The sequence below is a fragment of the Cygnus olor genome (genome assembly GCF_009769625.2).
Source record: "Cygnus olor isolate bCygOlo1 chromosome W unlocalized genomic scaffold, bCygOlo1.pri.v2 SUPER_W1, whole genome shotgun sequence".
Classification (NCBI taxonomy): domain Eukaryota; kingdom Metazoa; phylum Chordata; class Aves; order Anseriformes; family Anatidae; genus Cygnus; species Cygnus olor.
The window spans coordinates 541,423-681,457 of NW_024429070.1; the positions used below are offsets into that span (position 1 = coordinate 541,423).

At 53.5% G+C, this 140,035-nt stretch overlaps 3 protein-coding genes and 1 pseudogene across 11 annotated transcripts; 3 read left to right on the top strand and 1 right to left on the bottom strand.

The window, feature by feature from the left end:
* The first annotated feature begins 6,800 nt into the window (after window positions 1–6,800).
* Window positions 6,801–27,241, top strand: LOC121062889 (annotated as a pseudogene).
* Window positions 27,242–44,384: 17,143 nt separating this feature from the next.
* Window positions 44,385–48,474, bottom strand: LOC121062896 (cyclic AMP-responsive element-binding protein 3-like protein 4). The gene is given in 11 exon segments (XM_040543193.1): window positions 44,385–44,933; window positions 45,362–45,440; window positions 45,574–45,665; window positions 45,813–45,877; window positions 46,035–46,101; window positions 46,104–46,140; window positions 46,623–46,715; window positions 46,938–47,050; window positions 47,283–47,556; window positions 47,626–47,763; window positions 48,146–48,474. Coding segments are annotated over 11 exon segments (1,647 nt in total). The 5' UTR covers window positions 48,461–48,474; the 3' UTR covers window positions 44,385–44,559.
* Window positions 48,463–82,896, top strand: TLN1 (talin 1). Of its 4 annotated transcripts, none has more exons than XM_040543166.1 (58): window positions 48,463–48,541; window positions 52,567–52,733; window positions 55,974–56,071; window positions 56,190–56,319; window positions 56,424–56,576; window positions 56,696–56,838; window positions 57,035–57,162; window positions 57,456–57,516; window positions 57,635–57,739; window positions 58,063–58,218; window positions 58,443–58,544; window positions 58,742–58,818; window positions 59,024–59,204; window positions 59,851–59,964; window positions 60,312–60,420; window positions 60,919–61,127; window positions 61,265–61,363; window positions 61,581–61,631; window positions 63,146–63,313; window positions 63,474–63,768; window positions 64,005–64,171; window positions 64,365–64,493; window positions 64,871–64,984; window positions 65,832–65,945; window positions 66,025–66,159; window positions 66,264–66,392; window positions 66,476–66,578; window positions 66,656–66,864; window positions 66,953–67,072; window positions 67,213–67,410; window positions 67,745–67,884; window positions 68,229–68,322; window positions 68,503–68,592; window positions 68,702–68,824; window positions 68,929–69,072; window positions 69,180–69,341; window positions 69,459–69,599; window positions 69,858–70,039; window positions 70,401–70,533; window positions 70,899–71,000; window positions 71,128–71,298; window positions 71,448–71,597; window positions 71,940–72,041; window positions 72,205–72,324; window positions 72,410–72,574; window positions 73,528–73,694; window positions 73,985–74,168; window positions 74,439–74,564; window positions 74,845–74,961; window positions 75,041–75,226; window positions 75,352–75,459; window positions 78,783–78,888; window positions 79,036–79,160; window positions 79,328–79,453; window positions 79,738–79,800; window positions 80,047–80,229; window positions 80,977–81,102; window positions 81,639–82,896. In XM_040543166.1, the coding sequence occupies exons 2-58, from the start codon at window positions 52,604–52,606 to the stop codon at window positions 81,768–81,770; spliced, it is 7,695 nt and encodes a 2,564-aa protein (XP_040399100.1). In that variant the 5' UTR covers window positions 48,463–48,541; window positions 52,567–52,603; the 3' UTR covers window positions 81,771–82,896. The 4 variants fall into 4 exon arrangements, with proteins under 4 accessions (XP_040399100.1, XP_040399101.1, XP_040399102.1 ...); XM_040543167.1 differs by having other exon boundaries at window positions 72,428–72,574; XM_040543168.1 differs by lacking the exon at window positions 61,581–61,631.
* A 3,379-nt stretch (window positions 82,897–86,275) lies between these two features.
* On the top strand, window positions 86,276–99,160 carry TPM2 (tropomyosin 2). 6 transcript variants are annotated; one of them, XM_040543186.1, is made up of 9 exons: window positions 86,276–86,497; window positions 87,087–87,212; window positions 92,961–93,094; window positions 94,448–94,565; window positions 94,689–94,759; window positions 94,998–95,073; window positions 95,725–95,787; window positions 96,013–96,082; window positions 98,855–99,160. In XM_040543186.1, exons 1-9 carry the CDS (start codon window positions 86,384–86,386, stop codon window positions 98,935–98,937), a joined length of 855 nt encoding a protein of 284 aa, XP_040399120.1. In that variant the 5' UTR covers window positions 86,276–86,383; the 3' UTR covers window positions 98,938–99,160. The 6 variants fall into 6 exon arrangements, with proteins under 6 accessions (XP_040399120.1, XP_040399122.1, XP_040399121.1 ...); XM_040543188.1 differs by lacking the exon at window positions 98,855–99,160 and adding an exon at window positions 97,769–97,863 and having other exon boundaries at window positions 86,293–86,497; XM_040543187.1 differs by lacking the exon at window positions 98,855–99,160 and adding an exon at window positions 96,436–96,533 and having other exon boundaries at window positions 86,293–86,497.
* The last annotated feature ends 40,875 nt before the right edge of the window (window positions 99,161–140,035 follow it).

Sequence of the window (140,035 nt, forward strand, 5' to 3'; positions counted from 1 at the left end):
CATCATTGTGTGGGGTGACACTGCAGAGGAAGTTTTCGAGAAAGGGAAGAAAATAGTCCAAATCCTTCTGAAGGCCGGTTTTGCCATAAAACAAAATAAAGTTAAAGGACCTGCACGAGAGATCCAGTTTTTAGGAATAAAATGGCAAGATGGACGTCGTCAAATCCCAATGGATCTGATCAACAAAATAACAGCTATGTCTCCACCAACTAGCAAAAAGGAAACACAAACTTTCCTAGGTGTCGTGGGGTTTTGGAGAATGCACATTCCAAATTACAGTCTGATTGTAAACCCGCTCTACCAAGTAACCCGTAAGAAGAATGCTTTTGAATGGGGCCCTGAGCAACGACAAGCCTTTGAACAAATTAAGCAGGAAATAGTTCATGCAGTAGCCCTTGGGCCAGTCCGAACAGGACCAGATATAAAGAATGTGCTCTACACCACAGCCGGGGAGAATGGCCCCACCTGGAGCCTCTGGCAGAAAGAACCTGGGGAAACTCGAGGTCGACCCCTGGGGTTTTGGAGTCGGGGATACAGAGGATCTGAGGCCCGCTATACTCCAACCGAAAAGGAGATATTGGCAGCATATGAAGGAGTTCGATCTGCTTCGGAAGTGGTCGGTACTGAAGCGCAGCTCCTCCTGGCACCCCGACTGCCGGTACTGGGCTGGATGTTCAAAGGAAGGGTCCCCTCTACACATCATGCAACTGATGCTACATGGAGCAAGTGGGTTGCACTGATTACTCAGCGGGCTCGAATAGGAAACCCCAGTCGCCCAGGAATCCTGGAAGTGACTGTGGACTGGCCAGAAGGCAAATATTTTGGGATATCATCAGAGGAGGAGGTGGTCCGTGCTGAAGAAGCCCCACTGTACAACAAGCTACCAGAAAATTAGAAGAAATATGCCCTGTTCACTGATGGGTCCTGTCGTATTGTGGGAGAGCATCGGAGATGGAAAGCTGCTGTATGGAGTCCTACACGACAAGTTGCAGAAGCTGCTGAGGGAGAAGGTGAATCGAGTCAGTTTGCAGAAGTGAAAGCCATTCAGCTGGCCTTAGATATTGCTGAACGAGAAAAGTGGCCAGTTCTCTATCTCTATACTGATTCATGGATGGTAGCAAATGCCCTGTGGGGGTGGTTACAGCAATGGAAGCAGAACAACTGGGAACGCAGGGGCAAACCCATCTGGGCTGCTGCATTCTGGCAAGATATTGCCGCCCGGGTAGAGAACCTGGTTGTAAAGGTACGCCATGTAGATGCTCATGTGCCCAAGAATCGGGCTACTGAAGAACATCAAAACAACCAGCAGGTGGATCAGGCTGCTAAGATTGAAGTGGCTCAGGTGGACCTGGACTGGCAACATAAAGGTGAATTATTTATAGCCCGATGGGCCCATGACACCTCAGGCCATCAAGGTAGAGATGCAACATACAGATGGGCTCGTGATCGAGGAGTGGACCTGACCATGGACACTATAGCACAGGTTATTCATGATTGTGAAACATGTGCTGCAATTAAACAAGCCAAACGGTCAAAGCCTCTCTGGTATGGAGGACGATGGCTGAAATACAAATATGGAGAGGCCTGGCAGATTGATTACATCACACTCCCCCAAACCCGCAACGGCAAGCGCCACGTACTTACAATGGTGGAAGCAACCACCGGATGGCTGGAAACATATCCTGTGCCCCATGGCACTGCCCGGAACACTATCCTGGGCCTTGAAAAGCAAGTCCTATGGCGACATGGCACCCCAGAAAGAATTGAGTCAGACAATGGGACTCATTTCTGAAACAACCTTACAGACACTTGGGCCAAAGAACATGGTATTGAGTGGGTGTATCACATCCCCTATCATGCACCAGCCTCCGGGAAAGTTGAACGATACAATGGACTGCTAAAGACTACACTGAAAGCAATGGGTGCTGGGACATTCAAAAATTGGGATACGCATTTGGCAAAGGCCACCTGGTTAGTCAATACTAGAGGATCTGCCAACCGAGCTGGACCTGCCCAATCAAACCTGTTACGCACTGTAGAAGGGGATAAAGTTCCTGTAGTGCACGTAAGAAACATGCTGGGTAAGACAGTCTGGGCTACTCCCGCCTCAGGAAAAGGCAAGCCCATTCGTGGGATTGCTTTTGCCCAGGGACCTGGATGCACTTGGTGGGTAATGCAAAAGAATGGGGAGGTCCGGTGTGTACCTCAAGGGGACCTAATATTGGGTGAGAATAGCCCATGAGTTGAATTGTAGTATGTTAATTATCATATAATACTGTATGTCATCACTACCATGGTTGCTATATATCATAGATGAAAATGGTGATTAATTAGAAGGTATTGGAAAGAGTGTAACCTGAGCATGACATAAATGGTATGGAATAAGGGGTGGATATCTGTCCTGGTTTCAGTTAGGACAGAGTTAATTTTCCTCCTAGTAGCTGGCAGGGTGCTATGTTTTGGATTAGGAGGAGAAGAGAGCTGATAACATGCTGATGTTTTAATTGTTGTAGAGCAGTGCTTACACCAAGCCAAGGACTTTTCAGCCTCTCTCTGCCCTGCTAGCGAGCAGGCTAGGGATGCAGCAGGAGCTGGGAGGGGACAGACCCAGGACAGCTGACCCAAACTGGCCAAAGGGGTATTCCATACCATCTGACGTCATGCTGAACAATATATAGGGGTGGCTAGACGGGGTGGAGGGGGGGGCCGGCTGCTCGGGGATAGGCTGGGCATCGGTCAACAGGGTGGTGAGCAATTGCATTGTGCATCACTTATTTCGTACACATTATTATTAGTAGTACTATTATTATTATTATTGTTATTCTTTTCCTTGCCTTAATAAACTGTCTTTATCTCAACTCACAGACTTCACTTTCCCGTTTCTCTCCCCCATCCCGGAGAGGGAGGGGGGTGAGGGTGAGCGAACGGCTGTGTGTTGTTTGGCTGCCAGCCGGGCTAAACCACAACACAGCTACACCTCAGACCCGTGCTAAAGGACACGGGCCAGGGGCAGAACTGAGGGACACTCTGCAGGACACAGAGAACAGATTCTGGATCTGTTCCTTAGCACTCACTTCTCAGCACTCGCCTCCTGTGAGCACCAGGGCCGACCACTGGCAACACTCAGGTCCACAGAGCCAGCTCAAGCGTGGGGCTCCCCAAATGTGAACTCTTTGAGCAGGGGAACAGAAGACAGGACTCACAGGACTTTGACTCCCTGGGATCCAGTCACAGGTCACAGAAAAGGATCTTTGGTGAAGTGGACAGGATACACTGACCCCACTCTCCTGGAAGAGACGAACCACACGTGAACACTGCCCCTGGCCAGCCCCAGGGCATAGGCTGAGAGGGGCGCTTGCTGCACCCAGCGCCAGCTCACCCTCACAGGCAGGAATGGGGAAGAGAAGGGGCCAAGGAGGAAATATATCCTGGTCAGACCATGAGACATTCTCAGAACAGCTGGACTGACAACCCTCCTGTTTTGCTCCAAGCTAGCACCACTGTGATCTCAGCATTAATGAGGTCCTGTGGTGGCCACGCAGCAGGGAATTACACCAGGAAAGCAGCAGGGGCTCAGGCACATGTTACAGCCTGCTTGATTCCTGCTCAGCTTCCCTGCCCGAGTAACTCGCCTCTGTTGGGGATGAACTGTCTTGTTCTCTGCCTGCATGTTGTGCTTAGTGCCATCAGAGGGAGGAAGCGCCACACAGTTCTCACTGGCATGAAACTGGCAGTGGATCTGGGCGCCAGCCCACGCCAGCATCTCGCTGAGAGCAAAGAAAAGCAAAACTTGCTTCTGTGCTTCAGTCTGGATTGCAGTGAGCACGGGTTGGAGAACAGCAACTTTTCCTGCCCTTCTGCACATGTGACCACTTTTCAGGAAGGAAGTGGGCCCTGCTTAACTGCTGCTGAAACCATCCCCAAAGCCCCCCCTCCAAACATACCTCCAGGGCAAGCCTGAGCTGGGTGCTGACCCAAAGCCCCCTCCAGGACCCCTCTGACCCCCTCAGGACCCCTCTGCAGGTCACCCCATAGGCACCAGGCACCTCCCACAGCTCTGCAGATGTCTTCCAGGCTGCCGACCCCATATCTGTTCTTACTTCAATAGCAGGCTTGTGAATTTAGCCAGTGTCTGGCTCCTCCGGTGTTATCCAACATCACAATCCAATTAGTAAGCACTGACACCAGAACTTCAGGCACTACAGGGATCTTTTGTGGCACACAGGAATCTCTTGGTGTGACTAATCAGACCAGTTAAAGGTCCAGATGAACCAGGGAAATGAGCTTGCTGCACTCATTTCAGCTAATTATGCACTACTTGATCTCATGTGTGTGCTGGCTACCCTCTAAACACAAGCTGAATCCTCTGCCCAGATACCTCCAGCCCTACAAGTTGCAATTCTGTGCCTCCAAAAGCACCAGCATGGCTTTTTCATAAGGACTGCCCTAAGGTTTTCTTCCATAAGGTATCTACTACATGGAAGCAGGGAAGTGCTCTTACATAAAAGACAATGCTTAATAATTTTATATTAGGTTAGCGTAATTACAGCACCTTCAAACACAGCACTTTGAATATTCTTCATTTATTTTCAGTATTGCCCGATGATATGCCGTTGAATTGTTTTAATTCTTTAACCAGATACACAAACACAATTTGTGTGTGCCTTCCTACTGGCAGACCTTGTCCAGCCAGCAGGACACACAAGGATCCTGTGCTGGGGCCGAGGCCGCTTCTCCCTTCAGCTTCTGCTGTATCTCACACCAGCCATGCTCCATGCAGGTCTGGAGCAGGGCAGCTTCGCTTCTTGAACGCCTCACACGCCACAACCCCATTCACTCTCTGCCATTTACTTACTACCCTTGATTCCCATTCCTGTGCTTGAAATACATGCTGCAGTTCTTGCATCTGTACAGCCTTGCGTGATAGTCCTGGAACCTCCAAAACTGCCCCACCATGTGCAGTCTCACACATTTCGGAAGAACAGGAGCTGCAGCTCCCCTCTGCACACAGCCAGCCCAGAGCTAGCGATTCCCTGTTGTGCCATGCTCCCAGAAGGGGGAAGAATAATGCCACCTCCCCACAAGACAAAGCTCTGGAAAGCTAGATGCTTATGGCATAGCTGAATTTGAATGTTTAGTTCAGCAGGCAAGAGAAACAAGGAAGAAGTGATGGAAAGTTAAGGAAGACAATTTAAAAAAAAGTCCTCCAGTGGTAATACAATAGGCTACTTTGCTGAGGCTGTGAGCGCTGGAAGTGGTTCCATCAAAGCAGCCACCTCTGAAAGTCATACTGGTGATGCAAAGGTGCTGAACCTGACTGGGTGGGAAATCAACACTTCCCAGGAAGGAAGGACCAGGATAGAAAAGGCACCTCCACCCCTGGAAAATCAGACAAGGCCACACACTGCTGACACTGAGGCTTCAGGTGAGTCACGCCTGTGAGCCAAGGTAGGAAGCTCCTTATCTGGTCACCTCTGCTCAGTACCTACTTTGGACACAGCTGAGTCAAGGAGAGGGGAGCCAAAGGCTGGGCCATAGAAAAGGCTGCCACCGAAGTTGGCCTCTTCTTCCCTCCAGGCACTGCTTGCCCCTTTGACTGTGAGCTCTGGAGGTGGGGATGACACTGGTATATCAGCATGCTGTTACACACAGTTCCTTCCATAAATGTAGGAAATAATGATGTTGCTTGGATGTTGCCCTGAGAGACTCACTCTGGTGTAACTAGATATCCTACCTTGATAGACAGTTTGGCTTCGTTTTCTACCAGCAATTTTGCTGCCACTTGAGGGACACTTAAGAGCACCTCTCCCTGCATACTTTTTTCCAGCCTTTTCCTTGGGGGCAGAAAACCAGAATTATTACCTCAGTTTCTGCCCTGAAAGAGAGATGGCATGAAATACCATTAGGGAACACCTTGGGTGGGGAAGTCACCAGTGGCTGAGCTGGCACTGCAGCCCCACAGCCCTGCTGGGAGTACACCTGGCTGCTCTGTGCTGGAGGAACAGGGCTGGTGCTGCCACTGCAGGGCTCTGGGTGGAGAAAGGCCTGGTGCTATGGTACCTGCTGGTAGAGGTGGATGATGCTGACAGAGGGTTGGTGAAAGTGATCACGCACTCCAGCATCTCCCCGGACAAGAACACGGGCCCGAGGACCAGCTTAGCCACCACGTCGATCATGGCTGGGACAGCACCGCTACGCACCCACCATAGGAAACAGCGGGCACGGAAAGAGGGCTGGGACGGTGCCGCAGAGCAGCCAGGTTGGGCAAGGGCACGGGGGGGAGGGAGCAGGGACGGCTCCGGCCATCTGCCCTTGCATACACACGCGGGGGCAAGGCCAGGCTCTCCATGGGCAGAGGGCAGGAGGCCAGGCGGACACGCTCGGGGGTAGGCCAGGCTAAGCGCTCCCACCCACGCCGAGGAGGGCCGGGGCCAGGCCCTGCTCCTCCCCCTAGGCCCGAGGGGCAGCTCCGGCTGTAAACACACACGCGACGACACCCACGAGGGGACAAGAGCAGCCTCAGCCCCCATTCACCACCCCACCAAGGCCCCACTCGCTCCGCGGCCGCCTTCCTCCCAGCAACTCCGGCCGGCTACCTCGGTGGCACTCGGGGGCTGCTCGGCAACTTTCGGGACCACTCGGCAGCACCCGGCGAATCTCGGCACGACTCGGCCGCCACTCGAGCCCACTCGGCCGTCCCTGAGCTTTGCCGGAGGCGTGGGCTCAGTGCCTTGCGGGCGGGGCGAGGGGCGGGACGGTGAAGAGGGCGCGCCGGGGGCGTGGCGGCGTCTGGCGGGGCCATGGCGGACGCGGGGCCACTGATGCGGAACTACGAGGGGGCGGCGCGGGGCCGCGGGGTGGCGGCGGCTGTGCCAGGCGCATCGCTTCCCGCAGCTGCGCCGGCCCTACGGAGCCGGGGACGTGCTACTCCGTGACGTCCTGCGGCACGTCGGCATGGCGCTGCGGTAACGGCGGCGGGGGGAAACGGGCGGATCGGTGGGGGCGGCATGGGGGGTGCTGGGGGCAGAGCGGAGGACGCGTCGTGCCCCACATCCCTGGGTGGCCCTGCTGTCCCCAGGCTGTGACCCTTGGAGCGCTGTGGGCACCTGGGAGAGAAGCAAGAGCTGGGGCTGATGCTGCATACAGGGAGCACTGGGAAGCACTGGTCTGCCCCCCCCCCCCCCCCCCCCATCACCCAGCTGCCAGCCCTGCTTCAACCCTCAAGTGCCGTGCCCACACCACCACCACCCCAATACCCATTTTGGCCCGTTTGGTGGTTTCTTTGCTTGTCCTTAGCTTGGCATCATTGCTCATCTCTGCTTTTCCAAGCTCAGCCTTGCTCCAGGACTCCCTCAGAGTCTCCAGGTGGAGGCCACCACTCACCCATCCCCTTCCAGCTTTGCAGAGATGTGCTGGCAGCAGCTCCTTGCGTAGATCCAGGGGAAGGGGCTTGTTGTGGTGTGGTGGTTTTACTCAGGTGGGCAACCGAGTTCCACCACGGCCACTCTCTCACTCCCCCCTCCTCAAAGAGGAAGGGGGAGAAAATACGACACAAAGAGCTCGAGGTTTGAGATCAGAATGATTTCATTAAAGGGAAAGGGAATGGGGAAAAAAACAAACAAAAAAAAAAAACAAGGCTGCACGGAAGCACAGAGAGAAAGGGAAAAAAAGGTTATTCTCTACTTCCCATCACTGAGCGATGTTCGGCCACGTCCTGGGAAGCAGGGCCTCAAAATGCGTAACGGTTGTTCGGGAGGACAGCCCTCTCCCCCACAAAAGCCCCCCTTTTTATTGCTGAGTGTGACATCATGTGTTATGGAATATCCCTTTGGTCGGTTTAGGTCAGCTGCCCTGGTGATGTCCCGTCCCCATTACTTGCCCACCCCCAGCCTGCTGGCTCTTGGGGGCTTGGAGGGAGTCCTGATGCTGTGCCAGTACTATGCAGCAATAGACACAACACTGGAGTGATACCAGTGCTGTTCCAGCTACGAGTGCAGAGCACAGCACTGTATGGGCTGCTGCAGGGAAAGGTGACTCCATCCCAGACAGACCCAGCACATGTGGTTTAACCCGGCCGACAGCTAAACACCACACAGCTGTTCGCTCACCCTCCCCCCTCCCTCTCCGGGATGGGGGAGAGAAATGGGAAAGTGAAGCCTGTGGGTTGAGATAGAAACAGTTTATTAGGACAGGAAAATAATAATAATAATGATAATAGTACTACTACTAATAATGTGTACGAAACAAGTGATGCACAATGCAATTGCTCACCACCCGCTGACCGATGCCCAGCCTATCCCCGAGCAGCCGGACCCCCACCCCGGCTAGCCACCCCTATATATTGTTCAGCATGACGTCAGATGGTATGGACTACCCCTTTGGCCAGTTTGGGTCAGCTGTCCTGGGTCTGTCCCCTCCCAGCTCCTGCTGCATCCCTAGCCTGCCCGCTAGCAGGACAGAGCGAGAAGCTGAAAAGTCCTTGGCTTGGTGTAAGCACTGCTCTACAACAATTAAAACATCAGCATGTTATCAGCGCTCTTCTCATCCTAATCCAAAACATAGCACCCTACCAGCTACTAGGAGGAAAATTAACTCTATCCTAGCTGAAACCAGGACAGGGTTCAAAGGTCTCACGCAACAGCACAAAGCTCCACGTCAAGCCATTGGCCCTGATGACATGGCTGAGGCTACCTTCACCAGCACTGGTGTCCTTGTGCTGCTGCCCAGCAGGATGGGGCCATGCTGCAGGCTCGGGGTGTGTTCAGCCACAGAGCTGATTAAATTCCGGGTGCTGCCGCACAGTGTGGGTGGCCTCACCCAGTGTAGGTGTCAAATGAATAGAGATCCCTGCCTCTTGCCCAGGGGGGACATGCTGCAGGGTGCTCTTGAAGGCTGCCATGGCTTGGAGCATCTGGAAAGCTCCTGCACCATCTTGGGGTGTCCATGGGGTCCCAGCAGGTTCTCAGAAGGGGACATCCTGGACCTTCAGAGGATGCAAAGCAGGGTGCTGCCAGCCTTGAGGTGGGACTTAGTGCTCACAGGGTAGCCCTTGTGCAGCCCTGCAGGGCTTGGTAGCCCCATGCATACCAGGATGCACTGGCGGCTCAAACACAGAGCACCAGGACAGACTGCCTGGACAGGTTTTAATTCCACAGCCTGAATGAAAAGCAATGCCCTGTAGACCTGGCATGGCTTGTGCTGCAGAGCAGGACTGCTTTCTCCTGCTTGTAAAATCCCAGTCCTCTCTACTACATGCTGCTGGGAGAGCTGCTTGGGGGGGGGCGGAACCATGAGTTCCCCCGCTACCCCCCTCCTAAGGGGCTGGGTGCCTCTGGGCTGCAGCAGCAGCAGCTCTGGGTGGGCTCCTTCTCTCCCCGGGCCAGAAACCCACTGGAGAGCAGCTGGGTGGGTGCTGGGTGAAGGCATGTTCCCTTGGGGGATCGCACTGCTGAACCGGGGCTGCTGCTGCCAAGAGAATAGCAGCAGATGCAGCCACAGACAGCAGCAGTGGGACGGGACAGTTCTGGTGCCTCCGACTTCCACCAGCAAAGCTGGCTTAAACAGTCAAACCAAGGAGCAGGCTGACGTTGCCCCTAAATTTGCTGGAAAAGTCTTTCCCTGTTGCTGTCCCTGTTTGGCGTGGTGCTGCACGACAGTGGCTGTGTGTCTGTCCTGTCTGCTCGCTCAGGGCCTGGCACATTGGGCTCAGGGTGGCTCAGCAGTAGTAATCCACTGCTGAGGGGCACAGCCTGGTCATACAGGGCTGGATCCTTGGCAAAGAGCTATCTGATGGGCGCTGCCTGACTCTGCCATGCATCACTGCCCCCTACCCACTTTCATTCCTCCTGGTTTCCTTGCAGGTATTTCAGATGGTGGTACAAGAAAACCCATGTAGAGAAGAAATCTGCCTTCATTGACCTCTTGTGTGCCATCCCTCTACAGCAGATCTACGGTGAGCTCCGGTTCAGGCACGGGGTGGTATGGGAGGCAATGGCAGCATCCGCCCCGTTGGTGGGGGGGGACCCTGGGGGCACCTCCCCAAGCCTGCAGGCAAAATGGGAGGGGGGCAGCAGGGGCTTGTCAGGGTCAATTTGGGGAGCAGGCACCTGCATGGGGAGCGAGGTGGGTGCTGCTGGGTGGGAAGGGGGCTGCGTGGGGCAGCCGAGGCACGAGGGGGTGGTGAGGCGGCCGGGCAGAGGGGAGTACTGATCCCTGTGTCTGCCAGGCTGCCCGCTGGGCGGGATCGGTGGCGGCACCATCACGCGTGGCTGGTGGGGCAAGTTCTGCCACTGGCAGCTGAACCCCAAGAAATACCACTATGGGATGATTATCGCTGACCAGGTAGGGCTCTGTGGCATCTGCTCCCCAAAATGCCGAGCTCAGGGAGCAGAGCCAGTGTGGGGCTGCATGCTGCACATAGCCTGTGCTGCTGAGACTTTCGCAGCTGGGCTCATCTCATCCCCCTGTGCTCCTTTCCTCCCCAGTTCACGGTGTGTCTGCGTTGCAAGGGGCAGATAGTTTACCAGCAGGTCCTGTCCGTGGAGAGACCCAGCACACTGCAGGACTGGAACTGGGGCTACTGCAGCCACTATGCCTCCTACCATGCGCTGTACCCCCGCGCCTGGATGGTCTACGAGCTGCCGGGGCAAAACATGGTGCTCACGTGCCACCAGGTCTTTCTGGTCATCCCCTATGACTACAAGATGAGCCAAGCCCTGAGCATCGCTCTGTGCCCTGGGATGCTGCGGTAGACTTGTCCTTGCCCTGGGAAGAGCAGGGGGGCGAGGTGGTGTCTTCGCAGTGATGGTCCCAGTGCTCCTGGAGAGCCGCAGAGATGCTGCCAAGGCACTAGTTGAAGTCAGCCAGGCTTTCCTCCTTGTTATTTTTTTTCCCAGCATGGACTTTTCTGTCCTAAGATCCCATCCCTGGTGCCAGCTGCTATCAGGATTTGTTACAGCCAGACTGGTGCTCCAAGGGGTGGTCCCTTCCAGCCTGTGCTCTGCTCCAGCAGCTGCTCCTTTCCCTTCTCGCCTGTGCTTTGACACTGTCCTGCTCGTTCCCTGCCCTTGCTTTTGCTGGGTGACAGTCCCGGCTCCTGCCCACCCAGAGAGGCAGGCTCTGCTGCCCACAGGATTAGCAACAAGGCTTTAGGAACCCCCCAGCCCGCACATGTGGATCAGCCGGGCTGAGTGCTCGCTCAGCCACTCCGGAGCATGACAGCTGCCTTCTGCCTGACATCCCCAAGGGAAGGGTTGCTTATTAGCTGGGGTTTCCCAGCCGGGCTTTCCCAATGTTTTTCCCATCTTCACTGCTCATCCCCAGACCCAGGTGAGGGTGGGAGGCTGCTGACAGCCCTGACCTTGCTCTTACCCTGGCGAGGCATAGGAGGCTGGCAGCAGTCACCAGCCCACGCTGAGACACCTGTCTGAGCCTGCAGCACTGCTCCCCCTGCCTGTGTGCTGCCTGGTGTCTGGAATTGAGCACCAAATGTGAGAAAAATCTCAAATAATTTTCTTCAGACAGGATCTTCTGTGAAGCTATTTTATTCACGATTGCAATGGCGGGCGTCCTGCCAATTAGGAGCGCATTTTAGTAAACAAATCATAACCTTTTATTCCCTATTACCCGATGCCTGATCACCTCCCGTTTCCTCATTGGCTGAGTACTACAGGTTCACAAGCTACTCGACGATCCTCCATACCATATATGTACAATTTTTCTTTTTTTCAACCCTTTAATTTCTCCTTCCTTATGTTTTGAGAACTTGTGATCTTTGTTTTACTGTTCTCACACTGCTCATCCTGTTTTTCTCAAGCTTCCACCTTAATTTGGAACAGTGAGGCCTTCTACTGTCCACTTATCTACTTAGCATTTCTCCTTGTTATGACTACACAACTACCTTGGAATACAGAAAATTAGTTCTCTACTGCAAAAACACAACTTTGTTTCTCACAAAATGCTCCCTGAATCCTCCCTGCTCTGCAGCCCTGAGCACTACGAGCCCTGCACATGGCATTGTGTCCCCCCAGGACTCCAGCCTGCCGGTGGGAGTGTTCATCTGGGAAGTGGAGAACGGCAATGAGGAGCCCGTGGACATCTCCATCGTGTTCAGCCTGCAGAATGCCGTGGGTGCGAAGGAGGACAAGAGCGGGGAGCACTGGAATGAGCCCTTTTTCCTGCAGGAGGGTGGCAAGCGGGTGGCCGGTGTCCTGCTGCACCACTGCACCCTCATGAACCCCTTCATGCTTGCTGTGGCTTCCTGGGAGAAGGTGAGGGCCGGCAGCGGGGCCAGGGCTGTGCCACAGGCAGGGCTGCTTGTAGTGGCCCTGGGCTAGGGACAGCCCCAGAGCTGGGTGCTGTGTGGGGTTTCTAGTAGCTGTGGGTGAAGCTTGCCGATTGTTAGTCAAGTAGTCTTGGGGGTGGTATCAATGGGCAGCACGTGGGAAGCAAGTTTAGGGTTGTAGGATTGTTGGTGGGTCATTGTCCCCCCACCAAAAGCACCAGCTCCAGACACGTTCTGGGGGATCCAATTGCATCACCTGCTCCTTTGGGGTGGGAGCAGTTTCCTGATGCTCTCCTCATCCCCAGGCTGGCACGGTTGTCACTCATCTCATTGCGTTCAGTCCCACGGGGTCAGGCCAGGATGTGTGGCGAGACCTCCTGCAGGATGGCAAGCTGGAGTCCCCCACCAGTGAGTGCTGTGTCGTGGAGGTCTGGGGGGGGTGGGTGTGTGTGCACAGGGTGTCAGCCATACCAACTGTGAGTTTCCCTTCTCCCAGGGCCCTGGCATGCCCATGGGATGCATGGTGTCTGCAGGAAGCTCCCCCAGGAGTGGAGGAAGAATCAGTCCCCATGGAAAGGTCCTTTCTGTCCCTTGTAGGGTGCAGGGAAGAGCATGGAGGTGCCTTTGAGGCTGTGCGGGACTGCTAGCTGCTCCACGGGGTTACTGCAGCTGCAGCTCCAGCCTTGCTCTCCATGATGCTGAGATTTATTCCCAACTCCAGAGGCACTTGAAGTAGGGTTCAGTCTGTATCCAAATTCCCTGGTGTCTGTTGTGCTGACCTTGTGGTTCCCCATGAACTGTTTGCACTGTTTCAGGGCTGTTCTCGACTACATTAATTGCATGTCCCAATGTCCTGTCCATCTGTCCAGTGCTGCATGCTGGGTTGAGGTTTGTTGAATGGCCAGAGCAATGCCCAGTTGCCTTCCTTGAGTTCACACTGCCAGCTGAACCAGTTCCAGTTTGTTTAGGGAGCGCTTAGCAGCTCCTGAGTCTTGGAGCTGACATAATTTGCTGCCCTCTTGTTGCTACGAGGGTTTCCTGAAGGCCTCTGGTATTTCCTTGTCACTTCTGCATCATCCTCAGCTGCCTGCTCGCTCCTGCAGCAAGCCAGTTTCAAGCAGGGCAGCACCTTGCAGCCCGTGCTGGTAACCTGCTGCTGCCACGAAAGCTGAGCATGCGCCCAACACCAGCCAGCCTTCAAACGAGAATAACGCTGATTGATTTGCAGTGCTGGCACTGGGCCTCTGCAAAATTTCGTGAAGCTTGAATTGTATCATTGTTTGCATAAATATTTCTGGAAAGCTAAGTCTCCTATCTGCTGTCTGCAGATGCACTCGGAGCTACCGGGATGCGGTCTTCCTTCATGCATGCTAGACATTATCATAGGCAGGATCTGTGCTTCTGTGAAAATTGTTGCCTTAATGAGTTTACCTGCTACACATGTCAGGACCAGCATATAATTACCTGCTCACCTGAGGGTGCTTCTTAAATAAGGGCACAGTTCAAGCACCCTTCAGAAAGCTGGAAGCGATAGCTGTCACCACAAAGTGCTGACGCCTGGGCTGGCAGCTGCATGGTCCCTGGTGACAGGGTGTGCCAGCCATTCCACATGTGCCTGCTGGTTTTCCTGCCTCGTTTGTTCCTCTGCTTCCGTGACTTTTATTTTTTATTTTTTTTTAACCCTCTGCCCACAGCAGGTATTTTTGCCCTGGTTGCAAAAAGCAGTTACTCATGTGCACTAATGCCATCTCCAAAACACAGTGGGTGTACCCTCTGGGTTGCAGGGTGATGGGGCATGCCCCAAAAGCCTTGTTCCCCAGGGGTACCAATCCCCCAGTCTCTGTAGGCTTCCCTGCTCACTTGTGGACACTTTTTCCCTAACTTTCTTGACAGATAGAAGCAGGGTGACAGCAAAGGGGGAGGTGACTACAACTGCTGTGTGCGCCAGCTGCACAGTGCCTACCTGGGGCCACCGGATGCTGGAGCTGGCCCTGGTGTAGGACATGCCCCACATTCACTTTGGCTCGAAGGAGAAGCTGCACCTCAGGTAGGTGACTTGAGGACAGTTGTTGGGGTGGCTGGGCTCCCTGGGGTGCCCCCTGAGCTGAGCCCCCACCCCAAACTCCACTCGGCAGGTGGTACACACTTCTTCAGCAGCAACAGAGACGCTGCTCCTGCCCTGTCCTGCTACGCCCTGACGCACTACAAGGAGTAGGAGAGGAAGATCAATGTGTGGCAGAAGCCAGTCCTGGAGAACATGTGGGACAGATGGGTCCGGTGACCAAGCAGGGGACAGCAGGGCTACAGTGACTGAGTTTCCCTTCTTCCCACGCAGCCAGCTGCCCTTCTGGTACAAGTCAGCGCTATTCAATGCGCTGTACTTTGTGACGGACAGGGGCACCATCTGGCTGGAGCTGCCTCCCGACTGTCTCCCCCAGGACCTGCAGGGACTGGGGGGGGGGGGGGGGGCAGCCTGTCCCACTTCCTCCCTGTCCTGTGGGAGTATGGAAGGTTTGCTTATTTAGAAGGTAACTCATAGGGACATGATGGATGGTCCCAACTGCACCCTCCCTATCGCTGACCCCAGGTGGTTTTAACAGCTGCGGGGACACTCCACACCCCTGTGGGATGAAGCCTTGTGTGGCATGGGGTGGGGGGGGACCTGCCTTTTCTGATGTCCCCATGGCAAGTCTCCCCTCCCTCACCACCTCTTGGGTGCTTGCAGGGCAGGAATACCGCATGTACAACACCTACAACGTCCACTTCTACGCCTCCTTCGCCCTCATCATGCTGTGGCCCAAGCTACAGATCAGCCTGCAGTATTACATCGGTTAGTTGCCTGGCTGGTGCTACGGGAGCAGGCTTGTGATGGCTTCTGCTGTAGGCGTTGGTGCTACAGAGCCAGCATCCCCCTCCAGCTCCTCTGCTGAGCCCTGGGACTTGCAAAGCCCCCATGCCATGCCCTGTTGGTGCCCCTTGGCATCTTCGCCCAGCTCTGGGCCATGTTCTTGCTGCACTGGGGCAATCCCTAATCCCAACAGGTCTCGTGCCCCTTGAGGAGAAGTGTGGGGCTGTTTGCAGACCCTGATGCTCTGGGTGGCCTTGGAGGATGCTCTGTCAGCAGGGAGCAAAGCCCTGTGCTGGGGGCTGAGCTCCATGGGCTTTCCTCCCCGCCCTGGTTGATGCCACCACCTTGCTTACGGCTGCATGGGGTCCTCAAGCTTGGCCTTGTAGCATGGGGTGGGGACCAAGTCACATTCCCTTGCTGCGTGAAGACTGGAAGCAGCCTGGCCTCTCCTTTTGATCTCCCCAGCAGGCTGGGGTGAGCCTGGCGTGCTGCGGACACAGCAGGGTGCTGGTGGCCCTACTTGTGCCCATGCTTTGGGCTTGCTGTAGTGTCCGCTACCTTGCTAACACCCCGCGCCCTTTCCAGCTGTCATGGTGATAAACGAGGACATGGAGCCACGGCAGTACCTGATGAGCAGCCAGACGGCCCAGGTAAAGCTGAAAAATGTGGTGTCCCACGACGTCAGGGACCCAGGTGAGGGCTGCAGTGGTTGCAATATGTTGCTTCAGTGCTGCTTGATTGTGGCACTTTTGGAACCTTGCTCCTGGCTCTGATTGGGGATGTCTGTTGCTCACTGCCCTGCTGCATCCACTCTGTCCTTGCGCAGATGACGAGCCCTGGCGGCGTGTCAACATCTACCTGATTCACAACATGGCCAACTGGAAGGACCTGAACCTGAAGTTTGTGCTGCAGGTATATCGTGACTACTACCTGACGCACGACATGATGTACCTGCAGGATATGTGGCTGGTCTGCCAGGTACCAGGGGAGACCCTGCCCCTCGCGTGGTAGGGGTGACACGGCCTCCCCCTGCCTTTCCATGGGAGATGGGAGACATCCTTAGAGGGATGCTGGGGCTGCGTGACCATCCCCTGCCTCCTGCAGGCTGTGATGGATTCGGAGCTGAAGTTTGACACAGATAACGACGGGCTGATTGAGAATGGGGGCTTTGCTGACCGGATGTATGATGCACGGGCGGTGAATGGAGCCAGGTGAGCAGAAGAGGCAGGTGGGCTGGGTGATGGAGAGCAGCATCTGGGGAACATGGGAGGTAGCTCAGAGCCGAGGACACACTCCCCATCTATCGTGGGAGTTCTGTGCAGCCTTGCCAGTGCTGCTGTCCTTTTTGCTCCAGCAGCACCTACTGTGGTAGGCTGTGGCTGGCAGCCATCCGGATGATGTGCAAGATGGCAGAGGTGCTAGGTGATGCTGAGACCCAGCAGAAGTACAGCAGCATCCTGCAGAAGGGCAAGGAGGCATTTGAGAGGATGCTGTGGAACGGTGCGTGCTTGCCAATGGGAAATCACTACGGGAGGGGTGCTGGGACAGCACATGTGCCAGCTGGGGTGCAGCTACCAATTTACCCAGTTTCCTGTGTTTTCTAGGGAAATATTACAACTATGACAGCAGTGGGAGCAACACCTCCAGCAGCATCATGTCGGACCAGTGTGTGGGGCGGTGGTTCCTGGGGGCTTGTGGCCTGGACCAGGGGAAGCTGGAGGTGAGAGGGGGGACAGAGGAGGCTTCACCTGTGAGGGAGCAGCAGGGTTGAGCGCCTGCTGTGGGTTGGGGGGGGCTCCAGCACCTCCTGCGCACTGGTGTGCACTGGGCAACACTGGGGTGGAGGCTGTTTGAGGCAAATCAGTGCACTAATCAGCGCTTAGGAACAGGCTGTGCAACAGGAGTGTGCAACCTCTGTCAAGTCTGGCATGCTGCTAGGAAGGTCCCGCTGGGTTCTGTTCTCAGCAAAATGGTATTTGCTTAAAAACAGAGAAAACATGAATTTCCACATGCTGTGTGCTGCCCGGTTTGAAGTCCTAAATGAGTGTCAGAGGAGATGAAGGTTGATTTGGGGCCTGAAAGCCCACAGCTGTTTGGTTGCAAGAGAAGAATTGGATGAAGACTGCTCACGTGCAATGGGACAGTAAGAGCAGCGATGGTAACGTAATGCCTGGAACACAGTGGGGCGGCAGAATACCCCAGTATGGATTATTTCTGACCAGCGGAAAAGTGACAGACCCTGCTGCTGAAAGAGCAGAGCTCTGTGGTGGTAATGGGTAGGCAAAAGCTCAGGGTGGCAGAAGGAAAGAGCAGCCCTCTCAGTGTGTGAGGGTGATGGGTCACTTCTGCTGATGTTGACAGGTTACCCCAAGCTCCCTCCCCTGAGAGCAGCCTGTGCTAAACGCTGCGGGATTTAGTGAGAAATAGGTGTCTGGATGCACCCTCCTGCAGTTATTCCAGCCCTGTGCAGCAGTGCTCCAACAGCCTTTTTGGATGCAGTAAACGTGGCACAGTCCCAAATCTCTCCTGTGTTTTTGCTGACATCAGACTTTGTTGCTTAAAGTGTCGTTCTTTGATGTCTGGTGAGCTTTGAGCTTGCTGAAGGCTGCACTGGTGAACTTCTGCTTACTACGGTGTCCTGGTTTCAGCTAGGACAGAGTTAATTTTCCTCCTAGTAGCTGGTAGGGTGCTATGTTTTGGATTAGGATGAGAAGAGCGCTGATAACATGCTGATGTTTTAATTGTTGCAGAGCAGTGCTTACACCAAGCCAAGGACTTTTCAGCTTCTCGCTCTGTCCTGCTAGCGAGCAGGCTAGGGGTGCAGCAGGAGGTGGGAGGGGACAGACCCAGGACAGCTGACCCAAACTGGCCAAAGGGGTATTCCATACCATCTGACGTCATGCTGAACAATATATAGGGGTGGCTAGCCGGGGTGGGGGGGGCTGGCTGCTCGGGGATAGGCTGGGCATCAGTCAGCGGGTGGTGAGCAATTGCATTGTGCATCACTTATTTTGTACACATTATTATTATTAATACTATTATTATGATTATTGTTGTTATTATTTTCCTGTCTTAATAAACTGTCTTTATCTCAACTCACAGGCTTCACTTTCCCGTTTCTCTCCCCCATCCCGGAGAGGGAGGGGGGAGGGTGAGCGAACGGCTGTGTGGTGTTTGGCTGCCAGCCGGGTTAAACCACAACAGTCCATTTGGCGCCCAACGTGGGGCCCGAAGGGTTGAGATATCGACAGATTTGACCAGAGTGTGTTAAACTAAAATTGGTATAAGTATTCGACCTGCTTAATAGTTGCTAGTCACAATGTTGATTGCCTTAATCTCAAGTCTGCTGTGCCTGTTTCCCAAATTGAGTTTTATAGCAAGTTACTTTCTGTATGTGCTCCCTGTCGTGCTGTTTATCCTTTCCAGGCCCTGGTTTAAGATTGTTATGGTACTGTGTGGTGTAACGATGGCTTATGAAATGATGAGATTTCTGGTCATGACTCTAACCTGGTATTTGTACTCAGCACTGTCGTCGACTCTATACTTCGGAAACCATATCTCAGAAACTATTAGCAATTACACCTATTGCCTTTTTTCATCAGGGAGTCAATCTGTGGAGGGGACAGGGGAAGATATTTTTTCCTACCTGTTCACTCTCCCTTCCTCCTTCACCACCCTCTTATCCCCCGAGCAGCCAGCCTATCCCTTAAGAAATGACTGTTGTGGTTTAGCCCGGCTGGCAGCTAAGCACCACACAGCCGTTCGCTCACCCTCCCCCCTCCCTCTCTGGGATGGGGGAGAGAAACAGGAAAATGAAGCCTGTGAGTTGAGATAAAGACAGTTTATTAAGACAGGAAAATAATAACAACAACAACAATAATAATAATAATAGTATTAATAGTAATAATGTGTACAAAATAAGTGATGCACAATGCAATTGCTCACCACCCGTTGACCGATGCCCAGCCTATCCCCGAGCAGCCGGCCCCCCCCACCCCGGCTAGCCACCCCTATATATTGTTCAGCATGACGTCAGATGGTATGGAATACCCCTTTGGCCAGTTGGGGTCAGCTGTCCTGGGTCTGTCCCCTCCCAGCTCCTGCTGCATCCCTAGCCTGCTCGCTAGCAGGACAGAGCGAGAAGCTGAAAAGTCCTTGGCTTGGTGTAAGCACTGCTCTACAACAATTAAAACATCAGCATGTTATCAGCGCTCTTCTCATCCTAATCCAAAACATAGCACCCTACCAGCTACTAGGAGGAAAATTAACTCTGTCCTAGCTGAAACCCGGACATACGGTCATCCAGGTTTTTGTACATGTTTTGATCCCTTGCCCTGCTGGTAGAACTCCTGCTTGTAACACATTCCTGCTGCGTGTACAGGTCAGTAATGAAATGCAAAGTAAGAAAAATCAGTGACCTCAGTCCTGAAAGAACTCTGCCCCAAAACATTCTGTTGAAGACTGCTTCCCAAATGATGCTTATGCTTATCTCCAGATCCAAAGCCACACTGGAAACATGACTGTATCGGATGCTTGGCTTTAGCACAGATAAAAGGGATCTGCTGCCTTTCCCTGGATGAATCTGCAGAAGTCACCGGCTTAGCCTGCTCAGCCTGCCCCTGGCAGGCACTGTGCTTGCCTCTTCCTTTGCCTTCACAGCAAGTGTGTGTGGAAATTCTACGCATCCCGTGCTAGGGCCAGGCACGCGCGGGCATTGTGCTCACTCCACGCCAGCTCCAGCATCGCTTCTGGCTCGTTGGCAAAGGCTTCTTGCTGGGGCTTACCAGGGGCTGTGTTGGTGGAGGATGGAGGCTGGCTGGGTCCCTGCTGCCGCAGCGCTGCAGTACATGTTTTGCTTGCAGCTCCAAGGCAGTGACTGCCACTGCGCCAATGCTTTTTAGTTTTTATCACCAATAAACTGTGGAAAAGCGTTATTTACTTTCAGCTATACACAGAGGCTTTCTATCTTAATGCAGTTCTCCCTGTTGTTTGGGCAGTAGGCCTCTTCATGCTCGGGTTGTTCTGTTTTAGTCTGGTTTTGCAAGAGCTTACTCAGCATGGTGCTTCGGTTTACTCTCCTAACTGTCCTGAGCTTTTGGCTTTAGTTTGTTGAATAACTTGTTTTTCCCTCATCAGGTGGGGTGTGGGGCAGGTTCTGCCACTTTCTGCTGTATTCTCCTGAAGCAGCTGTTTGTTCTCTGAGAACTGCTGACCTTTTACAGGCCTGAAAGTTTTACTGGGGTAAAAGTTTCAAGTCTCTCGTGTCAGACCCAGCAAACCACGGGATGTTCTGTGTGTCATGGTCCAACTTCATCGCCGTGCTGTCCCTTCTTGCCTCAACCTGTGGCTGGGGCCGCAGTCCCTGCATCACTGCCTAATAGCACAACTGAAGGGACCGAAGTCCTGAAATCAGTCAAAAGTGATTTCTTCCCCCACACACACGCTGAGCTGAAGCTGTCTGCCAAAGTAACTTCCCATGTCCATAACCAGGAATTCAAACACGGCAAGACCGAGTGTAGCTGGCCTGTCCCCCAGAGCAAACCCTGAGAGCAGCCAGGGCTTTGGCCAATGGCTGGAGGGATTTGTGGAGCCATGCACACTGGAGGTGTCACCCACTTCCGCCAGGAAGTGGGCATGAAGTTCTGCATCTTCTTTGAGCAGCTGCTTTTCTGTCTTTAGCAAAAAGCCTTTTTCTTCCCCAGTGTTCTCAGGAGGTGCTTGTTCATGCAGTTTCTCCTTAAGAAACGGGACCCTGGTCACCAAGCCACTGTCTCTCTCTGTGCAGATCTTCCCCAAGAGCCATGTTGTCAGTGCCCTGCAGACCATCTTCAAGAAGAATGTCATGGGCTTTGCCAGCGGCACCATGGGGGCAGTGAATGGCATGAGGCCTGATGGGGTGCCTGACACCTCCAGTGAGCAGTCTAGTGAGGTGTGGATTGGCGTCATCTATGCCTTGGCTGCCACCATGATCCAGGAGGTGAGTGGAGGTGCTGTGGGTGGAGACAGCAGGTGCCACCTTGGGGCGATGCAGATGCTGATGGTTTTGTTCTGCTGCAGGGGCACGTGGATGCTGTAGTGCATGGCTCCCTGGGCTGACCCCAGCAGCTGGGGGGGGTGTGACTTGCGGAAATCAGACTCTATAACCTCGGAATAGTTATAAAGCAGGTATGTTTATTCGGTGCTGCGCACATACTCCGGGCGCAAGGGGGATAGCTCCACCTAATCTGCGCCCCAACTGTTACTGGCAGTGTGCTTATATGAGTGGGATAAATACATATTCATTTCATTTCCTGTAAGTCTCCTGTATATTCATCAGGTCTTCAAAGAATCATTAATGTAGGTTCCGTCTCTATTCGCATGCGTACTGGAGTCCTTGGGTGGTCATCCGGTGTACTCTGGTGGTCTTTTGATGAAGGTCAGAAGTCTTCCTCGCTGCTAATCTTCTGGCCTTTCCTGTCTTTGACAGATTTCAGCAGTCAAGCCCCTTCTTGCTGGTTACATTATCTATACATACAGACTTTTACTCTCTTATCTTTGGGTCGTTAACATACAAAAGTGCTAGCTAAGACCTAGGAAACAACATCCTTTATCTTGTTCCCTGTCTCAGGAGTCTGGCTGGAACAATCCCCGGGGGGCTGGTGACAAACCCAGCCCCAACGCTGCCTGGCCTGGTCTGACACTGTGCGATTGTCCTGGTTTCAGCTTGGATAGAGTTAATTTTCCTCCTAGTAGCTGGTAGGGTGCTATGTTTTGGATTAGGATGAGAAGAGCGCTGATAACATGCTGATGTTTTAAGTGTTGTAGAGCAGTGCTTACACCAAGCCAAGGACTTTTCAGCTTCTCGCTCTGTCCTGCTAGCGAGCAGACTAGGGATGCAGCAGGAGCTGGGAGGGGACAGACCCAGGACAGCTGACCCAAACTGGCCAAAGGGGTATTCCATACCATCTGACATCATGCTGAACAATATATAGGGGTGGCTAGCCGGGGTAGGGGGGGGCCGGCTGCTCGGGGATAGGCTGGGCATCAGTCAGCGGGTGGTGAGCAATTGCATTGTGCATCACTTGTTTCGTACACATTATTAGTAGTAGTACTATTATTATTATTATTATTATTATTATTATTATTATTATTATTTTCCTGTCTTAATAAACTGTCTTTATCTCAACTCACAGGCTTCACTTTCCCGTTTCTCTCCCCCATCCCAGAGAGGGAGGGGGGAGGGTGAGCGAACGGCTGTGTGGTGTTTAGCTGCCAGCCGGGCTAAACCACAACACTCCATCATGTTTAGGGTTTCATTAGTTAATTTAAGCCCTGATATTTTATAGGCCAGCAATGAGCTAGCTACCCCAGTGTATTGGGTTTACGTGGCAAGGTTCTGGTACTGGGGGGGCTGCAGTGTTAGCCCCTGTGAGAAGAATCCAGCAGCTGCCCCATGTTAGATAAGGGCCAGTTTCAGCTAGCTCCAAAGGGGCCCACCACTGCCCAGAGCCAAGCCATGAGCAACACAGTTTGTACCTCTGTGAGAGCACACCCAAGAAAAGGAAAAAAAACCTGCTGCACAGCAGCAGCTGGGAGAGTGAGGAGTGAGAAACCTCCCTGCAGACACCAAGGTCAGTGCAGAAGGAGGGGGAGGAGGCGCTCCAGGTGCTGGAGCTGAAGCCCCCCCCACGGCCCACAGAGAGGCCCCTGGTGGGGAAGGCTGACCCCTCCTCCCCGCAGCCCATGGTGTACCACGGCGGAACAGATCTCCATGCTGCAGCCCGTGGAGAGGAGCCCATTCAGGAGCAGGTGATCGGGAGGGGGCTCAGGGGGGCCCAAGCCAGACCAACCTGCTCCTGACGAATAGACCCCATGGCACAGACCCACACATGAAGCCGCTGCCCATGGAAAAACCCACACAGGGCCAACCCAGGAAGGTCAGCACCCCACAAGAGGGACCCCACACCAGAGGAGGGTGGAGAGCAACCGTGAAGGAGCAGTGAAAACGAAGCACCATGGGCCAACTGCAGCCCCCACTCCCAGCTCCCCCGCACCACTCAGGACAGGGAAGAGGTGGAAGAGAGTGGATGGGGGAAGGTGTCCCCAGCTTGTTTCTCCATTTCTCACCACTCCAGCCCGTCAGCAATAGGTAATAAATTTTATTAATCTTCCTATGCTAAGTCTGTTTTGCCCGTAACAGTAATTGTAGAGTAATCCAAATTGAGGTACACTTTGAGGAACCCTTGAGATACACTTTTTCATTTATCAAGGAACTAGCTTTCTGAGAAGCCCCGACTCCCCTGAGAGAGGGAGTTAGGAGAATCTTATCAAGTAGAGATAGAATTCTGACAGTATTAAACTAGTGGATGCTGCTTAGTGTCTTTGCTAACTCTGGTGCATTGTGCACGTTAATTAAAGCAAGAAGCCTTGGGCCCCTTACCAAGGTTAGTCTCTTGATAAGAGAGTGAGCCTATCTTAAGAAACTGGCAGAAACTGGTCCTGCGGATGGACAAGAGCCAAGGAGCAACTGAGTCTGCGCAAAGACAAGAGGTCATCTAGCGGTGACGAGGAAGAGTCACCAACCTTCATCCCCACGACCCCCGACGACCACCACCAGAATACACTGCACAAGCGCAGATGGGAGGAGTTTATGGAAATGACTCATTGGAAGTAATTTTAATATGAAGTGGGGACAAGTTATGAATATGTATAGGCGCATTATGAAACTTCATGCATATGTAACTCTTTGATGCATATAACCATGGCAAATTGCCACGTCAGGCACGCGCAGCTTTGGTGGGACTACCCCCCATGCTGCCCAGCGCTGAATAAACATACCTACTTTACAATCTTACTGATTGTGGAGTCCGTTTTCCGCAAGTCACCCCTATTCTGAATTTATAACAGCAATCTCTCCTCCTTCTTTCACTCTGGATATTCCTATTTGAAGTGGCCGGCCTGGCCACACTTAAAACATCTTCACAAAATCACAGAATCACAGAATCATCTAGGTTGGAAGAGACCTCCAAGATCATCTAGTCCAACCTCTGTCCTAACACTAACAAAACCTCCACTAAACCATATCACTAAGGACTACATTCTAAACGTCTTTTAAAGACCTCCAGGGATGGCGACTCAACCACTTCCCTGGGCAGCCCATTCCAATGCCTAACAACCCTTTCAGTAAAGAAGTTCTTCCTAATATCCAACCTAAACCTCCCCTGGCGCAGCTTTAGCCCATTCCCCCTCGTCCTGTCACCAGGCACATGGGAGAATAGACCAACCCCCACCTCTCTACAGCCTCCTTTAAGGTACCTATAGAGAGCGATGAGGTCTCCCCTGAGCCTCCTCTTCTCCAGGCTAAACAACCCCAGCTCCCTCAGCCGCTCCTCATGACTTGTTCTCCAGACCCCACACCAGCCTTGTCGCCCTTCTCTGGACTCTCTCGAGCACCTCCATGTCCTTCTTGTAGCGAGGGGCCCAAAACTGAACACAGTACTCAAGGTGCGGCCTCACCAGAGCCGAGTACAGGGGGACAATCACCTCCCTAGACCTGAAACATCTTAAAACATCTTCTCAAAGCCTGTCCCTGCTAGGATTCAGGCTGCAACACGGGTAGCTTTCCTTGCCTGCCATTCCTTCATCTCTCTTCCTCTCCTTTCCATCCTGGGCCTGATTCCTCCCGAAAGTCCCTCTATCTCCAACCCTCTGCCTCACTACCCAGTATGCTGTGAATACCATTTGTTTCGCTCTCTACTTTTCCTTCTCATCTCCCCCCTGGCATACACCTTCATACTATCTACACTGTTCACTCCATCCTCCCACCTTCTGGAGCTTTTTCTGCATATCTGGCCAGGCTTTAATCACAAAATGAACTTTAAAGAGCCCTTGGGCTACTGGGTCCTCAGGATTCATCCCCGAGTACTTTCTAATTCTGACCGCGAGTCTCTCATATGATTTCTATGTTGTGGGTTGTTATTATCTCAGTTGGATTGACTTGCGGAAATGGACTCCACAATCAGATTGTAAAGTAGTGTCCTGGTTTCAGTTAGGACAGAGTTAATTTTCCTCCTAGTAGCTGGCAGGGTGCTATGTTTTGGATTAGGATGAGAAAAGCGCTGATAACATGCTGATGTTTTAATTGTTGTAGAGCAGTGCTTACACCAAGCCAAGGACTTTTCAGCCTCTCTCTGTCCTGCTAGCGAGCAGGCTAGGGATGCAGCAGAAGCTGGGAGGGGACAGACCCAGGACAGCTGACCCAAACTGGCCAAAGGGGTATTCCATACCATCTGACGTCATGCTGAACAATATATAGGGGTGGCTAGCCGGGGTGGAGGGGTGGCCGGCTGCTCGGGGATAGGCTGGGCATCGGTCAACGGGTGGTGAGCAATTGCATTGTGCATCACTTATTTCGTACACATTATTACTATTAATACTATTATTATTATTATTGTTGTTATTCTTTTCCCTGTCTTAATAAACTGTCTTTATCTCAACTCACAGGCTTCACTTTCCCGTTTCTCTCCCCCATCCCGGAGAGGGAGGGGGGAGGGTGAGCGAACGGCTGTGTGGTGTTTGACTGCCAGCCGGGCTAAACCACAACAGCCCATTTGGCGCCCAACGTGGGGCTCGAAGGGTTGAGATATCGACAGATTTGACCAGAGTGTGTTAAACTAAAATTGGTATAAGTATTCGACCTGCTTAATAGTTGCTAGTCACAATGTTGATTGCCTTAATCTCAAGTCTGCTGTGCCTGTTTCCCAAATTGAGTTTTATAGCAAGTTACTTTCTGTATGTGCTCCCTGTCGTGCTGTTTACCCTTTCCGGGCCCTGGTTTAAGATTGTTATGGTACTGTGTGGTGTAACGATGGCTTATGAAATGATGAAGTATCTGGTCATGACTCTAACCTGGTATTTGTACTCAGCACTGTCGTCGACTCTATACTTCGGAAACCATATCTCAGAAACTATTAGCAATTACACCTATTGCCTTTTTTCATCAGGGAGTCAGTCTCTGGAGGGGACAGGGGAAGATATTTTTTCCTACCTGTTCACTCTCCCTTCCTCCTTCACCACCCTCTTATCCCCCGAGCTAGTTACGGTAGCTCTCCAAGATGTTGAATATCCTTGGGATACTCAGACCAGCATGTTCTTGTTGTTATGTCTCCTGAATGCGCTTCAGGTTTTGTTTAAGGTTAAACAACTACTTAGGAATCTCATCCGGAGATCTGTCTTGAGGCGGGATATTTGCGAGTGGCAGGGAGTGTGGGAGGATATGGGCAGGTTTCTAGGGCAGTGGGCACCTCCAGTGTTTTGGACATTCACCCCTGAACAACTGCAAAATCCTAAAAAACTGGTAGAATGCTTGAAAAAAAGGTGTCATGACTCTGGCAGTTCCAAAGTGACACAAATCACTGTGGCGTGCTGGGGTCTGGCTTGTGCCTATCGAGCTGCAATTGATGCTACTATCAACCTAGTGACAGACCCTGCAGCCGTTCCAGTCCCGGCTCCTGCAGCCACTCCAGCTCCAGCTCCCGCAGCCGTTCCAGCTCCCGCAGCCGTCCCGGCTCCCGCAGCCGTCCCGGCTCCAGCTCCCGCAGCCGTTCCGGCTCCAGCTCCCGCAGCCGTTCCGGCTCCAGCTCCCGCAGCTGTCCCGGCTCCAGCTCCCGCAGCCATTCCAGCTCCCGCAGCCATTCCAGCTCCCGCAGCCGTCCCGGCTCCAGCTCCCGCAGCCATTCCCACTCCTGTGGCTGGGTCAGAGAAACGAACTGTAGCAGTGCAAGTTGCCCCTGCAGAGGGTACTCCAACCCCTGTGGCAGACCCTGTGGCTGGGTCAGAGAAACGAACTGTAGCAGTGCAAGTTGCCCCTGCAGAGGGTACTCCAACCCCTGTGGCAGACCCTGTGGCTGGGTCGGAGAAACGAACTGTAGCAGTGCAAGTTGACCCTGCAGAGGGTATTCCAACCCCTGTGGCAGACCCTGTGGCTGGGTCGGAGAGGCGAGCTGTAGCAGTGCAAGTTGCCCCTGTAGAAAAGGTGAAAAAGTGGTATAGAGACGCAGGTCGTTTAGAACGCAGAAAGTCTTCTGCTAAGTCTGGGTCTGGAGAAGACGAGGCTGGGCCATCAAGTGTGCAGGAGGATGAAGATGAGGATGAGGATGTCAGTAAGTCAACAGTAACTACCCGAACCCTATACCAGCGTGAGCTACGAGATGTGCGAAAAGATTTTGGTCGCTGTATAGGTGAACAGCTTGTCACCTGGCTGCTCCGGTGCTGGGACACTGGAGCCAATGGTGTGAAATTAGAGGGCAGGGAAGCCAAGCGGTTGGGATCCCTTGCTAGAGATGCAAGCATTGACAAAGCAATTGGAGATGGAGCACGATCTCACAGCCTCTGGAGGCGTCTCCTGTTAGCGGTGAAGGGAAGGTATCCCTACAAGGAAGAACTTGTATGTGTACCAGTCAAGTGGACCACCATGGAGAAGGGAATTCAGTACCTGAGGGAATTAGCCGTACGGGAAGTAATTTATAAGGACTTAAACGATGCACAAACATCCACAGATCCAGATGAAGTCCAGTGTACTCGACCCATATGGCGGAAGTTTGTACGGAATGCACCATCAACATGGGCCAGCACATTGGCAATAATAACCTGGAAAAACGGTGAAGATCCCACAGTGGGTGACATGGCTAAACAACTCCGGGAGTACGAAGGAAATCTCTCCTCTTCCCTACAGGCCTGCGTCTCGGCTGTGGAGAAACTCTCTGAAGAGTTCCACCAACTTAAAGAGAATTTATCTTCCCCCCCACCTGAACAAACCAGTGGCCACCAACTAAAAGAGAATACTTTGGAGAAACTTTTTGAAGAGGTCCAGCAACTTAAAGAGAGTGTATTTTCTTCCCCACCTGTACAAACCAGCGTCTCAGCTATTAGGGGTAAACGTGCATCCATGCAAAGAAGACAATATGGTGGGTACACACCCCGCACCACCCTGTGGTTTTACCTACGTGACCATGGAGAGGACATGAGAAAATGGGATGGAAAATCTACTGAGACCCTAGAGGCACGGGTACGTGAGTTGCAAAAGAAAACAATCGGGAGAAAGGGGTTCTCTGAAAAGTTTGCTGCTCCAACTTCTAGCAGGCAGTCTTTTAAACACAGAAATGAAGATTCTGACCAGGACTAGAGGGGCCCTGCCTCCAGCCAGGGGGAGGAAAGGGACAACCGAGTTTATTGGACTGTGTGGATTCGATGGCCTGGCACGTCTGACGCACAGAAGTATAAGGCTCTAGTAGACACCGGTGCACAATGTACTCTAATGCCATCCAGCTGTAAAGGGCCAGAGCCCATCTGTATTTATGGCGTGACAGGGGGATCCCAGCAGTTAACTGTATTGGAAGCTGAAGTGAGTCTAACCGGAAATGAGTGGCAAAAGCACCGTATTGTGACTGGCCCGGATGCTCCGTGCATCCTTGGCATAGACTATCTTAGAAGAGGATATTTCAAGGACCCAAAAGGGTTCCGCTGGGCTTTTGGCATAGCTGCCTTAGAGACAGAGGACATTAAACAGTTGTCTACCTTGCCCGGTCTCTCAGAGGACCCTTCTGTTGTGGGGTTGCTGAGGGTTGAAGAACAGCAAGTGCCAATCGCTACCACAACTGTGCACCGGCGGCAATATCGCACCAACCGAGACTCCCTGATCCCCATCCACGAGCTAATTCGTCAACTGGAGAGCCAAGGAGTGATCAGCAAGACCCATTCACCTTTTAATAGTCCCATATGGCCAGTGCGAAAGTCTAATGGTGAGTGGAGACTAACAGTGGACTATCGTGGCCTGAACGAAGTCACGCCACCACTGAGTGCTGCAGTGCCGGACATGCTAGAACTCCAGTACGAACTGGAATCAAAGGCAGCCAAGTGGTATGCCACAATTGATATTGCTAATGCATTTTTCTCCATCCCTCTAGCAGCAGAGTGCAGGCCACAGTTTGCTTTCACTTGGAGGGGAGTCCAATATACTTGGAATCGGCTGCCCCAGGGGTGGAAACATAGCCCTACCATTTGCCATGGTCTGATCCAGTCTGCGCTGGAGCAGGGGGAGGCTCCTGAACACCTGCAGTACATCGATGACATCATTGTGTGGGGTGACACTGCAGAGGAAGTTTTCGAGAAAGGGAAGAAAATAGTCCAAATCCTTCTGAAGGCCGGTTTTGCCATAAAACAAAATAAAGTTAAAGGACCTGCACGAGAGATCCAGTTTTTAGGAATAAAATGGCAAGATGGACGTCGTCAAATTCCAATGGATGTGATCAACAAAATAACAGCTATGTCTCCACCAACTAGCAAGAAGGAAACACAAACTTTCCTAGGTGTCGTGGGGTTTTGGAGAATGCATATTCCAAATTACAGTCTGATTGTAAACCCGCTCTACCAAGTAACTCGTAAGAAGAATGCTTTTGAATGGGGCCCTGAGCAACGACAAGCCTTTGAACAAATTAAACAAGAAATAGTTCATGCAGTAGCCCTTGGGCCAGTCCGAACAGGACCAGATGTAAAGAATGTGCTCTACACCGCAGCCGGGGAGAATGGCCCCACCTGGAGCCTCTGGCAGAAAGAACCTGGGGAAACTCGAGGTCGACCCCTGGGGTTTTGGAGTCGGGGATACAGAGGATCTGAGGCCCGCTATACTCCAACCGAAAAGGAGATATTGGCAGCATATGAGGGCGTTCGATCTGCTTCGGAAGTGGTCGGTACTGAAGCGCAGCTCCTCCTGGCACCCCGACTGCCGGTACTGGGTTGGATGTTCAGAGGAAGGGTCCCCTCTACACATCATGCAACTGATGCTACATGGAGCAAGTGGGTTGCACTGATTACTCAGCGGGCTCGAATAGGAAACCCCAGTCGCCCAGGAATCCTGGAAGTGATTATGGACTGGCCAGAAGGCAAGTACTTTGGGATATCGTCAGAGGAGGAGGTAGTCCGTGCTGAAGAAGCCCCACTGTACAACAAGCTACCAGAAAATGAGAAGAAATATGCCCTGTTCACTGATGGGTCCTGTCGTATTGTGGGAAAGCATCGGAGATGGAAAGCTGCTGTATGGAGTCCTACACGACGAGTTGCAGAAGCTGCTGAGGGAGAAGGTGAATCGAGTCAGTTTGCAGAAGTGAAAGCCGTTCAGCTGGCCTTAGATATTGCTGAACGAGAAAAGTGGCCAGTTCTCTATCTCTATACTGATTCATGGATGGTAGCAAATGCCCTGTGGGGGTGGCTACAGCAATGGAAGCAGAACAACTGGGAACGCCGGGGCAAACCCATCTGGGCTGCTGCATTGTGGCAAGATATTGCTGCCCGGGTAGAGAACCTGGTTGTAAAGGTACGCCATGTAGATGCTCATGTGCCCAAGAATCGGGCTACTGAAGAACATCAAAACAACCAGCAGGTGGATCAGGCTGCTAAGATTGAAGTGGCTCAGGTGGACCTGGACTGGCAACATAAAGGTGAATTATTTATAGCCCGATGGGCCCATGACACCTCAGGCCATCAAGGTAGAGATGCAACATACAGATGGGCTCGTGACCGAGGGGTGGACCTGACCATGGACACTATAGCACAGGTTATTCATGATTGTGAAACATGTGCTGCAATTAAACAAGCCAAACGGTCAAAGCCTCTCTGGTATGGAGGACGATGGCTGAAATACAAATATGGAGAGGCCTGGCAGATTGATTACATCACACTCCCCCAAACCCGCAACGGCAAGCGCCACGTACTTACAATGGTGGAAGCAACCACCGGATGGCTGGAAACATATCCTGTGCCCCATGCCACCGCCCGGAACACTATCCTGGGCCTTGAAAAGCAAGTCCTATGGCGACATGGCACCCCAGAAAGAATTGAGTCAGACAATGGGACTCATTTCCGAAACAACCTTATAGACACTTGGGCCAAAGAACATGGTATTGAGTGGGTGTATCACATCCCTTATCATGCACCAGCCTCCGGGAAAGTTGAACGATACAATGGACTGTTAAAGACTACACTGAAAGCAATGGGTGCTGGGACATTCAAAAATTGGGAAACACATCTGGCAAAGGCCACCTGGTTAGTCAATACTAGAGGATCTGCCAACCGAGCTGGACCTGCCCAATCAAACCTGTTACGCACTGTAGAAGGGGATAAAGTTCCTGTAGTGCACGTAAGAAACATGCTGGGTAAGACAGTCTGGGCTACTCCCGCCTCAGGAAAAGGCAAGCCCATTCGTGGGATTGCTTTTGCTCGGGGACCTGGATGCACTTGGTGGGTAATGCAAGAGAATGGGGAGGTCCGGTGTGTACCTCAAGGGGACCTAATACTGGGTGAGAATAGCCCATGAGTTGAATTATAATATGTTAATTATCATATAACACTGTATGTCATCGCTACCATGGTTGCTATATATCATAGATGAAAATGGTGATTAATTAAAAAGTATTGGAAAGAGTGTAACCTGAGCATGACATAAATGGTATGGAATAAGGGGTGGATATCTGTCCTGGTTTCAGTTAGGACAGAGTTAATTTTCCTCCTAGTAGCTGGCAGGGTGCTATGTTTTGGATTAGGATGAGAAAAGCGCTGATAACATGCTGATGTTTTAATTGTTGTAGAGCAGTGCTTACACCAAGCCAAGGACTTTTCAGCCTCTCTCTGTCCTGCTAGCGAGCAGGCTAGGGATGCAGCAGAAGCTGGGAGGGGACAGACCCAGGACAGCTGACCCAAACTGGCCAAAGGGGTATTCCATACCATCTGATGTCATGCTGAACAATATATAGGGGTGGCTAGCCGGGGTGGAGGGGTGGCCGGCTGCTCGGGGATAGGCTGGGCATCGGTCAACGGGTGGTGAGCAATTGCATTGTGCATCACTTATTTCGTACACATTATTACTATTAATACTATTATTATTATTATTATTGTTGTTATTCTTTTCCCTGTCTTAATAAACTGTCTTTATCTCAACTCACAGGCTTCACTTTCCCGTTTCTCTCCCCCATCCCGGAGAGGGAGGGGGGAGGGTGAGCGAACGGCTGTGTGGTGTTTGACTGCCAGCCGGGCTAAACCACAACAAGTAGGTATGTTTATTCAGCGCTGGGCAGCACAGGGGTAGTTCCACCAAAGTCATGTGCACCTGATGCAGCAACTTCCTATGGTTATATGCATCAAAGAGTTATATATGCATTAAGTTTTCCAATGCACCTATACATATGCATGTCCTATCCCCGCTTCATATTAAAATTAGCTCCAAGAAGTCATTTCCATAAGCTTCTCCCATCTGCGCTTGCGCAGTGTCTCCTGGTGGTGGTTGCCAGGGGTCATGGGTATGAAGGTTGGTGACTCTTCCTCGTCACTGCTAGTTGACCTCTTGTCTTTGCGCAGACTCAGTTGCTCCTTGGCTCTTGTCCATCCGCAGGACCAGTTTCTGCCAGTTTCTTAACATAGGCTCACTCTCTTATCAAGAGACTAACCTTGGTAAGGGGCCCAAGGCTTCTTGCTTTAATTAACGTGCACAATGCACCAGAGTTAGCAAAGACACTATGTAGCATCCACTAGTTTAATACTGTCAGAATTCTATCTCTACTTGATAAGATTCTCCTAATTCCTTCTCTCAGGATAAGCAGATATTTCTGCTCTATCGGAATTACTCTTGGTCCGTGTGTGTGTGTGTGTGTGTGTGTGTGTGTGTGTGTGTTAGTTCTTTCCCATTCTTGCATAGCTGCCTGCCGAATCATTCCCCCCCTAAACAATCTTCTCCAGTGAATAACATACTCAGGATTGACATTTCCCCCCCAGGAATGCAAATTAGGCCTTAGAAATGGATTTGACTGTTCTGCTAGGCCCTCAATTAAAGACTTCATTTCCTTCCTAAAACTCCTAACCTCTCTGCTGGTAAGGGGGGAGTGGCACCGGCCCCGTGGCGCCCCAGCACGGCCTCGAGGCCCCACCGGGATCCCCCCGCCTCTGCTCCTGCCGCTCCGTGCTCCCCGGCTCGACTTCTCCAGGGACAGTGTCAATTGCAGTCCCTGTCTCCCCTCCTGGAGCACCTGCCGCTGCCTCCAATGCAATATTAAGATTATAGGGAGCATAACTTGATTCCTCCTCTGAAAAAGGAGTCTTATTTTTTACATATAAATTTCAAGCCTGAATTTTCATCAGACCCGTACTTTGGCCAAAGTACTGAAGTTCCTTATATTGGCTTTTTAGGCCAGACAATTACACAATATCTAACCTTTTTTTTATTCTTATTATTAATAATCTTTTTCCCTAGTTGTTTTTCCAAATCCTTATAATTCTCTCCAAAGGACTATCTTTAGGCACAGTCCCAGGGTCTCCACCCCCACCCTGCTGACTCTTGGAACCCTTAATCCCCATCTCTTCCTGACGTGCTGCTGTGGACTTTACCACCCACAGGGTACCACACGCCTTCACCTAGGATTAGGACAGAGGTGGGGTGTACTACCGAGCACCTCACTTTACCGTGCTCGGGGTACCGTATACCTAAGGGCCCAAACCCCCCGAGACTCTCTTTCACTTCGTCCGTCTCTGGCCGTGCCCCTCGTGGGACTACGGAACCGCGAATAGGGACTCCACACTTGCTTCGTAGTAAAAGTGCGTCTCATTCACACTCCACACGAAAGTCTCACCAAACCCAACCCGAGGCAATACACGGTAAAGTTTCCCTTACCTCGGTCCATGCACGGCTTCCCGGTCTGGGTTATCAGCAGTTATCCCTGTGCCTGTACTGTGTCTTTGATTTGTCTAGGCTGTGTCTGTGGTATGTCTGTGCTGGCCTCCCTTCTCCCCAGAGCTTTGCAGAGCCTGTCTTCAGATTAACAGTCTCGGTCCTTTGCCGGCCGTACCGAGACAACCCACCACCCCCGACGGGACCGCTGAAATCAGCGGGGTGCATCTTCTTGTCTGGTGGCAAGAACTCTTTGGTAGGCAACAAGATCCCAGACGAGCCCCCAAATTGTGAGAAAAATCTCAATGATTTTCTTCAGACAGGATTTTCTGTGAAGCTACTTTATCCACGATTGCAATGGCGGGCGTCCTGCCAATCAGGAGCGCATTATAGTAAACAAATTATAACCTTTTATTCCCTATTACCCAACACCTGATCACCTCCCCTGTTTCCTCATTGGCTGAGTACTACAGGTTCACAAGCTACTCAATGCTCCTCCATACCATATATGTACAATTTTTCTTTTTTTCAACCCTTTAATTTCTCCTTCCTTATGTTTTGAGAACTTGTGATCTTTGTTTTACTGTTCTCACACTGCTCATCCTGTTTTTCTCAAGCTTCCACCTTATTTTGGAACAGTGAGGCCTTCTACTGTCCACTTATCTACTTAGCATTTCTCCTTATTGTGACTACAAAACTACCTTGGAATACAGAAGGTTAGTTTTTGTGTGAAACTAAGTTGTGTTTTTGCAGTAGAGAACTAATTTTCTGTATTCCAAGGTAGTTGTGTAGTCGCAAATAAAACAGCGTCACAGAAGATCCTGTCTGAAGAACATTACTGAGATTTTTCTCACAGTTTTCTACTGCAAAAACACGCTCTACTTCAAAAACGTTCTACTGCAAAAACACAACTTAGTTTCTCACGCCGATTCCCATCCATAAGCTAATTCCTCAATTGGAGAGCCAAGGAGTTATCAGCAAGACTCATTCACCTTTTAATAGTCCCATATGGCTAGTACCAAAGTCTAATGATGAATGGAGACTAACAGGGGACTACTGTGGCCTGAATGAAGTCACACCACCACTGAGTGCTGCAGTGCCGGACATGCTAGAACTCCAGTACGAACCGGAATCGAAGGCAGCCAAGTGGTATGCCACAATTGATATCGCTAATGCATTTTTCTCCATCCCTCTAGCAGCAGAGTGCAGGCCACAGTCTGCTTTTACTTGGAGGGGTGTCCACACAGCCCTACCTACCATTTCCCATGGACTGATCCAGTCTGCGCTGGAGCAGGGGGAAGCTCCTGAACACCTGCAGTACATCGATGACATCATTGTGTGGGGTGACACTGCAGAGGAAGTTTTCGAGAAAGGGAAGAAAATAGTCCAAATCCTTCTGAAGGCCGGTTTTGCCATAAAACAAAATAAAGTCAAAGGACCTGCACGAGAGATCCAGTTTTTAGGAATAAAATGGCAAGATGGACGTCGGCAAATCCCAATGGATGTGATTAACAAAATAACAGCTATGTCTCCACCAACTAGCAAAAAAGAAACACAAACTTTCCTAGGTGTCGTGGGGTTTTGGAGAATGCACATTCCAAATTACAGTCTGATTGTAAACCCGCTCTACCAAGTAACCTGTAAGAAGAATGCTTTTGAATGGGGCCCTGAGCAACGACAAGCCTTTGAACAAATTAAGCGGGAAATAGTTCATGCAGTAGCCCTTGGGCCAGTCCGAACAGGACCAGATGTAAAGAATGTGCTCTACACCGCAGCCGGGGAGAATGGCCCCACCTGCAGCCTCTGGCAGAAAGCCTGGGGAAACTCGAGGTCGACCCCTGGGGTTTTGGAGTCGGGGATACAGAGGATCTGAGGCCCGCTATACTCCAACCGAAAAGGAGATATTGGCAGCATATGAAGGAGTTCGATCTGCTTCGGAAGTGGTCGGTACTGAAGCGCAGCTCCTCCTGGCACCCCGACTGCCGGTACTGGGCTGGATGTTCAAAGGAAGGGTCCCCTCTACACATCATGCAACTGATGCTACATGGAGCAAGTGGGTTGCACTGATTACTCAGCGGGCTCGAATAGGAAACCTCAGTCGCCCAGGAATCCTGGAAGTGACTGTGGACTGGCCAGAAGGCAAATATTTTGGGATATCATCAGAGGAGGAGGTGGTCCGTGCTGAAGAAGCCCCACTGTACAACAAGCTACCAGAAAATGAGAAGAAATATGCCCTGTTCACTGATGGGTCCTGTCGTATTGTGGGAGAGCATCGGAGATGGAAAGCTGCTGTATGGAGTCCTACACGACGAGTTGCAGAAGCTGCTGAGGGAGAAGGTGAATCGAGTCAGTTTGCAGAAGTGAAAGCCATTCAGCTGGCTTTACATATTGCTGAACGAGAAAAATGGCCAGTTCTCTATCTCTATACTGAATCATGGATGGTAGCAAATGCCCTGTGGGGGTGGTTACAGCAATGGAAGCAGAACAACTGGGAGCGCAGGGGCAAACCCATCTGGGCTGCTGCATTCTGGCAAGATATTGCCGCCCGGGTGGAGAACCTGGTTGTAAAGGTACGCCACGTTGTGGTGATTTTACTCGGATGGGCAGCCAAGCTCCACCACAACCGCTCTCTCACCCCCCCTCCTCAAAGTGGAACGGGGACAAAATACGATGAAAAGGGCTCAAGGGTTGAGATATGGACGAGGTGATCGCACAGTCATTATCGTGATGGGCAAAACAGACTCAGCATAGGGAGATAGTAAGATATATTATCTATTACTAACAAGCTAGAGAAGTGAGAAACAAAGGAAAGAAACCAAAAGCACCTTCCCCCCCATCCACCCTCTTCCACCTCCTCCCCCCAAGCAGCACAGGGGAACAGGGAAATGGGGGTTATGGTCATTCTATAGTGCTTCTTCGCCGCCGCTCCTTCTCGGTTACTCTTGGCCCCTATGCCGTGGGGTCCCTCCCACGGGATGCAGTCCTTCCCAAACTGATCCTGTGTGGGCTTCCCACAGGCAGCAGCTCTTCGAGAACTGCTACAGATATGGGTCCGTACTACGGGGTCCATCCCTCAGGAGCAAACTGCTCCAACCTGGATCCCCCACGGGCAGCAGCTCCTGCCAGGTCACCTGCTCCTGCGTGGTCTCCTTTCCACAGGCTACAGGTCCGGCCCAGAATCTGCTCCGGCAGGGGTCTTCCACAGGCCGCAGTCTCCGTCGGTGCAGGTCCACCTGCTCCACCGTGGTCTCCTCCACGGGCTGCAGCGTGGAACCCTGCTCCACCGTGGTACTCCATGGGCTGCAGGGGGACAGCCTGCTTCACCATGGTCCTCACCACAGGCCGCAGGGGACTTCTGCTCCGGTGCCTGGAGTGCCTCTCCCCCTCCTTCTTCACTGACCTTGGCGCCTGCAAGGCTGTTCCTCACTCCTCTCACTCTCCCAGCTGCTGTGTGGCGCAGCGTGGTGTGGTTTTTTTTTTTCCCGTCTTAAATATGCTCTCACAGAGGCGCAAACAACATCGCTTATTGGCTTGGCTCTGGTCAGCAGTGGGGCCCTTACCTTACGTGGGGCAGCTTCTAGATCCTTCTCACAAAAGCCACCCCTATGGCCCCCTGCTACCAAAACCTTGCCACATAAAGCCACTACACACGTAGATGCTCACATGCCCAAGAATCGGGCTACTGAAGAACACTGAAAAAAACAGCAGGTGGATCAGGCTCCTAAGACTGAAGTGGCTCAGGTGGACTTGGACTGGCAACATAAGGGTGAATTATTTATAGCCCGATGGCCCCATGACACCTCAGGCCATCAAGGTAGAGATGCAACATACAGATGGGCTCGTGATCGAGGGGTGGACCTGACCATGGACACTATAGCACAGGTTATTCATGATTGTGAAACGTGCTGCAATCAAGCAAGCCAAGTGGTTAAAGCCTCTTTGGTATGGAGGACAATGGCTGAAATACAAATATGGAGAGGCCTGGCAGATTGATTACATCACACTCCCTCAAACCCGCAATGGTGTGGGAATAAAAATGTTGTTTTTGCACAGAGTTACATTGTTTAGAGGGAAGGAATGTGGTATTGAGATATGCTTGCAGTGATAAGAAAACTTAACAGACAACCTTGTAAAATGCAGACAACCAAAATCCTTAGAGCAATTAGGGGGAAATCACTGTGTAAGAAACATTACCACCTCAAAGAGTATAAAAGTCAAAAGAAATTTGACTTATAACAGGCTGGCAACTGAAAGCCATGTACTGTCTGTAAAGCACCGGCTAGACTGTGAACCTGGATTACCCAGTCAATGGGGAAACAGGGGAGGGTCCCGGTTGTCGAGAAATAAAGTATATAAACTGTGTTACGGAACTAGTAGGTGCATATATATATTTTACTGCATATAACCAAAGCAAGTTGCTGCGTTAAGGTGTGCATGCCTTTGGGAGCTATCCCGCATGCGCCTGGCGCCAAAATAAACCATGTACCTACTTTATAACTTATTTGCTTTGAGTTATAGAGTTCTTCCACAAATCATGGTTATATGCAGTAAAGAGTTACATATGCATGAAATTTCCCAATATGCCTATACATATTCATAACCTATCCCTGCTTTGTATTAAAATTAGCTCCAAGAAGTCATTTCCATAAACTCCTCCCATCTGCGCTTGCACAGTGCCTTCTGGTGGTAGTCATCGGGGGTCGTGGGGATGAAGGCCGATAACTCCTCTTCATCACCACTAGTTGACCCCCTGCCTTTGTACAGACTCAGCTGCTCCTTGGCTCTTGTCCAAACCACAAGGTCGGTCTCAGCTGGTTTTTGAGACAGGTTCCCCATTTTTGTCAGGAAACATCTTCTGTGAGGGGCCCCGAGACTCCTTGTTTCGGTTAATTTGCACAGTAGTAAGCAAAGACACTCAGCAACATCTATTTTAAAGCGATTAAGCAAGCCCCCATTCTTTCATTCCTGGCTTTAATAATTATGATTGTTTTATTTAGAAATCATTAATATGATAAAGCAAGCCCCCATTCTTCTATCCCTGGCTTCAACCAAGGCAAGTTGCCACGTTGGGGTGTGCATGAGTTTGGTGGGACTACCCCCCCGTGCTGCCCAGCGCTGAATAAACATACCTACTTTATAATCTTACTGATTGTTGTAGTGGGTTTATGTAGCAAGGTTTTGGTAGCAGGGGGCCATAGGAGTGGCTTCTGTGAGAAGAATCTAGAAGCTGCCCCACGTAAGGTAAGGGCCCCACTGCTGACCAGAGCCAAGCCAATAAGCGATGTTGTTTGCGCCTCTGTGAGAGCATATTTAAGACAGGGGGGGGGAAAAAAAAAAAAAAAAAAAAGCTGCCTCACACAGCAGCTGGGAGAGTGAGAGGAGTGAGGAACAGCCTTGCAGGCACCAAGGTCAGTGAAGAAGGAGGGGGAGAGGCGCTCCAGGCGCCAGAGCAGAAGTCCCCTGCGGCCTGTGGTGAGGACCATGGTGAAGCAGGCTGTCCCCCTGCAGCCCATGGAGTACCACGGTGGAGCAGGGTTCCACGCTGCAGCCCATGGAGGAGACCACGGTGGAGCAGGTGGACCTGCACCGACGGAGACTGCGGCCTGTGGAAGACCCCTGCTGGAGCAGATTCCGGGCTGGACCTGTAGCCTGTGGAGAGGAGACCACGCAGGAGCAGGTGACCTGGCAGGAGCTGCTGCCCGTGGGGGATCCAGGTTGGAACAGTTTGCTTCTGAGGGATGGACCCCGTAGTACAGACCCATATCTGTAGCAGTTCTCGAAGAGCTGCTGCCTGTGGGAAGCCCACACAGGATCAGTTTGGGAAGGACTGCATCCCGTGGGAGGGACCCCACAGCACAGGGGATGAGAGTGACTGAGAAGGAGCGGCAGAGATGAGGCGCTATAGACTGACCATAACCTCCTTTCCCCCCTTCCCCTGCGCCGCTCGGGGGGAGGAGGTGGAAGAGGGTGGATGGGGGGAAGGCATTTTTGTTTTTTTTCCTTTGTTTCTCACTTCTCTATCTTGTTAGTAATAGGTAATAAATCTTACTATCTCCCTAAGTCTGTTTTGCCTGTGACTATAATTGTTGAGCGATCTCCTCATCCATATCTCAACCCTTGAGCCCTTTTCATCGTATTTTGTCCCCGTTCCTCTTTGAGGAGGGGGAGTGAGAGAGCGGTTGCGGTGGAGCTCAGCCGCCCACCTGAGTAAAACCACCAATACTGTGGAGTCTGTTTTCCGCGCGTCTCCTTGCTGCTAATCTTCTGACCCTTCCTGTTTTTGACAGACTTCAGCAGTCAAGCCAGTTCTTGCTGGTTCCATTATCTATGCATACAGTCTTTTATTCCCTTATCTTTGGGGTCGTTAACATACAATTGTGCTAGCTAAGACCTAGGAATCAACATCCTTTATCTTGTTCCCTGTCTCAAATTCCCCCTTTTCTTTATCCTAAGGCAAATTCTTTTGCTTATAGCACTCCTCCTTGATTCAAAGTTTTCATAAAATTCTTACCAGTTTCTACATGGTGCTTGATTTGGTTACACTTCCAGGTTTCATAATCATCTAGTCCTTTTATACAGCACCAAAATGCACACTGTACTAATACACAGGTTAAGAATACTAGTAAAAGCATGATCAATATTCCTATAAACAACTGCTTAAGCCAATAAAAGTTGGGTAACCAAGAGGTCAGTTTGTTCCATAATTCTCAAAAACCCCACGAGGTGTCATCTTGAACTGCCTTATGTAAGATCTTGGTCTATTCCCAAATATTTTTTGAGATCAGTCTCAATTCGTCCTGCCTCATTTACATACATACAGCAACAAATATTTATTAAAGTGCATACTCCCCCTTGGGAGGCTAATAAAAGGTCTAGTGCCTAAAACGTTCTTATTGATTTGTTCTAGTTGCTTGCCCAAAACTATAATATGTTGTCATAAATATTGGTTTCCTACTTGTGTTAGATCTTCTCCTTTGTACGGCATTTGGTAAGGCCTGCCATACAATATCCCAAAGGGGCTTAGTTTTTCCTTGATCCCAGGCCTAGTTCTAATTCTAAGAAGTGTCATGGGTAGCGCCTGATACCAATACATATTGGTTTCTTGACATATTTTAGCGATCTGTTGTTTTATCAAATGATTCATTTTTTCCACTTGGCCACTCGCCCCTGGCCTATACGGAGTGTGTAGTTGCCAGTCAATCCCCAGCACTTTGCTGACTTGTTGGGTCAGTTCTGCAGCGAACTGCGGTCCCCTGTCAGATGACATTACTGAGGGTACAGCAAATCTCACTATAATTTCATTCAACAACATTTTGGACACTTCTCTGGCTTTGTTAGTTCTACATGGGAATGCTCCTGGCCATCTGGAAAAGGTGTCTATTAGTACCAACAAGCATCTAAACCCCTCTTTTCTTGGGAGTTCAAAAAAATCAATTTGCTACTGTTTCCCAGGAACATTTCCCTTCTCTATTGTTCCCATTTGGGGTTCGATTCCTGTCTGTGGGTTATTTTTAAGACATATGACACACTGTTTCGATACCTGTCTGACAATTGTTTACAAATTAGGTCCTATCCATTTTCTACTTAAAAACTGTTGTAATATTTCAGCTCCCCAGCATGCTTTATTATGTGCTCCAATTACCATCTAATATAATATGGTATCACGATTCTCCCACCATTTATTTGCGCTAAACCTGTAGGTAACATTTTCCATTTACATCTTCGCAGAATCATCTAGGGTGGAAGAGACCTCCATGATCACCTAGTCCAACCTCTGACCTAACACTAACAAGTCCTCCACTAAACCATATCATATCTAAACGTCTTTTAAAGACCTCCAGGGATGGTGACTCAACCACTTCCCTGGGCAGCCCATTCCAATGCCTAACAACCCTTTCAGTAAAGAAGTTCTTCCTAATATCCAACCTAAACCTCCCCTGGAGCAACTTTAGCCCATTCCCCCTCATCCTATCACAGGGCACGTGGGAGAGTAAACTGTTATAAATTACTCTCAGTCGGAAAAATTTGAATTAAGTCAATCAATTTATTGAGTAAGAGATCAGGAAGCAAAACAGCGCTGGGCGGCCGGGGGAACTCGTGCTCCTCCAAGCGGCACGCAACTTCCCCCCCTTGCAGTCCCTTTTTATCATTCAGTTCTTCCGGGTTCCGCTGCGTCAGTTGTTGCTAGGGGGTCGTCCTGTCCCAGTCACTTCTGTCCCTCTGGTGGTCACACGGATGAAGACAGCCATCCTTCTCTCTCTTTCTTATTCGGTTATATTAGTCCTTGAGACAGGGGAGTACGTTACTGATTTAGCAACCTATTATTTACACAACGTTCTCTCCGCCATGGACCTGAGATATCCTGTCTCTGGGAGATGTCTCAGCATTCCAGCCACTGTTTGAATAACTCCCTTCGTTCCTTTAATGTAGCAAAATAATGAACAAACATTCTTGCCGTCTATCACATAAACCAACCCCCACCTTGCTACAGCCTCCTTTCAGGTACCTATAGAAAGCGATAAGGTCGCCCCTGAGCCTCCTCTTCTCCAGGCTGAACAACCCCAGCTCCCTCAGCCGCTCCTCGTAAGACTTGTTCTCCAGACCCCTCACCAGCTTCTTTGCCCTTCTCTGGACTCGCTCGAGCACCTCCATGTCCTTCTTGTAGTGAGGGGCCCAAAACTGAACACAGTACTCGAGGTGCGGCCTCACCAGAGCCGAGTACAGGGGGACAATCACCTCCCTAGACCTGCTGGCCACGCTGCTTCTTATGCAAGCCAGGATGCTGTTGGCCTTCTTGGCCACCTGAGCACACTGCTGGCTCATATTCAGCCGACTATCAACCAGTACTCCCAGGGTCCTTCTCGGCCAGGCAGCTTTCCAACCACTCATCTCCCAGCCTGTAGCTCTGCTTGGGGTTGTTGCTCCCCAGGTGCAGGACCCGGCACTTGGCCTTGTTGAACTTCATACAGTTGACCTCAGCCCATCGGTCCAGCCTATCCAGATCCTCCTGCAGAGCCTTCCTACCCTCGAGCAGATCAACACTTCCCCCCAACTTGGTGTCATCTGCATGCTTACTGAGGGTGCACTCAATTCCCTCACCCAAGTCATCAATAAAGATACAAAAACAAAAGCAAGGCTGGGGCTCCTAGACCAAGCTGGCACCGCAGAAGGCCCCTGGGGAAGGAGCAGTGGCTGCTTTCCCAGGGTCACCTCAGCCTACAGGCAGAAACATGCTGTCACCTGTCCCAAGGCACAGTCCATGGGTGAGCCGCACTCTTCCACTTTTTCTTCTCTGCAAGCAGAGACGCAGCAAACAATTTTACTTCCTGTCCATCCACACAAGCACCTTTTCCTGTGCTTTTCTGCCATAAGCATGGTGCTGCCTGCCTCTCTGGGTTCCTGCACCCCAAACCTCATGCTGGGCTCTACAGCCTGAGCTCAGGAGCTGCTGGTGCCTCTGTGGATCCAGTGATCCCAACTGAGCTCAGCACACAGCCTTCATTTAGCAACCATTGCCTTCCCAGTGGCAGGGTCAGCTCTGGCCCCCCTGGCCGAGGGGACGGGGGCTATTGCACCACGCCAGCTTTGCTCCACTTCCTGCGATCGTGCAGTTTCTCCTTACAAAAGCAGAAGTGGGAGCAGACAACAGCTCCTTGCACTTCCTCCAAGGGAAGTTACTCAGTTCTGCTGTGCTAAGTGCCACTGTGCATGGCATGGTGCTACGGGCCTGCTGCTGTCACTCCCTGCACAAGGGGGGGGCATGCATGGGTACTGGCAACACCTGTTTGTCCCAAACTGTTTCCAGGGTGTTCACGCATCCCCAGTCTCTGCTAGACTGGGAGTGGGGCTCCTGCACTTGGGGGTACTTCTGTGATACTCCCAGACCCTTGCCCAGCCTCACCTGGTCAGCCCAGCCCCAGACTGAAACGACCATGGAGGGCACAGTTACACAGAGAGCATATTTTATTTCCACTTCATTAACAATGAGACGTCCTCACCGGCTTAGATCTGAAGTAGGGCAAGGAGAGGTACTCAGCAGGTACCGCTGGGCTGTACTGCAGGAAGGACACCAAGCCTCAGCTTACAGAGCAGCTCCTGCACCCTACAGAGCAGCTAGAGCCAACTGACTGCCTCACTGCAAAGCTTGGCACAGCTCCGCACCCAGCCTGCGGACAGGAAAGCTTTCAGAAGAGCAAGAGGCTTTGCAGCTCTTGGGTCTGCTCCCCTAGTAGCCTTGCTCCTTCTCCCCAAGGGGCAGAAGCCTGGCTTCAGGCTGTGGAAGAAAAGCTCAGCCCCTGCGAAGGGAACTGGCTCACACAGCTTGGGAATCCCCAACACCTCCTCTAGCCAGGCCAGCAGCAAGCCCAGGGCTCAACAGCTACCAGAAACGGGGGAAGCATAGGGGCTGTCGCAAGGGCAGGACCACTGCCTGTCACTGAAGGTCACTATCCAGCTTGCCCTCCATACCATAGCCCTTCCCCAGCCCAGGGGGAAGGGAACAAAGCTCCCAGAGCTTCCCACCCCATCTCGGGCAGGCTCCTGTTACAGATACACAAAGCAGGGTGTAGGAATAGATCACCTGTAAAATGATTCCTCTCTGGTAAACCCTGAGCTGCCAGCAATCGGGAGATGATTTAAAAGTGTTTGCTTTGGCAGATTCTCTGTTGACACAGCTCTGCTTGTCCCTCCCTGACAGGGTGCCCTGCCTCACCCTGGTAGGCAGCAAGCAGGAGGTGAGGGTCACATCTCATCGGCATGGTGCTGCTGGATGACAACAGTGGCAGCGTGCTCCACCCACTCCTGACTCTTGGCTTTCCACGGCACCAGCACCTCCAAGTGCAAGGGGTCATTCCAGGAGCACTGCTCCTGTGGCTGGGGACGGCTCAGCTCGGAGCCTGCTGTCGCAGGAGGGTCAGAGGATGAGTTGCTGTTGAATGCAGATCTCAAATCAGGCTTGGGTGGACTCTGCCCCTCTTCCTGTGACTGACTAAGGCTGCCCAACAGTGAGGTGTCCTCAGGCTCGGGGCTGAGCCTCTCCAGCGCAGCTTCCTCCTGCCTGCTGTGTGCTGTCTACCAAGCCTGGTTCGGGAACTTGTGAATCTGCCGCAATAGCGCTGCAAGAGGGAGAGCTGCCTCGTCATTCCCACCTTGAGAGCAGGATCCGTCAACCTCTTGCAATGCTACTAAGCACAGGCCACCACTGAGCCCGTGAGAGAAGAACAAACTGTTCAACCAGGGCTGCCTCCTCCCAGGGAGGTGGGGAGAGGATGCTTCACAGCAGCCAGGCCCGAGCACAGCCTGCGCTCCAAGTGACAGCGGATCTGGGCAGTTCTGATATCACCCCTAAGCTTGGGCACGCCTCTGCAACAGGGCTGGGGAAAGGTCTGGAACTGGACTGAGAAAGGGAAGACAAACCATACACTCATCATCAGCAAGGGGCTCTTGGGTTGGAAGTGTCTGAGAATTTGGGCTCTGTGGGAAGTGCTCTGCCCTGGAGGGCAGCACTTTCCCTGGAACCATGCTCAGCCCCCTGGGCACTCACCTCCAAGCTCTGGCTGCAGCCCTCTGCTCCCAAACGAGTAGAAGCTGGGCGAGAGAATGAGGCAGGACAGAACCAGGACCTGGAAACAAGATCAGCAGAGCTCTCAGCAAAAGGATGTGAAAAGGCATTACTGGCAGCAATAAACACCTGTATCCCAAACTTATGGGGACAGCTGAGACCCCTTCCCAAACACTGGGGCTGAAGCCACTCACCATGACGCAGGTACTCAATGTGGTCATTTTGGTGGTGGTGGACTGTCTCACCAAGGCCTGCAGTTTGTGCAGCTGCTCAAGCACAGACCTGAAGGAATGCAGGCACGGCAGGTTAGCGCAGCAGTTGATCTACAAGCTGCGCACCCCTCCTCCCCTTTTGCAGCCAGTGACAGACCACAATCCCAAGCAGAGGAACAACCTTCCCCACCACATCTCCTGCCACATCCAACAAAGAGAACTCTGCTTCTGCAGGAACTGCACCTTCTTCTGCAGCTCGTGGTTCTGAGCTGTGCAGGCTGCCACCCTGCCTGGGACAGACAAACAGCATGGGGGAAAAAACAGAGAATCATAGAATATCCCAAGTTGGAAGGGACCCCACAAGGATCATCAGGTCTGCTCGCTTTCTGCCCATGGTGGCAAGACCCCAGCAGCAGCACAGCACAGCTGCTGTGTACCCATACCTGTTTTCCAGGCCATCCACATAGATCTTCTTCCTGCGATGACTGTCCTGGGCTGACTACTTGTTCAGATCTTTTGGCACACTTTCTTCAGAAGCTGCTCCTCAGCCTGCAAGAGCCATTTCTCATTAGCAGCCACCTCAAGGTGACGGCAGCATAGCCCTTACAAATCCTGCATAGCACTCAACCTTGCTTAGAAAGGCAGAAACCTATGTATTTTTGTCCTCTGCTCTTCCCACACCAGTGAATGAACTGCACAAGCTGCAAGGCAAACTCTGGCCTGCTGATAATACTGGCAGTTTCCCAGTATACCAGAAAAGCAAAGCACACTGAAAGAAGATGAAAAGCATGCAGGTCATGAGCCACCAGGCAGGTGGGAAAAAGGCTGAAAGCACTTGTAGTGTAACTGCCTCCTGCAATCAGTCACAAGGGGGTGGGGAGACTGAGAGCAGCCAGGGCCCTGAAGGAAGGAACAGGACCCTGAGCCCTGCCATACACTGCCCCGTCGAGGCACCGTCCTACATTTTCAGCGCTGAAGCATTTGAGGAATCCAAGTCTGTTTGGGAGTGACGGGCTGCAGCGAGGACTCACTTTGGTCGGTGGCAGACAGGTTGGTAATGAAACACCTTCTTTCTCCAGGAGTTGCCTCTCTTTATCACTCAGCATCAGCTCTGGGAAGTCAGGCTGGAAAACAGCAGAAATATACCTACTGAGAATCCAAAGTAAAGGGAGGGGGATCCACCCCAGGGCAGAGAAGGCATGCAGAACCAGGATAAGCTCTCCCAAAGCACTAGCACGCTTTCCCCAAAGATATCCCTCAAAGTAGCCAAGACTAGAAAAAACGGGAGATGAGTAGCAAAGGCTGAGCCCACCACCACACGCTTCCTTAGGCACAGCAGTTGGTACCTGCATGGTGGCTCTAGGCATGAGCTGGGGTCCGGCATCCACATCAATGGCAATTGGGAAACTGGAGCTCTGTTCCAGTGCCGCAGTTGTGCTTTCCAAACCCATCCATGTCTCTGGGGAAGGAAAGGAGAGTCAAGCTCTGGGCCTCAGTGAAGCAGCACAAACACCTCACCAGCCAGATTTGAGTAGCGTGAAATTGCAATTTTATGGCAGCAGAAAGCCATGAAACTTGTCTCTCCATTGCTACTTTGTGCTCCCACACAAAACCTCTGTGTCAGGGTGCTTTTCTGCTAGGCACAGCACTGCCTGTAGCTAGGACAGAAAGAACCCCCCCACATCACTTACCAAAGTCAATGGAAACATCTCCTTCTGCCAGATCAGCCCTCATGCTTTCCAGTGCAGGCCAGTCTTGATGGAGGGAATAACTCTGATCAAACTACACAATATCCAAGCTCTGAGGGCTGCTGGCAAAGTCACTGCCAGGGCTATGGGACAGATTCTGATCCTCAGAAATGTCGCTGTCACTGTCAGCAGATGAACAGCCCTGCAGTGGGCCTGGTTCATTTTCACAGGGGCTCAGCATGTGGCTGATGAAGTCATCCATCTCCTTGTTTAGGAGCTGTGGAGAAAAGCCTTCTGCTAAGCAGGGAGCCAAACCCAGCAGCCTCCAGATTCCTGCAGAACTCACCTTGGGCCCTGGCAGGCCCCAGTCCTCCAGCAAGAGGTTCTCCTCCCCTAGGTCTGCAGTGCCGTGAGCGTCATTGCTCAGGAGAAAGCCAAGCAGGTCCTTGTCTGCCAGGGCAGCCAGGTCCTCTGGGCATGCCATCTGAACGAGACACCCACAGTGAGCCCCAGGCCTTTGGTGGTGGTGCCGCTGAACACAAAGGCACCTGGGACCCCGAGGAGCTTTTAGGCCACGCAGACTGGTGCCCCGGAGGGAGGAGGAAAAAGGAAAAGCGAAGCAGGAGGGGGCAGCCCCGGGCCAGCAGCAGGGCGTCAGGCGTTGGCAGAGCAGTGAAAGAGAGTGAAGAGCAGGGCCAGCCAGGCCTCTATGCCCCAGCAGCATGCACAGGGCGGACAGCAAGCGACCAGGCTGACAGAAGAGCCGCGAGCAGGCGGGCGGGCGCGCCCTCCCCAACCGCGGAGCCGCCAAGTGAACGAGAACAGTCCCAACCCAGTCCCCATCGCGGGCCCAGTCATAGCCTCACCTCGACGTTGCATCCACCACCCGCCAGTGACGCCACCGCCCTCCCAGCAGCCCTCACGCAGCGCCAGGCGATCCCGCCTCGCCTCGCTTCACTCCGCCCCCCGGGTGACGTAGCGGCGCGAGCCCCGCCATTGGCTGATAGCACGGGAGCGCGCGGCGAAGCGGGAGCTGTCCGCGGGCGGTAGCAGCGAAGTGGGGGTGGGCGCGGTACCGGGCTGTTGGGGACGCCCGGTGGGAGATCATGGGCGGCGATGCGCGGGGACTGAGGCCACCGCACTGCGCCGCTCCGCCCGGTGGCGCATGGGGCCTGGCGCATGCGCGGCGTGGGCCGGCGGGGCGGGAAGCGGGCGGTGCCGCCCCGCTGCCGCACAGCCTCGGCGGGCCTGGCGCGCCGCTCTCGCTCGTGCACAGGTACGGGGCCGGGGGCGTGGGCGACGCGGCCTCGCCTAGCGCGGGAACCCCTTACTGGGAGGGTCCCGGTGCTCCGGGACATCCCTCATTTCTCCCCCCGGTTTGGGGCTGGGCCACGCCGCAGCGCGGTGACCCCGTCGGCGGGTGGACCCCTGGGGCGGGAGCCGCTGTACCGGGGACTCTAAGGGCTGGGGGAGAGTGGGGCGAGGAAACGTGCGGCCGCTCCTCGTCTTGCCCTGGGCTCACGGGGAGGCTCGCGGCTGCGTCCTGCTTTCCCGGACCCCGAATCAGCAGCACCCAACGGTGTGGCCTTGATCCCACATAGGACGCGGGGTGAGGCTGGGGCTGCGGCCGTGGCTGCATTTCCCCTTCCGGTCCTTTGAACCAGCCAATGGCATCAGCCCCATATTTGGTAGCAGTGCTGCCGCTCGATGACCCCGCCGGGGGCTGGTGGCAGAGTGGGAGCAAGCACCTGTAGCACCCACCACGACTCCAGATGGAGAGGAGGAGGAGGAGGAGGAGGAGGAGGAGGAGGAGGAAGAGGAAGGCTTCACCCTGTCTGACAGCAGAGACCAGCTGAGAAAGAAGAAACAGAGTGCATCAGCTGTGGGGCTGTCATCTACCTCTGCCACCACCAGCAGCTCCATGCCACTGTCACAGCAGGGATGTCTCCATGTTCTGGCACTTCCAGCCCCATGAAGCCACGCCTCTGCTATGGGCACAGGCGCTGGGCTGGGCCAGTTGATTTTCTGTTTCTTCTGGGCTAAAAATTAACTTTGCATCACCGCACAAATCCTTGCGTCAAGGCAGAGCTGCAGCTTGCAGGCGTTGCAGTGGTGCCTCAAGACCTAGCCATACATGTGGCCTAGCAATTGCTTTGCCTTCTCTGAGATTAAAAGGAAGAAAAACAACCACAACCACAACAAAAAAAAAAAGAATTCTAGACCTTCCCAGCTGCTGCAGGCTGCTCCTGTTCTTGCATCACCACCCAAACCTCCACAGGAGGCTTTGGAAGAGTGGCAAGGCTGAGGCTGGCTGTGGACCCCAGGCAGAAGGGCTGGGAAAATTTCCTGCAGCCAGGGCTGGGCCCCGCCTGGTGCAGGGCCTTTCCCAGGGACAGTTCAGTGTGGTGGTAACACCCAGAGCCTCCTTCAGCACCAGTGTAGTGAAAAGAGAGAAATCTGTTTGTTTGATAAAGGTCTGCAGCTCCTGGAAACTTGCCATCAGTGTGCTGTGGAGGCTGTCTTCAAGCACAGCCTCTGGCGTCACAAAAACCCCATAGGGCTTTATATTTTTTATTATTATTATTGTTAATGTAAAACTTTCCCTGTACCTGTTATTGCAGCAGTACTCTCAGGTCAGTTGACAGAATTGCATCAGTTATGTACAGGATGGAAAACTCGCTCCCGGGGCCAGTGGCCCCTGCTGGGGTGCGGGAGGTGGAGGGACAGCAGGCATCTACTGCTGGTGGGGCTGTGTCACGGAGGAAGAGCTCGCAGCAAAATGCAGAAGTGCCTTCAGCTGGCCATACCGCTGCTGCACTGGCATATCTGCCTTTGCATACCAGCAAGCGATTGCTGACTTGTTTGCTTTCCCTGCAGCGTAGTCAGTGCAGAAATGTGGTGTGCATTTGTCAAGTTTTTTTTCTCCTTTTTATTTGTTCTTTTTTTTCCCCCTTCCTGAGGGATGGCATGAGGCTGGCTGTCCTCTTCCATCACTTTGCACTTTGTCGTTGTGGCTGTTTTGTGCCCACTGTAACACCAGCGCTGCAGCCCCTCTGCCCAATGTTCAAGGTGCCCCCGGTGCTGGCTTGCTCTGGGGGGACAGCACCAGTGTCACCAGCCTGGAGCCTCCAAAATGTTCCTGCAGCTTCAGCATGGCAGCAGAACCATGCTCTGGAATGACTCCTGTTGCTTTTCGATTGAAACGCAGACATGCCCACACCTGTCCCTGACGTGGCACCCCGAGGCAGAAGCCACCTGGGGCTTCACCACCGCATGGCCCCAGCTTGGGCGCTGTGTCTGGAGGAGGCACCCAGACAGATTTGCAAACCTCACGTGATGAGCCACCACCAGATTGCTCTGAGGTTTGAGATGTGCTGCTTTAAATAGCAGAGACCACTTCTGCTTTAGAGACTGATGGGAGCAAAGCTCGGCTGCCGGAGCATAAAGCGCTTTCTCAAAACATGGAAATAGCACTGAACCATCTCGCTTGCCTCTGGCTACTTGCTTGATGTTTTAAACTTGTCCATAAGTGTCTGCAGCATTACGTCTGGTGTGAAGTGGTAACGCCAAGTACAAGTATCCTTTCCCCCCTAAGCCCTCGGTGCCTCACTTGTTGCAAGGCAGCACTCTGCTTTCAGTGAGGCATGAGGCTGCTGGTGTTGGCCACGTGTAGCTGCTGGCAGTCGTGGAGGACCTGTGGGTCTGCACTGAGCTGGAAGAGTGCGCGTGGCATGAAGCTGCCCCTATCCTGCTGTAAAATGGTGTGTTTCCTATCTGGCGCGTGTTCCAGCTTGCCCTGCAGAGTATTACATTCCTCCAAAAACTGAACTCACTGTTTTTGTCAAAAAGCTCAAGAGTTTGGCTGCTGGGATGGTCATCATGCTGGTGGCCTCACAGCATGGCTGGAAGGGTTCCTGCCTGCTCGCACCATCATTTTTTGCTCTATCACCATGTTTCCTTTGCAACGTCCTAGTTTGGGCTGGGATAGAGTTAATTTTATTGTGCTATGTTCCTCTTGGTCCTGGTCCCTGTCCTGGAGACAGCATGTCCTTTCCCCAGGGCGGCTCAGGGACAGAGATGGAAAGCAGCCCTGTGCTCAGCTCTGGAATATTTTTAGATATAGAGAAGATGACAAACACCAGCCCGCTGACTGTAGCAGCCCACCCTGCCTGTGAAACGCTCAAAAAGCCCCTTCCAGTGCTGGCTGCTCCTCGTCCACACCACACCACAACCTGCCCAGTGTGGGGACTCATCTTGCCCAGGGGCTGCAGGGCAGGGTGTGTGCACAGGGGCCCCGCTTGTGTTGCATTCATAGTTGGTGGGGGCCGAGGGCCTCTGTGAGGGCTCCTGCAAGCAGCATTGCCAAACGGCTCAGGAATGCACAGCTGGAGTGGCTCCATGTGCTGGCGGAGGTGACACCGCGCTCCTCCCGCTCAGCCTCGGGCAGACGTGGTGTGCATCCACCAGGATTCGTGCCTCCTTCGGCCAGCTGCGCCTTGAGGGAGCCTAGAGCGGGTCAGCCCCAACGGAAGCCAGCAGGCTCCAGAGGGCAGGGGAAGGAGCATGGGGTCAGGGGCACTGCTGAGCGGGGCAGGGATGGGCAAGTTGCCCCTCAGCAGTGGGGCAGAGGCTTGCGTCGAACAGGGGAGCGCTGAGAGCTGGATCCTGCCCCAGCATCGCCTGTGCCCCCTAGCGCAGGTGTCCCTATCTCCTCCCCAAGAGCTCTGCGCCCCCAGGAAGCACGCACGGGGTTTCCGGGCTTGGCACCTTGGGTTGCCCACGTGGGACCACTGCTCAGCCCTGATAGCGGGGCTGGACACTACTGGCCTTGGGTCAAAGCGGGGTTTTCCTCTTGCAGCTTCTGTGTCATGGTAGTTATAATTAAAACCCCTTCTGTCATGCTGTCCCACCTTATCTCGCCATGCTGCTGGCACATGTTTCCTCCTCGCTGTTGGTTGAGGGCTGCGGCCACTCCTGCACATGAACAGAATCCGCTCAGTGATGGTCCTGGCCAGAACACCAGACCACCCTTGCGTGTAGTGAGGTGATGAGTGAAGAGCTTCATCTGAAGCCCTTGTGTCCATGAAGGACCTTCACAGTTTCCACCCGTCCCTTGCCTGGTTGGGGAGCCAAGCCCTAATTTCTGCTCCCCCACTGCCATGTCCAGGCATGTATGGTGGAGTGGGCACACACATCTCCTTCAGCTGAGAAGATCTCAGCCACCATCATGTCCCCGGAGTATGCATGGGGGCCTGACAAGGAGAGCTGACCCAGTTGTGTCCTCTGGCAGGTGACGCAGGAGTGGGGACAGTCCAGCCACCACCATGGTTGCCCTCTCGCTGAAGATCAGCATTGGCAATGTGGTGAAGACGATGCAGTTCGAGCCCTCCACCATGGTGTACGATGCCTGCCGCATGATCCGGGAGCGGGTGCCCGAGGCACAGATGGGACAGCGTAAGTCCACGGTGCGGCCGGTCACCGAGCCCCAGTGACCCTGTCTCGGCCGTGTGGTGCAGGGACAAGGCTCTGCCCTGCTCTTGGGCTCATCCCCTGTCCTCTCCTGCTGCCCGGTCTCTGCTTTCCCAGCTGCATCTCCTTTTTCTTCTTTTCATGCCCCTGGAACTGCCCTAAACAGCCTCTCACCTGCCTGGGACAGGCTTCCTTTAGGCACTGGTAGGCACTGGTATTTTCAGGACACAAAGTCCCCCTCCCACTACTGCAGCTTTGGACAAGCCAAATTTATTTCAGGCTGTTCACAACCTGTTGTTGCTCAGCAAATGGCTGTTCAGTCCCCTAAAAAAAAAAAAAAAAAGATATTTCACAGCCTCCCTTTCCTGTTTCATCCCCACACAGGCCTGGGTTTCTGCACCCAGAAGAGTAGCAATGGGGTACGTGTTGGGTGCTCCCCATGGCATGGGCAGAGCAAGGTTCAAGGGAGAGGAGTCCCTGCTAGGCACCACCAGGGGCAAAGAAACTTGATTCTGAACCTCAGAAGCTTTTGTGCAAAGCAGGGTTTTTGTTGGAGCCAGTACATCCGACTAGTGTTTGGTGCACAGTCCTCATCCATGAAGATACTCTCATGTTCATCCAAGCACCATGGCTGCTTTTGGAGGTCTGGAGACCTTCCCTTGCATGCAGCGATGCCAGTATACACAGGTGTTGCTGGACAAAGCATTGCAGGTCCTGCTCTGCCAGCACGTTGGGAGAGGTTGCTCTGATATCGCTGCTTGGCCTGGAGAGCCCTTTGCTGGGTGGACAGGCTCCCAAAAATGAAGGCAGTGTCCCTGCCATGCAGGGTTGTGGTCCCAAAAAGCTCCGAGAGGAGCTGACTTGACCTACATGCTCAGGGTGCAGATTGTCACCTTGTAAGGTTGCTTGCTTAAAAATAGGTAAGTAAGAATAACTGATAGTTCCTGCAGCCTGAAAAGTGTTCCCCTTGATCTCCTCTGCGCCTCGATGCTCCCCGTCAGTGTGCTTTCAGAGCACGGGACCAAAGCTCGGGGCTCTTTGGTCTCCCTCATTTATGCCTGGGACAAAATGTGGGGGCTCAGGGCGGTAGGAGAACGCATGGGAAGTGAAATACTGGTCAAGCTCTTTGAGCCTGCTCCTTGCCTGTCTTGTCTCCTCTCTCCTGCATGTATTTGTTAAGCTGGCCAAGGCTAGGTGGGTTTGAACAGCTGCAGTGCTCCCAGCGGGTCTTCATACACCATATAAGTTAACTTTTCCTTTCTTGGGAAATATATAGCCCTCCCCGGTGGCTCTCCACGAGGCTGTGACGTGCTGGTGCGCCGCTACCTCGCTGAGCTTTTTCAGCTCTAATATCTCCCTGCTGCTGTCAGACTCAGAATTAAGCTGATGACAAACAACCTCACAATGCAAGTTGTGCCCTGATGATTCCTGTGGCCCTCCACCGAGCCCCACATTGGGCAGGGATTGGCCACAGCCTGGGGACCATGGGAGGAGGAGGAGGGGAAGGCTACGACATCTGGGAGCAGCGGATTCCTGGTGGAGCAGAGGAAATGCCTTCTTGCTCTGTGTGACCACAGCTTTCAGTTTCGGAGGAGGGCTGGGTGTTTATACAGATCCTCAGCCAATGCATTTCCTGCCCCTGGGCCCAAGCCAAGCTGCTCTAAGGGGCAAGGAGAAAACCTTAAAGGGAGCTGCTCGTGCCCGAGTTCCTGTGTGGTTGCTCACCGTTTTCCCTAGAACAGCTGGAGCTCAAGCTTGCTGGAAACAGGACTGAGCTCAGCACTGCTGCTCCTTGCTGCCTCCCCTTCCCCACTACCGTGCCCCCAGCCCTCCCAAAGCATTTGGGTTGCAATTTTGGGAACCTCGGATATAGATCTTCCATTTATCTGTTTTTACCTCGTCTCTAGCTCAGAGCTCTTCTTTTCCTATTTGATCCTTGCAGCTGTTGTTTCTCTTTGCTGCCCCTACCTAGTAGCACTTGTGGATCCCTTTTTGAGCTGCTCTTGTGTTTTGTCACCTTTAGCAGGGCCCTGTTAATTAAATCTGAGCACACCCTGCCCATGTCCCCCAGCAAACCCATCCTGAGCGTGCTTTCCTGCTCTGCTCCTCTCTCTCTCTGGACCGGGAGAGGGGTCCTAAGCCCCTGGGCCAGGCGTTACTCAATTCCCCTGTTTTTGGCCTGGGTTTTGTGTCTGAAATGCAGCATCCCCACATGCTCTGTGCTGAGCTGCCGTGCTGGGCTCAGGCGTGAGCTTCCAGCTCTGCTTTTGCCCTTTTTCGGGAAGTGCCTCTCCCCTCCTGAGCTAAGGATCCGGACAAGCTGCTCAGTTTTCAGAGCTTTAGAATTATCCTCTTAAAACTGGCTTTGAAAATAGTTTTGTTTGTTTGTTTGTTTGTTTTTAAACAAACACACCAGCCTCCCTGGTTCTCCTGTTCTGTTTAGCAGGATCCTCAGCACAGCATGAGGTGGGCAGGCACAGGGCAGCTCAGGAATTTCCCCTTCCCTGCCAGCAACGCCCGCTTACAAAACCAATGACCAGCCGAGCAGCTGCTGGAGGGGAAGAAAAGGGCTTTTCCTGGGCCAGAGCCTGGTGTGGTGCTGGCTTCTTAAAACAAGAACACTGGGGCTGTCCCTGGGCTCCAGCAGCAGCAGACCCACCCAGTACCCCCGCCCAAGCTGGCAGGATTTACAGAATATCAGTTCTGCACTAATTCACCATCTCTGAGACCTTGTAAACCTCCAGCATGTTCTCTTCCAGCCTGCTCCTCCACAAAATGAGGAGTGCCAGCTTCTTCAGTCCCTAGTACCGGTAGCGGCTGCTCCTCCTGGTCCATCATTTTAGCTGCCCCTCTCGATGCCCTCTGCCTTGTTCCCAGCACCCTTCCTGATGATGCCCAGCATTTTATCATCATGTTTTGGCTGTTATGTTTCACACCAAAGATTTTAGAGAGCTGTCAAGCACAACTCCAAGCTCTTCCCTCAGTTGTGACTGTCACCTCCGAGTCAGCATTGCGTAGGCGTGCTTTAGATGAATTTTCCTGTGGATAAATAGATGTAAAACACCTACCCTAACGCTCGTTTGCCAGCTTTTTGCCCACTCAGGCTTTCCCCCTGCTCGTGGCAGTTGTGGCTGCTTGCTGCAGCATACAGGGTGCTGCTGTGCTGTGCGCACTGGCCTCATCCAGCCCGGGGCTATGCTGACAGAGGCTCTCTCTGTTTTCCAGCCAACGATTTTGGGCTGTTCCTCTCGGATGAAGACCCAAAGAAAGGGATCTGGCTGGAGGCTGGGAAGGCTCTGGACTACTACATGCTCCGCAATGGGGTAAGCATCCAGCGTGCATTGGGCGTGCCTACCCCGCGGTCAGCGGGAGCTGTGGGTGCTTTGGTGGGATGCAGGTGTCCAGTGCTGCTGCTGGGAGCTGTGCTGGCTGTGCCTGCAGGACACCATGGAGTACAAGAAGAAGCAGCGGCCCCTGAAGATCCGCATGCTGGATGGGACGGTGAAAACAGTCATGGTTGATGACTCCAAAACCGTCACAGACATGCTGATGACAATATGTGCCCGAATCGGTGAGAGGATGGGCAGCGGTGTCGGGGAGGAAGGGAGGTGGTGAGGGACAGGAGGGTCGTCGGGGAGGGGAGCGGCACCAGCTCGGTTCCATGCACTCCTGCAGGCATCACCAACTACGATGAGTACTCCCTTGTTCGTGAGATCATGGAAGAGAAGAAGGAGGAGGTCACCGGCACCCTGAAGAAGGACAAGACCCTGCTGCGGGATGAGAAGAAGATGGAGAAGCTCAAGCAGAAGCTGCACACGGATGACGAGCGTATGTGCCGGCGAGTGCTGGGGATGGAGTCAGCCCGAGGAGGGGGCAGAGGGGATGGGAGCAGGGCCTCCTGCCTGGGTGTCTGTCCATCCCTGCTCATGCTCTGCCATTGCCTGCAGTGAACTGGCTGGATCACGGCCGGACCCTGCGTGAGCAAGGCATCGATGACAACGAGACGCTGCTGCTGCGACGCAAGTTCTTCTACTCCGACCAGAACGTGGACTCGCGAGACCCCGTGCAGCTCAACCTGCTCTACGTGCAGGTACAGTGCCTGGCACAGGTGTGCCTTGCTCCGCTGCCCTGTACCAGCCCCGTCAGGGCTCACAATTGAGGTTTTTGGCCAGGAGCAGCCATAGGGAGTATTTCAGGATGCTCAGTTACATCCTCAGTGCCGGCATGGATCCCGTCTGGTGTGGAAGGCAGCAGGGCAGATCCCGGTGTCTTCTCTTCCCACGTAGGCTCGGGATGACATCCTTAACGGTTCCCACCCCGTCTCGTTCGACAAAGCGTGTGAGTTTGCTGGCTACCAGTGCCAGATCCAGTTTGGGCCACACAACGAGCAGAAGCACAAGCCAGGCTTTCTGGAGTGAGTGTCCTGGGGGTGTCAGCGCCTCTGCCAGCATCCTCCCTTAGTGCCTGCGCTGATTCACAGCCCCTGGGGCTTCGTCATCCTAGAGGGCGGAGAGGTGGCTCTAAGGAGAAGTCTTTTGGGTCCTGGAATTGTCATTAGTGCAGCGACCTCTCCTACATCCTTCCTCTTCCCAAAAACTCTCTGCACTGGCAAGGGTTTGTCCGAGGCTCTGCGCTGGGCGTCTTCATAGGCGAAATGGAATGGCTTCAAGCTGTGCTCTTACAGCTGATTTTGCTGTCTTTTGGCAGACTCAAGGACTTCTTGCCCAAGGAGTACATCAAGCAGAAAGGGGAGCGCAAGATCTTTATGGTATGTGCAGGGCAGAGTGGGGAGAGCCTGGGAAGGCTGTGATGAGGGGGAGGGGCAGCATGGTGTCACAGCCCGGGGACCATGGATCTGGCCTGATGTCCTCTCATTGTTGCTACAGGCCCACAAGAACTGCGGGAACATGAGCGAGATCGAGGCCAAAGTTCTCTACGTGAAACTTGCCCGTTCCCTGAAGACCTACGGGGTTTCCTTCTTCCTGGTCAAGGTAGAGCAGTGGCACCCCAGCCCCACTTTTCATGTTAGCTGGCCAAAATTCCCTTTTTCCAGCATCCCTTCATCATTCCTGTCTCCATCCACTCCTCACCCCAACCCACATTGCTCCAGCTTTCCTTGTGTCCTGCCCCTTATTTTGGCTTCCGTGTTTCCTTCTCACTCCTTGGTTCATGCTTTTCCCCGTGTCCTTTTCAAGACCCACACTGCAGTTGTCATCATCTGGAAGCGTGGCCTTGGGGGTGTTTGCTAGCTACGCGAGGCTGTGGGGCGAGCGAGCTTTGGGACAGCCCCACACACCTTTGTTCTGGCCCACAGGAGAAGATGAAGGGGAAGAACAAGCTGGTGCCGCGGCTGCTGGGGATCACCAAGGAGTGCGTGATGCGTGTGGATGAGAAAACCAAGGAAGTGATTCAGGAGTGGAGCCTGACCAACATCAAGCGCTGGGCAGCCTCTCCCAAGAGCTTCACCCTGGTAGGGGCCAGCTCCAGCCCTCACCCCTCCGCTTGTCCCCTGAGTGCTTCCCCTCCATGGGGATGCCTTTCCCTGCTCCCCCTGCCTTTCCTGATCCCAGGATGGGTGGATGGAGGGGCTGAGCCCCATTCCTGGCACAGTGGCTGGCCACGGGTGCTTAGTGCATACCAGAGGGGCTCAGGACGGGTGCCAGCATCCTGCAACCCTGTGCCGTGCTGTTGCAGGATTTTGGAGATTACCAGGATGGCTACTACTCTGTGCAGACAACGGAGGGAGAGCAGATCGCCCAGCTGATTGCTGGCTACATCGACATCATCCTGAAAAAGGCGAGTGCCTGGGTGTGTGGGGAGCCTGCCTACAGCCAGCTCCTCTCCTTGGGGTGGTGCAAGGTGTCCCTTGGGCACGCAGTGCTGCTGGGGGGGCTGGGGACATCCCATGGGGCTGGCAGGTACCCCAGACTGGGCAGCAGTGGGGAGGCTGGGAGGCGCGTGCTGGCTGACGTGTTTTCTCTTCACCTCCACAGAAAAAGAGCAAAGACCACTTTGGACTGGAGGGGGATGAGGAGTCCACCATGCTGGAAGACTCAGTGTCTCCAAAGAAGTAAGTCTGCTGGGCACGAGCCAGCTACCGAGCAGCATGCCGTGCTGCATGCCTGCAGGAAAGCTGCAGCCCCCCAGCATCCCATGGGCATCCTTCACCCTTAGGGGCTCGTACACAGCCTTGTGGGGAGCAGCCACGCTGCTGGTCCGGGGAGGAGGTTCCTCCGAGCACTCCCGGGTCTAGCTGCTGTTTTTCCCCTTTGCAGGTCGACTGTGCTGCAGCAGCAGTTTAACTGTGTAGGCAAGGCGGAGCTGGGCTCGGTCGCCCTGCCAGCCATCATGCGCACAGGGGCTGGGGGGCCCGAGAACTTCCAAGTGGGGGCGATGCCCCAGGCCCAGCTGCAGATCACCAGTGGCCAGATGCACCGAGGGCACATGCCACCCCTGGTAAGTACTCCCGGTGCCCACTGCAGGGTGCGGACACTGAGAGGTACCTGTGGAGCTCATGCAGACCCATCCCTCTGGCCAGGTGTTAGCTTGCTGTCAGGAAGAGCAGGGGCTCCATGTGGTTGGCCTGGTGTGCTTGCTGGCCTTCAGTGTCCTCCCACAGCCACTCCACAAACTCTTGCTTCCACCCTGGCATCCTCCCCTGGCCAACTGCCCCAGCCTTCACTTCCATCCTCTGGCTGGGCACTGCTCTGGGCTGTTCCTGATGCTGTCGTTTGTGGCACATCCCTGCTGCTGCTGGAGATGCCACCCTCCCCTTCAACCTCCTCTGCAGCCAAGGAAGCATTTGAGAAGGGCCACAAGGAGTCTGTTACCTTTGGTATTCCCCAGTCTGCCCCCAGGGCTTGCTGTAAAAGCTTTGTGCCCCCCCCCCCCCCCCACAGTCTTTGCTCCCTGCTCCCAGAGAGCTGGTTACCTGCTAGGTTCTCTAGCACCTGCCCTGGGCAGCTACTTTGCGGTAGGATGGGGCATTTCCCAGTGGGGGGCACGGAGGGGAAACCCCTTTCTGGCTGGCTGCCCCCCTTTTATGGCAGCACCTTCCCAGAGTGCTTTCCCTAGTGTACCTCACTCTGTCCTTGCATTGCAGACTTCAGCCCAGCAGGTGCTGACGGGTACCATCAACTCTAGCATGCAGGCTGTGAACGCAGCCCAGGCCACCCTGGATGACTTTGAGACCTTGCCACCCCTTGGGCAGGATGCTGTGAGTGCCTGGGGAAAAGGGGTGCTGGGCTGTCTGGGCTGGGGGACCCCCACTGGGAGGGGTGTTGGTTGCTGGCAGGGTAGACGAGATTGCTGTCCCAGAGGTGTCAGCAGCTCCCAGGAAGATCTGCTCCCTGCTGAGGTGGGGTTGTGTCCAGCCCCAGGCACAGGAGTGGAAGGGATGCTTGGTCATGGGGGCCTTGCTCTTATAGGCTTGCATCTTTAGGATGAGCTGAGGAGTTTTGGGTGGTAACTGCTCTTCCTTCCCTTCTTGTCTCCTTGTTCTTGCACCTCACTGTGGCTCCCCACCACCACCTCCACCTCCTGAGCCCGTTCTCCCTATTTCAGGCTTCCAAAGCTTGGCGCAAAAACAAGATGGATGAGTCCAAGCATGAGATCCACTCCCAGGTGGATGCTATCACTGCTGGCACAGCCTCGGTGGTCAACCTCACCGCAGGTAGGTGGAGGGCTTGGACAAAGTCATGCTCCATCCCTGGAATAGGCTTAGTTTCTCTTCTCCGGCCTTTGGATGAAGATCAAGGTTCCTACCCTCCATTGGAGACTGGAGGGAGGCAGTTTGGCTCAACCAGAGCTAACTGAGCCCAGACCGCTCCTGACGTGCCTGAAGAGTCAGTAGCACTCCCTGCCTTTCAACCCCCAAACATCCCTGTCGGTGCACAGGCTGCTTCCCATCCTTCCCCTGCCATGGCTGACCTGTCTTCCTCTAAACCAGGAGAGTGTTGTCCAGTCCCAGCTGTGGTCACGGCCACAGCGTGGTCCAACTCTCCTTTCCCATGCTGTCCTTCCCAAACAATGTGACCGTTTTTCAGACTTAGGAGCCAGGGGGCTTCTCCAAGTGCTTACAGGAAGAATCGCATCAATTCCAAGTGCAGGGGTGTTCTTAGAGTGTCACTGAATGTATCCTGTCCCCACATCTCATCTCCTTCCTGTGCAGGGGACCCAGCAGATACGGACTACACAGCCGTGGGCTGTGCCATCACCACCATATCTTCTAACCTGACTGAGATGTCCAAGGGTGTGAAGCTGCTGGCTACACTGATGGAGGATGAGGGAGGGAATGGACGGCAGCTTCTGCAGGCAGCCAAGAACCTGGCCAGTGCCATCTCAGACTTGCTGAAAACGGCACAGCCTGCCAGCGTCGAGGTGCGAGATGGGCAGGAGGGACATGGGGCTGTGGGGCTGGGTGTGGGGAGCTGAGATAGAATAGGTGGGAGCCAGGGGAACAGCTTGGTTTGGGGCTTGCTCAAAACCCACAATTGTTTTTGCCTCCTTCCTTGTAGCCCCGCCAGAATCTCCTGCAGGCTGCCGGCCTCGTGGGCCAGACCAGCGGGGAGCTGCTGCAGCAGATCGGGGAGAGTGACACTGACCCTCGATTCCAGGTGGGTGGGCCTAGCTGCGCACAGGGGCACGTGCTCAAAAAAACCTTCTGCCTTGCACAGGAGCACCCCGTGGGGACCTTCTGCCGGCAGGAGAGGTCCGTGCTGAAGCTTGGCCCGTGCACTGTGACTTTGCCAATGGAGGGGACAGGCCAATTCCCATCCTAATCCTTAGAGCCACTGTCGTATAACGCCTCTTATCTTGTGGGTTCTCATGTAGATACCAGAAAGCTGGCGTGCTTGGATCCTGTCTGCCTCTGACCCAAAGACGGTAAAAGGGAGCTGTAGGCATGGCTTGGTGGTGTCTGCCCCTCTTGGATGTGAGGGCTGCTCCTCTGGGGACAATCAGATGAACTCTTTGGAGAAGGGCTCTTGTGGAAAATCTGCTTTTCTCGTAATCAGCTCTCTGAAGTCCATGCACTCAGGTCGCTGCATGGGCAAGCTGTGCTCCAGCTGTCACCTTGTGCCCAGGTCTGTGAGGCTGCCCAGAGCAGGGAACTGAGGCAGCTGAAGCCTCGTGGTTTTTTTTCTTGCTGAGCTGACGTCCAGCCACACTGGTTTTCCATGACTGCTGTTCCCAGCACAAGGGAGGCAGCAGACAGTGCTGGGAGAGGGAGTCAGCCCTAGCAAAACAGGCTCCCGAAATGAGAGGTTTCTGTTTACCATGGCCACATGGCCTCAATATGAGTAGAAAAGCCTGGAGAGAGAGCCAATAAGGCAGCTCCAGCCTGCAGAGCTCCCACTGCAGACCTGGCAATCCCGCCTCATGCAGCTGGTGGAGGGCAGTGCGGCCAAGGGGCAGATGTAGGAACCGGAGGACGATGTGCAGGGCAGCCTGCCCCTCCACCACCAGACCCAAGTGTATCTGCTTCCTTCCTCTGGGGTCCTCTGCTGGGGGGCTGCTTCTCTGCCTTGGGCAGCTGCTGTGCTTTTGGGAACTGAGGGCTCCTGAGCTCGGTGCATGTGCTCTCAGACTGTTGTCCTGGCTGGAAGGGTGATAGATGGCAGCAGGAGCAGCCTTTGCTTGCAGAAGGTGAGGGGGCAGTGTGACATTTCTGCTTGGTAGCCAGAGGCTTCGCTGTAGTAGCAGGGTGCAGCTTCAGGGCTTGCTCAAGAGCCTGGTGGTGGTTTTGCCTCGTTTACGCTCTGCAAGCACGCCCTCAGAAGAACTGGGGCTTGGCAGCAGTTTAGCTCCTGTCTGCAGAGGGAGGGTGCCCATGCAGCAGCTGGGGAGCTGTGCCCTGGGCATAGCGCCTTGTCCGAACTCCCTGCCTCGCACTCGGTGCCCCAAGTGCTTGCTGTCTAGCACTGCTGCTGGTGGATGCCAGCAGCATGACATGAGGGCAAATCCTGATGGCTGCAGTGTGTTGTTGGTTCAGGCATCCTCTGAGGAAAGCTGCCTGCTGCCTGCTGGCAGGGCATCCCAGCAGCACAGTGCCTCGACGCAGGTTCTTGCTGCGGTACCGTCAGGGATGCAGCGCAGGTTGTTCCTGTGGCAGCATCACAGGTGATGCTGAAGGTTGTCTGAGCTGCTCCTGGAGGTGATTTTAGCCAGGGCAGTGTCCTGGTACCAGGAGCTGCTGCATCGCAGGCTGTGGCACACTGTAGGGATGTGCTTGAGGTGTTGCCAGCTGCACAAGCCGCTCCAGGAGTTCAGTGCAAGGCTGAGGTGGCAGAAAGGCCCCCTAAGCTCATGTTTCCCTGCTGAATATTTCACAAGAGCTGTGCAAGCGGCCGTGCCTGGCTCCGTGGTGGCTCCTGCACTGACCTTCTCCATCCCCGCAGGACATGCTCATGCAGCTGGCCAAGGCCGTGGCCAACGCCGCCGCAGCGCTGGTACTCAAAGCCAAGAATGTGGCTCAGAAAACGGAGGACTCAGCGCTGCAGGCGCAGGTGATCGCGGCTGCTACGCGGTGCGCCCTCTCTACCTCCCAGCTGGTGGCCTGTACCAAGGTAAGCGGCACCAACCCTCGCCCCACTGGGTTTGGGACCAGAAGTCATGGTTTCTCTCCTCTTTGGAGGTTGGGGACAGTGGTCGTCTGGGCTGTGGGCTGCTGGGTGGAGAACAGGAGCTGCATGGTAGCAGCTGCCTGGGCTTTGTCCTCCCCTGCAGGTCGTGGCTCCCACCATCAGCTCCCCAGTGTGCCAGGAGCAGCTGATCGAGGCCGGCAAGTTGGTGGCTAAGTCAGCAGAGGGCTGCATGGAGGCCTCCAAGGCAGCCACCAGCGATGACCAGCTGCTGAAGCAGGTGGGGGTGGCAGCCACCACCGTCACCCAGGCCCTAAATGACCTGCTGCAGCACATCAAGCAGCACGCCACGGGCGGGCAGCCCATCGGGCGCTACGACCAGGCCACCGACACCATCCTCAATGTCACCGAGAACATATTCAGCTCCATGGGCGATGCAGGTGAGAGTGAGCAGTTGGTGGCACCTGGGGAAGAGCATAGTGGGTAGGGGGCTTGAAGGAGCACAGGTAGATGGAGCAGCCTCTCTGGGGCCGTGCTTCCATGCTCGTTTGCTGTGCCTTTGCTGTGGTCTTGTGCCTGGGGCTTGCACCAAGGACAGGAGGCTGGTGTGGTGGAGCGGGGAGGTATCAGGGAGCCCCTGGGACTTGCTGACAGCCACCCTTCCTTTCTGTCCCAGGGGAAATGGTGCGGCAGGCTCGTATTCTGGCTCAGGCCACCTCCGACCTCGTCAATGCCATCAAAGCCGACGCAGAGGGAGAGACAGACCTGGAGAACTCGCGCAAGCTGCTGAGCGCAGCCAAGATCCTGGCCGACGCCACTGCCAAGATGGTGGAGGCTGCAAAGGTTCGTGGCGCACAGGAGGAGCTGCTGGAGCAGAGGGGCTGCTTTCCATGCTCTGCACAGCTCCAGGGTGAGGTGCACGGTTTCAGAGGGAGGTCCTGCACTGAGCTGATGAGCAAGCACAGCAGCTGCTGGCAGGAGGATGAGGGAGATTTGGGGTCGTGTGAAGGTGAAATGGCTTTCCTGCTTTGCCCAGGGAGCTGCAGCCCACCCGGACAGTGAGGAGCAGCAGCAGCAGCTGCGGGAGGCAGCAGAGGGACTCCGCATGGCCACCAACGCTGCAGCTCAGAACGCCATCAAGAAGAAGCTGGTGCACAAGCTGGAGGTGAGCACTGGGCAGGGGAGGCAGAGCGGGACCAGGGACGGTGTGTGAGCTGCTCCTAGCCAGGAGTCTGAATCCCAATGCTTTCTGGAGAGATGATGTCCCTTTTGTACAGTTTACGTTTCCATGCTGCATCCAGTAGAAACTTCTCCACTGCTCCCTGCTGTCATCACAATATCTGAGCAGCATCCCCCTTTTCCATGTTCACACTGTGTTGCCTTGCGGTGCTGAACTTGATCTCCAGCACCAGAGGTGCTGGTGATGCTGTGGCAGGCAGAGGCACAGCAGGAGAAGCTTAGAGGGGAGAAGGACCCTGGTCTGCAGTGGGGGGCTTCCAAGCCACGCTGTCCCCACGGCTGACCCCTGCCTTCCCCTGGCAGCATGCGGCCAAGCAAGCGGCTGCCTCCGCCACCCAGACCATCGCTGCCGCACAGCACGCTGCTGCCTCCAACAAGAACCCTGTCGTGCAGCAGCAGCTGGTGCAGAGCTGCAAGGTAAGGGGCACAGGGGGGCACGGGCCCCTGTCCCGGCACTTCCCCACTCCCGGTGGGTCTGGGTGCCTGCAGGCCTCTGAGCAAAATGGTGGGAAAAGCTGCTGTGAGAATTGTAGTCTATGTTCCCATTTAGCGTGTTTGTGCTGAGCTGCCTTATTTTAAGGAGAACAGTTATTCCGGCAAATACAGTGTGAGGGCTTTTTAAAGGTTTTTAAACTTGACTTAGTGTCATGCAGCATATTGAGCAAAATATTAGTAGGGTGTGGTATCTGTAAATGAGTTAAGGATGTTTCCAGGATTTGTTACAGAGCACTGGGTTCTGGGGAGGATGCCTGCAAGAAGGCTTTCGAGTGGCTAGGTTCATGTCTGACTCTCTCTGATCATTTGATCAATGGTCCTGGAATCAGAGAATCACAGAATGGTTTGGGTTGGGAGGGACCTTGAAGACCATCTAGTTCCAACCCCCTGCCATGGGCAGGGACACCTCCCACCAGACCAGGTTGCCCAAAGTCCCATCCTGGCCTTGAGCACTTCCAACGATGGGGCATCCACAGCTTCTCTGGGCAGCCTGTTCCAGTGCCTCACCACCTTCAGAGTGAAGATTTTCTTCCTTATATCTAATCTAAATTTACCCTCCCTTAATTTAAAGCTGTCGTCTTATTGCTACACTCCCTGACAAAGAGTCCCTCTCCACAGCTACTAGCAGTCAGATCTGCGGGTGGCTGTGCTGCAGGCAGCAGGGAGGACAGGTTCGGCACCCAGAGCCTGCATGGCTGGAGGTGGGACCTTCACCGGAGGGACCTGCACAGTCTGTGCCCACAGTGACCCTCCTCTCCTCTGGTCGCAGGTGGTGGCAGATCAGATCCCCATGCTGGTACAGGGCGTGCGAGGAAGCCAGTCGCAGACAGACAGCCCCAGCGCCCAGCTGGCTCTCATTGCCGCCAGCCAGAACTTCCTGCAGGTACCCCCAAACCTGCTGCTGGCCATAGGCAGCTAGGAGACAACTGCGTGCTGCCCTGTCTCATTCCTTCTTTTGACAGCCCGGTGGGAAGATGGTAGCCGTAGCCAAGGCCACAGTGCCCACCATCACCGACCAGGCCTCCGCCATGCAGCTCAGCCAGTGCGCCAAGAACCTGGCTGCGGCCCTGGCCGAGCTCCGCACGGCCGCACAGAAGGTGAGAGGCTGGCGGCTGCCCAGTGCGGAGGGCCGGCAGGTGGGGACGGCCCTCCTTGTGGGCCAAGCTCCCTGCAAAGCCGCTCTTCCTTCTCCCCGACACAGGCACAGGAGGCCTGCGGGCCCCTGGAGATCAACTCAGCACTGGGCCTGGTACAGAGCCTGGAGAGGGACCTTCAAGAGGCCAAGGCGGCCACCAGGGATGGCAAGCTCAAGCCTCTGCCAGGAGAGACGGTGAGGGCACACAGGGCAGCAGGCACAGGGTTTTGGGGGCTGGCTGGGCAAGGTGTAACCCCTGCTCGCCGGTCGCCCTGCAGATGGAGAAGTGCGCCCAGGACCTGGGGAACAGCACCAAGGCCGTCACCTCTGCCATTGCTCACCTCCTGGGCGAGGTGGCCCAGGGCAACGAGAACTACACAGGTATTGGCTGTCAGGCCTCAGCTGGGCCCCGGCAAGGGGCCAGGCTCTTGCTGACTGACCGCTCTCCCCCACGGCAGGCATTGCTGCCCGGGAAGTGGCCCAGGCGCTGCGCTCACTCAGCCAGGCTGCCCGTGGTGTGGCGGCCAACACCTCCGACCCACAGGCGCAGGGTGCCATTCTGGAGTGTGCCAGCAACGTCATGGATAAGGCCGACAACCTCATCGAGGAGGCGCAAAAAGCGGTGGCCAAACCTGGAGACCCCGACAGCCAGCAGTGCCTGGTCCAGGTGGGACTGGGGCCCATGGGGTGGCTGCAGGCTGGGGGCAGGCTGCCGGGGATGGCTGAAAGACAGCCCCCACTCTCATCCTCTGCAGGTGGCCAAGGTGTTGTCGCAAGCGCTGAACTGCTGTGTGAACTGCCTGCCCGGGCAGCGGGACGTGGATGCTGCCATTTGCATGGTGGGAGAGGCAAGCAAGAGGCTGCTGGTGGATTCGGTGAGTTCAGCCCAGGGCTAAGGGGGAACCGGCTGTGCTGAATGCTCTCCAGCATGTCCCCGGGTGTGTGAGGGTGCTGGACCTTCACCCACCAGCTCCCACATCTCCTCTGCTGCTCCTGACCCCCTCCCTGCCTCCAGTTCCCTCACAGCACCAAGACCTTCCAGGAGGCACAGAGCCAGCTGAACCGGGCAGCAGCAGGACTCAACCAGTCTGCCAACGAGCTGGTGCAGGCATCACGGGGCACCCCCCAGGACCTGGCCAAGTCCTCAGGCAAATTTGGACAGGACTTCAATGAGTTCCTGCAGGCGGGAGTGGAGATGGCCAGCCTGTGCCCGGTGAGAGTGAACACCCATTTGGCAGTCCCAATTATTGTGGGAGGCTATTGAGTGCCGGGAAAGGCATCCAACCATGAGCAGTGGTTTGGAGACTGCTGTGAGCAGCTGTGGCTAACACCATTGGTGAGATGGAGTCTGGAGATGGGCAAAATAGCAAGAGCAGGGGAGGAAGTGGCTTGTATTCAGTGATCATTGTCACCAAACACTTGCTGCTGATGGCTGGTAGATGAGTTGAGTGAAGGGACCTGGCGCAGCCTGGAAACCACCAGAGAAACCCAGGGTGGGCATGGAGCTCGGGAACCTGCTGTAGGTGACTCTTCTTGGCTCCTTGCAGAACAAGGAAGACCAGGTGCAGGTGGTGTCAAACTTGAAGAGTATCTCCATGTCCTCCAGCAAGCTGCTACTGGCAGCAAAGGCGCTTTCTGCTGACCCCGCAGCCCCCAACCTCAAGAATCAGCTGGCAGCGGCTGCACGGTAGGAGGAACTGCTCAGGTTGCATGGAGGGAGGTGGGCAAGTGCCAAAGTTTGTGCTGGGTCTGCAACTTCACGAGTCCTGGTGTTTGCCTCCATGGAGCTCAGCTTGCTATGGGGCTGTCCTGAGACCATTTATCTAACGTCATCCTGACCTTGCTGCTCTGTCGCAGTCTTATCAGAAGAGACAGACCCTTGGGCAGGTAGGAATGTCCTCCAGCCAGAACCTCTGCCCATTTCCTACACCAGGACATGTCCCACAGCCAGGTTAAGGTGTTTGCAATAGTGGTAGCTCTGGGCGGTGAAGTTGGCACTGATCCAGGCATGTCTCTCCCCTGTCCTGGCAGGGCCGTGACTGACAGCATTAACCAGCTGATCACCATGTGCACCCAGCAGGCGCCAGGACAGAAGGAGTGCGACAATGCCCTGAGGGAGCTGGAGGTGAGAATTGGAGGCCAGGGGCTTGGACTTGGCTGGGTGCTGAGATGTCTGGGGTGGGGAGAGGAACAGCTCCTCCGTGCCACAAGAGGCAGGAGAGAGCAAAAAGGAGCTGTGAGTGCAAGGTGTGGGATGTGGAGAGTGCAAACCCTTCCCCTCGACATGACACCCGTGTCTCTCTAGACGGTGAAGGAGCTGTTGGAGAACCCCACGCAGACTGTCAATGACATGTCCTACTTCAACTGCCTGGACAGCGTCATGGAGAACTCCAAGGTGAGTGTCTTCCTCTGGATTAGACGCTCGGCTGGTGGAGCACAGTGAGCTCTGAGGCTGGAGCACCGGGCGGGAGGTGGTCTCCAGCTGGTGGTTGTGTATCCTGCAGGTGCTGGGTGAGTCCATGGCTGGCATCTCCCAGAACGCCAAGAACAGCAAGCTGCCCGAGTTCGGGGAGTCCATCAGCGCCGCCTCCAAAGCTCTCTGTGGGCTCACAGAGGCAGCAGCCCAGGTGAGATGCACTCGGTCCCATCCCCATGCATCATGCCTGGTGCTGGGAGCCCTCTCCTGCCTCTGCCCTGGCACAAGCCCTCACTGCTTCTCTTGTGCTCGCAGGCTGCCTACCTGGTGGGAGTTTCTGATCCCAACAGCCAGGCTGGACAGCAGGGCTTGGTAGACCCCACTCAGTTTGCCAGAGCTAACCAAGCCATCCAGATGGCCTGCCAGAACCTGGTGGACCCTGCCTGCACACAGTCACAGGTGAGTATGAGGTGGGGCACCGTGATGGGCATTTTCTTGCCTAAAAGGGAGTGTTGCAAGAGTGGGGAGATGCTGTGGATCCTGCCTCGATCTGCTCTTCTCCACAGGTGCTGTCAGCAGCCACCATTGTGGCTAAGCACACCTCGGCCCTGTGCAACACGTGCCGCCTGGCCTCCTCCCGCACCGCCAACCCTGTTGCCAAGCGGCAGTTTGTCCAGTCGGCCAAGGAGGTGGCCAACAGCACCGCCAACCTGGTGAAGACCATCAAGGTGCGTTGGGGCAGCACGGGTGGCCCTGCAGAGGCAGGCAGAGTAGAGATGGGAGGGTAGGTGGGATGTGGGGCATGCTCAGGGCTGGATAACTGCTCGCTCTCTCCTGCACGCCAGGCCCTGGACGGCACCTTCAACGAGGAGAACCGGGAGCGGTGCCGCGTGGCCACGGCTCCTCTGATAGAGGCCGTGGACAACCTGACAGCCTTCGCCTCCAACCCGGAGTTTGCCATCGTTCCTGCCCAGATCAGTCCTGAGGTGGGGTGCCGCTGGGGCAGGGAGGGGTGGCCTGCCTGTGGTGGGAGCTGCTGCAGGGTGGGGAGGAGCTGCATGCCTCAGTGCCAGTCCCTGCGGAACGTGGGATGGGATCCAGAGCAGAGCTGATGTCTGGAGGGTGCAATGAGGAGGCAGCAGCGAGCGTTGGGCATCAAGAGACTGCTCCTGGGTGAGGAGAAGAGGTAACTTCCCATGCATGCCTGTCCATCCATGTCACTGGGCCACCATCTCCCTGCACAGGGATGCAGAACCATGGAGCCCATCGTCTCGTCTGCCAAGACCATGCTGGAGAGCTCTGCTGGCCTCATTCAGACTGCCCGCTCCTTGGCCGTCAACCCCAAGGACCCACTGCAGTGGTCGGTGTTGGCCAGCCATTCTCGCACCGTCTCGGACTCCATCAAGAAGCTGATCACCAATATGAGGTGAGGGCAGGCTAGGACCCTCTCAGCCAATCTGGTGTGCTTGGCCGGAGCCCCCACTGACCAGTACCCCCGGTTGGGCTCATTCCAAGATGATGTTTTGGCTCATCTTGCTCCTGTTCTCCTTGGCTGCTGCAGGCAAGGGATGGGATGGAAGGTGCTGTCCTTCTTGCAGCACTGAAATGGTTTGATGGGAGACACATGCTGGTGAGCACGGGCTGGTGGGACTGTGGTGCCTGGCTCTAACACCAGATTGCTTGAGGAGAGGGGTCCTGCCCCTCACCGGCACCAGTCGAGTTGTGTGGTAAAGGGGTGGCGTAGTACCAGGCAAGCCTGGCACGATGCTAATCCATCTGTCATGCAGGGACAAAGCTCCTGGACAGCGGGAGTGTGATGAGGCCATCGACGTCCTGAACAGGTGTATGAGGGAGGTAGACCAGGCCTCCCTTGAAGCCATCAGCCAGCAGCTGGCCCCTCGAGAAGGCATCTCCCAGGAGGTAAGTGGGGGGCAGCATCCTTTTCTGGAGCCCCTGCTGGCTTCCTCTGCTTTCACACAGGGCTTTGGTAACCCTCCTTGGGTCTTTAGCAGGAGGCCTGTATCCGTCCAGCCAAGTGCTGGATAGAGCAGCCTTGTTCCAAGCTTTGTGTCCCTGCTGCAAGTCCGTCTCAGTGAAACAGAGCAGAGCTGTGCTGCACCTGGGAAGGGCTGTCTGGTCACACAGCCCTTAGAGCCAGAGCTTGTTTAGCGATGAAATCAGCACTTTGGAGCCCTGCTTAATGGGGGCAGGTTAACTCCTCTCTAGCAGAGCTCAGTGAGGCCAGCCTTGCCACAGCCTCATGCCATGCACTCTCTTTGCAACAGGCTTTACACAACCAGATGATCACAGCTGTGCAGGAGATCAACAACCTGATCGAGCCCACGGCCAGTGCAGCGCGGGCTGAGGCCTCGCAGCTGGGACACAAGGTAATGGGAGGGGAGGGATGGGGAGAGGGTGTTCAGGCACCAGGCGTATGGAGGAGTCCACATCAGGAGGAGAGATTCTGACCAGCCTGTGCTAGGAGCTGCTGGCACTGACACTGCTCTTCCCTAGGTGTCCCAGATGGCTCAGTACTTTGAGCCGCTCATTTTGGCAGCTATCGGTGCTGCCTCCAAGACACCCAACCACCAGCAGCAGATGAACCTCCTGGACCAGACCAAAACGCTGGCTGAATCTGCCCTGCAGATGTTGTACACCGCCAAGGAGGCTGGTGGGAACCCCAAGGTGAGCAGGAGGTGCATGTGGCAACAGTGTGAGCCTCAGACATGTGTCACATGTCATACATGCGTGCTGGGCACCAAAACCCATAGCAAATGTCTGGTGTCCCTGCTGGGGGGGCAGCTTCCTTCTCTCACTCCATCTCCTCCTTGCAGCAAGCTGCCCACACACAGGAGGCTCTGGAAGAAGCTGTGCAGATGATGAAGGAGGCTGTGGAGGACCTGACCACCACACTGAACGAGGCAGCCAGCGCTGTGGGTGTTGTCGGGGGCATGGTGGACTCCATCACCCAGGCCATCAACCAGGTGAGGGGAACACAGAGAGGGCTGGGGCTGAGGGAAAGGAGAAGTCAGAGTCAAACCCTATGTGGGACTTTGTCATTTCTTGTCTTCCTTGGGATGCTGGCTCTGAGTCCTGCTTGGGAAGGAGAGGCACTGCACTTGAGCAACCAAAGAGGCAGGGAGAGATGCAGGAAGATGTTCAGATCTTTCCCCATTGGAGTTCTGGGGGCCAGTCTGGGGAGGAAGTGTCCAGGGCCGTAGTGGGCAAAACCCCAGGCAGGGAAGTACAAGTCTCTTGCCATGCTGTAGTCAAGGAGTGTCTCTGGGCAGGGGCTGGAGCCAAACTCTCCTGATGTTCTCTTGCAGTTGGATGAGGGGCCAATGGGCGAGCCAGAGGGGACCTTTGTGGACTACCAGACCACGATGGTGAAGATGGCCAAGGCTATTGCAGTGACTGTGCAGGAGATGGTGGGTGCAGAGGCCAGCAAGGCTGCCACTGCTCTCCTATTCACCCCCACTCGAGACAGGAAGCAGAAAGTAGTGCTGCAGTCTCACCCAGGCAGGGCAGCTGTCCTTGCTTGCCTGTCCCACCATAGGGCCCACCTGAGCCCTGCTCTTCTTCCATTGGCAGGTCACCAAATCCACCACCAACCCAGACGAGCTGGGCATACTGGCCAACCAGCTGACCAACGACTACGGGCAGCTGGCACAAGAGGCCAAGCCAGTGGCGCTCACCGCTGAGAACGAGGAGGTGAGAGGGTCGGTGGAGAGGAGCCGGGTGGGGTGGCTGGTGTGTCCCATCAGGTATGATGGGTGCAGGGGTTAGTTCCCTTCAGGCTCTCTCACGCCTCCAGATTGGCTCCCACATCAAGCGCCAGGTGCAGGAGCTGGGTCATGGCTGCGCCGCCCTGGTGACCAAGGCTGGAGCCCTGCAGTGTAGCCCCAACGATGCCTACACCAAGAAGGAGCTTATAGAGAGCACGTGCAAGGTCTCTGAGAAGGTGAGCTGCCCCAAGGGTCCCGGAGCAGGTAACAGGAGAGAGGAGGCAGGTGCTGGGAGGAATGCCAGATTCAGCCACGTGCCCTTTGAGCCTCCACCTTGGGTTCTCTTGTTGCCCTGCTGGGCTCTGTCTGCTCTCTCGGCCATGCTTGCCCTGGCACAATTCAGCTGATGGGGCATGGGATGGGTTCCCTTCCTGGCACCATAAAAACAACTTGCGCTGTGATGGGTAACTGCAGTGGCCGGGTTCTACCTGCTGAAGTGCTGGTAATGGCCTGCCAAGGAAGACTGTTCCACACCCTGGTGGCAGCCCAGGGCTCTCTAAATCAGCCATTGCAGAGGTGTGCGTAGCATTTGCTGCGTCTCTAGTAAGCCTGCAGCTCATGCTAGGTGATCAATATCCCCAGCACCTTCTGCTAGCACAATGGAAAGCATCCTGCCCATCAGCCAGTCTAAAAAGCACACTGATTAATAACATACAAAAAATATTTTAAAAAATCCAACTGATAAGGGTAGAGCTGCAATGCTTGCAAGCAAGATTACAAAGGCAAAACAAACACTGGTTCATACTGTCTGGCACATGTCTGCATGCCCAGGGCCTCCTGTAAGTTCTTTCTTTCCAACCTTACTTTCCATCAGGAAACTTACTCTCTTATGAGTGCTTGCCAAAGTGCAGAAATTGAATTTAGCGCTTACAGAAGGAATGAGCTGTAACATTCTGATAAGGTGCTAGCCTTATTTGTTTGGAAAGTAGCAGAATCCAATGTCTCCTGCACCCCCAAGCATGATAGGTATGAGATAAAAATAAATGGAAGCTAAGAAGGGGTGTCCAGACCATACAATTCCTGAGACCCCTCCTTGGATTGATTTGTCCTGGGGAGGTGTCAGAGGTGTGTGGTGGGCATGTCCTGAGCCTGCTCTGCCTCCCTCAGTCACCCTGCTCGTACCACGCAGGTGTCCCACGTGCTGGCAGCCCTGCAGGCTGGAAACCGCGGGACGCAAGCCTGCATCACTGCTGCCAGCGCCGTCTCTGGCATCATCGCTGACCTCGACACCACCATCATGTTTGCCACAGCAGGGACCCTCAATCGGGAGAACTCGGAAACCTTTGCTGACCACAGGTACCAGGGTGGGGGGTGCAACACCTTGGCCAGCCCCTGCTCAGCTGAGGATAGGGGGGGCAGGCTCTGTCCTGCTGTCTTGCATCTTTGTAAGCTGTGGACCAGCTCCAAGGAGACCTGCAAGTTCGGGTCATGCTGGCTGTTTCCCCCTCCAGCTCATACAGATGAAAGGCAGGGAGCAAGGAGCACATGTGCACGTAGAGGCAGACGCTTGTCTGTCATTCCTTAGCACCTTGTGCATGCACACCTCTGCAGGGTTGCATCCTCTCTGACTCCCTTCTTCTCACCAGGGAGGGCATCTTGAAGACAGCCAAGGCACTGGTGGAGGACACCAAAGTGCTGGTGCAGAATGCCACGGCCAACCAAGAGAAGCTAGCCCAGGCTGCCCAGTCCTCCGTGACCACCATCACCCACCTGGCAGAGGTGGTGAAGCTAGGTGCTGCCAGCCTGGGATCTGAAGACCCAGAGACTCAGGTAGGATGGAGTGTCTGGGGTGAACAGAGGCTGCTCATAGCTTGCGTGAAGGGGTTGGAGCTGAGGGTGAAAGGTCATCTGGTGCTCTGGGCTGGACTCTGCATGTCTTGGAGAACACTGGCTGAGCTTTGCCTGCTAGCAGAACTGGCTGATTTGAACTCCATGTATATGGCATGTTCCGGGGTGCCCTAATTTTCTGCTGCTGGGCCACACCACCTACAGCCTGAGTGTGACCACAGCAAGCCATAACCCTGGTCTTGCTCTTCCCAGGTGGTTCTGATCAATGCTGTGAAGGATGTGGCCAAGGCACTTGGGGACCTGATCAGTGCCACCAAAGCAGCTGCTGGCAAAGCTGGGGATGACCCTGCTGTCTACCAGCTGAAGAACTCTGCCAAGGTCTGCACTGGGGCGCAATGGGGAGAAGGGAATGGGGCAGGAGGGCTAGAAAAAGCAGGAAGGTGCTTCTGTGCCTGTCTGGGGATGGGAGGACAACTGGGAGGTAGTCAGGGCAAGGGGACACATAAAAGGTAGGGCACAACACAAAGTGGGAGATCAAAATGAGGTGGAGTATGGAGAAGGGACAGTTTGGGACCAAACCACAAAGGGAGGGACAGGTGCTGGCAGCGTTCCAGAGCTTTCTTGGGGCTTTTTCCCAGTTCTGTTCTCCCTTCCACAGGTGATGGTCACCAACGTCACTTCCTTGCTGAAGACGGTGAAGGCTGTCGAGGACGAGGCCACGAAAGGGACACGGGCGCTGGAGGCCACAATAGAGCACATCCGCCAAGAGCTGGCGGTGAGTACAGCCACAGCATTGCGGCTGGCCTCCTGCCCTCCTGCTGCCCTGCGCCTCACCCCTGACTCTCTATTCTCAGGTCTTCTCCTCCCCAGTGTCTCCTGCCCAGGTCTCAACCCCAGAGGACTTCATCCGAATGACAAAAGGCATCACAATGGCCACGGCCAAAGCTGTGGCTGCTGGCAACTCGTGTCGGCAGGAGGATGTCATCGCCACGGCCAATCTGAGCCGCTGTGCCATCGCGGACATGCTGCGCGCCTGCAAGGTGCCGCATGGGTGGGCAGGGGAAATGGGGCTGGCACGGGTTTGGGGGGACAAGCGGGTGCCCTCCACGAGCCCCAATGTGGCAGGGGAGGCGTCTGGATGCGAATCGCTATTTCTGGGTTCCAGGAGGCTGCCTACCACCCAGAGGTGAGCGCAGACGTGCGGCAGTGGGCGCTGCGCTTCGGCAGGGAATGTGCTGGTGGCTACCTGGAGCTGCTGGAGCATGTGCTGGTGGTGAGTGTCCCCAGCCCCATTCCCATGGTTTGCTGAGGCCGCCCATAGATACCGGGGTGCTCCCCAGATCCCCAACTTCTTATGGGCTCTGCAGCTCTTCCCTCTGAGGTCTTTTAGTGTGCTCCCCCTTACTGCCTGTCCCTGAAGCACCCAAGGTGAGCCCTGCCATGGGGCTGAGCGCAGGGGAGGAGGTAACGTGCGGTGGCCACGGGCATGCAGGTCGTGCTGCCTGTCCTTCAGGTCCTGACATAAAGGAGAGACCTGCTGGCTGCCTTGAGACTGCGCAGCTCTTCATTGCTGCAGTGCTCTGGGCTAGGGCTGTTAAAGTTGCTTTGACCTGACCTAGACATTTGATGTCAAAATCATCTTGAAAAAGCAGGTGCCAGATTCCTCTCCCCTTCCTTGCCCCTGTACCTAGCGTGTGGCTCACCTCCATCCCCATGATGGTCCCATACAGGAAAGGAGCACCTCCCATGTTCCCTGATTGCTTAGGCAGGCAAGGTGAGGAGGGATGGGAGGGCTGCCTGTAATTACTTACAGAAGCAGATGTCAGAGTGATCAACAAGCTCTGAAGAAAAGTATTTGGGTAACAACAGATGGAGATTAACTGGCCATAAACAGAGGCTGGAAATTCACAACACAGGAACAGAATCCTGAAGCAACTTCCATTATGAATAGTGGGAGTGAGAAACTTAGCCAGTGTGAAAACAGAGCTCGTTAAGCTTACACAAGAGTGTGCGAGACAGGCAGTGCCTGCAGTGGCAGAGGTGTTGACTGTGAAGGCCAGCTGCACTCTTTTGATCTAGTCTTCCTCCAGCTTAGTCCTCCCGAGTACTTCAGTTGGCTGCTTTAATTAGCTGTCCTACAAGATCAGTGTAGGATCAAGATCATATGAAGCGAATTAAGGCTGGATTAACCAAGAGATGGGAAGAAAGGATTCAGTGAAGTGCTTCCAGTGGTTTGCGTTCTTGGCAAGATTGTAAGAGCTGATCCTGCTGCAAGGATGCACAAAATGTGTGCCTGTAGATCTGATGATAGCCCTGGACCTGAAGCAAGGAAAAAGAGCAAGCATGGGGTCAGTTATGCAGCACGATTTCACTAGGTTGGTTAAAAGGGGATTAAGAACAAAGAGGGAGGCAGGCAGGACCCAAGGGCTAGAAATTGAAGCCAGACGGGGGAAATCAAAGGATGGTTTTATCTGAAAGACGTAACCATTGGGATACAGTTACAAAGAGCAGTGAGTTTTTCATGCTCTGCATCTAGATCAAATGTCCTTCTGGAAGATGCTTTAGCCACACATAAGTCATCGCAGCCAAGACTGAAATGCTAGGTGAAATTCTCTGGATGACCTGTTGTTAACAGATGATTGGGCTAATGACATACTGTGGCAGTGCCCAAGGTCAGACTACTTGCAGAAGCATGCTATTCCACTGCATTTTGGGTGTAACCTTCCAGCTGTCATGCAATGTCTCCTGAATATCATACATGCAGTCCATCCCATGAAATATTCACTGGAGGTACATCTTAGTAAGCTTATGGCCTCTAGAAAGAGACCATTTAGCAATTTTAAAAATCTTGTCAGAGCAGATGATAGACTTATTAATACAGCTTTTTGTCCAGATGTGCTCACGAGGGCAAATTGGCCATTGCTGTCAGCTTGGGGGCTCCCTGCCATATGCAACTGCCATGACTTTGCTGGGATGGCCCCACACAAGTCCCAAATAAAGTCAGGAACCCTCCAGACTCTGCAGCACTCTGGTCTGTGAATGCAGGAAGCCAGCACAGAGGTCACATCTATGGGAGGGCAGCAGGTTCCCGGAAGGCAGCGAGCAGAAGGGATGAGGAGGTGCTGATGGGGCAGTCTGCAGCGCTGAGCCCTGCCCCACATTGAGGGATGTAGAAGGGAAGGTTATGGACAGGATACTGCCTTACCCCCCAGCAGCAGCGAAGACTGTTGCTGTATGTATACTGGATCTGTCCCTTTGGGAACTGCCTCAGTGTGCGAGCAGGAGTGGTTAGAGTTCAAGAGAGTTATTTGTCTCGGGATGGAAAACTTGGCTCCCAGCAAAAGAGTAAGCCAGCAGCGTATTTCACTGGGGAGGGGAAGGAATTTGAACCTCCGTGGGGACTTGGTATTTGGTAACAATAGGTCTCCATCACCAAAAGCAGAGAAATGCAGGCTGAGAACTGCAGTTAAAGAGTTCATGGTGGGGAGAAGTGAGGTGCCAAGCGGGGTGAGGAGGGGAGCTGCTCTGGGTGCGGGTGCCTCCTCCAGCCCTGGGAGCCTCAGGAGCCTGTCCATCAGGAATTATGCAGGGCTGAAGTATGAAGTGGTGATGGTAGCAGGGCCTGGGACCTCCGAGCCTTCCTCCCCACCTCTCCATCTCACCTCCTTCACCCCACCCCATGCGCGTCCCCATTGCCCGCGTGTCTCTGCCAGGGCGTTCACTGCCTTCTTCTCTTTCCTCTCCATCCTCCCCCATCAGCTGGTGAGTAAGTTGACACTTGGTGTGCCTGCCAGTGTCTAACCTCAGCATGAGCAGCGTGTCTGTGTGCCCAGCCCGGCGCTGGGGTGGCACTGTGCCTACGTGGTTTGGGGCAGGACCCCACCGTCTGTGCCTGTACTCATCCCTGCGCAAGCTGATGTGTGGCCTCCGGTGTGCTGTGGTGTGTGCATGCCTGCCCTCCATCCCAGCTGCAGGGGGGATCTTCTGGGAAGGGGACGTGTCCCTGCAGGGGCTGGGACCTGGCTCCAGGGTCCTTCCATGCCCAGCTTGTGTTTGCAGATGAATCTCGGAAAGGGGAAGGGTGAGGGGGGATGGCTTTCTGGAGCTTGAAGTGCTTTGAGGGGGGGAGAAAAGGAGATCCTGGGGGCCAGCTGCTGAGTGCTGGAAGGACCCTGACTTGAACTGAGGACCTCGGTGCTGCAAGATGTCCCAGAAGCCGTGGACTGAACAGGGCCAAGGAAAAGGAAAAGATCGTCCTGTCCCCATGCAGGAGGAGACCAGCCAGCGTCGCTCGAGACAGGATGGCAAACAGTGACCAATACATACTCACAGGGGGTGGGGGGTTCCTGCTCTCTTTCTGTGGGGGGAGCACCTCAAATGGACTTACGGGGTCCCCTTGTTTTGCAGTGGCACCAGCAGCAGCCTGAAATGGGTGGCTGCTGGTGCCATGGGCCCCAGGTGGGACTGGTGGCACTTTTTCAGGCAGACGAATTCTGGGGGCGAGGGGCAAAACAGGGTCAGAAGGAGCTGCCAGGTAGGGTCCACCCTCTGCTTCGTGATCTCCCTAAGGTGCTTAGGCCTGTTCCTTTCCCCCAGATCCTGCAGAAGCCGACCCACGAGCTGAAGCAGCAGCTGGCCGGGTACTCCAAGCGGGTGGCCAGCTCTGTCACTGAGCTCATCCAAGCAGCTGAAGCCATGAAAGGTGAGTTCCATGGCTCCGTCCACCTCCGGGACAGCATCTAGGGCTGAGATTAGAGCCTGGGGCTCAGCAGCTGATGGGAGGAGGTAGGGTGGGTCAGAAATGAAGCCGTATGTGGCTTTAACCTGTTTTGGTTTCTGTCTTCTCTAGGGATGGAGTGGGTTGACCCAGAAGATCCCACGGTCATCGCTGAGAACGAGCTGCTGGGGGCAGCGGCTGCCATTGAGGCTGCAGCTAAGAAGCTGGAGCAGCTGAAGCCAAGGGCCAAGCCTAAGGTAGCACGGGGTGCTGAGCCCCACCTGAACCCCCTCTGGGGCAGCCCCTTCCCTCCTGGGTCCCGCAGCCATCACTCCTGTCCCCAGCTCTACGTGTGCCCCCCTCAGCCCCCTGCCACCTTCCTGGCAGCCCCGTGTAGGACTCACGCTCCTGTTTTTGTGTACAGCAAGCAGATGAGAGCCTGGACTTTGAGGAGCAGATCCTGGAAGCTGCCAAATCTATTGCAGCAGCTACGAGTGCCCTGGTGAAGGCAGCCTCAGCAGCCCAGCGAGAATTAGTGACCCAAGGAAAGGTAAGGCTGGGAGGGGGAAAGAAAGGAGCAGCGTGTGAGTCAGTGCCAAAGCACTGCATGCACAGTTTGTGGGGTCCTGGGCTGGCCCCTTGGAGGTGGGCTTGCTCAGAGACATCGAGGTGAAGGTGGGTGGGATGTTCTAGCAGGGACCCCAGGGCTGAAGTTGGCAAGATGCAGAGCTTTCACGGAACAGGCAGGTGGATCTAGGGCTGTGGTGGGCTCCCTCCCTTCTCCAGTGGCTGCCCGCAGCCCTCGTGCTTCACTAGTCCTCTCCTGCCTCACAGGTGGGGGCCATCCCAACCAACGCAGTGGATGATGGGCAGTGGTCCCAGGGACTCATTTCAGCCGTGAGTATCAAGGTCACGTAGTGCCTGTGGGGCAGGGGACATCTCCCCTTGTTCCTGCTCCGAAAAGGAGGATGCGCTGCCCTTGTGCTTCTCCTCCATGGAGGAGGCATCCCCACTGCTTGCTCCCTTTCACACCAGCTGGGATATGGCATGGAAGCTGATTGATTGTCCTCATCCCAAGCCCTATGTCCTCCCTGGGACCCTCTCCTGGGAGGCTCCCACACCCCTCTGACACTCTTGCTGCAGGCACGCATGGTGGCTGCTGCTACCAACAACCTGTGTGAAGCCGCCAACGCGGCAGTGCAGGGCCACGCCAGTGAGGAGAAGCTCATCTCGTCAGCCAAGCAGGTGGCTGCCTCCACGGCACAGCTCCTGGTGGCCTGCAAGGTGAAGGCTGACCATGACTCGGAGGCCATGAAGAGGCTCCAGGTGAGTCCCAGGCTGCCCTTGAGCCCCAGCTGCCTCCTCCAGGCTCCTGAACACCCATGTGGGTGCTTGAAGGGTGGGTGGTGGTGAGGGGGGGGCATGTGGGACCGTGGGATGAGGCCATGGCACAGAGGAAGCATCTCCACAAGGTTGTGCTCCCTGCCTGCATACTGTCAGTGGTTCACTTGGATGCAGGCTCCATGTAGCTTGGACCTCAGTTAGCTGCATGCGTGCATAATTCTGGGCTCCTGTCCACCAGGCTGGGGTTGCTGAGCCAGGGGCATTCAGGGCTGATGGTCTGGCTTGGGAATGCCTGAAATGTGTTCACCGAATCCCTGGCATTAATGTCTGGGGACATGTTTTGACATAGGAGATTAACCCTCCGTGGCCATGGCATAGAGGTTAATGCCCATACGCTGGGGGTTAACACAAGGATCCCAGTGGGACCTTGGGGGTGGCACCTCAGGGCAAAGGCTGGGACAGGTCAGCCAGGCTGCCCTGAAGTCCCTGCCCCGCTGCTCAGAAGGGAGCAGAGTGAGGGAAGCGCCACAGGAGCCTGACTGGGAGCAGCAGCGTCTGAAATGGTCATGAGCAGCGCTGCTGGCAGCAAGCCATCCTCAGGGAGCTCTGCCGCAGCTCCCACCTCGCCCGGCCACCTCTCCTGCCCTGCTGGGACAGGGCTTCCCCCGTCAAGGCAGCAGTTGTGCCTCAGGCTTAGGATGCTGTTCCCCCACCTCTTTCCTGCTCCAGGCCGCCGGCAACGCCGTGAAGAGAGCATCAGATAATCTGGTGAAGGCAGCACAGAAGGCAGCTGCCTTTCAGGACCATGATGAGACTGTGGTGGTGAAGGAGAAGATGGTAGGGGGAATTGCACAGGTGAGGAGTGGGGCTGCTCCAGTGGGGCAGGGGGAGCTCTGGCTGCCACCACTACAGCCATGTCCTACCATCCACCAACACAGAGTACGTCCCCAAAGAGCCTCAAAACAATGCTGCAGACAGGGAAATGGCACCCATCCCACCCAGCTGGGCTTTGCGATCTTCCTGCTGCTTGTAGCTGCGGGCACAGCCAGTGAACATGCTCGTCCTGATGTCCTAAGAGTGTAACACCCTGCCTTCTTGGTGTGACACCTGTGCCATCCCAGCATCCAGGGTGCGTGCGAAGGGCAGAGCATTGTGTAAGGGATGGGTGCAGCCCAGTGTGGGGTGGCACAGGTTCCATCTCTGCCTCCTGGATGTGAGACCTGCCTGCAGGGCGCATTACGCTCTCTCATGTCTCCCAAGGAGCATGGTCTGGGACGCAGGGACTGCTCTGGGACCATGAGATGGGAGGGGATGGGAGGGCGCAGAGCAAGATGTGCTCCGTCTGTCACTGCCACGGGCTACCGAGACATCTCACTGCGTTCCCTTGGCAGATCATTGCAGCCCAGGAGGAGATGCTGCGCAAGGAGCGGGAGCTGGAGGAGGCGCGCAAGAAGCTGGCTATGATCCGGCAGCAGCAGTACAAGTTCCTGCCCTCCGAGCTGCGGGAGGAGGAGCAGAACTGAGCCCCACGCCACCGCTCTGTGCCCGGGCAGAGCCCTCCTGCCATTCACTGCCCAGACTGCTGCCAACAGCTCCTATTTAAGACACCCCACCTCGAGCAACGCCGGGCTTCCTCGGGTAGACCAGAGCCCTGCCTGCACCAGCGCACCAGGACTAACCCAGACACCGCGCAGCACTGCCCCGAGCAGGTACCACACCAGCATCTCTGCTTCGCCACCCAGCCCGCCTTCCCACACACCCATGCCAGGGCCCAACCAGCACCCCTGTAGGGGGCTGCTAGGAGTGGGAGCCTGTCCTGGACCGGCTCAGGGTGCCCCCGCTGTCAGCCCCAGTTGCAGGGACATAGAGCTTCCTCCTGTGGTAGGGCCCGGCCCTCCAGACCTTTCAGAATTTTTCTTGTGCCTTTGTCGTTCCTTCTCTCGTTCCTTTCTTCTCCCTCCTCCAGGCAGGAGAGGGGGAGGCTGGTGTCTTGCCCTATCTTGTACGCTGCTCTGCACCTTCCTTTGCTATGCTCTTGCACAGAGCCACTTTTTCACTTCTGTTGCCTTACTGCTGGCTGAATCGCCCACCCCTCTTCCTCTGCAGCATCCCCAGGAGGCACTGAGCCACTCCAGAGCATCCTCTCCAGCCTGGGCTTCTCGCTGGAGGCCCGGGCTCACCACCGCAGTGCCTCTGCTCAGGGCTGGTGTGAGATGGCTTCGCCCCAGAGCTGCTCTCCCCCACCTTGTCCCCTTTTCTGGGGACCCTGCCTCTCTGCCCTCCTCCTTCTCTTTCCCAAGTGCCTGCATTGTTTTCCAAGATTTTTCAGTATTTTTTATAACTTCTAAATTTCTGTAGTATTGAGCCTGCAGCTTTCAAAGTTCATTTATCTCCTTGTTCACGTCATCCCCACTAACTGCCTGCAGCCCAGCGCCTGTCCAGGGGCCCGGAACTCCTCACCCCTCCACAGCTCCAGGACCCCATCCCTCCCCTTGCACTTGCTGAGGCTTCTCTCACTATTTTGATACTTTAAGCATCCCCTATTACACATAGAAGGAAGCCAGCTCTCCCTGAGGCTGTAGGGTGCGGTAGGGGGATGCGGATGGCTCCTTGGAAAGATGCCTTCATCAATAAAAAAGGATTTTCTGCTTTCGCTGTGCACATGTCAGTGGGGGGGTTGCAACCCAAGGGCGTGGCCAGCATCTCAAAGTTTGGGTCTGCTAGGTTGACCTGGGGCACTGGGACGGTGCAGGGTGGCCCCAAGGAGTAGGGCTGGTGGGCAGGGGTGCCACGGACCCCACTGCGGGCTGTGTGAGGGGACCGCCAGCGCTCCTTGGTGGTGGTGGGGAAGCGCAGTGCGGGTGCTTATACAGCATGGAAACTATTCGAGGCATGTCCAGGAGCGGCACTCAGCTGGCCGGACCCCTTCTGCCAGCCATGTGCAGTCCTTGCAGGTGCTGCCGGGGGCCAGGGAGGATTTTGTTGCTGGGGGATTTGGGGGCTGGCCGGGCTCCAGTGCAGCACCTGCCCCTGGGGCTTTGCGCTCCTGGCCCCATTCCTGCAGCCAGCTGAAAATATCCCTGGGCAGGGCAGCAGGAGGGGGTGCAGGTGGGTCATCCCCCAGTACGCTGACCCCCCAAACCACCCCCGGTTGGGGCTGCGGCCCTCTGCGTGCCAGAGGGCCAGGAATGTGGCCTGAGCTCTGCCGGCTGCCGGTGCTGAGCTCAGGCCCTGAAATAGCCCCCTGGGGCTGACGTGTGCGGGTGGCAGCTGCCCCAGCTCGGCTACTTCCCCACCTGCTCCCATGCCATCACTCAGCTGGGTTTGGGGAGACCCGAGTGGTGGAAGGGATGCTGCGGGGCAGAGTGGGGACACTTCTTTCCCTGCGATCTGTCCCCTGCACCCTGCATCCCCCCCTCCCCAGAACATAATACCAGCACCAGCAAACACCCAGGAGGCTGAGCCGCCCCGTGAGCATTGCATGTCACAACTCTGCAAGGCTGTGGCTTGCGGGGGGGGGGGGGGGGGGGGGACGTGTTGTGGGGCTTGGGGCTGTTCTGGATCTCCCCGCAGCACAGCAGCATCCCGCAGCATCCCAGCTGAGCCTGGGGTACTGGCACGCCCAGGGTGCTGAGGTGCTGTCCCCCCTCACCTGGGACATTCTCCCATGGTGGCCTGTTTCCAGGGAGAATTTGTGCCTCCCACAGGAATCCCAGCCCTCCCAGCTGTCCCCTGACAATCTGTGCTGACCTGACCTGGCACCAGGCTCCCGCCCAGGTACAGCCAGACACTGGACCCTCTGATCGCACAGCAAGGAAGGCGAGCAGGCACATCCTACCCTGTCACCCCTCCTGGACCTGGGCAGGGGGCTGCCAGCAGTGGGGACTCCTGGCCATGTCCTCTGGGTGAGGGGAGGGGACACAGATGCCAGCACTAAATCCATGTGGGAGGGACATGGGGCAGGATTCAGCCTGGCCAGAGCTCCGGCCCCATAAATTTCCCTGGCTGGAGTGGGGGGGTTATTTTTGCACACAGGTTCCAGAAGGCACAAGTGGTGCTTGGACCTGGGACACCTCAGTCACAAGGTGCCAGCGGCCCAAATTCTTCTGGGCTTGGGAAGCTGCAGCCCGGCTCATCAGGGAGCCCTAGGATGGGAAGAGGCTGCAGCACAGGTGGCACCCAGGGACATCCCGTTAGCAGGAAAAGCCTTTCCCCAGGAGGGCACTCAGACCCCAGAGCAGGGCACGGAGAGGGGATGTGCACCCCTTGCATGCCCTTGTCCTGGCGGCCACCCTGGAGGATGGCTTCGAGGGCAGGCTCACAGATGGGGTCACCCTGATGGCCCCAGCTGCCTGGGGAACTGTGTTCCTTGGGGGGGACGATGACGACACATTTAAAAGCCCCCAGCCCTTTCCTGGCTCCTCACATCATGCACATCACCAGCTTTGCCCCGAGCTGAAGCATCTCCTCAAAAGCCATCCATCCTCATCTGGGAACAACGGGAGATGGATCCTCCCCCCTCCCCGGCAGCAGCATGCTGGGGGTTCCTGGCTCTCCTTCTCCAAATATGTGCCTAATTCATCAGCATTAATACCACTTGCCAGTGTCCAGCAGCGGCTCTGCTGTTTTGCATGGCTCCTGCAGCCCCTTGGTCCTTGGAGGATGCCTCTCATGTCCTCCCTATGTCCCCCAAAATCCAGGCTGCGCTCTCAGCATTGCCCCCAGAAAGCTGTTTCCTGCACCCCATTTTGGGGAGCCCTGTGCTGGGCTGGATGCAGCCCCAGGGCAATGGGCTGGGGAGCTCACATGCCCCCCTCGCCCTGCTCCAGCCCAGCCCAGCCCAGCCCCTCATCTCCTGTGGCCTCCCAGGCCCAGAGCCCACCCTGCAGCTGGGAATGCGCCAGAAGCATTTACGAGTGGCATTAAACCACGGGATATTTTTGGAGGAGCCAGGATCTGAAGGGTTTGCATTTTTTTTTGCCTGTGGAATGTAGTTTATTTAGAGCAGAAGGAGTGGGGCAGCCCGCATGCCCCGTGTCCTCCCAAAACACCAGCCTATGGGACACGTAGGTGCTGGCTGTCCCTGCATGCTGAAGACGATGGCACCTGGGCACGAGGTGGCAGCGATGTCAGGGCACACTGGGGCACCCGCGTGGAACCAGGGCCCCTGCCTTGTGATGCAGGAATGGGATGGGGAGGTTGTCGCTCAGCTCCCTTCTCTCCCAAAGGATTTTCCCTGTGTTTTACTGCCAGGTCTCATGTGGATGCCAGAGCAGTGTGGGGGAGTGTCCTAGGATAGCTGTGCTGGGAAAAGCCTGCCTGGTGCAGGGGCGATGCTGGGGTTCCCACTGTGGCCATCTTCACAGAGCATCCCTGTGCCCATCGCTGGCCCTGGGGGGTGGCAGGGGGATGGGGACAGGCCCGGGCAAGCAATGGGACTGGTCCTGGGAAACAGTACCGTTACTGGAGCAGGGATCTTCTTAGGATAGAGCAAACCCCTGTGAGTTTAGGGGGTGGGATGTCTGGGAGGGGAAGCTTTGGGGGACCCCCAGGGCATGGAACTGCAGCAAAGGGGCTGCAGTGCTGGTAGCATGGTGTCCTGCAGGGGAGATGGGGGGGGGGCACAGACAACCCAGGGGACCCTGGGGCACAGCAGCATCACGACAGTCCTTGGGTGTTCCCCACTGCGTTCACAGCCCAAGGAGTGTCCCTGCGGCCCCAGGAAGCAGTGCCTGTGGGGTGTCACAGCCCGTGTGTGTCCCCAGAGCACAGAGCCCCCGGGGTGTCCCCAGCGCTGTCCCCCGGGAGTGTCCTCAGCCCATCGCCACTGGGGCATCCCTCTCCCGGTTCCCCCGCGGGTGCCTGGTGCCGGGGGCCGTGGCGGTGCCTACCGGGTGCCTCCCCCCCATACCCCCCCTTCTCCCGTCCCGCTCGGTGCCGCGGCCGGTGGCGAAGCCTGTCCCTAAAAGGTGCTGGCGGGCGGTGGGGGAGGTACCGGGGAGGCCCCCACCCGCCGCGGCCCCTCCCCGGCTCTTAGGCGGCGCGGCGGGGCGCGGGGCTCAGTGCCGGTGCTGCCGCCGCCCCCGCTGCTCCGTGCCCCGCCGCCACCCCAAGCCCCGCCACTGCCACTGCCACCATGGAGGCCATCAAGAAGAAGATGCAGATGCTCAAACTGGACAAGGAGAATGCCATCGACCGAGCTGAACAGGCGGAGGCTGACAAGAAGCAGGCGGAGGACCGCTGCAAGCAGGTAGGTGGGTGTCCCACAGACCCCCCCCCAAAAAAAAAAAAAAAGTTGTTGGGGACCCCTGCCCTAAAGGGGTTTGGCCCCAGGGACCTTGCCCTGCTGTGTGTCTGACCTTGGGAACCGCCACCCTGGGGACACCCAGCCCTGGGGACCTCGCCCTGCTGGGTGGCCAGCCCTGGGGACCAGTGTCCCAGCCTGTTGTACCTGGCCTCAGCACCTCCAAAACATGCTGGGTCTTGGTGGGACACCCCAGTGCCAACTCCCTGTCCCTCTGCCAGGGAGACCCCTGGGGACAGCGTGCTCCCACCTCAACCACACAGAGATGGGGACCTTCCTGGTGCCCCTGCAGCTGTGTCCTCAAATCAGGACCCCATTGCCCCCTCCAGGCTCAGGGGTGCTCCAGCCCCAAGGGACCTGGGGCTTCTCAAGGATGTGTGGCCCCTAAATTGACAGAGCAATTGTGTCCACTTGCTCCTGCTGTGCCCCCAGCCTGGGCCACCCTGGGATGAGGGTGACTGTCCCCTGCCAGGTGGGTGCCCCAGGGTGACCAACTGTGCGTCAGGGGTGCCCCCATAATCCATCCCTTCCGCAGCTGGAGGAGGAACAGCAGGGCCTGCAGAAGAAGCTGAAGGGCACGGAGGATGAGGTGGAGAAGTACTCCGAGTCCGTCAAGGAGGCCCAGGAGAAGCTGGAGCAGGCGGAGAAGAAAGCCACAGATGTATGTAGGCAACCCCTCCTCTGTGTGGGCACTGGACCCTGGGGGGGGAGCGAAGGAAGAGGGGAGCCTTATATGGCAAGCATTGGTGGGGAAGGGTGGCAGGATCCATCTCTGCCACGCTGACACCGAGCCGGGCAGTGGGTGCTGGGCAGGTCCTACGCAGGTGCCTCCGGTACGGGGGCACTGCTCAGTCCCAGCACCCCAAAACTCACGGGGACAAGCATCCTCACCATGCATTGCCAGTACATGTGTAGGGAAAACTCCACAGTGGTCGCTCAAATGTGTTAGAAAAGTGAAAAAGAGCAGAGAAACGGGAAAAGCTCTCGCCTGTGGCCAGCTGCTGAGCATTGGTTGCATAGGATGCTTGGAGTTCGTGGGAGGACAGTCCTTTTGGGCTCCAACGTGTCGCCCTGTACCCTGGGAAGGGAAAGGCCAGGAAGAGTTTTATTTAGGGCCACGACTGATGTTTCTCCTGGGAAATGGATCCCAGCGGGGAGATATTAGGAAGGTGTTGAAATTGGCTTGTGCCTGACCGGGATGAAGGGTGGAACAGCTGTGCATGGCCTCATGGCCATTCAGAAACGGGGTATAACAACCCGCGGTGCCACACAGGGTATTTGACACCCTATAAATAAATCCTCCTTTTGATAGCCAGTCCTTCTCTGATGAAAACCAACCCTGGAAACTGGAGTAGAAACTAAAGGGGAGCCATCGGGAGTGCAGCCAGCAGGGGCACGGCCAGGCTTTTCAGGATTGAGAACCAAAAATTAAATCCCAGCTGTTTTATGGAGCCAAGTGGAGGAGATGCGTCAAATCTCCAAGGTGGCTGCCAAGGACAGGGAAGAGTAGGCAGGGACAAGCAGTGGCAGTAAAGTCCCCAGGGTAGCCTAGAGTCCCTGGGGAGTGACCAAGACCCACCCCCCCATGCCACCCCACAGGGACCCTCAGCCTCCATGGGCACAGGAGGTACCGGCAGCAGAGAAGCAGGCCCAGGGGGAAAGAGGAGACAGCCTGAGAGCCCACCCTAAGTGTCCCCAGTCCCACCAGTGCCTGCCTTGCATCATTTCTGGTGTTTCCAAAAGGGACAGACGGGGTGGCTGTCCCCAGAGCAGCTCCTGGGGTGAGGAGGGGGTGTCCCCAGCTTGTGTGCCCCCCCGAGCTCTGGGCAGCGAGGTGCCAGAGTCCTGCCAGCGCCAGGCTGCATCTTGCAGGAGTTTTGAGAAGTTTGTCCTGAGAAATACTCTGGCGCTGTTTGCTGACCCTTTGGGCCTGCCCAAAGTTAGAAACAAACCCAAGTTGTTAAAACATTGGAAATACTCCGGAAGGGCTCATTTGTCTTGGCAAGAGGCAGGCACGCTGGACTGGCCAGGGAGGGCTGTGCTGCATTCCAGGGTCCATGCCGGGGTCTGTACCCATCTGATGGGATCCATATGGGATGGGGCGAGCTTGGTGTGGGGCTTGGCAGGATGTGGGGGGGATGCAGGGGTGCTCGGTGGCACCGAGAGAGGTCCACAGCGGCGGGGAAAGGCTGCGGGCTTTGGTGAGGAGAGCAGGTTTCCCCCGTCCCGGCAGGTATGGGGGCAGGAAGCCTCTGGCCCCTCGAGGGAAGGGTCTGGAGCAGGGTCGCAGCGAAGGAGCCCTGCTGCAGCATCGGGAAGGGCAGGCTGGCTGTGCCATACATGGGGACAGGCTGTGCTGTGTGCAAGACCTGGAAGTCATCAAGTGTCCGTGGCGGGGACATGAACGTGCTGACAGCGCTAAGTGCTCCCTGCTCCGGCGAGGAGGAACAGGACAGAGCCCCAGGTCAGCAGCTCCATGGAGCTGTGGATCCTTCCCAGCAGCTTTATGAGGCCACTGTGGCCCCATCATCTCCTTGTCCCCCAAGAGGGACAGCCCACAGGGACAATGCACAAGTCCGATGCAGCAGCTGGAGCAGGGTTTATTCCCCACAGCCCCTCCAGCCCCGCATGTCTCCAATGGCCAGCCTGTCTCCAGCCACCCACTGAGTGCAGGGAAACGCAGGCTCTGCCATTCCCAGGCCATGATCCTGGAGGCTTCACCAAGTTCCCGCCCCGTTGCTCTCCCAAGCCGAGACTTTGCTCTTATTTGGTGATTCCCCGAGCCGGTGGGAGGGAACGGGGCACTGCTGGGAAATGACTGCATCCCTGGGTGGGGCCACAGCAGGAGGCACCCAGCCTGGCCGCAGGACCGGGGTGCCTGCCCCCCAGCCTGCCCTCCGCTGCCAGATCCCCTTGCCCCTTAGCCAGTGGGACCCCTGTGTCCCGTGTGCCGCTCTGTGCCCGAGTGTCAGGCTGGGAGCGGGAAAGGACCAGGGCCAAGCACGAGGCCACGTGCTCCCATGCTGCTGCCACCTGGCCAGGGTCATGGGGCTTACAGGCCCCCCCCCCCCCCCCCCACTGGCATGTCTGGGTGCTGCCCTCCTCACGGTGGCCCCAGACCCCATGGCAGCCAGCGGGAACAGCCCAGGAATCGGCGTCCCTGGAGGCAGGTGTGAAGTGAGGTCAGGGCTGCCTGGGAGCTGTCAGAGCTCCTTAAGGCAGGATTGAGTGCCACTGTGCTATGCCTTCCTAACGCATCGGGGCATCTGCTGTGGCCGAGATGCAGAGCTGGGGGACTGGCCTCTCCCATGGGGCACTGGCCCCAGGGGTCTCTGTGGGGCTGCCAGCCAGGTCCCAGCTTAGAGGAGCACATGCCAAGGGGTTGAGACACTGGGGGGCACACTGTGCCCAGGTACCCAGGGGGATGCCTGCCCCATCCCTCTCATTGACTCACCTGTGGGGCAGAAATTCTTCCCCCCCCGGCTTTGCAGCAGGTGTGTGAAGAGGCTGGGGAGCTCCCATGGGTATGCCGCTACCCTGTCTGTGGGGGCCCACAGGGCACCCCCCCAGACTCCCCGGACCCTTGTCCCCCCAGCAAAATCGACTCGCTAAGCTCCTTTCCGCTTGTCTGCTGGAGCTTGGTGGGGACATGCACTCCTGCCTGGGGGGCACTGTGTGCCCTGTTTCAGAAGGGGGCTATGTCCCCTATGCTGGGGGGCACCCTGTACCCTAGCTGGGGTGGGGAGCCATGGACCCTGCCCAGTGGGGCAATGTGCCATGCCCAGAAGGCACCGTCCATCTTCTCTCGGGAGGAGGGACTTGTCACCTCAGCCTGGGGCGGACGCATGTCCTGCCGGGGGGGGGGGGGGGGGGGGGGGGGGGGGGAGGGGGAGGGGCACGTACCTCCTCTTCGGGGTGGGGGGCCGCAGACCAAGCCTGAGGGGGGCCCATGTGCCCCAACTGGGGGCACCACATGCTCTGGCTGGGGAGCGTGGCGGGCCTGGGTCCTGGCAGGCCATGGCAGCAGCAGCAGCAGCAGGAGGAGGAGCAGGAAGGGATGGAGGCAGGGCGGGCGGCAGGAGCGACTGCCGCCTTAGCGCTTCCTGCCCAAGCCAGGCGGATCCCACAAAGGGCTCGGCAGCACAGACTCTTTGTGCTCCCCGCTGGCCGCACGGCCATGGCTGGCATCAGCTCCATCGATGCCGTCAAGAAGAAGATCCAGAGCCTACAGCAGGTGGCTGATGAGGCGCAGGAGCGCGCCGAGCACCTGCAGCGGGAGGCCGATGCCGAGCGGCAGGCCCGGGAGCAGGTAAGGCTCCTGGGGCTGGGGACCCCCGGGACCCCCCTGCTGCAAGGGAGGCTGGACAGCTGCCAGCCCCTCAGGGCCAGACACCAGGGAGCGGAGCGCTGTACGGCCCCCTGGGTGTTGGCTGCCCTGGTACGAGCATGAGCAGCCGATCCCCAGCTGCTCCATGGCATGCCTGGGTGGGATCTGGCACCGGCATCCTCACTGCCCCTGGGACAGAGAGCTGGGGGGGGCATGGCACAGCCGAGCTGCACATCCCGGTGCATGAGAGCCTCCTGGGTGCAGGTATGGGGTGGGGGGCTCTGGGCAGGGTCCCCACTGCCAGCGGGCTGCCCAGTGCCATGGGAGGTACCCATGGGCCTTGCTAGGGATGCTCCTGTGACAGGGCTCGCTGCAGCTTCCTCAGCTGGCAGGGCACAGGGCAGTGGCCAGCTCACTGCCTTGGCTTGGCTGGGGCCAGTAAACCCTGGAAAAGGGTCTCCCCCCCCCCCCCCCTGAGGCACGGCTGAGAATCCCATGCCCAAGCTCTGGGTCTGGCTTCCCAGCAGAGCCCCCTGCTCTCCAGCATGTCCCTTGGCAGGGAGAAGCCACCCCATCACACTGCCGTCAGCCAACATTTCCACTCTATGTTGGTAGCATGGCATTTCCAGGTTGCATCTTGTTCCTGGTGTGGCTTTTTTGTTGTGTGTTTTTGTGTGTGTTTTTGTTTTGTTTTGTTTCTTTTTCCTATGCTTTCCCCACTCATTTAACATCCTTGCGCTATCAGGGGCAGCAGAGCTGGGTGTGGTACCCGGGCTGTTGTCACTGGGACTGTGTGGGGAGGAAACAGCCCCTTCCTGCAGCCGCAAATCGGGTTCCAGGTCACCAGGAGCTGCTGGTGAGCACGTTTCCGAGTGCCCATTCGGGCAGCTCTGACCCACTTTGGGGGGGGGGTCAATCCCGGGGAGAAAAGTCCCCACTGGGGTGAGGCAGAGCATCTGTAGAGGTGCTGTCTGTGCCCACCAACACCCTATGGGGGACTGTGGTGGCAGGCATGGGGACATCCCCGCCTGGCTCCCCACTCCCTCTGCTTCGTGTCCCAGGGGTGCTTCCGCTGCTGGAGCACAGGGCCAGGCCAGGCCTGCTCCAGCCCATGAATAAGCAGGAGGCATGATCCCCTGGGCTGCTGTCTGCCCCTTGGTGCTCTCACTGCTGCTCATCCCTTTGCACCCCAGGGTTTTTTTCTTCCCACCCCCCCTCCTTCCAGCAGCCCCCCCCGTGGGGAGTGGGGCCAGGAGCTGCTGAGGCAGCGTTTCCCAGTGGTGATGGAGCAGGAGGCCTTAGCAAATGGAAAGAGTGCAGGGTCAGGCATCGAGGGGCTGGCAGGGGGCCAGGGCCACTGCTCCCGGCCTGCCCGGCTCCCGGCCTCGTGCACGGGGAACCTGGGAACAGGGAGGAGGGTAGTGGAGGGGGCGGGGGGGGCAGATGGCAGATGGGACCCTGTCCCGCCAGCCAGAGGCTTTGGCTTGGCCAGGATCCAGCCCGCCGAGGGCAACTTGCTCCATTGCCCCTGGTGCCAGGCTGTAAATCGGGGGGGGGGGGGCACAGGGGCTCCAAGCAGCCCCATGGTGCAGTGGGGCTCGGCGGTGTGGGGCCAGGGAGGGCATCCCAGCCATTTGGCTCTGCTGCTGCCTCTGTAAACAGGAAATCCACAAGTGGCTCCCATCTCCTTTTTGGGAGCGAATCTGCACAGGGCATTCCTCCTCCTTTACTCACTGCTCTGCAAACCCCAAACACCATCCCTGTGATGGCACGGCCACCCTGGCCATCCAACCCATTCAGCGTGTCTCTTCCATCTCCGGGGCTGGGGCAGGGGGCACGAGGATGTGGTGCAGGGGCTGCACATGCCAAACTCAGGACAGAGTTTTGTGGCATCAAACGAGGTGCTAGGGATGGGGAAAGCCCCATTGTCCTCATGGAAGGGTGATGGGGTGTGTGCCCCAGCCGGGCGAGCGCTGGTGGGAACGCAACATGGTACGAAGGGGTGCTCTAGCTAGCAAATGCAAAAGCAACTGCTGAAAATGAGTGGGGATGGGCAGTGACAGAGGGGTTTCTGCTCCACAGGCTGAAGCTGAGGTGGCTTCTCTGAACCGCCGCATCCAGCTGGTGGAGGAGGAGCTGGACCGGGCCCAGGAGCGCCTGGCCACCGCCCTGCAGAAGCTGGAGGAGGCTGAGAAGGCAGCGGATGAGAGCGAGAGGTGTGATGGGGGGGGGGGGAATGACGACAGACAGGGTTGCCTCAGGTCACCCTTGATTGCAGGCAGGACCCCTTGTCTTTGCAGAAGGGCTTGGGGAGCCTTAAAATTGAACTGATGAACTGACCTCATGGGGCTTGTGTTAGTTTCCTGCAGACTGCAAAGGACGAGAGGACAACACAGAGTCCAACCCACCCCCCCCCGCCCCATGCTATGGGTGATCTTTGCATACTTTGAAATTTCCAGGCCACCCATAAAATCCTTAAAAATGTGATTGGATGCCTATTCAAATATCAGGCGAAAGCCAGAGAGTGCTTGGAGCTGGTCTCCTGCCCCAGAGCTGACTCCTTTGCTCAAGGGCTGAGCAAAGCCCAGGAGGGGACTCCTGTGCCCAGGAACTGAGGTTGGCCCTGGGGAATGAAACGGCCTAATTCAGGAAAGCACTGCGGAGCACATACGGTGCATTGGCCCATCCTCTGATGAGGTGCCTGCTTGTGGCACACACGTTTCCTGGACAGGAGCCATGCAGGTGAGGGTGCAAGGGTATCATGGTAAGCACCCAGATGCATCACCACCTTCCTGACAATTGTGTGAGCAATTGGCAATTTGCAGCTGGCCTCGATTGGCAAAGAGCAGTTTGAGCAGCAGCACCTGAGCAAGAGGAGAAAGGCCAAGTGGGATGCGATCGCTGCGTGTCCCACCTCAGGTGTCCCTGTCTGTGGGCATCACCCCTGAGTGAGGAAAGGCTTTGCCACTGGATTTTTCCTAACATTTCCTAAAGGTTGCTGGCCTGCAGGCTGCTTTTGCAGAGGTTGTGGCCAGCTCTTCCTGGACTGCACACATCTTCCCCCCCGCCCTGGGTGATGAGTTGGGGACCTGCCTGGTTGAGAGGCACCATGGCCACATCTCATTGCTCTGGGACATGGCCCCAGGGTGGCCTTGGGGCATCTCTGCTACTTTAATTGTGCACAGCAGCATCCCTGGGGTACCACTGGCATGACCCTACTGCACGGGGTGGCCAAGTGGGTGCCAGTATCCCCAGGCAATGTCCCATGTCGCTAGAGCTGGAGGATGGCAGTGTCAGAGCATAGGGGGCAGGCAGGAGGTGCAGGTGCCACCTCAGCCCACAGCAATAACATCTTAGAATCATGGAGTCATTTAGGTGGAAAAGACCTTCATGATCACCAGTCCAACCACCAACTGACATACCAAGTCCCATCATTAAACTTAGTGCCAGGTCCACACGTCTTTTAAATACCTCCAGAGATGGGACTTCCCTGGGCAGCCCGTTCCACTGCTTGACCCCTCTCTCCCTGAAGAAATTTTTCCTAATCTTCTTGCTTTGGCTTTCCTTAGAGGCATGAAGGTCATCGAAAACAGGGCCATGAAAGATGAGGAGAAGATGGAGCTCCAGGAAATGCAGCTGAAGGAGGCCAAGCACATAGCGGAAGAGGCTGACCGCAAATACGAGGAGGTGTATGCCAGCACCCATGTGCCCCCCTCCCCAGCCCTGACCCCCAGTGTCACCTGGGGCCACCCCCCTGCAGCCCTGCACCCCGAGCTGGGTCTGACGCCTGCCTTTTGATGCCACCAACAGGTCGCCCGCAAGCTGGTTGTCCTTGAGGGAGAGCTAGAGCGCTCGGAGGAGAGGGCAGAGGTTGCGGAGAGGTGAGCAGGGCACCCGGTGGGCAACACATGAGGGTCCCACGCCAGCCCTGCCCCATGTCCGTGGAAGCCAGGGGCAGCTGCGTGTCCACGTGGGGACAGGGATGGCCCTTCCCAGCTGTCGGGGTGCTCCCTGGCTGGTGAGCTGGGGGTGAGGGGGAGGCAGAGGGATGCTGGCCCCCGGTACGTCCATGACCTGCTCTCTGCTGGCCCCCCCCGGGGCACCCCTTTTCCACCCCAGCCGAGTGAGACAGCTGGAGGAGGAGCTGCGGACCATGGACCAGACCCTCAAATCCCTCATTGCCTCAGAGGAAGAGGTACTGGGGCAGGGGCATGGGGCTATGTGCGGCAGCCCCCTCTCTCTTTGTCGCTGTCTCTCGAGCCACGCAAGCCACCTCTCTCCTCTCTGCACCGCTGCCTCGGCCGCAGCCCTCACCTTGCCTTTCCTTCTATCGCTGTGGGCAGGCGTGGAGCCAGCGTGGGCTGGGCACGCTCCTCCGTGCCCGCTCTCCTCCTCAGAGGGATGCAGGAGCGCGGTGGCAGCAGTGGCAGCAGCGACGCACGGTGACACACAGAGGCACAAGGAGGGGACCCACGCCTGGTGGCTCTGCTCCTCCTCCACCTGCGCTACCTGAGTTTTCTCCTCTCTCAACTTGTTCTCTCTTTCTTTCCTCCTTCCGTGCGCCCGCTCTTTCTGCTCCCCCTTCTCTCCTCCATCACCCCCTCCCCGGCCCCGCTCCCCTGCCTGGTGGCCTCTGCTTGGGATATAGTAAATGTGGTGACCTAGAGGAGGAGCTGAAAATTGTCACCAACAACTTGAAGTCCCTGGAGGCCCAGGCTGACAAGGTAGGGGCTGCTGGGGCTGGGCACAGTGCTTGGGGCTGGGGGGGATGGGGCTCCCTCGCTGGGGCGAAGGATGACCAGTGGTGTCCCATGGGGCTCATGGGCGCACCTCTCTGTCCCTGCAGTATTCCACCAAGGAGGACAAGTATGAGGAGGAAATCAAGCTCCTAGGGGAAAAACTGAAGGAGGTAAGGCTCTTGGTTTGGGTCTCTGTGGGTACAGGACACACTCTGGCAGCAGCAAAATAATCTCTCACCTCCCAAGCTTGGAGGCTAATTCAGGTGTTCGCCACCTTCGAGGAGCCCAGGTGCAGGAGATGCAGATGGGGCAGTTTTGGGGTGTGGGGCAGGCTTGGGATGTGGGTTTAGGGATGTCCCCATCACACTCAGCCTCTTCCTGCTGTGCTCCCACAGGCAGAGACCCGGGCAGAGTTTGCTGAGCGGTCTGTGGCGAAGCTGGAGAAAACCATTGATGACTTAGAAGGTAAAATGGCCCTGCTGCCCTGCGCCCCTCTTTCTCAGGGAGAACGGGACAGGACGTATCCCCGGGGGGGGCTTGGCTGGGTTGAGGCTGAAGCACCCCATGGGCAAGCTGAGGCAGGGGTCCCTGTGCAGGGGGTGGGCAGGGACCCCAGGAGGGACGCTGGGATGCTGTGGGGGTGGAGTGCTGGGTCCCCGGGTGGGGAATAGAGCTGCATCCATGCTGCCTGTGCCCGGTGCCGTACCTGCACGCTCCTGCCGCTCTCGTCCCCTGCTCACCGCCATTCTCTCTCTCTCTGCCACTTGCCCCATCCCCGCTCCACCGCCTGCCCCCCCCACACCTCCCCCCACCTGCAGATGAAGTGTATGCACAGAAGATGAAGTACAAAGCCATCAGCGAGGAGCTGGACAATGCACTTAACGACATCACCTCCCTCTGAGCCCCTCCGCTGGGCACTGGCACTCCTCCCCCGCCTGCCTCCCCCCTCCCCAGTTCAGCCGCTTGCCTACCCGCCCCCCCACCACTACTCCTGCCTGCCCTGTTCCCTCTCTGTCCTTCCTAGCCCGCAGCTGGCGGTCACAGAAGCCGGCCTGGGGTGCCCCCGCAGTGCCCCTCTTTTGGGGGAAAACAAGGCGTAGGCGCTATGGGGTGTTTGGGGGAAAGGGGAGCAGCCCCCATGCACCTCGGGGTTACAGGTGGCTTGCGGGGGGGACGAAGCTGTGCCCAGGAGCCCTTTGCTCCAGCCTACCCCCACCCCCCCCCCCGGCAGCACAAGAACCAGGGATCCCGCATCCCCCCAGCAAAGCCTCGGTGCTTCTCACCGAGCCCAGGGTGTGGGGGGGGGACACGTCCAGGAGAAGCAGCACCTCCGAGGAGGGGTGGGCTCTGGCCCGGGGGCTGAGGGGGTGTCCGGCCCCAGGCAGGCAGCCCCCAGCCCCACTGCTCCCCTCCCCGCTCCCCTCCTTCCTTTGCACATCGCTCTTCAGTTTGCATTTCATGACTTTTTTTTCTGTTCTGTCCCTCTGGGTTACTGAGTTGGTCTCAATAAAGTGTTTTCTCTCCTTGGTTTCTCCTTTGTTTTCTTCATGCTGCTCTGGTTCTCCACTCTCATCCTTCATTTCCTGCTGTCTCACATGGGTGCCGGCAGCTGAGGGCGGGAGGTGGCCGAAGGGACCGCACGGCCGCAGCTGAACCCCTTTGTGCCTCAGCCCGGGGATGTCCCCCACCACCCCCGGCTCGCTCGAGCACAGCTTTCCTCATCTTGTGCCACCTTCCAAGATGTTCTCCATCACTCTTTTGGCCTGATTTAATAGGGTTAGACCCGGTCCTGTCCATTCCCCATCTGCACTCCTGGACATCGCAACAACCTCTCACAGCCCTGACCTCTCTCCTCCATCACCTGCTCTTGCCAATGGGGTTGGCCCTACTGTTTGGCAGCGGTTCCTGGCCCTAAATGGGTCCCCAATCCTCCTCCTCCTCCCTCAGCATCCTACCCTGCCCTACAACCCCATCTCAGAATTGGTGTACCCGGGACTGGCTGCCTCCTCCTGCCGTCCCCACTGGTCCCCAGTGTCCACTAGGTGGCCGTGAGGTGCCCAGCGAAGGCTCTTGTGGGCAGCACTGTCTCTTCACTAACTTGCTTTTCTCTCTCTCTTCCCTTTGCTGCGCTGACATCTCCGTTTTCTCTAGAGCACTCCCGGCAGGAAGCTGAGAAAAACCACGTTCTCACTAACGAGCTGCGGGTCATCCTTACTGAGCTTAACAACTGAGCTGCAACAGCTCCAGCCCCAGCCCAGGCTTCCGCCCCCAGGATGCCCCCAGCCCCGACTGCTCCCTGCCCCGTTTTGGCCAGGCTGGTTTGGGGCTGGGAGCCCCTGCCCTCTCCCCCCTGGGGTAATCACCCTGCTTGGGGGGACAGGGAGCCCCTGCAGAGCTGATGTTTTTTTCTTGAGAGAGGAATGAGGGGTTTTGCCATGTCCCGGGATGCCCACACGATGGTGGCTGTCCCCTGGCATCAACCTGGCCCCGCTGGAGAGGGACACAGTGGCTTGTGTCGCTGCGGCTTGTGTCACTGCCTTCCTCCTCTTGTCCCAGGTGGCCAGCCGCTTCCCCCTCCCTCTGGGCATCCCAAACCATGCAGGGAGGATGCCCTCGCAGTGGGGTCCCTGCAGGGTGCCGGGTGGGCAGAGCCCTCATCCCATCCTCATCTCTAGAGGGAAGGCAGATGCCATCTGGAAGCCAGCGCCGGAGGAGGCTCCCCTGGCAGCGGGCCGCCTGGCGGAACTCGTCCTTGCAGCCTCATTAGCTCTTCTCCTTCTCTGCTGTCCTCTCTGCCCACCTTCCTGGCCTGCTGTCTCACTCCTCTTCTTCACGGAGCACCTGGATCGTGCTGCAGGCACTGGCTCTCCTCTTTTGCTGGCTGAGGGTTTGTGCACGTGCCCGTTGCGGCCAGCGGGGATGGCAGGATGGGGAGATGGGGCCACGGTGGCGGCTGGCTGGGGAGCGGTACCCATACCACGGTGGGGCTGGTGCAGTGGGAGGATGGAGAAGCTGAACAGCAGGGACTGCCTGACCCCCAGGGGTCGCAGAGGGGCTGGGCTCATCCCTGCTGGTGCTGGGGCTGCTAGACAGGGACACACCCCCCCCCCCCCCCCCCCCCCCCTCGGACTGGTACCGTACTGAGCTGCCCGTCTGTGTGCATGGGTCCGGCTGTGCCTGGGTATGCTTGTGCCATGTCTGTGTTCATGGCTGGCTGGGTGTCCCTTGTGTTCACAGAGAGTCTGGCCAGTGCCAAAGAGGAGAATGTGGGCATCCACCAGGTCCTGGACCAGACCTTGTTGGAGCTGAACAACCTCTGAGCTGCCTGGGGAGCCCCCGCCCCTCTTCCCTACCCTACACGTGCACTCCACTGGCACGCTCAGGATGTCATCAGCTGAACTGCATCTTGGCCAAATCCACACATCTGTTGAGAAGGGAAGCCCTGCAGCCTTACGCTGTGGCTCGAGGGGCGTCTTGTCTGTGCACAGCCCGAACGGCTCTGTCCTGTCTTCATGTCCAAATATTAAAGCAGTTTGACAAGAAGGATGGGTGTGCTTGGTCATTGTGGGTGGGTACAGGCACTGGGAGACACAGGGCCACTCTGCAGGGGCCTTGCTATGGGGCAGGTACAGCAGTCACAAGGATGTCCTCCTTGGCCTTGGGATGGGACTGACAGCAATTCCGTAGGATGCACAGGAAACCTCAAAGTCTCAAGCTCAGTCCAAACTGAGCATCCTCCTCAAGTGCACAGCGGCAGAGAGATGTTACTAGCGTGTCCCCTTCCACCACTGTTATGTTATCTGCTGGGCACTTGGGGAAGTTGCATGGTCTTTGACTTCTCCATTGACTCTGCTCCATGGCCTGTGCTAATGATGCCACCTGAGCACGCGTACAAGTGTATGACCACACACATGCACATGCTGTTACTTACCAGGGTCTTCTCCAGGTCTAGAGCTGCTCACCCTGCATACTAGTTGCATTTTCTATTACCAGCTGCCTGAGGGACAGCTGTATAAACTAGCAAATACTAATATGGCAGGCAACCAATTCCCAGAGCATTCAGGAAGTTTCCTCCTGTTCTGTTGTATTTTCTCCAACACAAAGAGAAGAGTGGCAGGATGTGTCTCATCACTGTCACCAAAAAGGGGTGGACTCCCTGGGGATGCCCAAAGCTGTGATCTAGCCCTGCCCTCTGCTTCGGGCCCCTCTGAAGCTTGCGCAGAGCCCTGCTGTCCCACACCACTCAGCAGATATTGCTCTGGCAGCACAGCCTCATGTGGCCAGGAAACATTAATTCACGCTGACCCCTCACTGGGCCAGGCCATCACCCCAGCAAGTGACAGGGAGAGCTTTCCCTATCTGCTTTCCTTTATTTGCTGCGTCCCTCAGCTCAGGAAAAGATGGAGAGAGTGCAGCTCTTTCCTGCCTAGGTGTTTCTGGCCTCCTGCCCTCCCCCTGGCCCCCCAAATCACATTTGGAGCTCTGAAGACCTTTGACTATGCAGCAAAGGGCTCCCCTTGCATGGGCACTCCCTGCTCTGTTCCTCAGTGCTCATTCTCCATTGGGTTGTCACATCCCGGGACGTGCTGGAGGAGAAGGATGGTGCTCTCCTGGCTGGCTGAGCTTGCCCAGTGCAAAGGTTGGGGTTTCTCCTCAGCACATCACTGTGTTGAGCTGATGTTTGGTGAGCACCTCCCTGAAATGGATTTGTCTGGCTGTAAAAGGAACAAGAGGGCAAAACCACCTCTTGTCTGGAGCCTGTCCCCATGCAAAGCACCCTGCCCTGCAAACAATCCTGCCTGGCCTCCCTATCAGGGCACGTCCCCAGTGCCCAGCTTCTGGGCATCACTCACCTTCCTGCCAGGACAAAGAGCCCTTTCACACCCAGTACTTTTCCCCATTCCAGCCTCCTGGATAGGATTGGCCTGTTTAACCATTTACATCCCTCTACCATATCCTCCTTCACCTCTGAACTTGCTGTTTCTGTGGAGGCCCTGGTGGTTGTTCCCAGTGATGTTCTGCCCATGGTCACCAGCACTGCTCTGCCTTCCCTTCACCCTCTGCTCCCCCTTGTTCTACGAGAAAGTGGGGAGCCCCAGGAGGCTGGTGCTGGCCAAGTCTCAACTGGGAGCCATGTTCCTGCCATGCCTCCCCATGCAACCCTCCTGCTGCGTCTCAGCCTTTGGATGTGCTGACCTGGGCCTGATAGCCCAATGATCAGAGAATCACAGAATGGTTTGGGTTGGGAGGGACCTTAAAGACCACCTAATTCCAGCCCCCCTGTCATGGGCAGGGACACCTCCCACCAGACCAGGTTGCCCAAAGCCCCATCCAGCCTGGCCCTGGGCACTGCAAGGGATGGGGCATCCACAGCTTCTCTGGGTAGCCTGTGCTAGTGCCTCACCATCCTCTGAGTGAAGAATTTCTTCCTGATGTCTAACCTAAATCTCCCCTCTTTTAGTTTAAAGCCATTCCCCCTCTTCCTATCACTACAATCCCTGACAAAGAGTCCCTCCCCAGCTTTCCTGTAGGCCCTCTTTAGGCACTGGAAGACTGCTATAAGGTCTCCCTGGAGCCTTCTCTTCTCCAGGCTGAACAACCCCAACTCCCCCAGCCTCTCTTTGTAAGAGAGGTACTCCAGCCCTCTGAGCATCTCTGTGGCCTCCTCTGAACTTGTTCTAGTACTTCCATGTCCTTCTTGTGCTGGGGGCCCCAGAGCTGGGTGCAGTGCTCCAGGTGGGGTCTCACGAGAGCAGAGCAGAGCAATCACCTCCCTTGACCTGCTGTCCATACTTCTTTTGATGCAGCCTGGGATACAGTTGGCTTTCTGGGCTGCAAGTACACATTGCAGGCTCATGTCGAGCTTTTCATCAACCAACACCCCCAGGTCCTTCTCCTCAGGGCTGCTCTCAATGCATTCTCCGCCCAGCCTGTATTTGTGCTTGGGATTGCCCCCGCCCAGATGCAGGACCTTGCACTTGGCCTTGCTGAACCCCATGAGGCTCGCCCAGCCCCACCTCTCAGCCTGCCCAGCTCCCTCTGTCCACCATGCCCCCCCCTCAGTGAGCCGACCACACCACTCAGCATGGTGTCATACAATCACAGAATCATTAAGGTTGGAAAAGACCTTCAGGATCATCTGGTCCAACCATCCCCCTACTACCAATGTCATCCACTAAACCATGTTCCTAAGCACCAGGTCAAACCAATTAAAACAGCTCCCAACAAGAAAAACAGAAAGGTCGTTGTAGTGGAAGACTCCCTTCTGAAGGGAACAGAAGGCCCCATATGCATATAGGACCCACTTCATAGGGAGGTCTGCTGCCTCCCTGGGGCCCAGATTAGGGATGTGAAGAGAAAGATTCCTACCCTGATTTGGTCCTCAGATTAGTAGCCATATTGATTTTTCAGGTAGACAGTGATGAAGCTCCAATAAGATGTCCGAGGGCAATCAAAAGAGACCTCAGGGCCTTGGGAAAACTGGTTCAACTGGTTAAGGGATCAGGAGCACAAGAATCAGAGAATCATAGAATCATAAAGGTTGGAAAAGACTTCCAAGATCATCTGGTCCAACCATACCCCTACCACCAATATCACCCACTAAACCATGTCCCTAAGCACCACGTCCAGCCTTTCCTTAAACACCCCCAGGGACGGTGACTCCACCACCTCCCTGGGCAACCCGTTCCAATGCCTGACCACTCTTTCTGAGAAGAAATTTCTCCCAATTTCTAACCTAAACCTCCCCTGGTGCAACTTGAGGCCATTCCTTCTAGTCCTGTCACTGGTTATCTGCGAGAAGAGGCCGACCCCCAGCTCCCCACAACTTCCTTTCAGGTAGTTGTAGAGAGCAATAAGGTCTCCCCTGAGCCTCCTCTTCTCCAGGCTGAAAAACCCCAGTTCCCTCAGCCGCTCCTCATAGGACTTGTGGTCCAGGCCCTTCACCAGCTTCGTAGCCCTTCTCTGGACATGCTCCAGGGCCTTGATGTCCTTCTTGTAGTGAGGGGCCCAAAGCTGAACATAGAACTCGAGGTGTGGCCTCACCAGAGCAGAGTACAGCGATACGTTCACCTCCCTGGTCCTGCTGGCTACACTATTCCTGATATAAGCCAGGATGCCGTTGGCCTTCTTGGCCACCTGGGCACACTGCCAGCTCCTGTTCAGGTGAGCATCGACCAACACCCCAGATCCTTTTCCTCTGCATAGCTTTCGAGCCACTCTGCCCCAAGCCTGTAGCACTGCATGGGGTTGTTGTGGCCAAAGTGCAGGACCCAGCACTTAGCCGTGTTGAACCTCATCCCATTGGCCTCTGCCCATCAATCCAACCTGTCCAGGTCCCTCTGCAGGGCCTTCCTACCCTGCGGCAGATTGACATTTCCCCCCAACTTGGTGTCGTCTGCAAACTTACTGAGGGTGCACTCAATTCCCTCATCCAAGTCATCAATAAAGATATTAAAGAGGATGGGCCCCAACACCAGTCCCTGGGGAACACCACTGGTGATGGGCTGCCAGATGGATTTCACTCCATTTACCACCACTCTCTGGGCCCAGCTGTCCAGACAGTTTTCAACTCAGCAAAGAGTGTACCTGTCCAAGCCATGGGCTTCCAGCTTCTCCAGGAGAATACTGGGTGAAACCGTGTCAAAGGCCTTGCTGAAGTCTAGGTAGACTATGTCAGCAGCCTTTCCCTCATCCACCAGGTGGGTTACCCGGTCATAGAAGGAGATGAGGTTGGTCAGGCAGGACTTGCGTTTCATGAACCCATGCTGGCTGGGCCTGATCCCCTGGTTGTCCAGCAGATGCCATGTGATTGCATTCAAGATGACCTGTTCCGAGTACTCCGAGGATAAGTGGTCTGACTACTAAAGACAGATGCAAAGAAGGCATTAAGAACCTCAGCCTTTTCCTTATCCTCAGTTGTCATGTTTCCCCCGGCCTCCAGTAAAGTATAGAGATTCTCCTTGGCCCTCCTCTTGCCATTAATATATTTATAAAAACGTTTTTTGTTATCCTTAACCATAGTGGCCAGGTTGAGCTCATGCTGGGCTTTGGCCTTCCTGATGTTTTCTCTGCATATGCTGGCAACTTCCTTGTACTCTCCCTGAGTTGCCTGCCCCTTCTTCCACCGGACATGATCTCTCTTTTTCTCCCAGACACTCAGCAAAAGTTCCCTGTTCGGCCACGCCGGTCTTCTTCCCCGAAGGCCCATCTTACAGCACACGGGGACAGCCTGCTCCTTCGACTCCAAGAGTTCCTTCTTGAGGAGCATCCAGCCTTCCTGGACCCCTCAGCCCTTCAGGACTAACTCCCAAGGGACCCTCCCTACCGGTGCCCTGAACAATTCAAAGTCTGCCCTCTGGAAGTCCAAGGTAGCAGTTTTACTACCCCCCCCTCCGACTTCACCAAGAATAGAGAACTCTACCATGTCGTCGTCACTCTGCCCAAGACAGCTCCCAACCACTACATCTCCCACCAGTCCTTCTCTGTTCGTGAATAGCAGGTCTAGCAGGGCACCCCCCCGGTAGGCTCACTAACCAGCTGAGTCAGGAAGCTACCTTCCACGCACTCCAGGAACCTTCTAGACTGCTTCCTCAGGGCTGTATTATATTTCTAGCATATGTTTGTGAAGTTAAAGTCCCCCAGGAGGACAAGCACTGGTGATTGAGCAACTTCCGCCATCTGCTTATAGAACGCCTCATCCGTCTCTTCATCCTGGTTTGGCGGCCTATAACAGACCCCCACCAGGATGTCTGTCTTGTTGGCCAACCCCCTGACTGTTATCCACAAGGACTCGACCTTATCATTCCCAGCCCTGAGCTCAACAACGTCAAAACACTCTCTAATAGAGAGAGCCATGCCACCGCCCCGCCTTAGTTGCCCGTCCCTTCTGAAGAGGTTGTAGCCATCCATTGCAGCACTCCAGTCATAGGAGTGGTCCCACCATGTTTCAGTGATGGCAACTAGGTCATAGTTTGCCTGCTGCAGAATGGCTTCCACCTCCTCCTGTTTGTTGCCCATGCTGCGTGCATTGGTGTAGATGCACTTCAGTTCCATTGCCCTCATCCCCAACCCTGGGACTGCTCCCCCGGGCTCATCTCTATCGAGCCTCATTTCCCCCCCGTCCCCGTTCATGTGAGAAACTAAGTTGTGTTTATGCAGTAGAAAACTAACCTTCTGTATTCAAAGGTAGTTGTGTAGTCATAACAAGGAGAAATGCTAAGTAGATAAGTGGACAGTAGAAGGCCTCACTATTCCAAAATAAGGTAGAAGCTTGAGAAAAACAGGATGAGCAGTGTGAGGACAGTAAAACAGAGATCACAAGTTCTCAAAACATAAGAAAGAAAAAAAAAAAGGAAAAAGGAGAAATTAAAGGGTTGATCAAAAAAATTGTACATATATGGTATAGAGGAGAGTCGGGTAGCTTGTGAACCTGTAGTACTCAGCCAATGAGGAAACAGGGGAGGTGATCAGGTGTTGGGTAATAGGGAATAAAAGGTTATGCTTTGTTTACCATAATGCGCTCCTAATTGGCAGGATACCCGCCATTGCAATCGCGAATAAAAGAGCTTCACAGAAGATCCTGTCTGAAGAAAATCATTGAGATTTTTCTCACAGTTTGGGGGCTCGTCCAGGATCTTGTCGCCTACCGTAGAGTTCTTGCTACCACAGACAGGAAGGTGCACCCCGCTGATTTCAGCAGTCCCGTCGCTAGTGGTGGGTTGTCTTGGTATGGCCAGCAAAGGACCGAGACTGTTAATCTGAAGACAGGCTTTGTGAAGCTCTGGGGAGAAGGGAGGCCAGCACTGACATACCACAGACACAGCCCAGAGATAGTTCAGCCCGGATCGGGAACAGGCACAGGGATTACTGCTGATAACCCGGACTGGGAAGCCATGCACGGACCGAGGTAAGGGAAACTTTACTGTGTATTGCCTCGGGTTGGGTTTGGTGAGACTCTTGTGTGGGGTGTGAATGAGATGCACTTTTAGTGCGAAGAGAATGTGGAGTCCCGATCTGTGGTTCTGTAGTCCCGTGAGGGGATGAACGAAGTGACCTCGGCTGGAGAGGGACAAAGCAAAAGAGAGATGAGCGAAAGAGAGTCTCGGGGGGTTTGGGCCCTTAGGTGTATGGTACCCCGAGCACGGTGAAGTGAGGTGCTCGGCAGTACACCCCACCTCTGTCCTAATCCTAGGTGAAGGCGTGTGGTACCCTGTGGGTGGTAAAGTCCACAGCAGCATGTCAGGAAGAGATGGGGATTAAGGGTTCCAATAGTCAGCAGGGTGGGGGTGGAGACCCCGGGATTGTGCCTAAAGATAGTCCTCTGGGGAGAATGATAAGGATTTGGAAAAACAACCCAAAAACTAGGGAAAAAGATTTAAAAAAATAATTTAAAAAATGGTTAGTTATAGTGTAATTGTCTGGCCTAAAAAGCCAATAAAAGGAACTGCAGTATTTTGGCTGAAATACGGGTCTGATGAAAACTCAGGCTTGAAATTTATATGTAAAAAATAAGACTCCTTTTTCGGAGGAGGAATCAAGTTATGCTCCCTATAATCTTAATATTGCATTGGAGGCAGCGGCAGCTGCTCCAGGAGGGGAGACAGGGACTGCAATTGACGCTGTCCCTGGTGAAGTCGAGCCGGGGAGCGCGGAGCAGCGGGAGCGGAGGCGGGGGGGGTCCCGGTGAGGCCTTGGAGCCGTGCGGGGGTGCTGCGGGGCCGGTGCCACTCCCCCCTTACCAGCAGAGAGGTTAGGAGTTTTAAGAAAGAAATGAAGTCTTTAATTGAGGGCCTAGCAGAACGGTCAAATCCATTTCTAAGGCCTAATTTGTATTCTTGGGGGGGAAATGTCAATCTTGAGTATGTTTGTGAGAAACACTCCGTAGCCAATAACAGGCTCAGGCGAGGATCTCAGTGAAGTAGTAATTTATTTGCGATTGCAATGGCGGGCGTCCCACAAGCAGGAGCACACCTACTGGTTCCAAAACACAGTTTATATACTTTTTGATGACAGGACCCTCCCCTGTTTCCCCACTGAGCGGGTAATCCAGGTTCACAATCTATCTGATGCTTCACAGACAATGCATGGCCTTCAGTTGCCGGCCTCTTAAATTTCAAATTTCTTTTAAATTTTTTACTGTTTGAAGTGGTAATGTTTCTTCACTTATCTGACTGGACTTAACACCGTGATTTTCACCTAATTGTTCTAAGGAGTCTGGTTGTCTGCATTTTACAAGGTCCCTGCTAAGTTTTCTTACCACTGCAAGCATATCGCAATACCCCATTCCTTACCTTTAAACAATGTAACTCTGCAAAAACAACATTTTTATTCCCACATGTGCTACTACTTACTACTTAGAAAACTACAGGCTGGAGAAAGATAAAGGAAGTGTTAAAAGGGTTGTTGAAGGTGTTAAAGGTTGTGTGGCATGTAGTATTTGACAGAGTTGTTTGAAGTTGAATGAGCAGGGAAAGAGGATGTAGGAATGTTAGTAGTTCCGCCTCAACCCGAGGCTGAGATCTCTAAATCACGGGTGTGAGCCCTCTGGGGCAGAGGGATCATGATGGGTCCGAGAGAGTTGTCATGGAAACAGGAAAAGGCGTTTTTATTTGCAATGCTTGAAATTTAAATTGGGAAAAATGATTGGAATTCATCAATTTTTATACTTACCCAATTTGCCAAGGTTCTTCTTAGGAAGGGACTTGCTGGAAAAATTGGATGCAAAAATTTCTTTTGAACAAGGAAAACTGGAGATAACCTTTTGAAAAAATTAGGAAACAGACAAGTTTGGTTCACGGTACTAGATTGAAAGGATGCCTTTTTCTGCCTGCCCGTGGCAACTGAAAGCCAGAAACTCTTTGCCTTTCAATGGGAAAATCCTAATAGAGGACAAAAAACTCAGCTTACTTGGACTGTGTTACCACAGGGGTTCAAGAGTAGCCCCACCATATTCGGGAAACAACTAGCCTGTGATCTTGAAGCTTGAAAGACCCCTTCGGGGAAAGGGGACACTGTTGCAATATGCAAATGATAGCTACTGAAGAAGAAAAGGAATGGGTATAATGGACTTCCTAAAGTTTTTCAGCACTAATTCTGTGAACCCAGCCTCTTTCCTTAGTCATGTTTGCATCAAGACCACGGACACATTGTACTCCAGCTGACCAGACTTAAAGGATACACCCCTAGAAGATGCGGAGGATTGGTATATAGATGGCAGCAGCTTCGTCCGCCAGGGACTTCGCCTCACAGGATATGCGGTAACAAACATCAGCCCAAAAGGTGGATATCATCGCCTTGATAAGAGCTTTTGAGCTGGCAAACATTTGGACAGATTTGAAATATGCCTTTGGTGTGGTGCATGCACATGGGGCAATTTGGAAGGAGAGAGGACTTTTATCTTCCTCAATTAAACATGCAGAAGAGGCTGATAGCAGTTATTAGGGAAGAAGGAAAAAGGAGGCCTAGACAGGAACAGCCCAGGCTAGGCAAGGATCAGTGTGCACTATGTAAGAAATTTGGGCATTGGAAAAACGAATGCCCAGAACAGAAAAGAAATGGAAAAGGGAACCGGGGAAGGGAGGTGGTGTTTGCGCGTGCAAAAGACGACTGGGGAAGACTGGGGAAATCTACCCCAGCAGATCCACTGGTTATAAAAATGAAGGAGGGAAAGGAGGGAAAGGAGGTGAAACTTATGGTAGATACAGGGGCAACTTATTCAGTTTTAATTAAAGCACTAGTGCCTGTAGGAAATGATTATGTTATAGTAAAAGGAGCAACTGGCCAATCAGAAATGGCATACTTTTGTAAACCTTTAAAGTACAAACTTGGGAAACAGTGGGTGTCCTGGTTTCAGGTAGGACAGAGTTAATTTTCCTCCTAGTAGCTGGCAGGGTGCTATGTTTTGGATTAGGATGAGAAGAGCGCTGATAACATGCTGATGTTTTAATTGTTGCAGAGCAGTGCTTACACCAAGCCAAGGACTTTTCAGCTTCTCGCTCTGTCCTGCTAGCGAGCAGGCTAGGGATGCAGCAGGAGCTGGGAGGGGACAGACCCAGGACAGCTGACCCAAACTGGCCAAAGGGGTATTCCATACCATCTGACGTCATGCTAAACAATACATAGGGGTGGCTAGCCGGGGTGGGGGTCCGGCTGCTCGGGGATAGGCTGGGCATCGGTCAACAGGTGGTGAGCAATTGCATTGTGCATCACTTATTTCGTACACATTATTATTATTAATATTATTATTATTATTATTGTTATTATTATTTTTCCTGTCTTAATAAACTGTCTTTATCTCAACTCACAGGCTTCACTTTCCCGTTTCTCTCCCCCATCCCAGAGAGGGAGGTGGGAGGGTGAGCGAACAGCTGTGTGGTGTTTAGCTGCCAGCCAGGCTAAACCACAACAGTGGGGCATTCATAAATTTTATATATGCCCAGATCTCCGGAATCACTCCTGGGAAGGGACCTGTTGGAAAAATTACAAGCGACCATATCATTTTAAAATGGGGAGATTGTTCTGGAGGTAGATGACCAGAGGTATGTGGAGGTACTAAGCCTCAACAAACCCTAAAGCGAAGGAAGAAGTTAATGAAGATAATCTTGAGTCAGGTATTTCTGGGAATATGGGCCACTGAAGTACCAGGGAAGGCAAAAATGCTCCTCCAATACAAATCAAACTTAAGAAGGGGAGACAGCCACTACCTTTACCCTGTGGTGGCGAACCCATATACTTTACTAACATGCTTAACACCAGAGCTAACTTGGTTTATTGTTTTAGATCTGAAGGCTGCCTTCTTTTGCCTCCCTCTCCATGAAGCCAGACAGAAAATCTTTGTATTTGAGTGGGAAAGCCCTAAGAGTGGGCGCAAAACACAGCTCACATGGACAAGGTTGCCTCAGGGCTTTAAGAACTCGCCCACCTTGTTCGGAGAACAACTTGCAAAGGACTTGGAGACCTGGGAAGCCCCACCAGGAGAAGGAAGGCTGTTGCAGTATGTAGATGACCTCCTAATAGCCACCCAGACAGAAGAAGCATGTGTGGCCTGGACGGTAAGCCTCCTAAACTTTCTGGGACTCCAGGGGTACAGGGTATGGAAGAAGAAGGCTCAGGTGGTAAAGCAGAAGGTGATCTACCTGGGTTATGAGGTTAGTGCCAGACAACGGACCCTGGGGCAAGACCGTAAAGAAGCAATATGTCAAACCCCGAAACCTGAGACAATAAAAGAACTGCGAACCTTTTTGGGAATGACGGGATGGTGCAGATTGTGGATCTATAATTACAGATTGCTTGTAAAACCGCTGTATGCGCTCATTGCAAATGGGAACAGGGACCTCCAATGGACAAAGGAGGCCACGCGAGCCTTGGACCAACTAAAGAAGGCTCTCATGTCAGCTCCAGCTCTGGGACTTCCAGATGTGAATAAACCATTCTTCCTCTTCTCCCATGAGAAACAGGGGATTGCCCTGGGAGTACTAGCACAGGACCTGGGCCCACATCTAAGGGCGGTTGCTTATTTTTCTAAGCAGCTGGATGCCGCCACCAAGGGATGGCCGGGATGCCTCAGAGCTGTTGCAGCAGTGGTGCTAAATATCCAGGAAGCATGCAAGTTCACCTTGGGCCAGAAAATAACTGTGCTAGTGTCTCACACAGTGTCCGCAGTGCTGGAAGTGAAAGGTGGTCACTGGCTTTCCCCACAAAGGTTCCTGAAATACCAAACTATCTCGGTAGATGATGTAGAAATAGTGGTAACTAACATCGTCAACCCAGCTTCTTCCCTCAGCGGAAACCAAAGGGGAGCCAGTACACCACGACTGCCTGGAGACCATCGACCTACTCCAGCCGCATGTGGAAATCTGGTTCACTGATGGGAGCAGCTATGTCATCAGCGAAAAACGACATGGTGGGTATGCAGTTACCACTTGCAAAGAGGTAATAGAATCTGGACCTTTGCCAACAGATACCTCTGCACAAAAGGCTGAGATAATTGCTCTGACCCGCGCCTTAGAAATAGCAAAAGGAAAGAAAATAAACATTTATACAGACTCAAGATATGCATTTGGGGTTGTACATGCACATGGAGCCATTTGGAAAGAAAGGGGACTGCTGAACTCCCAAGGGAAGAACATCAAACATGCTCAAGAGATATTGCGACTATTGGAGTCAATCCAGCTGCCCGAGAAGGTGGCAGTCATGCACATTAAGGCACACCAGAAGGTGAGCTCAGAATTGGAAGAAGGAAACGAGCTGGCGGACAGAGAGGCAAAGGAAGCAGCAAAAGGTGAGATAGCAACTGAGGTAGCCCTGATTCCAGATGGGCAGATTTTCCTTGAGGGTAAGCCAGAATATAACAAAAAGGACAGAAAGTTAATCAAAAGTCAAAAGGGAGAGTATAACCAAGAGGGATGGGCTATTACCGAAGAAGGGAAAGGGAAATTAGTCATCCCCTCTAATTTGCTATGGTCACTACTAAGGGAAGAACACCGGGAAAACTCATTGGGGAATAAATCCCCTATATAACTATCTGATTGGGAAAATTACGGCTAGGAATTTGTATGCTACTGTCACACAAGTAACCCAACAATGTGACCTCTGCCTCCAGACCAACCCCAAAAATACCTTCAAACTGAAATTGGGCCAAATTGGGAAAGGCCATGGGCCTGGACAACAATGGCAGATTGACTTTTCTGAACTTCCAAGAAAAGGGGGGTATCGATATTTGTTGGTATTAACGGATACCTTTTCAGGTTGGCCAGAGGCGGTACCCACTAGAACTGCCAAAGCCCGAGAAGTAACCAAGGTATTGCTACAAGAAATAATACCATGCTTCGGAGTTCCAGCCACCATGTCCTCAGACCGGGGACCACACTTTATTTCAAAAACAGTGCAGCAAATTGGTCAGCATTTGGGCATAGATTGGGAACTCCACACTCCATACCATCCTCAATCGAGTGGTCAAGTGGAGAAAATGAACCATTTGATCAAACAACAAATTGTAAGGTTAGGGCAAGAAGCTAACTTGCCCTGGCCCCAAGCTCTCTCGCTAGCATTGCTGCGGATTAAAAATTAACTCCTTTTGAAATGCTTTATGGGAGACCATATGGAATTCAGAAAGGAATGTCTACCCAGGTTGGGGAGGAGATGTTGTGTACCTATTTGGTAGCTTTGAGTAAATAACTCAGAAAATAGAGAAATAAGTGGCTGGAACTCAGAGTAGAGAGCTGGATGGACCGGTGCATGACATACAGCCTGGAGATTATGTATATGTCAAGTCTCTTGCAGAGAAAACTTTGAAACCACAGTGGGAAGGACCATACCAGGTGCTCCTTACTACCTTCACCGCAATTAAGATCATTAGGGAAGGAAGTGAAGGCGTTTTCCCAGTTGAAGTCCAAAAGGCTGTTTGGGAGAATGCCAATGATTTTGAGAGGAAGTTCCAATCTTGGTGGACTCTGGTAAATTTTACCTATGATCCCATTGTTAACATGGCTACTGTCTTTGTGCTTACTATACGTAATGCCACAGTTGTTATCCACCCCATCATTGCACTAGGATTAAACCATGAGGAGATAGTGCTCTATCCTTCGGAGCATAGAACATGGGCACGGATGGGGAGTGGGAAATGGCAGACTGTAAATCTGGAATCGTGTGTTACCCGGGAACAACAAGGATTTATCTGTGAAACAACACGACTGATGCTCAGGACGTATGTCTTGACACTGAGCAGGGTGTTTGCCACTTTGAAATTCATCCAGTAAAACTGCTGTCTTGGACTTCCGGAGGGCAGACTTTGAGCTGTTCAGGATACTGGTTGGCAGAGTCCCTTGGGAGGCAGTTCTGAAGGGCAGAGGAGTCCAGGAAGATTGGGCACTCTTCAAGAAGGAAATCTTAAAGGCTCAGGAGCAGTCTGCCTCCACGTGCCCAAAGACAAGCTGGAGCAGAAGAAGACTGGCCTGGCTGAACAGAGAGTTGTGGCTTGAGCTTAGGAGAAAAAAGAGGGTTTATGATCTTTGGAAAGAGGGCGGGCCACTCAGGAGGACTATAAGGATGTTGTAAGGCTATGCAGGGACAAAATTAGCAAGGCCAAAGCTCATCTGGAGCTCAATCTGGCTACTGCTGTTAAAGATAAAGAAAATGGTTTTATAAATACATAAACACAAAAAGGAGGACTAAGGAGAATTTCTGTCCTTTACTGGATGCGGGGGGAAACTTAGTGACAAGAGATGAGGAAAAGGCTGAGGTGCTTAATGCCTTCTTTGCCTCAGTCTTCAGCGGCAAGACCAGTTGTTCTCTGGATACCCAGTACCCTGAGCTGGTGGAAGGGGAGGGGGAGCAGAATGTGGCCCTCATAATCCACGAGGAAGTGGTTGGCGACCTGCTATAGCACTAGATGTACGCAAGTCGATGGGGCCGGATGGGATCCACCCGAGGGTACTGAGAGAACTGGCAGAGGAGCTGACCAAGCCGCTTTCCATCATTTATCGGCAGTCCTGGCTATCGGGGGAGGTCCCAGTCGACTGGCAGCTAGCAAATGGGACGCCCATCTACAAGAAGGGCCGGAGGGTACACCCAAGAAACTGTAGGCCTCTTAGCTTGACTTGAGTACCAGGGAAGCTCATGGAGCAGATTATCTTGAGTGTCATCACGCGGCACTTGCAAGGCAAGCAGGCGATCAGGCCCAGTCAGCATGGGTTTATGAAAGGCAGGTCCTGCTTGACGAACCTGATCTCCTTCTATGACAAAGTGACACGCTGGGTGGATGAGGGAAAGGCTGTGGATGTGGTCCACCTTGACTTCAGTAAGGCTTTTGACACTGTTTCCCACAGCATTCTCCTGAAGAAAGTGGCTGCTCACGGCTTGGGCTGGCGTACGCTTCGTTGGGTTAAAAACTGGCTGGATAGCCGGGCCCAAAGAGTCATGGTGAATGGAGTTAAATCCAGTCGGAGGCAGGTCACTAGTGGAGTCCCCCAGGGCTCAGTACTAGGGCCAGTTCTCTTTAATATCTTTATCGATGATCTGGATGAGGGGATCCAGTGTACCCTCAGTAAGTTTGCAGAGGACACCAAGTTAGGTGCGTGTGTCGATCTGCTCGAGGGTAGGAAGGCTCTGCAGGAGGATCTGGATAGGCTGTACCGATGGGCTGAGGCCAACTGTATGAAGTTCAACAAGGCCAAGTGCCGGGTCATGCACCTGGGGCGCAACAACCCCAGGCAGCGCTACAGGCTGGGAGATGAGTGGTTGGAAAGCTGCCTGGCAGAGAAGGACCTGGGAGTATTGGTTGATAGTTGGCTGAATATGAGCCAGCAGTGTGCTCGGGTGGCCAAGAAGGCCAACAGCATCCTGGCTTGTATAAGAAGCAGCGTGGCCAGCAGGTCTAGGGAAGTGATTGTCCCCCTGTACTCGGCTCTGGTGAGGCCGCACCTCGAGTACTGTGTTCAGTTTTGGGCCCCTCACTACAAGAAGGACATGGAGGTGCTCGAGCGAGTCCAGAGAAGGGCGACCAAGCTGGTGAGGGGCCCAAAACTGAACACAGTACTCGAGGTGCGGCCGAGGGAGCTGGGGTTGTTTAGCCTGGAGAAGAGGAGGCTCAGGGGAGACCTCATCGCTCTCTATAGGTACCTTAAAGGAGGCTGTAGCGAGGTGGGGGTTGGTCTATTCTCCCACGTGCCTGGTGATAGGACGAGGGGGAATGGGCTAAAGTTGCTCCAGGGGAGGTTTAGGTTGGATATTAGGAAGAACTTCTTTACTGAAAGGGTTGTTAGGCATTGGAATGGGCTGCCCAGGGAAGTGGTTGAGTCACCATCCCTGGAGGTCTTTAAAAGATGTTTAGATGTAGAGCTTAGCGATATGGTTTAGTGGAGGACTTGTTAGTGTTAGGTCATAGGTTGGACTAGGTGATCATGGAGGTCTCTTCCAACCTAGATGATTCTGTGATTCTGTGAAAATTGGAGAAAAAAAAAAAGACTACTGTATGTCTATGTTCACCCAGTTATGCAAGGTCCAGCAGCACTGGAAGAGGATAGGGCTGAGCCACTCTGACCTGCAAAAAGTCATGAAACACAGCTCAGCAGAGGACATGAGAGGAGGGCTCCATTCAGTAGTCCCAATCATCTGTGCAGATCTCACAGGTTTCACTTGTCTTCTGACTAACCTCAAGCTTAAGAAGCATCCTCTGGGTACATTAATACCCACCTACAGGAATGAAGCAATTAAGTCAAGCACTTCAGGGAGAGGCCTTTCTCAGCCATCAAGAGGAAGACAAGATAGGCCCCAGTTAAAAAGCTTTACTCCAACATGAATTCATGGAGCTGAGCCATGCAGGAAACCCTGCTGTTCCTATGCAGGGCTGCAAGCCCTGCAGTGAGTCTGTAGCCAACAGCATACTTGTCCAATCCCTCTCCCTCCCAGCTGTTACAAATCCAGATTTCTTCAGAGGTGTACAACAGCCCCACAACTGCTTCATCCTGGCTTCAGCAACTGAACAGGGCAGGGACTGAGCTCACTGGCTGCACAAGGGAGCTGTACATCCACTAGATTCTCCAGACAACTAACACATTGAACACAGCCAGCTGTGTCAGAAAGCCCTTCCTGGCCCCCTCCATATACTCCTATAATCCACCCAGTACATTACACCCTCAGTAACCAGCTGTTTCTCTAGCTGCTGAGACCTTGTTTAAAGCCCTTACTTCAGGTCCTCACAGACGTCCTCATAGGTTGCTGCCTTTCCTTATGTTCTCAGCCTTGCCCTTGGCTCATTGCCTCTGCTACCCCCCAGGGCTCTCTGCCCAGCACCTGCTTCTGATGTGTGCCTCTCTCCACAACGTTAAGCCATTGCAGCTGACTACTGTAATGTACAGATATGCTTTCCGATAGTACTCCTTTCAGCCCCAGGCCCCTGAACTGTAGTCTCTAACAAACTGTGAGCTCCCTCCAGCAGCCTTGTTATTGTACTGCAAGCACACCATGTACCACAGGTGCTGGAACCCAACCTGATGCTGATTGTTCCCGTTTTTCCCAACCTCCCTCTGACTTGTGGAAACAGACTCCACAACCTGTAAGGCTGTAAAGTAGGTATGTTTATTCAGCGCTGGGCAGCATGGGGGGTAGTCCCACCACAATCATGCGCACCCATCACAGTAGTTCATCTTGTATTTATACAGAAGGGGTTACACAGGTAAGAGATCGCCTATACATATTCATAACCTCTCCCCGAAAGGGTGGTCTTTATTACAATGAGTTCCAGAAAATCATTTCCATTGTCTCAGTCCTGTCCTGATTAGTTCACAATACCTATAGAAATCCCTTTAGCATCCATTTCTTACTTCACCTCTGCCACTGGTCTCTTTGCAGCCTTGGAACGGAAGCTGGTAGCTGCCCTCCATTTTTCCTGCTCTATTTCTAAGCAGTTGATGGCCAAGATTTGCTCTAGGTGGCGCATATAGGACAGGAAAGGGCCCCCTTGTGCCTCCATTTCCTGGGGAAGCTGCAATGGCTGTCTGCCCTCCTGTGTGCAGTCTCCTCTTACCATATCACTTGGCTGTACATCCTCAATGCTGAGGGCTGGACTGGAGCTCCATACAGGAGCCATTCGAGGGAACGGAAGAGAACTGCAGTGAGAAGCAGAGAGACAGCATTAGGGGAGCACCAATTGGGTCGCTGGCCGCTTCTCAGCCTGTGTTGTGGATTTCTCTTTAGGCATCTCAGTGAGCCTCTCCCAGGGCTTCCCCCAGCCCAGCACTTTCAGTGAACACAGTCTTGATCCTGAGACCAATGAATAAAACTTGTGACTCAGGAGCATTACTTGTGTAAGTGTCTTCTCTCCTGCTGCTGGGCAGGGCAGCTCCACATGCCCCACAGTGACTGTGTGTGGTAGGGCATGTGGTGGCTGTGGCACTGGAAGACTAGAGCTGCCCCTGCTCACCTGCTAGATTTCCTGCATTGCTAGGCATATGGAAGACTGAAGGCGAGGGAAGGCCAGCTGGCTGCCTCCCTCCTTGCCCAGGCTTGACTTTATCCTGCTCTTGTCCAGGCTTTGTTGCTCTTAGCAATTCTTGGTCCTCCTGAACCACATGGACTTGAGAACCGTGGCTGCTCCCGCCTGTAGGTTGGTCCTGGCAGCTGGAGGCGTACTGGGACAGGGCTGCTCCTTGCAGACACTCTCCTCTGCCGCCACAGTGGAGGTCAGTGTGAGGCACTCCATGTCTTCGTAATCCAAACTCTCACTGCTTTTCTGAGGGAGAGAAGAGTGGATTCAGCAGTGGCTTGCAGATGCTCCACACACCCCAAACGGTACAGCCGGGAGGAAAACCCAGCTGTGATCACTGCTGGCAAACATGGGGCAGGGGGGCATCACCAATCAGCCAGGGCCTCTCCCCACCCCAGGACTCCCCAGTTCCCAGCTATTCACATTCCCTGGTGCATGCAGAAGAGGCCAAGCTGCTTGGCTAGAACAGGACACCCCCAGCAGGAACCCACAGAATCACAGAATTGAAGGGGTTGGAAGGGACCCTCGAAAGATCATTGGGTCCAACCCCCCTGCCAAAGCAGGTTCCTTAGAGCAGGCTGCCCAGGTAGGCGTCCAGACGGGCCTTGAATATCTCCAGAGAAGGAGACTCCACAACCTCCCTGGGCAGCCTGTTCCAGTGCTCTGTCACCCTCACTGTGAAGAAGTTCTTTCTCATGTTGGTGCGGAACTTCCTGTGCTCCATCTTGTGGCCATTACCCCTTGTCCTGTCCCCACAAACCACTGAAAAGAGGTTGGCCAAATCCCTCTGTCTCCCATACCTCAGGTACTTATACACATTGATGAGATCCCCTCTCAGTCTTCTTTTCTCCAGGCTGAACAGACCCAGGTCTCTCAGCCTTTCTTCATAGGGAAGATGCTCCAGGCCCCGTATCATCTTTGTGGCCCTCCGCTGGACTCTTTCCAGGAGATCCCTGTCTTTTTTGTACCGGGGAGCCCAGAACTGGACACAGTACTCCAGGTGAGGCCTGACCAGGGCAGAGTAGAGGGGGAGGATCACCTCCCTTGACCTGCTGGCCACGCTCCTTTTAATGCATGCGCAACCCAAAGAAGAGAGAGTACCGCAGTGACTCTCTCAGTGCAGGGCACAGTCCATGCCCTATCTCCTTTTCCTGCTGCAAATCCTCAACACTCACCTGCCCACAGGGAACAGTCAGTATCTCCATGAAGGGCTGGATGCCCACAGTCTGGTGATACCGAACCAGTTCAGTGAGTGATGTGTGAGCCCGGTCTTCTCCCAGGATCACATAGTGCGCATTGGGCTGCATCTCGATCATGTAGTGTCTGCAGTGGCCTTCACCCCTGGGGATATGGACAGACAGAAACAGACATGGCATGGGGCCACAACATCTCTCTAGGATCCGGTCATTGCTTTCTACACTTGTCTTAAGAGCCCAGGTGCGATCAGGAGCCACAGTAGCAAATATTGCAAAGATGCAGGAGATCCTCCATGCCGGAGTGCCACACACTGTTCTAACAGTTACTGGAGGAGCAGCAATTTCCCCAAAGTCAGTGACAGGAGAACACAGGCAGCTGAATCCAAACCCCAGCAGACTATACTGCTTCCACACCTGTTGTCTGCATTACAACTCTGCCCTGCCCCTTGCCTGATGCTGTACAAAGACCATGGCAAGAGACAGACTGCAAGGGTTCTGTCTGCTACTCCAAACTGAGGCACCCACAACAGGAGAGGCTGAGCATCATACTTAATGGACTCTTTTGTGGAGAAGGCTAACTCCTCCATCCATGCATAGCTCAGTTTAGGACCTTCATTTTTCTTCTTTGCAAGGTTCATTACCTGTACATCAGGGTGTAGCCTGGTTGGCTCTGACTGATACGAACAAGGAAGCAACCCAAAGGCTTGTCAATCAGCAAGTTTTCAGCTTCCCTGGAAGCAGGAAAGAATTTTTCAGCAGACAGTGAGCAGCTGCTTCTGTGCAAAGATTCCCAGTTTATCTCATTTGCTACCATTGCAGTACTCCCAGTCCACAGGGAGGCCAACATCTGCCCCATGTGTTCCCAGCTAGAGGTTTCCAGACTCAGGCTTGCTGGTGCAGGGATACATTAGCATACTCAGGAAGCACAATGCTCTCAGACAAAGCCCTTCCAAGCAGTACTGTTCCAAACCTGCTCCAACAGTCTGCTGAGTGCAACAGCAACAGCTGCCTTCCAGCACAGATCACATAACATAGCATCACTGAGATGAGGAGGTTGGGCACATGCATTTTCTGAGGCACCAAGGCTGCCAGAAGAAGTCAGTATGCTACGGGTTAGCGGTGCTCAGCACAAGGTGGAAAAACACCAACTGTACTTACCCCACTGGCTCTCTACTTCCTGCTGGAAAGAGGTCTTCCCCCTCTCTGCCCAAAGGACAAAGCATTGCTTTGTGCTTGCCATGTGCCTTGCTCTAGGCTAAAGGTGACTGTAAATCACCAATGCAATTTGGGATTGCTCTGACTGCTCTGTTACATGAGGTTGAGCTTATACTACTGCATGGAGACACTTAAATTCAGCACCAGGAAGCCCAGGAAGCACCACTTAAAAAGCATTTAAAACCTCAGTGTCTCTGGAAGGATTTGCAGGCAGAGAAACTGCCTTGTCCTTCATTGTGAAGTACTCATAGCTAGCCTACATTTGAACTCCCAGGCAGTAGTGGTTTTGTCTTCCAGGCACTAGTTGTTTTCATGCGTTCTTGAATTTGTGGACAAAGCAGGTGAGGGCCTTGTTAATTATCTTTTTTAAAAAATGCAGCTACCAAAGAGCCGTCAGCTACTGTAGTGTTCTTTACTAAGCTAACATGCTGTGTAATGTTTCTGTATAATGTTCACACTGATAACCCAACAAAATCCAGCAATTTGTAATCTAATAAGACCAAAGGAGACTTGCAGCTTTAACAGAAAAAAAGCTACAAACTGGAAAAAGATGACAGGGTGCTCAAATGACAGCACATTTGGCACAGAGTCCCCACACAAGTCCCCCTAGGTAAGGGACACTGGCAGTTAGCAAGAATGCAACTCCATAGATTAATTGAAACCCAGGGAAAACTGTAGCCAGAAACTCTGACATCTACCTGGCTAACCCCACTGCCTTGCTCCTGTCTGATCACTGGTATAATCAGCATTTCCCCGATTGTCACACTGCTTGGAAAGAAGTAGTGTTTGGCTCAGCCAAGAGAGTAAAGTGTGAGGCCTACTCAGTAGCAGAATTTCAGGCATTAATTTAAAGGCTTTTTTTTCCTCAAAAAAAACATGAGAGTTCACAGTCATCTCCACAAGAAGGTAGGGTTTTGTGGATATGTCTCCCAGCCTAAAGGGATGTAAATTCCACTACACTGCACTTAGATGAGCAAAGGTATCAACAAAAAAATCTGGCCTTCTATTCCCACACCCGGGGCCTTTGGTGAAATCTCGTCATTGGGTACTCACTAAACCCTCTCTTAATACTTTAAAGAATAAATGAATACTGAATTCTGTATTCTCCTGCTGTAATTTTACCTAAACTGAGATGTGAGAATAGTCATGAGTCAGACCAAAAGTCCATCTTCATTCAATATCACATCTATGCAAATGGTCCAGAACATGGCAAACACCCGTATTTCCTCAAGCACTTTCCCAGCCTCCCTTTCCTGCACTGGATCTGTATTTAGGAACCCGCAGTGGATTTATTTGCTATGAAGTAGAAAAGTCCAGAGTCTTGAGTTTTTCCAACATTAGGGCGCAATATTTTTCTTCAGATGTCACGGGGGATGATAGGTATACAATGCCATTATTACAATACCAACAATAGTTGTTTGAGCTAATTCTATTCAGGTAACCATGAAGTTAGTTTCTCCCAAATGGTTCTAAATCCCTAGGAAGTGTCATCTTGAGCCACTCTATGTAGGACCTTGTTGTGTTTTTTTTTTCCCCAAATATTTTGAGATCAGTGAAATTCATCCCATTTGATCTACATACATACAGCAACTAGCATTAATTACAGTGCACGCTCCTCCTTGTAAGGTTAGCAATAAATCTAATACCATTTGATTCTGGAGTACTATTTTTGACAAACTTGTTACCGCCTTTTTCTTGCAACCAGTGTTATTTTCTAGTTCTTCAATTATAGCTGAGATATTTACAATAGCTTTTTCTAATTCACTCACCCCTAACCAGGTAAAAACCACCTTGCAAAACTGTGAAATGTCTTAGGAACAGGATGTCTGTCTGTGCCACTTCCTTGTTCCACTTGCACAGAGGCAAGTATATTGATGCTTATCTGCTTAGTTTCTTACTGATGCCTAGGATCATGAATGCTGACTTTGTATCACCTCCAGAAGACTGCAAAGATTAAATGAGAGATGAAGGAATTAGCCTTGCTTTCTCCCTCAAATTCAGCCTAGAAGAAAACTGTAGGTGTCTGTGCAAGAGAGAGGAAGGCTACTGCTGCAGAGTGCTGGCAGTGTGCAGAGCTTTAGGTAGTAGTTGGAGAAATAACTGAGAGAATCAGTGAGATAACACAGTATCAGGGAAGGAGTTAGATGAAAGGGAAGCATGTTAAAGTAACAAGTGCAAGGAGTTATTTTCCCTTTCAATAGGAAAAAAAATAATAATCCAAGATAATCTTCACAAAAAGGTTCAGTTAAAATAATAGATGTTTTTTAAAAATAATCATGAAATCCCAGCATTTCTAGATTATTGCTTAAAACAAATGGAAGAAAAAAGTGAAAACAGAGAATTATCTAGTTCCGTTTCCCAAATGTCTTCTCTTGCATCTATCTAGACAATAAATAAACATCTTTCAGTAGGTGCCTGTTGATTTGGTCTCCCTCTTCTTACAACATCAGCAACATTTTCATCACTTGCATCCTCCTCTTGCCCACTGTATTTTAACACTTTTGGTTAGCAGCTATGGGCTAAGAGGAAGTTCAAGTGTCTGCAACAGAACCATTCAATTTTCTGAGAACAACTTGTAGCCTCTAGCTTAACTGTGACAGGATCCATACTCAGTTGACAGGCAGAGGGGGAAAGCAAGTCTCTGGATATTTTAAAAAGTGGAGATGAACATTTTCCATTTTGGATGGTCTCACAAGTGCCCTGGTATGCAATATCTGATCTTGTAGAAAAGTTGTGAAGTTTTCAGAATGGAAGAGCTCTGTGTGAGCTTGCAGAGGGCAGGGATGTTCAGGTAGATACCTAATGTTTAGCTGTTCTTTAAAATAACTTCATAAAGCACAAGACGTTGTTAGAGGTGAATGTATTGAGCCAGCTTGTGTGCTGTATTCCCTACTCTCCTCAGAACCCTTCAGTGTGTTTTTCTGTCTGTGCAGATGCTCGGGACTCTGTGCAAAGGTGGCATATGGCCAAGTATTTGTCTGGATCGTTTGCAAGATCAAGAGTGTGGGAGTTTGGCCATGGGGGTCGGCAAGCCCCATGGTTGGTGATAACATCAGACTCTTAACGATAAGGCCATCAGGAATGTAAAGAGTTTAGAGGGAACAAAGAAGGGTGATTCAGGAGACGCCAGGCCGTCTCGGGTTGCTTGTTCTCCCGCCGTTAAGGCGTGGAAGTTCCTGGGTGTTTGCTGTTGCCGGGCAAAGTTGTTGACCAATGAATAGTTAGTGGAAAAGGACTGCTGTGGGGCGAATGGTATAAGAAGGGAGCCTGTCTTCGATAAGGGATAAATAATGAAGTTATGTCATCAATAAAGTAGCAGCAGTTACTGATGTGGGAATAAAAATGTTGTTTTTTGCAGAGTTACATTGTTTAAAGGTAAGGAATGGGGTATTGCAATATGCTTGCAGTGGTAAGAAAACTTAGCAGGCGACCTTGTAAAATGCAGACAACCAGACTCCTTAGAACCAATTAGGTGAAAATCACGGTGTTAAGTCAGATAAGTGAAGAAACATTACCACTTCAAACAGTAAAAAAGTCAAAAGAAATTTGAAATTTAACAGGCTGGCAACTGAAGGCCAGGCATTGTCTGTGAAGCATCAGATAGATTGTGAACCTGGATTACCCACTCAGTGGGGAAACAGGGGAGGGTCCTGTCATCAAAAAGTATATAAACTGTGTTTTGGAACCAGTAGGTGCGCTCCTGGTAGTGGGACGCCCGCCACTGCAATCGCAAATAAATTACTACTTCACTGAGATCCTCGCCTGAGCCTAAGTTATTGGCTACGGAGTGTTTCTCACACTAATCCTAAAAGAACCCTGGTGTCTGTGGTCATTATGCCACAAACGAGTTGCTGGCTGAGAACGTGGATCCTGAAGTAGAGCTGAGGGAGATAGGTGAGTTCTGCCTGCCGTGCTCCTTCTGTCCTCAAACGTGCATCCCTCAGCCATGACGAAGGGAAAATGCAGTATGAGTTGTCGTAGAGATTGCATGCTGGGCTCCAGTTTCAAAGACATGATCACGCTGGAGATGCTAGTGAACAGCATGAAGTCTGCAGGGCAGCAGCCAGCTCTAGCAGTTGGTTGGTCTGAAGCAACTGTGAGGCTGTAGTTCTGGGCACTCTGGCTTTGCAGAGGAGCTGGGGGTTGGAGTGGGTCTTCTCCAAACTGGTTGTCCAAGAGGAGTTACAGGAGGGCTGCCACTAGCTACTTGGCCAGGGGTTCATGTGCCACAAGAACTGTGCGATGGGAGATCTAGTTGTGTGTTGGGGTCTGCAGGCTCCGTGGTGTGCTCATTTACCTTCTTTTAGGTATCTTGGATATTTTGGGGTTTGAAAACTTTGCAGTGAATTGTTTCGAACAGCTCTGCATAAACTTGGCCAATGAGCAGCTGCAGCACTTCTTCAACCATGTAAGTCTGCTGTGGGTGATCTCACCTTGAGTGTCAGGGAAAACAGAACACTGATCTACCTAGTGTATGAAGGAGAACTTGGTAGAAAAACAGGTCTGTTGCCTGGAAGGCAACAGCAGGGTAGAAAGCAGTAATCTTCTCTGCCGTGACAGAAGATCTACCGGTACAGGGAAAGTAGGAGTAGAAGGGTCAACCAGAGTGGCAGAGCAGGGACACTTAGACTCTGAGAAGTGCTTGTGCTCTATGCAGCAGCATCAGTGAGTGACAAGCTTATGGATGAGCATACAGAACAGCAGCTTCATCTTGGGCCTCTGATGCCATGGGTAAAAGAGCTGTGCCTCTGTCCTCTGCTCAAGGTCAGAAAGAAGATGTTCAGGGTTGACTAAGTTTGCTGGGGGCTCCAACCTCTGTTTTCTCTGTCTCATCACATTTTTCCAGCTGGAGCAGGCTGCCCACAGGGAGGAAGAGCTGCCTTGGGAGACTATCACGTTCAACAATAATGAACCTATTCTGGTGAGTGAGAGAGGACTGACAGAAGAGAGTTGCTCCATCCAGTCAAGAGAGGAATGTTGCACTTTCCATCACAGGGAGAGATGCATCTGGGAAGGACCTCTTCAAAGGGTGGTGTAGGTGACAGTGGATACCCTGTACTGCTTTAGATATATGTAATATCTCTCTTTTCCCTGCAGAATCTGCTCCTGACCAAGCCACTTGGGCTGCTGTCCCTTCTGGATGAGCAGAGTGCATTCCCTCAGGTATGCATGAGATATGGGGGAGAGAAAATGGTGTGGGGAATGTAACAATAAATTTCTAGGCTGTAGAGAAAACTCTTATGTTGGTGTGTAACTATAAAGGGCAAGATGAGCAGAGGGGTCCCTGTTTGTGGCTGATAAGACAGGATAGCCAGATCAGGAACTGTCCAATGATGTTGGCATCCCCGTGGAGAGTCAGAGAGAGCACAAAACTGCTGCACAGCCAAGGCCACTTCTAACACTTTGTTTTGCTTCCATGTGCCCCGATCACATCTCTGTTGCAGTCTTATAATTTGATTATGAAATCTGCTTTCTTGCAGGCAACTGATAAGACATTTGTGGATAAACTAAACAGCAGTTTTAAAGGGAATTTACACTTCCAGTCAGGCTGAGGATGTGTTTTGGACTTCAGCATCATCACTCTGCTGGGAAGGTAGGTACTGTTTGTGGGAAGAATGCTGTTGTAATATATGTAGGAGGGAGGAAATGTGTTGCTTGACAAATAAGGCAAATTTAAGGAGTGTGTGTTCTGACAATGATATAACAGAAGTGTTGTGTTCCCTGGGAGCTGCCTCTTCAGAAGTTGTAGGAAGAAAGTGGGACTTTCTCTGGGACGCATATTAGAAGAATATGTCACATTCATATCAGTCTATTAGAGCTCTGATCGTAAAATAGTCCTTTATAAAATAAAAGCCCTGCATCCACAGCCCCAGAGGAGAGTCTGATGGCTTTGCCTTTACCTATTGGGGTCCAGACTACAGCAGTCACTATTTTATTGCAAACACTGAGGAACACAGTGAGAGCAGACAGGTAAACAATATTTTGAAAATGGAAGCACTTATTAATATATATACTAATTTGGTAATTAAGCAGCTAGGTTTTTAGGACTATTGCACGTAGCCTTACTGCCACAGTTTTGAAGCATTGGGCCAAATATATCAAATTGATTGGACCTAGCTTTTGGAGCAGGGTCAAGATGAAAATCGGGTCATTCTAATGTGTAATTTAGTAATCTAAGCTGTTGGCTATGTTATTACTTGTGACATTCATTATTACAAACGTTAACACTAGCATAGAAAAGGGAGTGGCAGAGTGGAGATGAGAAAGAAAGGGAGCAAGAGAAACATTACATACAGGATGAGAGCCTATTCAAAAGGAAGAGGGGGTGAACAAGGAAAAGAATGAAGCATTAACCAAAAACAAATTAAACCTCAAAATCAAGGAAAACTGAACAAGAAAAGGTAAATGTCTCAGTGTTGTTTTACTGTCTTGTGGTTCTAATGCCTCAGTGTCATCCTCTGGGTTTTGTTCCTTAGGATTTGCATCTGAAAGGGATGTATGTGCATTTACAGAATTCACCTTTGAGCCACTGTACATTTCAGATTAACCGTTGTTCCTGGCAAGCTGTGGAGGTGGCTTTCACATCGATCTTGTGAGCACCGCTGGCCTTAGTGACTTGCTGCCCTTTTCCCTAGGTACAATACACTGCTTGTGGCTTTCTAGAGGAGAACAGAGATACCTGCCAGCCAACATCCGTGGGCTCTTCATCAACAGTGTCAACCCCTTGCCAATGTACTGTTCACAGGCAAATCCCTCTGTTATTATAGGGTGTCCCACATGAACTGGGGCCCTCCTTGGCAAGAGCTAAGTGGGGGATGAGGCTTGTGTGCTATGTGTGAGAAACATCTCAATTTTCTTCAGACAGGATCTTCTGTGAAGCTTATTTTATTCGCGATTGCAATGGTGGGTGCCCCTGTCAATCAGGAGCGCATTTTAGTAAACAAAGCATAACCTTTTATTCCCTATTACCCGATGCCTGATCACCTCCCGTTTCCTCATTGGCTGAGTATACAGGTTCACAAGCTACTCGACGATCCTCCATACCATATATGTACAATTTTTCTTTTTTTTCAACCCTTTAATTTCTCCTTCCTTATGTTTTGAGAACTTGTGATCTTTGTTTTACTGTTCTACACTGCTCATCCTGTTTTTCTCAAGCTTCCACCTTAATTTGGAACAGTGAGGCCTTCTACTGTCCACTTATCTACTTAGCATTTCTCCTTGTTATGACTACACAACTACCTCGGAATACAGAAAATTAGTTCTCTACTGCAAAAACACAACTTAGTTTCTCACAATTCCCCCCTCTTCTTTTCTTACTCCTGTTGTTGTTTTTGCACCTCTTCACATACCGCACCCTTGAGTTTTTCCAACATTAAAGTGCAATATTCTTCTTCGGATGTCACGGGGGATGATAGGTATACAATGCCATTATTATTACAATACCAACAAAAAGTTGTTTGAGCCAATTCTATTCAGGTAATCACAAAATTAGTTCCTCCCAAATGTTTCTAAATCCCCAGGAAGTGTCATCTTGAGCTACTCTATGTAGGATCTTCTTGTGCTTTTTTTTTCCCAAATATTTTTGAGATCAGTCAAATTCGTCCCATTTTATCTACATATATACAGCAACTAGCATTAATTACAGTGCATGCTCCTCCTTATGAGGTTATTAATAAATCTAATACTATTTAATTCTAGAGTACTATTTTTGCAAACTTATCTAACTTACTTTCTAGATCTTCAATATATTTACAATATTTTTGTATTTTGAGATAATTACAATAGCTTTTTCTAATTCACTCACCCCTAACCAAGGTAAAAACCACCTTGCAAAACTGTGAAATGCCCTGTTTCTTTTTACTAGAGGATTATCTGGAGTCCGCTTAATTCTGCGTGTGGTCTCAAGGGGGCTTTGGCTTTGTGGGTCTTCAATAAGAGTTACATTTGAAATTATTGCCTCCAGGATGCAAGCTCCCTTCCATCCTAGGGGCAACACCTTCCTGGCTTTATGGCCACATAGCCAGTACCACCCCTTGCCATTTGGGACAGGCCAGCCGGTTACAGGATTCTCATGTTGTATCTGGTATGCATTAGGTATATTAGCATTCCCGTGGCTACCATATTCGGTACAGTATGGATTATTCCCTACTTCATGGATATTTCCACACCCAGGGTCAGTACTATTGCCCCCTGAGTTTTCTATCAATGTTGTTTAAACGTCACCTTTGATAACACAGTATATTGTAGCCAGGATTATGTGTAGGGAGCTCAACTTCAAAATCTATTCCTTCCCGGGACTGAGAATGATCTGTCATTTTTAGAAATCTAGAGAATCCAGACACAGTTGCTGCTGGAACAGCAATCAGGGACAAGGCCTTTTCAGTCTTTCTAGGCATCTGGGTGCAAATCCAACAATTATTTCGAGATAGAACTCAAGAGATGTTCTGGATTAATTGGAAATGCTGATTTTTCCCTCCATCCTATCACTAATCCATTGAGAATAGGTATGTATATACACCCCTACAATAATTAAGAAATAATAATTAAGACTAACAATATAAATCATAAACTAATAAGGATTCTTCTGGTGGGGATTAAATACATCCCCCTTCTTTCTTTTTCTCCCACTTCCAGAAAGTGTTCCCTGGAAGCACTCCAATTCTGTGTAATTCAATCCCTTTTACTCATTAATTCATTAAGAACTCTTCTAAGGAGAAGTTACAGGTTTACAATAGTTTTAACAGTTTTAACCTTAAAAGTCTTTGTTAATGCAGTCTCTCAGGTATCAGGGTTAACTGATGCTTTTATCCAGGTATAATGAGTCCACTCTTTCTCAGCCGTTCTTACTGCTGTCTCAGTAGTCAGGAGCACTTGGAACAGTCCGTCCCACTCAGGTTGCAGCTTCGATTCTCTCCATGTTTGCATCGGAAGCCAATTTCCTGCTCGGAATGGATGGATCAGGACTTCCAAGGGTGGGGTTTGAGCTAACAGTCCACAGGTCCTGAGAGATGACAAAGAGGACGACAGCCCGAGTATATAGTTCTTAAGAAAAGCATCTTTTGTCTCAAATTGAGGTGATTCATTCCCTTTGTTCATGTACAGCAATCCAAATAATATTTCATGTGGTAAAACTCCCACATCTTTTCTTGGTGCAGTTTGAATTCGGAGAAGTGCCAAAGGTAAGCACTTCGTTTGGGGAAGCCGAGTTTCCAGAACTTAGTCAATTGCTTCTTTACTGTCTGATCCGCTCCACCCTTCCAGAAGAGGAAGGATGCCAAGGAGTGTGAAATTTCCACTTAATTCCTAGAGTCCACATTAGCCCTTGCAATATTTCTGACATGAAGTGATTTCCTTGATCAGAGTCAATATTTCCAACAATTCCATACCTGGGAATTATTTGTTCTAGAATTACTTTAGTTACTGTGTTCACAGTAGCAGATACTGAAGGGAAAGCTTCCACCCACCCTGACAAATGATCTACCAAGACTAATAAGTATTTAAATCTACCTACTCTAAGGAGTTCTGTAAAATCTACCTGTACATTTTGGAAGCGTTGAATTCCTGGTTCTCGCCCCCTTTGGGCTGACTGCAGATAACTTTCCTATTTACCATTTGACATACTACACAACTCCTGCGTACTTGTTCAGCCAGAGTATATATATTTCTACACATACATATTTCCATAGCACAGTGTCACACGTTGCTTGAATTCCCCAATGACCCTATTGATGCAAAACAGTTAATATTTGCCTCATTAGCACTTCATTCAGCATTTCTCTCCCATCAGGGAACCAAGCCATGAGCAATGCAGTTTAAATCTCTCTGACAGCACATCCAAGAAAAGGAAAAAAAAAACAAAAAACTGCACAACAGCAGCTGGGAGAGTGAGGAGTGAGAAACCTTCCTGCAGGCACCAAGGTCAGTGCAGAGGAGGGGGAGTGCAGTGAAGAGGCGCTCCAGGTGCCAGAGCCGAAGCCCCCCTGCCACCCACAGAGAGGCCCCTGGTGGGGAAGGCAGACCCCCGCAGTCCATGGTGTACCGCAGCAAAGCAGATCTCCACGCTGCAGCCCATTCAGAAACAGCCCAGGAAGGTCGGCACCCCACAACAGAGCAGGGGGGAGAGCGACTGTGAAGGAGCAGTGGAAACGAAGCACCGCGGACTGACTGCAGCCCCCACTCCTGGCCCACCCGTGGCACTCAGGGCAGGGAAGAGGTGGAAGAGAGTGGATGGGGGAAGGTGCCCCCAGCTTGTTTCTTTGTTTCTCACCGCTCCAGCCCATCAGCAATAGGTAATAAATTTTATTAATCTTCCTATGCTAAGTTTGTTTTGCCTGTAACGATAATTGTAGAGTGATCCCCATTGAGGTACACTTGAGGAACCCTTGAGGTACACTTTTTCATTTATCAGGGACCTAGCTTTCTGAGAAGCCCTGACTCCCCTATTCTGAATTTATAACAGCAATCTCTCCTCCTTCTTCCACTCCGGATACTCCCATTTGAAGTGGCCAGCCTGGCCACACTTAAAACATCTTCTCAAAGCCTGTCCCTGCTAGGATTTAGGCTGTAACAGGTAGCTTTCCTTGCCTGCCATTCCTTCATCTCTCTTCCTCTCCTTTCCATCCTGGGCCCTCTATCTCCCCCTCTGCCTCACTACCCAGTACGCTGTGAATACTATTTGTTTTGCTCTCTACTTTTCCTTCTCATCTCCCCTCCTGGTATACACCTTCATACTACCTGCACTGTTCACTCCATCCTCCCACTTTCTGGAGCTTTTTCTATATATCTGGCCAGGCTTTAATCACAAAATGAACTTTCAAGAGCCCTTGGGCTACTGGGTCCTCAGGATTCATCCCCAAGTCTCTCATATAATTTCTATGTTGTGCGTTCTTATTATTTCAGTTAGATAAGCAGATATTTCTGCTCTATTGGAATTACTCTCGGTCTCGGGGGGGGGGGGGGGGGGGTAAGTTCTTTCCCATTCTTGCATATCATTCTTCTCCAGTGAATAACATACTCAAGATTGACATTTCCCCCCCAGGAATACAAATTAGGCCTTAGAAATGGATTTGACTGTTCTGCTAGGCCCTCAATTAAAGACTTCATTTCCTTCCTAAAACTCCTAACCTCTCTGCTGGTAAGGGGGGAGTGGCACTGGCCCCGCAGCACCCCCGCACGGCTCCAAGGCCTCACCGGGACCCCCCCCCGCCTCCGCTCCCGCTGCTCCGCGCTCCCCGGCTCGACTTCTCCAGGGACAACGTCAATTGCAGTCCCTGTCTCCCCTCCTGGAGCAGCTGCCGCTGCCTCCAATGCAATATTAAGATTATAGGGAGCATAACTTGATTCCTCCTCTGAAAAAGGAGTCTTATTTTTTACATATAAATTTCAAGCCTGAGTTTTCATCAGACCCGTATTTCAGCCAAAATACTGAAGTTCCTTTTATTAGCTTTTTAGGCCAGACAATTACACAATATCTAACCATTTTTTAATTATATATTTTTTTAATCATTTTCCCTAGTTTTTGGGTTGTTTTTCCAAATCCTTATCATTCTCTCCAAAGGGCTATCTTTAGGCACAATCCCGGGGTCTCCACCCCCACCCTGCTGACTCTTGGAACCCTTAATCCCCATCTCTTCCTGATGTGCTGCTGTGGACTTTATCACCCACAGAGTACCACACGCCTTCACCTAGGATTAGGACAGAGGTGGGGTGTACTGCCGAGCACCTCACTTCACCGTGCTCGGGGTACCATACACCTAAGGGCCCAAACCCCCCGAGACTCTCTTTCGCTCATCTCTCTTTTGCTTCGTCCCTCTCCAGCCGAGGTCACTTCGTTCATCCCCTCGTGGGACTACAGAAAGTCGCGGATCGGGACTCCACACTCGCTTCGCACTAAAAGTGCGTCTCATTCACACTCCACACGAAAGTCTCACCAAACCCAACCTGAGGCAAGACACGGTAAAGTTTCCCTTACCTCGGTCCGTGCATAGCTTCCCAGTCCGGGTTATCAGCAGTAATCCCTGTGCCTGTTCCCGATCCGGGCTGAACTATCTCTGGGCTGTGTCTGTGGTATGTCAGTGCTGGCCTCCCTTCTCCCCAGTGCTTCACAGAGCCTGTCTTCAGATTAACAGTCTCGGTCCTTTGCCGGCCTTACCGAGACAACCCACCACCCCCGATGGGACCGCTGAAATCAGCGGGGTGTGCCTTCCTGTCTGCGGTGGCAAGAAATCTTCAGCAGGCGACAAGATCCCGGACGAGCCCCCAAATTGTGAGAAAAATCTCAATTTTCTTCAGACAGGATCTTCTGTGAAGCTTATTTTATTCACGATTGCAATGGCAGGCGTCCTGTCAATCAGGAGCACATTTTAGTAAACAAAGCATAACCTTTTATTCCCTATTACCCAACACCTGATCACCTCCCCTGTTTCCTCATTGGCTGAGTACTACAGGTTCACAAGCTACTCGACGATCCTCCATACCATATAGGTACAATTTTTCTTTTTTTCAACCCTTTAATTTCTCCTTTCTTATGTTTTGAGAACTTGTGATCTTTGTTTTACTGTTCTCACACTGCTCATCCTGTTTTTCTCAAGCTTCCACCTTAATTTGGAACAGTGAGGCCTTCTACTGTCCACTTATCTACTTAGCATTTCTCCTTGTTATGACTACACAACTACCTTGGAATACAGAAAATTAGTTCTCTACTGCAAAAACACAACTTTGTTTCTCACACTACGAATGTTTTTCAGAGCTGACAGCCTCAGTGAGATTCCGGGAAGGTTGTAGCCTTCCTATATACTGGCATATACTGAGCTGTCTGAGCTGTTCTGTTCCCTTTGGTACATAGGCATGATAGCAGGAATATCCAGAGGTGTTCCTCCTGTGGAACTGAAAGAACATTGCATATGCATAGTTCTGACCATCTTTACAGACACAACAGAGCCTGCTCTTTCCAAGGATCCAAGTTTTGGTTGACTGATGTCTTCGCTGAAGCAGGATGTTAGTTTTTCCATCAGCAATACCTCCCGAGATCTCCCCGGTAGATTTTCTAGACATCACCATTTGTTTTGACCATGGCTGGAAAGCAAGGGAAGTTGAATCCTCTCACAGAGATTTAGCCACTGCTTAGATGCTCTGTTCTTGTCTAGAAACGAAGATGGACAAAGCCATAGCTCCTATTCACATGGTAAATAAAGTGCTGTTGAGACAGCACAAACAATGGGGGTAGAGAAGATCCTTTTGAAAAATGTTTCATTTTTAAGGTACAACTTGTTAAAAAAAATGAAGTTGTGTGCATTATTTCTCTCTTACCACTATACTTCCACTTTTCCAGCTACTGGTAAGTCCTCAGAGTCTCCAAAACTTCTGTGGAAGTAAAGGTTTAAAGAAAAGTCAGGTAGATGCTTCCTTGTAATTCCTGAATACAGTGTTTCTGCTGCAGATTTTTTTTTTTTATCCTGTTCATAGAACCATGGAATATCCCGAGTTGGAAGGGATCCACAAGGATCGTTGAGTCCAACTCCTGCTCCACACAGGACCACCCAAAAATCAGACCATGTGTCTGAGAGTGTTGTCCAAATGCTTCTTGAACTCCAGCAGGCTTGGTGCCGTGACCACTGCCCTGGGGAGCCTGTTCCAGTGCCCGACCACCCTCTTGGTGAAGAACCTTTTCCATCCAACCTGAACCTCCTCTGATGCAAAGTCCCAACTCTTTGAAAGTTAAACAGAGGAACCTGTTCTCAGTGCAGATTGGTTGTCTGGTTCTGGGAAACCGGTTTTAGGTGGCAATGTGGAGCAGTGGGGTTGGACCAGATGACCTCTAGCAGTCCCTTCCACCTTCAACCATTGTATTGATTCATATGACACTATTGCATCAAAGGTCTCCGAGACCGTTATTAGATCCTTGAGTAAATTCAACTTCCCTGAATTTTTCAATTTGTCACTGAATTAATTTCAAGTTATCTGACTACATAATGTCCCATATTGACTATGAATGGCTGAGCTTTCTACTTGCTATCTACTTTTTTCTGCATTGTTAGATGTCTACTGTTGATGATCTTTCTTTTGAAGGTCATTTAGGGTTGCTTAATTACCCCATTGCCTTGTCTTCTCAGTGACAGAAAATAATCACACAGAATCACAGAATTGAAGGGGTTGGAAGGGACCTCGAAAGATCATTGGGTCCAACCCCCCTGCCAAAGCAGGTTCCTTAGAGCAGGCTGCCCAGGTAGGCGTCCAGACGGGCCTTGAATATCTCCAGAGAAGGAGACTCCACAACCTCCCTGGGCAGCCTGTTCCAGTGCTCTGTCACCCTCACTGTGAAGAAGTTTTCTCATGTTGGTGCGGAACTTCCTGTGCTCCATCTTGTGGCCATTACCCCTTGTCCTGTCCCCACAAACCACTGAAAAGAGGTTGGCCAAATCCCTCTGTCTCCCATACCTCAGGTACTTATACACATTGATGAGATCCCCTCTCAGTCTTCTTTTCTCCAGGCTGAACAGACCCAGGTCTCTCAGCCTTTCTTCATAGGGAAGATGCTCCAGGCCCCGTATCATCTTTGTGGCCCTCCGCTGGACTCTTTCCAGGAGATCCCTGTCTTTTTTGTACCAGGGAGCCCAGAACTGGACACAGTACTCCAGGTGAGGCCTGACCAGGGCAGAGTAGAGGGGGAGGATCACCTCCCTTGACCTGCTGGCCACACTCCTTTTAATGCACGCCAGGATCCCATTGGCCCTCTTGGCCACCAGGGCACACTGCTGGCTCATGGTCATGGACCTGTCGTCCACCAGGTCCTTCTCCTCAGAGCTCCTCTCCTGCAGGTCATCCCCCAGCCTGTACTGGTATGTCTGGTTGTTCCTTCCCAGGTGCAGGACTCTACACTTGCTCCTGTTAAACCTCATTTGGTTTCTTCCTGCCCATCTCTCCAGCCCGCCCGGGTCTCGCTGAAGGGCAGCACAGCCTTCTGGCGTGTCGGCCACTCCTCCCAGCTTTGTGTCATCGGCGTACTTGCTGAGGGCAGACACTATTCCCTCATCAAGGTCGTCGATGAAGATGTTGAACAAGACCAGACCCAGCAGCGACCCCTGGGGAGCACCGCTAGTCACAGGTCTCCAGCCGGACTCTGCGCCGCCGATCACCACCCTCTGAGCTCGGCCAGTCAGCCAGTTCTCAACCCACCTTACTGTCCACTCCTCTATCCCACACTTTCTCAGCTTTGCTAGCAGGATGTCATGGGAGACAGTATCGAAAGCCTTGCTAAAGTCAAGGTAGATGACATCCACTGCTCTCCCCCTGTCTACCCAGCTAGTGATGCCATCATAGAAGGCAACGAGGTTGGTCGAGCATGATTTCCCCTTGGTGAATCCATGCTGACTACTCCTCATAACCTTCTTCTCTTCCAATTGCTTGGAGATGGCATCCAGAACAAGCTGTTCCAACACCTTTCCAGGGACAGAGGTGAGACCGACTAGCCTGTAGTTTCCTGGATCCTCCTTCTTGCTCTTCTTGAAGACCGGAGTGACATTGGCTATCCTCCAGTCTTCAGGCACCTCTCCTGTTCTCCAGGACCTTTCAAAGATGATAGAGAGCGGTTCGGCGATCACCTCTGCCAACTCCCTTAGCACACGTGGATGCATCCCACCAGGACCCATGGATTTGTGTGCGTTGAGCCCACTCAGACACTCCCAAACCACTCTCTTGTCAACCAGGGGGGAGCCCTCCATTTCCCAGCCCCTATCTCCCCCTGCCAGGGTTGAGGAGTCCCGGGGAGGAGTTCTTGAAGCAAAGACTGAAGCAAAGAAGGCATTCAGTATCTCCACCTTCTCATCGTCTCCCGTTACCAGGACACCCCCCTCGTTCAGCAAGGGACCTACATTATCCCTAGTCTTCCTTTTACTGTTTACATACTTAAAAAAAAAAAGCCTTCTTACTATCTTTTATCTCTTTTGCAAGCCTCATCTCCAGGTGGGCTTTAGCCTTCCTCGTCGCGTCCCTGCAGGCCCTGACAACACTTCTATACTCCTCCCAAGGGGACAGGCCCTTTTTCCACATTTCATAGACCTTCCTCTTCCTTTTGATCTTGTCCATGAGCTCCTTGCTCATCCACGCAGGTTTCCTGCCCCCCTTCCCCGATTTCCTACTCTTAGGGATGCACCGATCCTGAGCTTGGAAGAAGTGCTGTTTAAATGTAGCTCAGCTCTCACAAGCACTCTTGCCTTCTAGCAACCTAGCCCATGAGATACTCCCAAGCAGGTCCCGGAAGAGGTCGAAGTTGGCTCTTCGAAATTCCAGGGTAGCAATTCTGCTACTAGCCTTACTTCTTCCACCAAGTTCCATCTTGAACTCCACCATCTCATGGTCGCTGCATCCCAAGCTGCCCCCAACCTTCACATCCCTAACAAGCCCATCCCTGTTGGTAAGGACAAGGTCCAGAAGCACACCCCACCTCGTCGGCTCCTCCACCACCTGCGTCAGAAAATTGTCTTCAACGCATTGTAGGAACCGTTTGGTCTGTGCGTGCCTGGCCGAGTTGCTTACCCAACAGATGTCTGGATAATTGAAGTCCCCCATGAGAACCAGCGCCCGTGATCGTGAGGCTACTACCAGCTGCTTGTAGAAGGCCTCATCGGCCTCCTCCTCCTGATCTGGTGACCTGTAGTACACCCCCACTACAGTGTCCCCCATACCAGCCCACCCCTTAATTCTCACCCACAAGCTCTCCACTTGTCCTTCACCCTCCCCCAGGTGGAGCTGGGTACACTCTAATTGCTCCCTCACATAAAGGGCAACCCCACCCCCTCGCTTCCCCAGCCTGTCTTTCCTAAAAAGGACATAGCCCTCCATGACAACAGCATTCCAGTCATGAGAGCTGTCCCACCATGTCTCTGTGATTGCAAGGAGATCGTGGCCCTGCAACCGAACACAGATCTCGAGCTCATCCTGTTCATTTCCCATGCTCCGCGCATTGATATACAGGCACTTTAGGGAAGCAGCAGGCGCAGTTACCCCTGGAGGGATGCAAGAAGAAGATTCCGGACGGGGTATCGGGATCATTACCTTCTCTGAGGAGCCCTCAGACAATCCTATGGGACAACTCAGAGGTTTTTCCCTACTATCTTCAACAGTGACAGCAATGACAACTTCCCCCAGCCCTTCTCTGTCACTTTTAGCTCCCCTCCCTTCCCCCGTCAAACCTAGTTTAAAGCCCTGGTAATCAGCCCCGAGAGCTTGCTCCCCAACACACTTGTGCCCCACTTGCTGAGTTGGAGTCGGTCAGCAGCCCACATACCCGGCTTCTCAAAGGACTGCCCAAGATGGAAATACCCAAATCCTTGGTCCAGACACCACCCCGTCAGCCAGTCATTTACCTGTCCCGTTCTCCTCCTTTCTGGGTCCTGGTCACCCAGCGGGAGGGCAGAGGAGAACACTACCTGCACCCCTGATCCCTTCAACAGCCTTTCCAGGGATGCAAAGTCCTTTTAAATATTCCTCATTTTTCTAGTTGCAGCTTCCCGGGATCCAACCTGAATGACAACAAGAGGATAGTAGTCCTCCGGTTTAATGAGCTGTGGCAGAGCCTTCCTAGCGTCTCTGACACGTGCCCCAGGAAGACAGCACACCTCTCTGGATAGATTATCTGGGCGACAAATGGGAGCCTCAGTGCCCCTCAGCAAGGAGTCTCCTATCACTAAGACTCTCCATTCTTTTTTTGTGGCACTGGTTGCGATGCAGTGCCCCGTCCGGCCCCGATCCCTATGCTCAGTACTTCCCCCAATCTTGACACGCTCCTCAGGGTTGCTTCCCGGGTTCGGACTACTGTCCAGACCCTCAACCTCTTCCTTTTCCTGCCTGAGAGCCTCAAATCTATTACCCAGGGACACCGTGGGGGTTGGTGGCACCGTGGGTGTCGGGGGCAAACGTCTCTTTCTGCTTCGAGCTGAGATGAGGGTCCAGCCCCTTTTCTCTTGTGGGCAGTCAAGCCCTCTGTACCGCATGTGATCAGCTGGGTCAGCTTCTACCCCTTGCAGGGACTTAGGAGGGGGCTGCTGGGCATCAGCAGGGGCAGGTTGACACCTCCTATCTGTCACCCTCAGAGACTCCCAGGAGCCCCTCATGCTGCTGATTTCTCACTGCAGCCCAGCCACCTGCTTGAAGAGTTCCTTAAGCAGGGCACACCTGCACCCATGACAGCCCTCTCTTCCCTCAGGACCCAGGTTGGTCTCCAGATTCCGGAGCTCCCTGCAGTCACCTGTCTGGACTGATACTTCCCCCCTCAGGGGATCCACCTGAGTGCCCACATGAGTCCAGAGAGGCAGCATCTCCTCCATTTGGGTTGCTGCCTCGGACCGGCCACTGTGACAGGTGCCCACCATGGTGAATTCTAGGTGCAACAAGGGGGAGGTGGGAAAGGGGGGAGAGGATCCTCCTCGCACTCCTCCCTGCCCTGCCTGAACTGCCTGCGCTAACTGCCTAAGCCGGTCCCGTTAGCACGTCCTGCTTGCGGCACTCCTGAGTCACAGTGCTTCCTAGGGACTGCTTTTATAGCGTCAGGGGGTGGGCTGCCGTCACCCCTGGCTCCGCCCTCAGCACGTCAACGCCCGCGGCGGCACAAGCACAGCTCCTGCCTGCTCGGGGGGAGGGGGCCGGCGCTGCGGCTCTGATCAAGCGGCTCTGACCAAGCGGCTCTGTGCCGCGTTATTGAGGGGGGGGCGGGGTTTAGGGGTTGGCTCCGTTCGTCTCCCTGCCAGGAGCTCTCACTGCAGCCAATCCGCGCGAGGTCCTCGTTGAATGTTGGAGGCTTGGGAGTTTGGTTGTTTTTGTGACACATTGCTATGTCCAGGTTTTACAGTCTTCTTTCCCATTTCATTTTCATGATTGCAATGAGATCTGCTTGTCAGGTACTAGGGTTTATCTTTGCATCTTCTGGATGGGGACTGGTACAGACAGTACTTCTCCAGGGCAGCTCTGAACAGGAGCCAAGATGGGATTGCTTTGATAGGAGCTGATGTGTGCTGATATAACTTCCTTTGGTATTGTGTCAGGTCTGAGATCTAGACGCTTTAAAGAATACTGAAAATGATTAGAAGAGTTCAGAAAGCTCTGTGGCCTGTTTGGTGTGTGTGTGTGTGTATATATGTATGTATATGTATAAGAAAGGGTGGGATTAAGTGCCTCAGGGTACTTCTTTGTACAGATTTGGAAGCAGAAGATTATCTTCTGAAGGATGGGCAAAGTAGTACCCATGACTGGAAGGTGAAGTTATTTTAGTTGTTGGTTTTTATGGTTTCTGAGAGTGGTTAATAGCCAGAGTTGCAGGATGTGGTAAATTTGGTCTTTAACCGAGGAAACATTATCAGAAAGAAACATTTTTATTTTTTGAACTAGAGAGACTTGGGCTGCAGAGGGACAAACTGATGGCCTACTGACCTGTTCTGGCCTGTGTCTGTTTCTCTGATCCTGTCTTTGTGGTGGTGCTTCAGTTCCAGTACAATGGACTGCTGGGGACTATCAGGATCTGAAGAGACGGTTTCTCCTGGAGACCCTCATTTGAGGAATTTGCTGAAAGGTGTGTTAAAACCCCTGAATGTTCCTTGTCAGATATTGTTAGGGAAGTGACACTAGTAACCAGATATGGACAGGGAGTGAAACTACTTTAAAGTTCACGTGCCTGAGACCATGGTGGTGTTTGCTGTGGGAGATCTAGGGGGAAAGACTGACTTATTATTGTTTGCTGTGAGGGTGACATGGATCTGCTCAGCACATCAAGGATGTGGCTTTTATCTTGCTGAATTGGTTGGCTTTTCACAGATACGGAATTCTTCTAGTTAAACCAGATATTTCCCTCACCAAAGAAAGGTAGGAACTTTTCCTTTGTTAAGTGTAATCCAGTTTGTTCATCAGAGACTTCTGTTGTCAGGATAGAATAGCAAACTGAGTAGAAGGAACAAAGTGAGGATGCATTTTTGTGGTGATGGGGAACAGAAATTCCTAGACAGGCAGTGTTCAAAAAGCATTTGGTAAAATGACGAATGAAATATTTCTTGAATTACTATTTAAGCAATTCAATTCATTTTTAAAGCCTTACTACCCTGTGGAATGAGAACCAGCTAATGGATTCAATTTAGGGAGTCATGGTAATGGTCAAGGGTGTCCACAGAACGCCATATGGCAAGACTCAGCACAGCTGCCAGCTGCCTCCGCAGGTTTTTTCCTGATGGTCTCATGAGGTGAAGAAGATAAAGGCAATACTAACTAAGCAGCCAGCACTGAAAGTCTTCCAGGCTAGAAACGATGTTTCTGGTCCAAGAATTTTTTATGTGTACAGGCACAACATACACACAGCACTTCCAGAACCTCTCACTCCTCGCTCTCCCAGCTGCTGTTGTGCAGCAGTTTTATTTTTCCTTTTCTTCGATGTGCTCTCACAGAGGCACAAATTGCATTGCTCATGGCTTGGCTCTGGGCAACAGTGGGCCCCTTTGGAGACGGCTGAAACTAGCCCTTATCTGCCACAGGGCAGCTGCTGGATTCTTCTCACAGGGGCTACCACTGCAGCCCCCCCACTACCAGAACCTTGCCATGTGAACCCAATACACTGGGGCAGCTAGGTCATTGCTGGCCTGTAAAGTATCAGGGCTTAAATTAACTGATGAAACCCTAAATGTGATGGGGGTAGAAGGGACTGGGATAACAGTGCCACTTTTTGGGGACACCAAGCTGAGACTAGGGATAGAATGACCACTGGGCAATTACTGTATGTACCCAAGGCAGGGACTAACTTGTTGGGAAAGGATTTGGTAATGAAATCGGGCATTCAAATAGTAAATTGTTAGGCTGGAATAATAGTGTTATTATGGGGTGCTCTCAGACCATGAGAACAAAGATATATTCCCCTTTGAGTGGAAAGACCCTGAAATGGGGGCGGAAGCAACAGTACAGATGGACAGTTTTACCTCAGGGGTTTACAGGGCCACTGAATTCATTTGGGCAAAATCTAGAACAGATTTTGGAGCAATTCCAACCTCC

Coding starts and splice junctions, on each gene's coding strand:
- TPM2 (XM_040543184.1), top strand. CDS start 90,501: ATGTGCCCCAACTGGGGGCACCACATGCTCTGGCTGGGGAGCGTGGCG. Junction 93,095..94,447: donor GCAGCGGATGAGAGCGAGAG/GTGTGATGGGGG, acceptor GGCTTTCCTTAG/AGGCATGAAGGTCATCGAAA. Junction 95,074..95,724: donor TCATTGCCTCAGAGGAAGAG/GTACTGGGGCAG, acceptor CTGTCCCTGCAG/TATTCCACCAAGGAGGACAA.
- TLN1 (XM_040543166.1), top strand. CDS start 52,604: ATGGTTGCCCTCTCGCTGAAGATCAGCATTGGCAATGTGGTGAAGACG. Junction 57,163..57,455: donor CACAAGCCAGGCTTTCTGGA/GTGAGTGTCCTG, acceptor GTCTTTTGGCAG/ACTCAAGGACTTCTTGCCCA. Junction 67,073..67,212: donor AGAGGCTGCTGGTGGATTCG/GTGAGTTCAGCC, acceptor CCCTGCCTCCAG/TTCCCTCACAGCACCAAGAC.